The sequence below is a fragment of the Tamandua tetradactyla genome, chromosome 1 (genome assembly GCF_023851605.1).
Source record: "Tamandua tetradactyla isolate mTamTet1 chromosome 1, mTamTet1.pri, whole genome shotgun sequence".
NCBI lineage: Eukaryota > Metazoa > Chordata > Mammalia > Pilosa > Myrmecophagidae > Tamandua > Tamandua tetradactyla.
In genome coordinates this window covers 143,819,667-143,941,562 of record NC_135327.1, presented here as the reverse complement: position 1 = coordinate 143,941,562, position 121,896 = coordinate 143,819,667, and the positions used below count along the sequence as shown (strand labels likewise).

General features: G+C 36.9%; 1 protein-coding gene and 1 pseudogene across 2 annotated transcripts; one reads left to right on the top strand and one right to left on the bottom strand.

The window, feature by feature from the left end:
* Positions 1-513: 513 nt before the first annotated feature.
* PUS7 (pseudouridine synthase 7) lies at positions 514-92,746 on the top strand. Of its 2 annotated transcripts, none has more exons than XM_077161831.1 (16): positions 514-715; positions 30,734-31,166; positions 32,493-32,577; positions 32,711-32,812; positions 35,120-35,264; positions 41,745-41,856; positions 42,984-43,061; positions 56,023-56,151; positions 56,512-56,637; positions 81,486-81,547; positions 82,422-82,582; positions 83,550-83,676; positions 86,587-86,688; positions 89,003-89,132; positions 90,176-90,267; positions 91,671-92,746. In XM_077161831.1, exons 1-16 carry the CDS (start codon positions 583-585, stop codon positions 91,805-91,807), a joined length of 2,154 nt encoding a protein of 717 aa, XP_077017946.1. In that variant the 5' UTR covers positions 514-582; the 3' UTR covers positions 91,808-92,746. The 2 variants fall into 2 exon arrangements, with proteins under 2 accessions (XP_077017946.1, XP_077018030.1); XM_077161915.1 differs by having other exon boundaries at positions 608-715; positions 30,766-31,166.
* Positions 92,747-100,171: 7,425 nt separating this feature from the next.
* Positions 100,172-101,150, bottom strand: LOC143684592 (actin-related protein 2/3 complex subunit 5 pseudogene; annotated as a pseudogene).
* Between the last annotated feature and the right edge of the window lie 20,746 nt (positions 101,151-121,896).

The window sequence follows — 121,896 nt, the reverse complement described above, 5'->3', positions numbered from 1 at the left end:
TTGAAGTAGATCCCTTTGGGAAACTGTCAGACAGGAGGGGTAAAATTGGAGAAGAGAAGAAATGATGCTCTTGGAAACGCTGCTTCCGAAGGAATTATACATATAACAAAAGCCGCTAAAATCATTCAATACTTATTTAGAAGTTAACCGCGTGAAGGCCACAAGTATGTGTAAGAAACCCTCATTAGAGGACCATTAACAGCGGTAAGGCAATCGCTGATTTCGAAGTCTTGAAGAATATCTAATTCTTTCATGCATGATAAAACCACTTTTTCTCCTTGCCAAACGCCGGGTGTGACCGCCGGGAAGCTCCTGGGGTCAAGGGCCACCGGAAGCTCCCCACTCCGCAGCTGCCAAGTCACAGGGTACAGTACCCGGGAGGGCAGCTCCGGGAGCACAGACCTGCCGGAAGCGGCGGGGCCACACCCACTCCGGGCCGGCGGGCGGGGCCGACGGCGGGGAGTGGGCTCCGCCCCGGGGGAGGAGCTATCTGGGCCGCAGCGCGGCGCCGCACGTGTGCGAGTCCGGCGGCGGGCGAATCCACTCGGAGCTCATCGGTCCGAGGCGCGGACGGTACATCTTATGCTCCGCGGCGCTGGCAGCTGGCGCTTCCGAGTGGTCTTCGCCTCAGCAGCCGCCGCATCCTTACGCCGCGACCGGCGCTTCCGCTCCCTCGCTGCTCGGCTCAAACCGCGCCCGTGTTCCCTGTCTCCGGGTAAGTGTGCGGCCTCTCCGCGGCCGCCCGAGCTCCACTTCCAGCTCTCCGTCGGGCCCGGCGCCCGCGCCCCGGGGCCCCGCCCAGAGGGGCAGTACGAACTGGGAATGCGTCCCGGCGTGGTTCTGTACCCTCGGCGCCTCCATTACGGATCATGCCCGCGGGAGCGCGCGGCTAGAGAGTCCGCGGGTACTGTGCGGCCGCAGCGCCGGCCCGGCCCCCAGCTTTCCGCCGCGCCCGCCGTCCTCCCCGCAGCGCTGTCAGCCCAGGCTCTTCCCTTCCCTCGGCTTTCTTTGCCCCAGATCCTCCTTAAACTCCTCCCAGCCCCTCTCCTCTCTCTCTTTGAAAACTAGCCTTATCCCGAAGCCCATTTTTTTTTTTTTTTTTTTTTACCAGTTCCTGTGCCTTAGCCTTTGCTTACACTCAGTATTTCTTTTCGAGCCTACCACCTGCCAGGCACACTTAGGGAACTGCTTATTTGTGTACGTTTTCAAAGTGGTAGCTAGCTTCCCTGAGGTTGGGGACTAGGAATGTTTTCCCCAGCCCTCTGCTCCGTGAATGTTTAGCGAGTGGTTGGAGGTGCTTCTGTACATGCCGAAACTCATCTGCACAGAGTCCTTACAGTCAGCGCTGTGCTGACAGGTTTAAATAATAGGGTGATACATGGGAACACTGTATTTTATGTATGATTTTTGGTAAACCCTTAACTTTTCTAATAATTTTTCAAAAAGGCCCCATTCATCGCCTCAGTATAAGCTTCTAGAAAGTAGATTTTGAAAGCTAACTCTTTCAGAAAATATAGTTACTGAGGGCTTTTGTCTGAAGTCTGTAATCATCTGTGTGAAACAAATAGGCTTCTATGGCCAACGGATGCCTTGACTGTTGAGGGTTCTGCCAGATAGACTGTTCACCTCTATTGAAAAGGGCCATTTGGGTTCAGTCATTAGGGAGGTAGCCAACAGCCCATGTTTATTAATTTAGCTACTTCTTTTGAATATGTCTTTTAATAGCGGTTGGGGCAATACAGGTATTAGTGAAATAAAGTCATTCCCTGATTAACGTAGAGGGAAATAACAAGCCAGCTGGCCTTCCTGTTATACTAAATAAGTTTGCTCAGATCCTTTATACTTGTATTCCCACTGCTTGCAACTCTCCCCCCAAGTCTTTTCATGCCCTCTTCATTCAGGATTTTGCTCAAATCTCACCTCCTTAGAGAGGCTTCACTAAGAATGCCCTTCTTATTCTCAACTCACTTATTTTGCTTTATCTTCTTTGCGGCACTGCTGTGTGCATGTTCTGAGATTGGTATTTGTTTTATTTGGGGATATATGTTCAAATAGAATGTGAGTTTCAGGAAGACAGGAGATTTTCCCTTTTTCCCAGTGCTTAGAACCTGTCACATAGGAAGTACTGAATGAACAAATCTGACAGTCATAACAATTTTATATATCCGAATGTGATGTGTGTGAGCTGCTTCAAAGAAAGTGCTCGTTGTGGGATTTTAACAAATGGAGAGATTACAGTTCGCAGGAGTTGGAGGATGGATGCTCTTAAGTGGGATTTGTGGAGGGTTTTGAAATATAAATAGGATTAAGACTACTGTGGCTCTATTTTAGATAATCGCTTTGAGGGAAATATTTTTAAGGAACTGCTGTGGTCAATGTTGTCTTTAAATATTGAAAATGTTAAGCATTTATTTCGATGTAGTCTCATTGATCAATCTAATACCTCAATGAGAAAGATTTTAATATACTGTTAAAATTGCAATATTTCTTTTCTCATTTGGATTGCTGAGGAAACAACTACTTATTTCAGCATTCCCTTCAAAGAATTGTGGAGGACTTTTATGTTCATGGGAAGGTTTAGTGGAATTTGTTCTCTTCCCAGTAGTAGAATTAGGCCTCTGGTCTATATAGATTTTACCTGACAACTGAGATATCGTCATGGATAGTGTATAAGTGCAGCATAATATTTCTTTAAAATAAAAATTTTTTAAAATAGGATGGTCCACAGCAGTCAGAGTTCTTGCCTACCTTGCCAGAGACTCAGGTTCAATTCCCGGTACCTGCCCATGCAAAAAAATTTAAAGTTTTTAAAAATGAAATACCTATTAAATCTGGCCGACTCCCACTTAAAAAAATTTTTTTAACCAGGTACTTTTTTTTTTTAATTTTTATCAATAAACCAATATACAAGCGCATACGTTCTTAACATACAAACATTCCATACATGGTATACAATCAGTGGCTCACAATGTTATCACAAAGTTGTATATTCACCACCATGATCATTTCTTAGAACATTTGCGTCACTCCAGAAAAAGAAATACAAAGAAAAAACTCATACATACCATACCCCTTGCCCCTCCCTCCCATTGGCCACTAGTATTTCCATCTACCCAATATATGTATATTTTTAATTTTAATATTTTTCCCCCATTATTTATTTATTTTTAATGCATATGTTTTACTCATCTGTCCATACCGTAGAAAAAAGGAGCTTCAGACACAAGATTTTCACAATCACACAGTTACATTTCGAAAGCTCTATCATTTTACAATCATCTTCAGGAAACATAACCAGGTACTTTTTACATTTTCAAGATAGAATGTCTGGAAAATCTTTGAATTTTCCTAAATGCAAAACTTATATCCTTAGATTTCTCACCCTTGGGCAGTTAGGGTTGTTTTATCTTTCGATTGAGTTCTTCTGGGCAACTGCCCAGGATCATTGCTCTCTCTCTCTCTCTCTCTCTCTCTCTCTCTCTCTCTTTTTTTGTTAATTTAAAAATTATGTTGCATTTCAGTCTTACCTTTCATTTAGTTCTTGATCATGAGAACACTGATTTGAGTTCTCTCTTTCCTCATCCCAGATTTGCACAGCTATTCTAGTAAATGTACTCTCATTTTTCTAGGCACAGGCTTGGAAATATATATATCATATATCTATCTATCTATCTATCTATATATATTAAGTGATTTATAATTATTGGCACTATACATACCTTAATGAGAGTGCCTGTGGTAAGCTCATCAGGGAAAGCAAATTAAAAGTATAGCTTTATTTGAAACACAAAAGTAAGATTGGTTAATGAGCTTGTTTTTGCAATTGAATGTATCAAGAAAAGGAGATCAGATAAGTGTCCAGGAATATAAAACAAAAGACTGCCATCTTCAAGTCCTGTTTATTTAGTGCTGTTGGCAGCCTTTTATTTATTTATTTATTTTTATCACAATTGACTTTTTTTCTTTTTTTGTGAAAAATAACAGATACACAAAAAGGCAATAGATTTGAAAGGCCATCACAACAATTAGTTGAGGAACAGATTTCAGAGTTTGGTATGGGTTATGATTCCACCATTTTAGGTTTTTACTTCAATCTGCTCTAAGACACTGGAGACTAAAAGAAATATCAATATAATGATTTGGCAGTCATACTTATTTGTTAAACCTGACCTTCTCTGTAAAACTTCACATCAACTTTGATCTTTCTTCTACTTTTTAGGGGTATTTGGGCTATGCCCATTCTAACTTTTTCATGTTGGAAGGGGCTATCAATAATATGGGATAGGGAGATGGAACTTGCTGATGTTCTAGAAAGGCTGGTCCCTCTAGGTTTCAGGACTTATCTGGCCCAGGGACCCATCTGGAGGTTGTAGGTTTCCGGAAAGTTACCTAGTAACTTGTAACATGTTGGCAGCCTTTTATGGAGAGTCTTTCAGAATTATAAGGCAAAACCTGTTTTAATCATTAGCCCAGAGGAAAGAAACATAAGAAGCTTTTTTTTTTTTCCTTCCCCAGACTCAGCAATACAGTTCTTCTGTGTAAACCATCCATAAAAAATATTAATGACCAACCAGTCCATAAAAACTATTATTACTTTTTGAGTCACCTTTTTTCAGTTTTACAGAAAAAGAAACTGAGGCGTAGAGAAGTCAAGTGACCCGTTTAGGAAATGGCAAAACGTAGGTCTGGCTTCAGGTCATACCCTGCAAACTGCCATTTACCAGGTAAGAAGTGGTTGACACTTCAGATCCATGATCTGCTAATATTCTCATTCCAGGGATGGTAGGTATAACAGATGCTGTCCTAAACCTACCAGGATTTCATTCATGATTTCACTGATGTAGGTGTAAGAGAGAACAGAGTCAGGATAATGCCCATATTCTGATTTGGATGACAGGCATTTAGTTGGTGGTAAACACTCTTTGAGGTGAGAGGTACAGTTTAAAACAAGTAGGTTTGTGGCAAGGAATGATTAGATCAGTTTAGGTCATGTTGAATTTGAGCATCTTAAGTCTACCTCTTTCTAGCTGCGTAACGTTGAGTGCGATTCTTAATCTCTCGGTCTGTTTTTTTAGTGCTCAGGTGGGGATTATAGTAATCCCTAAATCAAAGTAAGGCTTCAATGAACCATGCCTATCTGTACTCTATTATTGTTTAACTGTTGTTACTATTGGCTAGGACCTCCCAGTAAGCCATGGTGATAAAGATGGAGGGTTCTGGGCTGGAAAACTTGGGAGTAGGAAGAGAACAAGACTGAGGAAGGAGCCTAGGAAAGTCTAAATTTAAGGAACAATCAGAGAAGGATGCAAGGAATTGGAGAGTTTCAAGGAAGGAAAGTGGCAAGCTGTGTCTGATTGGGAAAAGATACAGGTAGAACCAGGATTGACAGCAACGAAGGGAAGCGTTGCTGACCTTGGAGGAAATAATTTGACAGGCATGTGGTAGACAGAAGCCAGATGTTCCACTAGAATGTTAGTCTCAGGTGAGGAGGGCACTTTCTGGGTTCAGTGAGGTAAAATGCCTGGCACAGTGCCTTGCACAGGAGTATGTAGTGAGTATCTGTTGAGGGAGTGAAGTGCAGCACTGAGGGATGAGTGTTAAAATGAGCGTGGCCTGACATACAAGTCAATACCACAATGAGATACCGCTTTGCAGCTAATAGGATGGCTACAATAAAAAAAAATTGGAAAATAACTAGTGTTAGCAAGGATGTGAAGAAATTGGAATCCACAAGCATTGCTGGTGGGAAGGTAGCATAAAAAGCTAAGCATAGAGTTACCATATGCCCGGCAGTATCATTTCTAGTTGTATACCAAAAATAATTGAAAAAGTAGGGACTTAGGCAGATTTTGAACCTCAGCATTATTCACAATAACCAAAAGGTGGAAACTACCCAAATGTCCGTAGACAGATGAATGGATACAGATGAATGGATAAACAAAATGTGGTATATACATACAATGGAATATGATTCAGCTGTAAAAAGTGATGAAGTTCTGATACATGCTACAACATGGGTGGGTGATCTTGGAAACATGATGATAAGTAAAAGAAGCCAGACACAGAGGGACGAATATTTTATGATTCCACTTATATGAAATAACTAGAATGGGTATGAATTAAAAATTCATTTTTGACAGAAAGTAGATTAGTGGTTAGCCAGGGCTAAGCATGGGGCAGGGGGTGGGGGAGAAGAATGGGAAATTATTGCTTAATGGGTGCACAGTTTCTGTTGGGATGACAAAAAGTTTACAAACAGATAATGGTGATGCTTTCACAACATTGTTAATGTAGTTACTTGTATACTTAAAAATGGTTAAAATAACAGATTTTATTTTATGTATATATATTTTATTACAATTATTTTTTAATGGAAAGTAAGCGAACAGTGCAAGCCAAGAAAAAGAAATAAGCATAGACTTCTCTTAAGAGGTTTACTTAAAAGAGGAATTGTGTTAATAAGAGGTCATGTGGCTATGTTCAAAGATGGCATGTCTGTATTTTTGTCAGGTGGTCTCTGTTTTCTTTGTGAATGGCAAACAGGGCTTACAGAGTATGAAGGTAACCAGGAACGACTAAGCAGAGTTGAAGACTCTGTAAGAGATTTCTCCATATCTAGTGAAACTTTCCTCACCAGCAGCAGCCAGGACCTCAAATGTAGACAGTAGGATTGATAATTGGTTGAGGTTTCTGCAGAGATCATGGAGCAGAAAAACTAATGAGCACGTGTTGGGTGGTGGCTAAGAATTGTTGAGATTTGGGGCACTTGAAGAAGTGATGGAAGAGGTGGTATATTAGGAAGATGTCTTAGAATGGATGTCTCTGTGTTTGAAATACTTGTAATAGAAAGAGGGAGCAGGAGACTGAAAAGATTGGTGGTTGGGCAAAGGGGAATATCTAGTGTGTCTTTTTATACTTTGCAAGTTTTGTTTTACATATATGTGTATGTGTCTGTATACACAAATTGCAGACATGCAAATGTTTGAGATAAAATGGCGTAATGACTCCCTATGTGCCTGTTCTACTTTGCTAGCTGCTGGAATGCAATATACCAGAAACAGAATGGCTTTTAAAAAGGGAAATTTAGTAAGTTGCTAGTCTACAATTCTAAGGCTGAGAAAATGTCCCAATTTAAGGAAGTCTATAAAAATCTCCAAATTAAGGCACCAATAAGAGGTTACCTTCACTCAAGAAAGACAGATGAAGTTCAGGCTTTCTCACTCAGCTGAAAGGGCCCATGGCGAACATGGGAGTGTCTCCTAGCTTTCCCTCCAGGCCTCTTAGTTCATGAAGCTCCCCTGGAGGCATTTACCTTCATCTCCAAAGATCGCTGGCTCATGGACTTTGTGGTTCTCTCATCCTTCTGTTGTGATTCTGCAGCTCTCTCTTCGTTCTTAAAAGGCACTCTCTGCAAAATGTCTCTTTTATAAGATTTCAGTAAACTAATCAAGTCCCACGTAGTATGGGTGGAGACACATCTCCATCTAATCAAATCTAATACTCACAATTGATTGCCTCACGGCTCTGTGGAGATAACCTAATCAACTTACCGACCTATAGTACTAACTAGAGTTTAGAAGAAACCGTTGCTCCCACAAGATTGATTAGATTAAAATATGACTTTTCTGGGTTGCATAAATCCTTTCAAACCAGCACAGTGCCCCTCACCCAGCTTCAACAATTATCAATTCATGGCCAATTTTATTTCAAATCTACATGCACTTCACTTCCATTCACAACCAGTAAAATTATTTTGAAGCAAATTTCAAACTTCATATCTTTTCGAGTACAAATATTTCCATGTATATCACTAAAAGGTAAGGATTATGTTTTAATGTAACTACCATAGCATTACACCTTAAAAAGTCAACAATAATTCCTTAATATCATCAAATATCCCCAGTGTTAAAATATCCCTGAACATTCCATAAATGCTTTTTTCTTTTGTAATGCAATTTTGAGATATATTCACACATCATACAGTCCATCCAAAGTATAAAATCAATGACTTACACTATCATCACATAGTTGTGCATTCATCCCCACAATAATTTTAGAACATTTTCATTACTTCAGGAAAAAGAGAAAAAAAGCCCTAAACATGCTATACCACTTATCCCCCCCATCATTGATCCCTAAGCATTGGTGTGGTATGATTGTTATTGTTGATGAAAGACTATGAAGATACTACTGTTAATTATAGTCGTAGTTTGAGATAGGTACATTTTTTCCCATATTCCACACTAATATAAACTCATTGTAATAGTTTTGTACATTTGTTTTAATTCCTGGAGGGAATTTTTAATATTTATATTCTTTTTTTTTTTTTTGGCATGGACAGGCTTCAGGAACTGAACCCAGGTCTCCAGCTCGGCAGGCGAGAATTTTGACACTGCAGTATTTGTATTTATCACTGTCATAGTCTACCATAAGATTTACAGAATTATACAGTCAGTAAGTCTCTGGCTTTCCTTCTGGTGATATATATGACTCTAACCTTCCCCTGTCATCCACGTTCATACACAATTCAGCACTGCTAATTACACTGATGATAATGTGCTACCATTATCTCTACCCATTTAAATTCAACCTAATTAAAAATTCTGCACATCTAAAGCAATTGCTTCCCATTTTTTAATCCTCGTTTTATCTCCTGGTAACCTGTATTCTAGAATCTATGGCTGTGATTTTATATAGTATAATTACTATTACTGAGGTCGTACAATATTTCTCCTTTTGTGTCTGACTTATTTCACTGAAAATAATGTCCTCAGGGTTCATCCATGTTGTTGCATGCTTCTGGATTTCATCCCTTCTTACTGCTGAATAATATTACATCATCTGTGTATACCCTGTTTTGTTTATTGATTCATCAGTTGGTAGATACTTGGATTGTTTCCATTTTTTGGAACTGGGGAATAATGCCTTTATGAACATCAGTGTGCAAGTACCTGTTCCCATCCCTACTTTCAGTTCTGGGTATAAACTGAGTAGTAGAATTGCTGGATCATAGGGCAGCTCTATACTTAGCTTTCTGAGGAATCACCAAACCATCTTCCACTGTGGTTGTACATTTTTACATTCCCGCTAGCAGTGAATAACTGTTCCTATTGCTCCGTATCCTCTCCAACACTTGTAGTTTCCTGTTTGTTTAATAGTGGTCATTCTTATAGGTGTGAAATATTTCTTTTGTGGTTTTGATTGCATTTCCCTAATAGTTAGTACAGCTGAGCATCTTTCATGTGCTTTTTTAACCATTTGTAGTTCCTCTTCTGAAAAATGTCTGTTCATGTCTTTTGCCCATTTTAAAATTGGGTTGTTTGTTGTTTTGTTGTTGAGTTGTAGAATTTCTTTGTATATTCTGTATATCAAACCCTTAATATGTGGTTTCCAAATATTTTCTCCCATTGAATCACGTGCCTTTTCACCCTTTTGACAAAGTCCTTTGACGCATAGAAGTACTCAGTTTTTAGGCGGTCCGCTTTATCTGTTTTTTTCTTTTGTTGCTTGTGCTTTCAGTGTAAGGCCTAGGAAACCACCAGCTATCACTAGATCTTTTTGTTTAAAAAAAAACATGTAATTTACATAGATATACCCACACATGAAAATAACAAAATGTTAATGGTAATTAACTTTTACATGGTTAGCATTTCAAGTTAGAGGGGTACTGGCGGTTGGACATAATTTTTATCTATTAAACTTTTTCTGTCCTTTCTAAATCTTCTATAATGAACTTGTATTATCTTTAAAGTAGGAAAAAAAGGTTATTAAAAAAACATACCATGTACTCTCAGAAGAGACTAAGTCCAAAATGTGTATGTTTACTCATTTTCATCTTTATTATCAAAAGAAAAGAGGCTACTATTTTTTTTATTTGCTTTTGTGAGGTTTTTTAACTTCTTTTATTGTGAAAAAATAACATGCAAAAAAGCAATAAATTTCAAAGTACATTTTAACAGGTAGTTATGCAACAGATTTTAAAGTGTGATATGGGTTACATTTCCACAATTTCTGATTTTTTCTTCTAGCTGCTGCAAGACACTGGAGACCAAAAGAAATATCAATTTATTGATTCAGCAGTCATATTTATTTAAGTCCTATCTTCTCTATTATACTCCTCTCTTTTTTTGTGTGAAAAATAATACATATACAAAAAAGTTATACATTTCAAAGTACATTGCAACAATTAGTTGTAGAACAGTTTTCACAATTGGGTATGGGTTACAATTCCACAATTTTAGGTTTTTATTTCTAGCTGCTCTAAGGTACTGGAGACTAAAAGAAATATCAATATATTGATTCTGCTTTTGTGAGTTCTTTTTAACTGAGTCCTTTTTATTTATATCATTTTCATTTGTCATCTTTTTTTGAGTTTACTGTTAAACCTGAATATTTTTCATCTGAGGGACACTTGACTGATTTTCAGTACATGATTTTTCCATCAACTTGAGCTGGTTCTTCATTTACTTTGGTACTCCTTATCTCTGCCTTAATTCTCATGACTTCTTTAGTTGATAAGTCTCCCTTTTTTTGAAACCACCACTTGAGGCTGTTGGTCTTTGTTATTGTGATCACCATTTCATCTGAGAGTTGAGGCTGGACTCTCTTGGTTTCAACAGTGGGCCCTTTCCTCGAAGAGAGCCAGAAATGTCTGCTCAGTGGGCCACACATATACGACATTTGGTTCTCCTTACTCATTGCCACCCTGTTATCACTAGATCTTGAAGATACTTAATAAATTTTAAAAGATTGAAATTATCTAAAGCACTTTCTCTGATCATAAAGGAATGAAGCTAGAAATCAGTAACAGCTGGAGAACTGAAAAATTCACAAATATATAGAGGTTAAACACTCTTAAACAGTCAGTGGGTTAAAGAAGAAATTGCAAGAGAAATCGGTATGTCTTTAGGCGAATGAAAGTGAGAACACTACATATCAAAACTTATGGTATGCATCAAAGGCAGTGCTGAGAGAGGAATTTATAACCCTAAACCCCTACATTGAAGAGGAGGAAAGAGCTAAAATCAAAGACTTGACTGAACACTTAAAGAAACTAGGGAAAGAACAGCAAACTAATCTAAAGCAAGCAGAAAAGAAATAACAGATTAGAGTGGAAATAAATGAAGCAGAGAACAAAAAAAAGTGAGAGAGAGAATCGATAAAATCAAAAGTTGGTTCTTTAAGAAGATCAATAAAATTAACCAGTCCTTAGCTAAACTGACAAAGACAAAAGGAAGATGCAAACAAATAAAATTAGAAATGAGAAGGGGAAAAAAAGATCATGAATGCTGTGGTAGTTAGATTCATTTGTCAATTTGGCCAGGTGAATGTGCTTAGTCCTGTTGCTGTGGACATGAGCCAATGGTAGTTGAACCTCATCTGTTGCTGATTACATCTGAAGTCGGCTAGGAGGCATGCCTGCTGCAATCAATGACGTTTGACTTAATTGGCTGGTGCTTAAATGAGAGACCTCAATGTAGCACAGCCCAAGCAGCTCAGGATACCTCATCTCAGCACTAGCAGCTCAGCCCAGGCCTTTGGAGATGCAGAAAGAAGTCACCCTGGGGAAAGTTGTTGGAAACCAGGGGCCTGGAGAGAAGGCCAGCAGAGACTATCCTGTGCCTTCCCACGTAAGAAAGAACCTCAGTTGAAAGTTGGCTGCCTTTCCTCTGAAAAACTAACAAAATAAATCCCCTTATATTAAAAGCCAGTCCATCTCTGTGTGTTGCATTCCGGCAGCTAGCAAACTAGAACAAATGCCTTTTTAAAATAGTTGGTTTGTTTAAATCAGGATCCAAAGACAGATCCACACATAGCATTGCATTTATTTGATATTCTCTGATATTCTCATTTCTCTTATAATCTGTAGGCATCCTACAATTTTTTTCCTTCCAATTTATTGTTAAAGAAACTGTGTCTTCAGAAGCTTGAGGTGGGTGAACAGTTAGCTAATGAGGTTGAACTTACATGTAAGAGAATAGATAGAAGTGAAGGTAGTTCACTAGTGGGTGCATTAGTAATATTGCCATTTTGAAAGTGAACATGATTGAAAGAGGTTATATAGACTCATATGTCCCACCGATGAACACTGCAAATATAAGTTCTTGCATGAACTACTGCAAAGGTATGAATCTTGTATAAACTGCATAATTTCAGGTATGGGGGAAAACTGCAATTGCATGCTAGTGGCTATGTTTAACAGGAAAACATCAACAGTACTGCAGCTATACCTGGGGTACATAATGGAGGGAGGGACAAGTGTTAGGGGGAGGTTTGGATTTTCTATTTGGTGAGGTTGTGTTTATTGGTTATCTTTCTCTTGGTAACAATAAAATTATCTAAAATTGAGAGTATTGATGGACTTTGGACAGTATTCATGAGGCCCAGTAGATGGAGGTATCTGAAAGATTCACTGAGAAGTAGACTGGCAAATGATAGTGTTAATATATATATATATATGATTGAATATATATATATATATTGAGCATATATATATATGATTGAACATTATGCTACTATAAAAAGGAATGAAGTCGTGAGGCTAACAGCAATGTGAATGAACCTGTGGGACATTTGCTGAAGCAAAATAAGCCAGAAACAAAAGAGCAAATATTGTATGAGCTCATTTAGAAAATACTTATAAGAAAATTGGGGCCTAGATTGTAAGCTCTTATGGCAATCCGGAATGGTAATTGTTATTTCTGGATTTTGAGAGTCTGTTTTATATATGTATAACCTGGTATTTAGAGATAAGAATGAAGTTGACCAGGTTGGGATTAAGGTAATTCGATATACAGGGGGAAGGAAGACATTGTATTTTAAAACATCACCTACTCTTTGCATCCAAAGGAAGAAAGTTTTATTTTGTCCAGAATCTAAATTTTCTGTAGCACATGATCTAACTCAACCTGTCTTGATAGATCACTTAAAAATCCAAGCACAGGGAGCTGAGAATAAGAATGAAAGCCTTTAATCCTGTATAACTTAACGTAATGACTGGATACATCCCAGAGTATATTAAGCAGATAATCAAGAAGTATTGACATGGGACATGACATCCAGGGGTGAAAGTCTCCCTGGCAGTGTGGAAGATGACTCCCAGGAATGAGTCTGGCCTTGGGATCAACAGTTGCAGCGTCAGCAAAAGGGGGAAAAGAAGTATAACTAATAAAGTATCAGTGGCTGAGAGAATTCAGGCAGAGTCAAGAATTTACTCTGGGAGTCACTCTTAATGCAAGCTTCAGTTGGACATTGCTACCTATCTTAACTTGCCAAACCCCAACCAAAACCGTTCCAGCCAATCCTAAAGAACACCTAGGGCAATATATAAGATTCTACAGAAGTTACATGCACTAGGGTAACTTTCTAGAAACCTACAGCCTCCAGATGGGTCTCTGGACCTGAAAAGTCCTGAGGCCTAGAGGGCCCAGCCTCTGTAGAACATCAGCTAGTTCCACCTCCCTACCCCATAATATTGACAGCCCCTTCCAGCATGAAAAAGTTAGGTTAGAATTGCCATAGTCTCAAATACCCCAAAGAATGGGATAGAAAGATCATAGGTGATGGTAGAGTTATATAGAAAAGATAGGGTTTAACAAACAAATATGATTGCTGAATCATTAAATTGATACCTCTTTTGGTCTCCATTATCTTAGAGCAGCTAGTAGTACAAACCTAAAATTGTGAATGTTAACCCATATCAAACTCTGAAATCTCTTCTGCATCTAACTGTGCTGTGCTTTAAAATTTATTGCTTTTTTTTGTATATGTGTTAGTTTTCACAAGAAAGAAAAAAATGGATTGTGATGATAAAAAAATTTATTCCTTCTAGCCTCATATATTGTGGAGCAGCTAGAAGGAAAAGTCTGAGATGATGCTATGGTAGCCCATGACAGACTCTGGGATCTGTCTTGTTAATTACTTGTTGAAGAACGTTTTGAAAGATTACTTTTTTCTTTCTTTGCTTTGTATATATGTTATATTATACAATAACAAAAGTTAAAAATATATATATTGGCAAAGTCACTTATGGGATGAGAGAAGAAATAGGGAACTATTAAACTTTACCTCTGGGGAAACCCCTGATACTATGTCAAATATTAGGGACATGCAAATCAATAGGCTAAGCCCTTGATCTTGAGGTTTGCTTTTGTGAAGCTTATGTATATAGCAGAGAAGCTTGGCCTACCTGTAATTATGCCTGAGAATCACCTCCAGAGGACCTCTTTTATTGCTCAGATATGGCCTCACTTTCTCTAAGCCTAACTCTGCAAGTGAAACCATTGTCCTCCCCCCATGTGGGACATGACATCCAGGGGTGAAAGTCTCCCTGGCAACATGGAGAATGACTCCCACCGATAAGCCTGGCCCTGGCACCATGGGAGATCAAAAGGGGAAAAAGAAGAGTAACAAATAAGTAATCAGTGGCTGAGAGAGTTCAAATAGAGTTGAGTGCTACTCTGCAGGTCACTCTTAAGCAAGCTTCAGTTAGACATTGCTACCTGTCATTACTTGCCAAACTCCAACCAAAACCATTCCTCCCAATCCTAAAGAACACCTAGGGTATTAAATTTCTACAAAGGTTCCATGCACTAGGGTTACTTTCCAGAAACCTATAACTTCCAGGTGAGTCCCTGGACTAGATAAGTCCTGAAATGCAGAGGGGTCAGCCTCTCCAGTACATCAACTAGTTCCGTTCCTCTATCTCATATTCTCAACCGCCCCTTCCAAAATGAAAAGTTAGAATGAGCATAGCCCAAATACCCCTAAAGAGTGGAAGAAAGATCAAGGAGATGGTGGAGTTATACAGAGAAGGTGGGACTTAACAAATGAGTATGAGTGCTGAATCATTGTATTGGTAGTTCTTTTAGTCTCCAATACCTTAGAGCAACTAAAAGTAAAAACCTAAAATTGTGGAATTGTAACCCATTCCAGACTCTGAAATCTGTTCTCAAGTAATTGTTGCAATATACTTTGAAGTATATTGCTCTTTTGTTTATACGGTATCTTTCACAAAAAAAGAAAAAAGAGAAAAGTATAACAGATAGGATTTAAGAAATGAGTATGACTACTGAATCATTATATTGATATTTCTTTTGGGCTCTAGTGTCATGGAGCAGCTAGAAGAAAAAATGAAAAATCATGGAACTGTAACCTATACCAAACCTCAAGTCTGTTCTTTAGTATTTGCAAAGTTCCCTTGAGGGAATGGGGAGAAAAGAGGAAATACTCAACTTCTTTATTTGGAGAATTTCTGATACTCATGCAGCGGTAGAGATAACCAAAGCAATAGACCGAGCCCTCGTTCTTTTTGTTATTCCCCCTATTATTTAGTTATTTTTAATCCATATTTTTTACTCATCTGTCCATACCATAGATAAAAGGAGCATCAAACCCAGGTTTTCACAATCATATAGTTGCATTGTGAGAGCTGTATCATTATGCAATCATCTTCAAGCAACGTGGCTACAGCTCTACAGTTTCAGGCACTTCCCTCTAACCTCTCTAATATACCTTAAACTAAAAAAGGAGGTATCTATATAATGTGGAAGAATGACCTCCAGGATAACCTCTCAACTCTGTTTGGAATCTCTCAGCCACTGACACTTTATTTTGTGTCATTTCTCTCTTTCCTCTTTCAGTAGAAAAGGTTTTCTCAATCCCTTGATGTTGAGTCCCAGCTCGTTCTAGGATTTCTGTCCTACGTTGCCAGGGAGGTTTACACCCCTGGGAGTCAGGTCCCATGAAGATTGGGGGAGGGCAGTGAGTTTCTTGCCGTGTTGGCTGAGGGAGAGATAGGCCACATCTGAGCGAGCCCTCAATCTTGGGATTCCTCCCTATGAAACTTATTCCTGCAAAGAATAGGCTGAGCCTACTTAAAATTAGACCAAAGAGTTACCCCCAGAGAACCTCTTTTGCTGTTCAGATGTGGCCCCACCCTCTAAGCCAACTTGGCTAGTGAACTCACTCCCTTCCCTTCTAAGTGATACGTGACTCCTAGGAGTATAAATCTCCCTGGCAATGTGGAACAGAAATCCCGTCATGAGCTGGGACTTGGCATCAAGAGATTGAGAAAACCTTCTTGACCAAAATGGGGAGGAGAAAATGAAACTAAAGTTTCAGTGGCTGTGAGATTTTAAACAGGGTCAAGAGGTTATTCTAGAGATTATTCTTATGCATTGTATAGATACCCCTTTTTAGTTTATGGTGTATTGGAGAGGCTGGAGGGAAGTACCTGAAACAGTTAAGCTATGTCCCGGTAGCCTTGATTCTTGAAGATGATCGTATAAAGATAAAACATTTACAGTGTGACTGTGTAATTGTGGAAACCTTGTGTCTGATGATCCTTTTATCCTGGGTATGGACAGATAAGTTAAAAAATATGAATAAAAATAAATAAATAATGGGGACAAAGGGTAAAATAAATTGGGTAGATGGATATACTAGTGGTCAGTGAGAGGGAGGGATAAGGTGCATAATATGTGAGTTTTTTCTTTTAATTTCTTGTTCTGGAGTGATGCGAATATTCTGTAAAATAACCATGGTGATGAATACACAACTATGTGATGATAATGTGAGCCATTGATTGTATACCATGTATGGAATGTGTGTGAAGATTTCTAAATAAAAATATATTTTTAAAAAAGCTATGCTATAACTACTTGTTAAAATGTACTTGGAAATTTATTGCTCTTTTTTATGTATGTTATTATATTTCATAAAAAAATAAAAAGAAAGAAAATGTCTTTGTCTTGTAGAATTTCCCATGTTCAGGATTTTGCTGATTGCATCCCCATTGTATTGGCTGACATCTTTTTCCATCCCTTGTTTGCCATATAAACTAGTAATTAGACACAGAGTTTCAATGAGAAGGACTACTTCCCAAGTAATAGTGTGTACTTTTAGGGGCACGTAATATTCAGTTTTCTTTTTTTTGTGATGTTAGTAGCCATAGATAGTGATTGCCTAGATCTATTATTTCATTAGGGCTTTGCTACTTAGTGTGTCTTTGAGGGGGAACAATTTCAGTATGTTTTGTCTGTTAGGGCTGCCATAAAAAGAACTTCAAGCAGGGTGGCTTAAAACAACAGAAATTTCTTGTCTCACAGTTTTTGAGACTAGAAATCTGAAATCTAAGCATTGGTAAGGCTGTTTCCTCTTGAAGTCTGTAGGGAAGAATCTATTCCATGCCTCTGTCCTGGCTTCTGGTGGTGGCTTGCTACAGTCCTTGGCATTGTGTGCCTCAGTCATCACATGGCGTTCTTCCCTCTTCTGTCTGTCTTTGTCCAAATTTCCCCTTCTTATAAGAAATTATGTTATACTGGGTTAGGGTCTTCCCAAGTCCACTTTGGCATTATTTTAACTAATAAGTTCTTCAAAGACCCTAATTCTAAATAAGATCACATTTACAGGATCAGGATTAGGACTTGAACATGTCTTTTTGGGAATACGATTCAATCTGTAACAGCTTTAAGAATTCTACAGAATAGCTATAGGTGCTGTGGTGAATTGAAACTGTACATACTCCAGAAAACCATGTTCTTAAACTTAATACATCTTGTGGTTGTAAATAGGACTTAAAAAAAAAAACAACTTTTATTGGCAAGTCTTCACATGCATACATTCCATACGTGGTGTACAATCAATCAGTGGCTCACAATATCATCATATAGTTGTGTATTCATCACCATGATCATTTTTAGAACATTTGCATCACTTCAGAAAAAGAAATAAAGAGAAAAAACTCATATATCCCATCCCCCTTCATTGACCACTAATGTTTCAATCTACCCAATTTATTTTACCCTTTACCCCCATATTATTTATTTATTTTTTATCCATATTTTTTTTACTCATCTTTCCATATCCTGGATAAAAGGAGTATCAGGCATAAGGTTTTCACAATCACGCAATCACATTGTACAAGTTATATCTTTATACAATCATCTTCAAGAATCAAGCTGCTGGAACACAGCCAAACAGTTTCAGGTACTTCCCTCCAGCCTCTCCAATACACCATAAATTACGAAGGGATATCTATATAATCATTCCAGTTTGCTAGCTGCCGGAAAGCAATATACCAGAAATGGAATGGCTTTTTAAAAAGGGGAATTTAATAATTTGCTAATTTACAGTTCTAAGGCCAAGAAAATGTCCCAATTAAAACAAGTCTGTAGAAATGTCCAATCTAAGGCACGCTGAAAAAGATACTTTGGTTCAAGAAGGCCAGTGAAGTTCAGGGTTTCTCTCTCAAGTGAGAAGGCACATGGCAGACGCAGAGTTTCTCTCTCATCTGGAAAGGCACATGGAGAGGACAGTCAGGGTTTCTCTCTCATCTGGAAAGGCACGTGGCAAATACGGCATCATCTGCTAGCTTCCTCTCCTGGCTTCCGTTTCATGAAGCTCCCCAGGAGGCGTTTTCCTTCTTCATCTTCAGAGGTCACTGGCTTGTGAACTCTGCTTCTTGTGGCTGTGCATTCTGCTCTGTTCTCTCTGAATCTCTCTCATTCTCCAAAATGTTTCCTCTTTTATAGAATTCCAGTAAACTAATCAAGACCCACCCAAATGGGTGGAGTCGCATCTCTGTCTGATCAAGTTTAATGCCCACTCTTGTTCGAGTCACATTTCCGGGGGGTGATTTAATTAAAATTTCAAGCATGCAGTATTGAATAGGGATTAGAAGAAACAGCTGCCTTTACAAAATGAGTTTAGGATTAAAACATGGCTTTTCTAGGGCACATACATCCTTTCAAACCAGCACGATAATGCATGAGGATAACCTCTCAACTCTGAAATCTCTTAGCCACTGAAACTTTATTTTTTTTTGTATTTAATCAATTTTATTAGCATAGTCAAACAGTGTTTAACATTCACATCAGTTATGTCACATCATACAAATATAAATACAAAATTACTACAGTACAATATATGTTCTCTGCATGATCCAAAATATTTGGTGGCCCCAAACAACTCTCTTTAAAATTCAGCTTATCAAAAATTAAACCATATTCTATTTTAAATGAAGATCTGTTAGCACAGAGTTAGACTTTAAAAAATATCAATTTTAGTACAGTTTGAGAAGTTGCAGGAGAATGATACTTTATTTTGTCTCATTTCTCTCTTCCCCTTTTGGTCAAGAAGCACCTTAATCCCATGGTGCTGGGTCCTGGTTTATCCCAGGAGTTCTCTCCCACATTGCCAGGGATATTTACACCCCTGGATGACTAAATAGGACCTTTTGGTGAGGTTATTTCAATTAAGGTATAGCCCGCCTCAAGTTAGAAAGGACCTTAATCCTATTACTAGAGTCCTTTATAAGCAGATTCAGAATAATAAAAAAAAAAAAAAACAGCTACGGGAAGCAAGAAACTTTTATGCAGTGGAACCTAGAAGGGATTGGAGAGGCCAGGAGAGGCTGCCATGTTACTGGAGCCCAGGACCAAGGAGCACCATCAGCCAACCCCAGAAAGCCAGTTCTTGGGAAGAAAGGATCACCTTAATGATACCTTCTTATTTTTGGACTTTCTCTTAACCTCAATACTGTGAGCTAATACTTCCCCATTATTTAAGCCAAATCATTGTATATATTTGAGCATCCAAGGTAACTAAAACAGATGCCTCTGTATATCTCTGGCATGCACAGGAGAAATAATATCCTTAAAGGATTTGAAATCTTGAGGTAGGAAAGGTAAATAGCATTTATTTCATGCTACTATGACTACCCACTCTGTTTATCATCTCAGTTACTTTTTACTTTAGTCTTCATGGCAATCCTGTGAAGCAAATGCCATTCACGTTTTACAGCTGAAAAAAGGCATAGAGAAGTTAAGTAATTTACTTAGAACAGTCACACAACTAGAAGATGGTGGCAGTAAAGCACTTTAGTCAAGTGCTTTGATGGGTAGTGAAAATGAAGGGAGGTAAAATGGGAAGACAGGGAGTAAATAGAGGAAAAAGCACAGGGGTCAGGACTAATGGACTTAAGATGTGCCTTAAAAGACAGGGGAAACCCAGATGTCTGAGATGGATGTGGAGGACTTCCATTAGAGAAGAGAATATGAACTGTCATACTGGGAATGGACACCTGTTGGGCATGGGCTTGTGTTGTTTGGAGGTGTGTGGAAGATAATGGTAGATGGTGCTAGATGGTGGACACTGCTGAAAACAAGCATGTACTTCTGTGAAGGAAATACTAGTGTTTGCAGAAAGGCTTGTGACCATTAGTTTATTGAGAAGGAAGTTCTTTGTATGAGGGGTGGGAGGTGGAAATTCTGCCAACCATAAAGTGCCTGAGCCTAGCTGGGAATGTGTCTCTTATTGGCTGTGCTTTCCTCCCTGCTGAGGATTCAAGCCTTTGGAAGGATATTGAGACGTCCTGGTAGATCATGTCAGGTCAGCTGAGGACCCTGCATCATCACTGAGGATCTGTAGCAAGTTTCAGGGTAAGAATATTTGTGACATGATATGATGTTTGCCTACAAGAGATTTCCGCTTGGCTGTCCCGTAGGTACCTCTAACACCACATGACTGTGGGTTCTACTGCCACCACCTGCTCCTCTTTCTGTAGTCCTCAACTCAGGAAGAGCCCCATTCTCTTCTTAGGTCCCAAGGCTGAAAACCCGCATCATTCTGGTGTATTTACTCTTTCCTTTCATATTCATGGCCTAATTCGGTCCCTATGACCTAAATATCCCTTGAATCCTGCTCTTTTATCTTCCTTGCCTCAGCCTTAAATCAAGTTGTCTAATTTCTTGCCGAGATTATGACAATACCCTATTGGTCTTCCATTGTTATTCCAGTTTATTTTCAAAGGGGTACCAGGAAGTCGTCCTGCCTCATGAATCTGTTCAGGTTATCAGCCCGCTTCAAATCCTTTAGAGATTTTATTTTCAATATGTAATATTCTCGAGTTAGCCTGATGAGGCTTTAGCTCACCTTCCTAGCTTTAACTTCTGACCCTCTCATCATTTGGCTTATACCCCACAATGTGGATGAGCTCTAGTGCCTCTTCTGCACTCTCTGCCTCCGGGCCTTTGCACATGTTGAACCCTCTCCCCAAGCACTCTTCTCCACATTTTCCATGACCTTGCTCCAACTTGTTCTTTAAAGCCTGACTCAGGTGTTAACTTTTCGTCTTCCATTAGATTTTTTCTGACACTCTTACCCACTACCCCTCTGCTGCCTTTCTGTTCCCGTAGTCCTCAGGTAGACCTTGATGTCTTTTCGTCTCCCTCATTTGTATGTAAACTCTTTGAGGGCAGATTCAATGATCCAAAGTGAAAATGAAATGTCATCAACTTTTGACTCTTAACCCACCATTCTTTTTAGTACACCTTCTAGAACAAATGAAGAGTAATTTTTTTTTAATTTGAATTAGAGATAATTTTATATTAACTAGTTGTGGTCTACCACTGTTCCAGCTTCATGGCTTATTCCATTTTCTTTTTCTTTTGCATGGGCAGGCACCGGAAAACGAACCCGGGTCTCCAGCATGGCAGGCGACAACTCTGCCTGCTGAGCCACTGTGACCTGCCCAAGAATATGGACTGTGTTCTTCTGAATATTGCAATGCTTTGTTAGGATCGTTCTTTTTCTTTTTTTTTACACAGGCAGGCTCTGGGAATCGAACCCGGGTCTCTGGCATGGGAGGTGAGAATTCTGCCACTGAGCCACCTTTGCCCACCTATTTTCTTTTTATTTAATATTTTTGTCTTTCAAAGCAAATAGAGTTTACTGACATTTTGGCATACCTTTTCTCCTATTATAGTTGTCATGGTCCCTTTTTTTTTTTTTTATTAATTAACGGAAAAAAAAGAAATTAACCCAACATTTAGAAATCATACCATTCTACATATGCAATCAGTAATTCTTAACATCATCACATAGATGCATGATCATCGTTTCTTAGTACATTTGCATCGGTTTAGAGGAACTAGCAACACAACAGAAAAAGATATAGAATGTTAATATAGAGAAAAGAAATAAAAGTAATAATAATAGTAAAAAAAAAAAAACCTATAGCTCAGATGCAGCTTCATTCAGTGTTTTAACATGATTACTTTACAATTAGGTATTATTGTGCTGTCCATTTTTGAGTTTTTGTATCTAGTCCTGTTGCACAGTCTGTATCCCTTCAGCTCCAATTACCCATTGTCTTACCCTGTTTCTAACTCCTGATGGTCTCTGTTACCAATGACATATTCCAAGTTTATTCTCGAATGTCCGTTCACATCAGTGGGACCATACAGTATTTGTCCTTTAGTTTTTGGCTAGTCTCACTTAGCATAATGTTCTCTAGGTCCATCCATGTTATTACATACTTCATAAGTTTATCTTGTCTTAAAGCTGCATAATATTCCATCATATGTATATACCACAGTTTGTTTAGCCACTCGTCTGTTGATGGACATTTTGGCTGTTTCCATCTCTTTGCAATTGTAAATACCGCTGCTATAAACATTGGTGTGCAAATGTCCGTTAGTGTCTTTACCCTTAAGTCCTTTGAGTAGATACCTAGCAATGGTATTGCTGGGTCGTATGGCAATTCTATATTCAGCTTTTTGAGGAACTGCCAAACTGCCTTCCACAGTGGTTGCACCATTTGACATTCCCACTAACAGTGGATAAGTGTGCCTCTTTCACCGCATCCTCTCCAGCACTTGTCATTTTCTGTTTTATTGATAATGGCCATTCTGGTGGGTGTGAGATGATATCTCATTGTGGTTTTGATTTGCATTTCTCTAATGGCCAGGGACATTGAGCATCTCTTCATGTGCCTTTTGGCCATTTGTATTTCCTCTTCTGAGAGGTGTCTGTTCAAGTCTTTTTCCCATTTTGTAATTGGGTTGGCTATCTTTTTGTTGTTGTTGAGTTGAACAATCTCTTTATAAATTCTGGATACTAGACCTTTATCTGATACGTCATTTCCAAATATTGTCTCCCATTGTGTAGGCTGTCTTTCTACTTTCTTGATGAAGTTCTTTGATGCACAAAAGTGTTTAATTTTGAGGAGCTCCCATTTATTTATTTCCTTCTTCAGTGCTCTTGCTTTAGGTTTAAGGTCCATAAAACCGCCTCCAATTGTAAGATTCATAAGATATCTCCCCACATTTCCTCTAACTGTTTTATGGTCTTAGACCTAGTGTTTAGATCTTTGATCCATTTTGAGTTAACTTTTGTATAAGGTGTGAGATATGGGTCTTCTTTCATTCTTTTGCATATGAATATCCAGTTCTCTAGGCACCATTTATTGAAGAGACTGCTCTGTCCCAGGTGAGTTGGCTTGACTGCCTTATCAAAGATCAAATGTCCATAGATGAGAGGGTCTATATCTGAGCACTCTATTCGATTCCATTGGTCAATATATCTATCTTTATGCCAATACCATGCTGTTTTGACCACTGTGGCTTCATAATATGCCTTCAAGTCCGGCAGCGTGAGACCTCCAGCTTGGTTTTTTTTCCTCAAGATACTTTTATCAATTCGGGGCACCCTGCCCTTCCAGATAAATTTGCTTATTGGTTTTTCTATTTCTGAAAAATAAGTTGTTGGGTTTTGATTGGTATTGCATTGAATCTGTAAATCAATTTAGGTAGAATTGACATCTTAACTATATTTAGTCTTCCAATCCATGAATACGGTATGCCCTTCCATCTATTTAGGTCTTCTGTGATTTCTTTTAACAGTTTTTTGTAGTTTTCTTTGTATAGGTCTTTTGTCTCTTTAGTTAAATTTATTCCTAAGTATTTTATTCTTTTAGTTGCAATTGTAAATGGAATTTGTTTCTTGATTTCCCCCTCAGCTTGTTCATTGCTAGTGTATAGAAACGCTACAGATTTTTGAATGTTGATCTTGTAACCTGCTACTTTGCTGTACTCATTTATTAGCTCTTGTAGTTTTGTTGTGGACTTTTCCGGGTTTTCGACGTATAGTATTATATCGTCTGCAAACAGTGATAGTTTTACTTCTTTCTTTCCAATTTTGATGCCTTGTATTTCTTTTTCTTGTTTAATTGCTCTGGCTAGAACCTCCAACATGATGTTGAATTATAGTGGTGATAATGGACATCCTTGTCTTGTTCCTGATCTTAGGGGAAAGGTTTTCAATTTTTCCCCATTGAGGATGATATTAGCTGTGGGTTTTTCATATATTCCCTCTGTCATTTTAAGGAAGTTCCCTTGTATTCCTATCCTTTGAAGTGTTTTCAACAGGAAAGGATGTTGAATCTTGTCAAATGCCTTCTCTGCATCAATTGAGATGATCATGTGATTTTTCTGCTTTGATTTGTTGATATGGTGTATTACATTAATTGATTTTCTTATGTTGAACCATCCTTGCATACCTGGGATGAATCCTACTTGGTCATGATGTATAATTCTTTTAATGTGTTGCTGGATTCGATTTGCTAGAATTTTGTTGTGGATTTTTGCATCTATATTCATTAGAGAGATTGGTCTGTAGTTTTCTTTTTTTTTTTGTAATATCTTTGCCTGGTTTTGGTTTGAGGGTGATGTTGGCTTCATAGAATGAATTAGGTAGCTTTTCCACTTCAATTTTTTTGAAGAGTTTGAGCAGAGTTGGTACTAATTCTTTCTGAAATGCTTGATAGAATTCACATGTGAAGCTGTCTGGTCCTGGACTTTTCTTTTTGGGAAGCTTTTGAATGACTAATTCAGTTTCTTTACTTGTGATTGGTTTGTTGAGGTCATCTATTTCTTCTTGAGTCAAAGTTGGTTGTTCATGCCTTTCTAGGAACTTGTCCATTTCATCTACATTGTTGTATTTATTAGCGTAAAGTTGTTCATAGTATCCTGTTATTACCTCCTTTATTTCTGTGAGGTCAGTGATTATGTCTCCTCTTCCATTTCTGATCTTATTTATTTGCGTCCTCTCTCTTCTTCTTTTTGTCAATCTTGCTAAGGGCCCATCAATCTTGTTGATTTTCTCATAGAACCAACTTCTGGTCTTATTGATTTTCTCTATTGTTTTCATGTTCTCAATTTCATTTATTTCTGCTCTAATCTTTGTTATTTCTTTCCTTTTGCTTGCTTTGGGGTTAGTTTGCTGTTCTTTCTCCAGTTCTTCCAAGTGGACAGTTAATTCCCGAATTTTTGCCCTTTCTTCATTTCTGATATAGGCATTTAGGGCAATAAAATTCCCTCTTAGCACTGCCTTTGCTGCGTCCCATAGGTTTTGATATGTTGTGTTTTCATTTTCATTTGCCTCGAGATATTTACTAATTTCTCTTGTAATTTCTTCCTTGACCCACTCGTTGTTTAAGAGTGTGTTGTTGAGCCTCCACGTAATTGTGAATTTTCTGGCACTCTGCCTATTATTGATTTCCAACTTCATTCCTTTATGATCCGAGAAAGTGTTGTGTATGATTTCAATCTTTTTAAATTTGTTAAGACTTGCTTTGTGACCGAGCATATGGTCTATCTTTGAGAATGATCCATGAGCACTTGAGAAAAAGGTGTATCCTGCTGTTGTGGGGTGTAATATCCTATAAATGTCTGTTAAGTCTAGCTCATTTATTGTAATATTCAAATTCTCAGTTTCTTTATGGATCCTCTGTCTAGATGTTCTGTCCATTGATGAGAGTAGCGAATTGAAGTCTCCAACTATTATGGTAGATGTGTCTATTTCCCTTTTCAGTGATTGCAGTGTATTCCTCACGTATTTTGGGGCATTCTGATTCGGTGCGTAAATATTTATGATTGTTATGTCTCTTGTTTAATTGTTCCTTTTATTAGTAGATAGTATCCTTCTTTGTCTCTTTTAACTGTTTTACATTTGAAGTCTAATTTGTTGGATGTTAGTATAGCTACTCCTGCTCTTTTCTGGTTTTTATTTGCATGAAATATCTTTTCCCAACCTTTCACTTTCAACCTATGTTTATCTTTGGGTCTAAGATGTGTTTCCTGTAGACAGCATATAGAAGGATCCTGTTTTTTAATCCATTCTGCCAGTCTATGTCTTTTGATTGGGGAATTCAGTCTATTAACATTTAGTGTTATTACTGTTTGGGTAATACTTTCCTCTGTCATTTTGCCTTTTATATTATATATATCTGATTTTCCTTCTTTCTACACTCTTCTCCATACCTCTCTCTTCTGTCTTTTCGTATCTGACTCTAGTGCCCCCTTTAGTATTTCTTGCAGAGCTGGTCTCTTGGTCACAAATTCTCTCAGTGACTTTTTGTCTGAGAATGTTTTGATTTCTCCCTCATTTTTGAAGGACAATTTTGCTGGATATAGGAGTCTTGGTTGGCAGTTTTTCTCTTTTAGTAATTTAAATATATCATCCCACTGTCTTCTTGCTTCCATGGTTTCTGCTGAGAAATCTACACATAGTCTTATTGGGTTTCCCTTGTATGTGATGGATTGTTTTTCTCTTGCTGCTTTCAAGATCCTCTCTTTCTCTTTGACCTCTGACATTCTAACTAGTAAGTGTCTTGGAGAATGCCTATTTGGATCTGTTCTCTTTGGGGTGCGCTGCACTTCTTGGATCTGTAATTTTAGGTCTTTCATAAGAGTTGGGAAATTTTCAGTGATAATTTCTTCCATTAGTTTTTCTCCTCCTTTTCCCTTCTCTTTTCCTTCTGGGACACCCACAACACGTGTATTTGTGTGCTTCATATTGTCATTCAATTCCCTGAGTCCCTGCTCATATTTTTCCATTCTTTTCCCTATAGTTTCTGTTTCTTTTTGGATTTCAGATGTTCCAGCCTCCAGTTCACTAATTCTAACCTCTGTCTCTTGAAATCTACCATTGTAGGTTTCCATTGTTTTTTTCATCTCTTTACTTTGTCTTTCATTCCCATAAGTTCTGTGATTTGTTTTTTCAGACTTTCCATTTCTTTTTGTTCGTCCCATGCCTTCTTCATGTCCTCCCTCAATTTATTGATTTGGTTTTTGAAGAGGTTTTTCATTTCCGTTCGTATATTCAGAATTAGTTGTCTCAGCTCCTGTATCTCATTTGAACTATTGGTTTGTTCCTTTGGCTGGGCCATATCTTCAATTTTCCTGATGTGATTTGTTATTTTTTGCTCGCGTCTGGGCATTTAATCAGATTTCCCTGAGTGTGGGACCCAGCAGGTTGAAAGACTTTCCTGTGAAGTCTCTGGGCTCTGTTTTTCTTATCCTGCCCAGTATGTGGTGCTTGTCTGTCTGCAGGTCCCACCAGCAAAAGGTGTTGTGGCTCCTTTAACTTTGGAAGACTCTCACTGCTGGGTGTGTGGTGGAGACAGAGGAAAGGTAGTAGGTTGGTTTTAATGGCTTCAAATTGTGAAGTCCTGGGATCTGAATTCCTTGAGAGAGGGATTCCACCTGAGTTGCGTTTCACCCCTCCCACGGGGAGGGTTCAGGTGGTAGAGAGCCCTGAAAGCAGCCTGTTTCTGAGTTCAGGGCAGTTGCAACCTGTGTAATCCCAGCGCTGAGCCCAGAGGCAACCAAGCCTCTGTAGAAACAGCCACAGAAGGCTCTGTTTCGCCCCCTTTCCTCTTTTTCAGTTAGCCCTTGATCAGTTTCGCCTGAGCTGAGGTCCTATTTTTAGTAGTCAGAAGTTGTTCATTAATGCCACTATTGGTGTTAGTTTCGACTCAGTCTCTACTACTATTGGAGACTCTTTCCTTTCCCTCCGGGAAGTCGCCTGTGGGGGAGGGGCGCTGGCCGCCGCGGCTTGGGGAACTGCTGATCCGAGTCTCCCAGCCGGCCCGGGAAGCCGCGTGTGTGGGAGGGGCTCCGGTCGCTGGCCGCTGTGGCTTAGGGAACCGCTGATCCTAGGCTCCCAGCCGGCCCGGGAAGCCGCGTGTGTGGGAGGGGGCACAAGTCGCCGGCCGCCGCAGCTTGGGGAATCACTGATCCTAGGCTCCCAGCCGGCCCGGGAAGCCGTGTGTGTGGAAGGGGCTCCGGTTGCCAGCCGCCGCAACTTGGGGAACCGCTGATCCGAGGCTCCCAGCTGGCCAGGGAAGCCGCGAGTGGGGGAGGGGCACCAGCCACCATGGCTTGGGGAACCGCTGATCCGAAGCTCCCAGCCGGCCTGGGAAGGAGGGAGGGAGGGGCTCCAGCTGCCAGCCACTGTGGCCCGGGGAAGTGCATGCCGCTCGGGGACCTCACCGCAGGGGAGTCTCTTAGCCGGTCCAGCTGGTCCAGCCGGTCCAGACTGGGGTACACTGTGTGTCTGGTCTCTGTCATGGCTCCGGGAGCTGTTCTGTACTGTTTCTAGTTATTTAGTAATTGTTCTGGAGGAGGAACTAAGACGCACGCACCTTTCTAAGCGCTATCTTCTCCGGAAGTCTGAATTATTTCTTAATCAAAGGCTTAGAAAACTGGAATATTATTTTTTTGCCAATTCATTTTCTTTATGGTTATGATTGCTTTATGAAGATCATTAGTATAGTAACTTTAGCATCTCCCTATTAATATCAGAAAACCTTTATCCTTATTTCACCAAGAGCATCAGATAAGATAGGCACTCATGGTCTTGGATTCATGTGTTTATTTTGAATGCCATTTGTTTAGGCCCCTCTCTCAAGCTAATCTGACTGCACAGTAGATATGACTACGTAGACTTTTGGCTCAGTACATTGTGTATGGGTCAGTTAAATGATGATCTGTTTTGTTTTTTTAAATATGGAATAGTGTGAATATGCTTTCATGTCATTAGAAGTGTTTATTTTATTGTTTTTATTTAATCAGTTTTTCAAATGGATGATTGCCTTAGTTTACCAGGGCTGCTATGAAAAATACCACCCCTGGTTGGTTTAAAGGACAGGAAGATTTTTGTTTCATGATTTTGGAGGTCTGAAATCCAAAATCATGGTCTCGACAGGCCATACTTTCTCCCTGAGTCTGTAGCATACTGGTACTGGCTTGCTGCAGTCCCTGTGTTTCTTTGGCATACATTCTGCCTCCATCACAGGGCAGTCTGTCTCCTTGGTCTCCTCTGGTAGATTTCTCTCCTTGACTATTTCCAAATTTCCTCTGCTTTATAAGGACTCTATTCATATGGATTAAGGCCCACCTTGATTCAATTTGGCCTCATTTTAAGTAGGATCTTCAAAGATGCTACAAATGGGTCCACACTACAACTAATAACATCTTCAAAGGTCTGATTTACAAATCATCCACAGGAATATGGATTACAATTTGAACATAACTTTCATGAGAGACATAATATATATGCTTGAAAGAAAATTCAAGTGACCAAAAATGACAATTTGTGAAAATAGCAAGTTTCTCACAGTTGTCCCCAGCCGCCTCGTCCCTTTCCTAGAGGTAACCACCTTATCTTGTTTCTTTTTACCTTATTTCTACTTATTCTGTATTTTTAAACTAAAACTCCATTGTTATTCTTAATTATTTGCTATTATAAAAGCACTATGATGAGCATCCTTGTAGCTAAAACTTTAAGCACTTTCTTGATTATTTTCTGAAGATAAACCCCTAAAAGCAGTACTGATGGGTTAAATGGCATATATATATATAGTCTATTTAAAAAATACAACTTTTTATTGTAGTAGCATATATACAACTAAGAATTCCCCACTCAAACCCATTTTCAAGCGTACAATTTAGTGGTATTAACTACACCGACATTCATGAAATTTTGCTACCAGCATCGATTTCCCAGCTTTTTCATCACCTCAAACAGAAACTCTGTACTCATTGAGCAATAATTCCCTTTTTTCTCATCCCCCACCCATGCCTCTGTCCCTGGTAACCTGTAATTTGCTGTCTTTATGTAATTTGCTAATTCTAGGTATTTCATATAACCAAGATCATACAATATTTGTTTTTTTGTGCCTGGCTTATTTCACTCAATATGATATTTTCAAGTTTCATCCATATTTTAGTTTCCTGGCTACTATAACAAATGCCATACAATCAGTTGACATAAACAATGTGAATTTATTAGTTCACAGTTTTGAAGTTAGGGAAGTCCAACAAGTTGATGCTTTTTTCCCTGAAGATTGGCATTCTGGGGCTGGCAGCCAGCAATTCTTGGTCTTTAGCTTTTCTGTCACATGGTAATACACATTACAGATCTTCTTTTCTCTTTTCCAGGTTACCTTGACCCCTGGCTTCTGGCTGCTCCTCGTGACTTCTCTCCCTGTCTGACTTTCACTTACAAATTTTACTTTTGCTTATAAATAACTTTAGAAACGTGAAGTCATTTTGTTGGCCACACCTTAACTAAAATAACATCTTCTAAGGTCCTATTTACAATGGGTTCACACCCACAAAAATGGATTAAGAATAAGAATATGTTTTTCTAGGTACAGAATTTAATCCCCAACAATCCATGTTGTATCAAAACTTCATTCTTTTTTTATAGCTGAATAATATTCTATTGTGTGTATGCCACATTTTCTTTATCCATTCATCTGTTGGTGAAAGCAAATGAGCTGCTTCTGCCTTTTGGCTATTGTGAAAAATGCTGCTGAAGACATTATTTATAATGCTCGAATCCCTGCTTTCAATTCTTTAGGGTACAGACCATGAAGTCTATAAATGCATACATATTTTTAAGAATTTTGATGCACACTGTTAAATTCCATGTAGAATTATGCTCGTTTCTCTTCTACCAAAAATATATGCCATTGTCAGGAAGAATCATTTTAGTAAATGATTTTTAGGGCCCTCTGAACAAGTTAATGATGCCTCTATTGCTGAAATCAACTTCTTTTTAGGTGATTATTACTTCCTATTCTCTTTTTCCTCCTTCCTAAAAGGTTCTCATAAATGTTTTCTTGGCACCTTAAAGATGGAGACCACAAAAATGACTGGTGTGTCGCTGAAACGTCGGTCCATTGCTGTGGAAGATAATGACAGTCTCTCCCCAGCAGAGGAAGTAAAAAGACAGAAGGTTTCAGAATGCTGCTTGAGCAAAGGTCAAGATGGGCTAGAGAATGAATCTCTACCGAGCAAGGAAAATGTGCCTGGGCAGCCTGAAGTTGTAAGTGCAGGGGAAGGTAAAAACAATTCTGATGCTCAGTTGGAAGAAGAGGAAGAGGAGGAGGAAGATGGCCTTTCAGGAGAGGGCGAGGAGGAGGAGGAGGTGGAGAGTTTTGCAGACATGATGAAGCATGGACTCACCGAACTTGATGTGGGTATCACCAAGTTCGTAAGTTCTCATCAAGGGTTTTCAGGAATCTTAAAAGAAAGGTATGTTTAATTTATATATGAAGTACATTAGTTCTTTTCTTTAGAAAAGAAGTTAGCAATATATTCTTCCGTTTAGCTCTCTATTCCTAAAGATTGTTTACATTGATGGTCAAAAAGAAAATAGGACAGTTCTTAATTCCAAAAGTCGCTCTTAGAGGTGCTGTGCAGGTTCGTGTAGTCTGTGAACTTCGCGTGGCCTTGTGGCCAGGGCCAAAAGTGGAGAAGGTGTTGGTGCAGCCCATCAACCTCATTTGCAGCTGTTTGCAAAATAGATTCGGGTGTGGCTCCATGAGCAAGTAAATGTGCAGATAGAGGGCTGTATTATTGGTTTTAATGAACACATGAACCTCGTTTTAGATGATGCAGAAGAGATTCATTCGAAAAGAAAGTCAAGAAAACAACTGGGTCGGATCGTGCTAAAAGGAGATACTATTACCCTGCTATGAAGTGTTTCCAACTAGAAACGATCAATTAAATGAGAAGTTGTTGAAAAGAAGAAAAAAAAAAAGGAATAGGACAAAGGAGATCTGAGTGAATGGTCTTTAGTGTTTGGTTGTCTTCAAATAAATCCAAATAGTGGACAGTTCTTAGCTAGGGAAGATCCTTCCCAGAACTGTTTGCGAGTAAATAAAAATAATTTTCAAATGACATTGATTGTTATTATGTAAATGGTGCTTTTCTTTTCTTTAAGATAAGTTATTTAAAAATTGGTTTCATGTTTTCTCTAGAATTAGCCTTAAAATCTTAAAAGTCTTTCACCCCAGTGTGCCACATCCTATAGTACAAAAAGGTGGCTTTTGGAGCCAGGTGGACCTGAATGTGAATCCCAGTTCAGCCACCTAATGATTACTTAACACCTCTGGGCCTCAATTCGCACATCCGCAACACTACCTTGGGGTTTTTGAGAGGATTTTAAATAATGCATACAAAGTATTTAGCATAAAGGAAGGTTTCAGCATAGTTCTTGTTAGACTTAGGATCTGAATTGATGGGTTCTGATTTAATACACCTTTTACTGTATTTTATGATTCACTTGCATTTCAGCTGTTTATATTATCACAGGGTAATGTTAATAAGCTTTTGTTTATGCATTTTATAGAAATACTCTAGAAGCTCGGGAGGCCTTTTCCTTAAGTTCTGCAAAGCCTGAACCAAGCTGTGCTCAACATTCTATAAGAAATCAGAAAAAATTACTCATTTTACACTGAAGATTTTTTTAATCCCTGTTTTAAACAATACTAAGGCTTACTGTTGATAAGCTTTATCCTAAAATTAGTAGAAAGCAAAATGTTAATTTGCTGAATGTTTGTGTTTTCTTTCTATCAGATACTCTGACTTCGTGGTTCACGAGATAGGAAAAGATGGACAAATCAGCCATTTGGATGACTTGTCTGTTCCGATGGATGAGGAGGTAGCAGTAGCTCTCCAATAAAAGTCCCCTTCTGTATAAAGATAGCATTTCCTGGAGATCATAGAAATACAAAATTTTAACAGCTTCCGAGTCTGTATTGGATTCACTGAGAGTTCTCATGGTTATTTTAAAGGATCCTTCTGAAGATACATTGACGGTTTTGACAGCTGAAGAAAAACAGCGTTTGGAAGAGCTCCAGCTTTTTAAAAATAAGGAAACCAGTGTTGCCATTGAGGTAAGTGGTACAAAAACATGTAAGAAAGTTTTTGAGGGTTTTGATTGCTTCTTTTTGGATGGTTGCTAGTAAGTGCTTGAAAAAATTGTGATAATTAACAAAAGGGTGGCTTTGCCCTATTTTATCTAAAAGGGCATTAGGCTGAAAACTTTTTTTTATCAGGGACAGATTCTAGTGTCCAGATAAACTATGGCCAAAAATAAATAAATCCTAATGTTTTTATGTAAAAAACAAAAATGGCTACAAATCAAAGAAGGAATATATTGTTTAGAACTTCAGAGTGACCATATCCCATGTTATCTGCTGTAGTAGCACCGCTTCTACCTGACAGCCAGATGTGTGGCCCTGGTCTGGTGGTTCTCCTTCTGTCTCCAACACCCTCTTCACCTCAGATGGGGCTTTGAGCAGGGGAGGGATGGGGGAAGAGAGGTAAGGAGGCTCAACTTCTGATAGTCAAGAAAAGAAGAGCTCAGTTAAGAAATAGAATAATAAAATGTTTTTGTTTTTTGTTAGTTTGAAAAAAATCTTTTTTTTTTAGTAGCGCAGTTGTAGCCTGCCCAGCGTTCCCTGTTATTAATATTTCATATTAATGTGGTACCTTTGAGTAAGTGCCTATCTTTTTATTTTTTTATGGTCTTTGCCAGAAACCTTTAATTGCAGTTGGTAATTACTCGAATGTTTACCCACTTCGAAAATCAAATCTAGGAAAGATGACACATTTAGACAAATCCATTTCGTATGTTGCCCTCCACCTGCTCTGGCTTTCCTTCTGATGACATATGACTTGAAACTTCTGCCAAACACATTCACACACAATTCAGCACTGTTAATTATACGCACAATAATGTGCTACCATCACCTCTATCCATCTCCACTCATTTAAATTCAACTTAGTTAAAAATTCTGTACATCTTAAGCAACTGCTCCCCATTCTGTAGCTTCATTTTATCTTCTTGTAACAGTATTCTAGATTCTACGTCTATGTCCTTACATAGTATAATTAGTTCTTATTAGTGAGGAGACACATTATTTGTCTTTTTGTAGACACTTTTTTTTTACTTTAAAAATAAGTTTATTATAACTAGTGAATGTAAAATTTGACAGATATTTTCAAACCTTTTTTTCAAAAAAAAAGTAAAACCTTCCCTTGGTTCCCCTTCCTACAAGATATAGCATAAGAACTTGGAACAGGGAAACAGTACAGACTAGACGTGGGATATCATTCATCTCTTGGTTCTAAAAGATTTGAACATATCATGTTCTAAGTAAAGGTCCATTAAAATTAAGAAATCAACAAACCGTTTGACACTTCTTGCTCTCATGGACATTTTTTTTTTATATGAAGTAATTTATCTATAATTGTAGTGTACTTTTTTTTTACTTTTTAAATTTTGCTAAAATATTGTCAAGTTTAGCCAGTAGTGGTTGTAGTATATCCCAGTATTTTTCAGCTTGTAGGTTGCATATCATTAATGGGTCCTGAAATCAGTTTAATGGGTCTTAACCTACCTTTTATTTCAATACAGTAAAATAAAATAGAAAATGTTAATACACTGTACATCGTAAGGGTAAATAAAATTTTGCAATTTTTTTTTAGTTTTTTAACAACGCATATACACATACACATATATACATTCGTAGTTAATGAGTCAAAATGTATAATGTATTAGTGAGATATATACTGGAAAACTGAAAAACAGTCATGTAACTAATCATTTTACATTTTCTTTATGTTGATTTTTCACAACTGTTAATAAATGTGCTAGAACTTTGTTATAAAATAATTCAGTATGGAGTGGAATTCAGTATGAGGCAGTTATCAACTGGACTATTTAGTGGAGTTAAGTTTCTGACATTCTGAAAGGCTGGCAGCTCAGGAATCAGGTAGCCTGGATTTCCAGTCTGGCTCTCCCACCCTCCAGCTATGTAACCCTAGGCACGTTCCTTAACTTCTATAAGCTTCTCTGTAAGTAAATATAGTGGTGAGAGAATATCTGTAAGTAAATATAGTGGCGAGAGAATATGAGTATTAAGTCTTCATCTATAAGTTAATATAGTGGCAAGAGACTATGAGTATTAAATAAGGTGATGAATGTGAAGTGCTGATACAGTGTCGGATGGACGTGCTTGATAAACAGGCTCTTATGATTTGCAATACTCTCAGACTCTAAAATATTCTTGAAATTGTATCTATACACTTTAATTTTGCAGAGCTAAGAAATGAGAAGTATTTTTTACTAATTTATTAGCATTATTTCCCTCCTTAATGTTTTTTAAATTAGTAGTATCATTCTGTGTTTTGAATAGGTTATTGAAGACTCCAAAGAGAAAAGAACCATCATCCATCAAGCTATTAAATCTCTGTTTCCAGGATTGGAGACAAAAACAGAGGACAGAGAGGGGAAGAAATATATTGTAGCCTACCACGCAGCTGGAAAAAAGGCTTTGGCAAGTAAGTATATGAGGGGCCTGGTATTTGTCTTGTCAGGCAGATCCTGCACCTCATTCTCCTTCGCACTCACTAACTGTTGTTCAGAGAAGGATACTGATCCTGTTCCTCCTTCAGAGAAGGGGAATACTGTCATCGAAGATGCCAGAGCCATCCTGCACACTGTCTGTCTGACATGGAGCATTAGGTCTTCTGTGTGACCGAAGATTTGCTGAGATTATAATGGTCCCTGAGAGAGAATCCTAGGGCTTTCTTATGTTCCCTGAAGTGGAGAGTGGGCTAAGTGGCAATTCAAGAAAAAATTGCAAGAGTTGTTGGTCATTTTGTGTTCTTAATGGAAAAAAGAAAGCTTACAGATGAACAAAAAAAATCCTGCCTCCATTCCCTCTGGCATATTATCTGCCATGTGCCTATATGGATACAGCTTCTGCCTTCCAACCACAAGTATCTTCTTCACTTACACATAAAAAAATATGGAATATGGAAAAACACCCCTTTATCTGAGCCCATCTTTCATTGTGTATCATTCATTTAAAATCAGTATATCTGTTAATCTCTTTGATATTTATATCCTAATGTGTTTTCTACAGCCATGAAAATTTCTATTTGCCTATTACCTGAAGAGAAATTACGTAACCTTAAGAAAAATTAGGTAATTTTTCTTTTACCTGTCAAATGAGCAGATAAATTTTTCATGAAAATTATTGTAGGAAACTTATTCCCTCATTCTTCTCCCCTACTAAGGACAGCCCAGTTATTTCTAGATATATTTGTGAGGGCAAAATTCCAAGGATTTACAAGACTGTTCAAACCATTAGGGCTTCGTTCAGTATCTTAGTTAATTTAAAAAATATTATTATGAATGGCTGAAGCCTTAAGTGCTACAACTATGATTCTAGTGACATGTATGGATAGAAATGAAGCAGAAATAAAGTTTATGCTTATAAAAGTAATCTAATCGAATCAGCATATCTGGTACTAATATAGGAATGAGACTCTTTGAGCAGTTGAGAAGGAGATGGGAGGCCACTTCTGATCTTAGTGGATACCAAAAAAGCAAAGTGAAATCATGTACTCTGGAACTGCTTGAGGGCAGTAGTTGTTCTCTTCTCAATCCACGAACTAGTGACTTGGTTGATAGATATTTCTTTCATTTCTGGGTAACAGTTTGAAACATTACCTGGCCTTTCTCAGCCAAGGTTCCACAAGCTCAAACTAAAGTAGTTTGAGTGACTGTTCTCTTATATCTCCTAAAGATAGTTTATAGCTAGTAACAGTTCTAGATGTATAGGAAAGAAGTTGATTTACTACATACCATGGATGCCTTAGGGTATTTGGTCTTTAAGGAACCCGGATAGGGAAGGGCTCCCAGAGAAAAGTCCCTTGAAGAGAGGCAACCCATGTTGGTAATCAGGATGTGTTTGCTGCCCTCTGCGAAGTCATGGGGAAGAGGCAAGGTCATATTCTGCTCATTGTGGTCATAAGGAAGCACATCAGAAAAAACAAAACACTGTAGTTTTCTGATTGGCTGCTGCTTGGAAACGACCATCATTTTTTGGAGGATACCAGGTTTTATGATCTACAGGGAGGGGAGTTGCAGCATTTGTAGGCCAAGGGGGCAAATAACATTAGCAACCACTTAAGCGATTGGTGCCAGATCTCTCATATTCTCTCTTCATCTGTGTCTTCTTGCTTATGCCATAAGCTATTTTCTCCCTTCCAACCCATCTGTCATTTTTTCAGTAAAAATATTCCTTAAGGTTTTTCAAGTGAAATGTCAAACATTGTGTAATGTGAACACCCTCTCTCCATCTCCCTTTGGGTATCTTCAGTAAAATATTAATTTCTCACTTTACAAAGAAGCATGAAGTCAGGTCCGAATGAATCAACCCTTACGTGCAGGTCTAAACCTCTTGGGCTAGAGATGTCATGGCATTTAGTCAAGAATGGGCTAAATCTCTGCTGTCTGAGCTGTTCTCTCCTACCTCTTCATGGAGAAGGGACATTCCCTGACCCAGACTGGCACATGCATTCGTCTTTTCAAATGCAGCTCCCACCCATCAGCTGACATTAAAGCAACACCATTGGGAAAGTAGGGAGATTTGGTATCCAGAGACTGTTGTTCATGCCTCTGCAAATAAGAGCCCAGGACCAATGACAGCTTGTCTTCCTAGACCACCTTGCCTAACATTTCAAAGAATTAGCTTTTAAAATTTCATTGCAAAGCTAAGTATGTAACATTTTTAGAGTTACTGTAGTACCAAGCCCTGATATAAAGGACACTAGTTGACTAAAACAGCATTAGTATTGGTGGATTATACGTTATCTAGTAGTTTGCAATATTCTTAACCTAAACTATCTTTCAGATAGAGGCATTGTGCATCCTAAAGCATTGGCATGGTAGTTTCGAAATCATGGTACCCAAATGCACAAATTACCAACTATTTTAACTCAGGCATCATTTTGTGTGTTAAACCAGCCTGATAGGGCATATCAGTTTACCTATAAAATATAAATATGGTATTTTTCTGAAAATATCATATAAGTTTTATAGGTTATGTAATCAAGTCAGTTAATTTACATTTTGAGATAGTGTACATTCCATATAGCTCTAAAAACTTCTTTTTAAAAACTTAAGTTAAAAAATGTCTGCCTTAAAAAAATAAAAAAAATAAAAAAAAAAAAAGGGCAGGCCACGGTGGCTCAGCAGGTAAGAATGCTTGCCTGCCAAGCCCGAGGACCCAGGTTCGATTCCCGGTGCCTGCCCATGTTTAAAAAAAAAAAAAAAAAGTCTGCCATGTGATATATACAGATTTGCCATATTTTTTTAAATGAAAGCTTCCCAAGAGGGATACCTGGATGTAGGGGTCCACAAAGTCTCAGAAAGGATATGCAGACGCATACAATGATAACTTTTTGGGAAAGTCGGGTATTGTGGAATCCACAGGAAGAGGAAATACCAATAATCAGAGTGGTCAGCTGTGACAAATGCTACAGATAGGTCCAGTGTGATAAGAGCTTTGAAACATGTCCATGAATTTAGCAGCATGGAAATCACTGATGTCTTACAGAGCAGTTTTAGTGAAATGTTGAGGCTGGAAGCCAGTTAATACAGTAGGTTAACACATCTGGAAAGTAGTAAATACTGACTGCTGTTTCAAATAAGCTTAAAAAGAGGAAGAAAAGGGGGGGACACGAATAAGGGGATAGGAATATAGGTTTGATATTTTAAGATTAGAAAGCTCTGAGCCTATTTATGTGCTGAAGGGAAAGAGCCAGTGGAGAGAGAGGGTGAAAATTCAGGGAGGAGAATGATAAGTGATGGAGAAGAAAGCTTAAAGTGTTGTTGTATGCAGGGGTGCAGTGATGGGAATGACCTTGAATAAGAAGGGAAGAATGTTCTGCGTGCTACCCCTTCCTGTCATCTTTCTGAGCCACAAACATTTTTTCCATTCTTATTCATGGAGATCTCTGCTCAGTACATGAATCCTCTTGAACCTGGTTTCCCCTTTTATCTGGTTTCTATTTGTATTAGAGCAGAGCTGCCATGTCAGACCATCAGAACGTTGCTTCTTACTACTCCAGCTTGAAAATTCTTTACATATGTTTTATAAATCAGAGTGTCTCAAAATGTCTGGAAGTTATTTTAAAGTCATTTGGATTGTAAAGCTATGTATAAACAACTTGTTATGCTTAGAAGTTGGATTATTATAAAATCAATTAAATTACCCAAAATAAGTTGAGACTCACTGATTTTCAGTTATTCAAAATGTTCCCAATTAATTAATGCATATGCTTACTATTCTGTATATTGAGTGCATCTAGAAAAAGGATAAGTGCATCTAGAAAAAGGATAATTGCATCTGTTGTTTTCAGAGGAGGTAATTGTGTGCATGCTCAGTGCTTGGCTATGCTAATAGAAGATGCATGCTTGTGAGCCAAAACTCATACCTCGTTGTCATGGTTTCTCTTAAGATATAACAGCATTTAGATTTTTTTGGCTTGTGACTTAATTTGTTTCTTGCCATCATAGTGAACGGTGAATGTACTAAAGGGGTAGCTGAGGAAAAATGCAACTATACTTCATAAATTTTTACAGTATTTTAGAACTTTCATAATGGACATTTCAAACATATGCACAAATAAGGAAGTAATGTATTAATATGCACATATGCACATCAACTAGCTTCAAGATTGTCTGAATTCTGCTTTTTATTTGATCCATCCCACTCCACTTTTTTTTTCCTTGCAAATTCTGGGACTTCATCATTTCACTCATATACTTCTGTATGTACCTAACAGATGAGGAATAAGGCCCCAAACCATTATCATATCCAACAAAATTATTCAGTTTTCTCAGTTATCTCAAAAATGTCTTTTGCAAACATGTGGCTTGTTCAAATAATGATCTGAACAAGTTCAGACTGTTGCATCCAATGGATGTTTTTAAAATCTTTTTTAAAACTATAAGAGTTTCCCATCTTAGAGAACTGTTTTCCATAGTAATTATTCAAAGATTTTCAAATGAAAAAACTTATAACTCAGTGTAGGAAGTTCATAAAACACAGAATAGCACAAAACAAAATCAGTGTAGAATTACTTGCAGTCTCACTACCAAAGACAAACAAATAGCATTTGGTATATGTCCTCTCATATTTAAAGAAGTAAATCTCTGAGGAAGCATTTTATGTTTGGTGTTAAACCTTTTGCTACATACCATGAGAATAGAGAGTACAGCTTAGAAACAGGGAGGCTGTTTCTAACTCACCTATACCTATAGGTGAGTTCTCCACATGTTCACTGTTTGCCTCCACAGCATTCCATTATTAATGTCTAAGTGGCTGTTAACCCACCACATAACTACTAGGTGCTATGAAGTACTCAGTATAAACTTATCATGCGGTCATTTGCATGTTCACCTCTAAAGCACTTTAATATTACCATAAATTAAACATTGCTCTCTTGTGCTCTTTATGCTATGCATTTGGACAGAGGTCAGAACTGCAACAGGTAAGAGCTGTTGGCGTTTCATGTAGACAAGATGAAATGCCACTGATTTTGTCACAAGTGCTGTACATCTCGACAGTTTTGCTTGTGAGCTGAAGGAATCCTAAAATGATATTCCTACTCAGAATTTTCTGAGGCTGAGTGGTGAGGAATTCATATCAAGAACTGAAGAAAAATACTTGTAGTACTTTTCTGCCCAAGAGTACATGTCTAGGCATCCAGTGCTGATGGCAGTTTTCCTAGAGGGTTTATTGATTCATTTGTTCTTTACATTTTAGCTTAAATCACTGTCCTATCCCACAAGGCCCTTTTGCCTTGACAAGGCCAGGTTGTATGAGTAACTTCTATAGCAGAAATATCTTAAGTCTCTGAAGATAAAGAATTCATAAATTTATGCTAAAGAATTGTTTCAAGGACAAAGATGAAGGAACATTTTTAAAAGATGACTCTTTCTAGGGATTATATGAAATCATTTTTTTCCCGTGGAATTACAGAAGCAAAGTGAATTAAATGTGGTGTTCAAATAACAATTGCTCTGTGTTGCCCAAGACTCTTGAATAAACTGTACAATGTCTGGAAAATGCGGTGTGGCTCACATATTTCCTAAATGTTGATTTTTCAAAACACCCTTGGGACAGCTTAAATCTAGATCTTAATATTGTCTAAATATATATTTCTAGATTATAGTATAATTGAAATGTTCAATTAAAAGAGCAGTTTTAAAAATCTTCAAGACCATGAAATATTTTCAGTCTCCAAAAAGTTGTACAAAGTAATGCTAGTACAAAAGTTAACCTTTAACATGGCTTAGATTTGGAAGTTTCCTTTTCCCCAAGATTGATAATCAGGTCTTGAATGCCAGCTGCTCTATCCGTTAGGCATTTGTCAACCATCTGGTATTAGTTAAACTTTTGTGATGAAAGTAGCCTTTGGAAAATCAGAACATGTCACTAAGGCAAACTCCTTACAAGCTTTATTCCCATATCACCTCCCTCAAGGCATCCAACCCGAGTATGTGTGAACACCTGATTGGACATAAGGCAAGACTATAAGGTAGATTCTGATGAAACTGCTGTTTCCCTTCAAACTACATGTGTTCTAGAAAACTAGTTGCCCCATCAGAAGTGGGTGCTTGTGGACTAACATCACTGGGAAACCTCTGGGCCTTCTCTATGTCTTTCTCTTCTATGGAAATCCACTGGTTAGTTTTAGGCATTTATCACTACACCTGCTCTTCAGCTTCTGATATTTAATATGGAAAGATGAGTACTCTATGGTAAATACCCAGTCACAGAAAGTTAAGTACGTATAGTCCACATACACAGTTAACTGTAACCTGTGTTTCCTGACAGATTAGATCTGATTTCTCACTCTCAGGGTTCTTTAGCAAAAAATGAGCTCATGGGGTTTCACAAGGAAAAATACTCAAGTAACTTTTATTATGGTATATATTACATTTGATTTTTTGTTTTTAAGATCCAAGAAAACATTCTTGGCCAAAATCTAGGGGGAGTTACTGCCACTTTGTACTATACAAGGAAAACAAAGACACCATGGATGCTATTAATGTACTATCCAAATATCTAAGGTTAGTATCATGTTCTTGTGCCTATACAAAATCAACACTATACAAAGTCATGCTGATGAAAAGGAGCAGGAGCTTAGACAAAAGAACCTCCCATTTACCATTTTTTAGATAGTAGGTAAATAAATTTTTTAACCCCCCTATATATTTTGCCTGTAAATCAGTACAAAAAGTAATTAACTTTCTAAAACCTATACTTTGATTTGGTTGCATGGGTTTGCTTTATTCAACTGGCAGCTTTCAATTCCTGGAGGCTGACTAGATTAAAAACCCAAGATCAGTCAGATTTTCTCATAGAAATGCAAATATAGCAGAAATTGACTCTAAAGATGGGCTAGGTGCTGAAGAATTCTTTCTTTTAATAGAAATGACCAGAGGAGCATCACAGCAAATCAGTATGCTAATGAAATTTGCTTTCTGTTATACGTTTAACTCAATTTAAACATGGTAACGCAGTAACCAAATGAGTTACTCCTGTGCCTGAGCCCAGGAAAATAGACAGTTCCTGACAGGGGAATAGACAGGATGGGAGGAGTTTCTCTGAGATCTGGAGCTGGGAGTGGCAGGAGTCCAAAAATCCCTCCTGTTTCTGTTTAGATGAAACAGTCAAGTTAACTAACTTACTTCAACTGTCACATCAAAATGACTCGGATTCTTGTTTTAGCATTTGACTTTTTAATAAAAAGCATTAGCATGTATTAAAGGAAAGTTCCCACTATTATTAACTTTTAAATATTTGAAGATAGAAATTTTTCAAAATTGCACATTATTTATCCTAGAATGGCTTTTAGAGTTTTACATAAGTTAATTATTTGCATAGGATCAGTAGCAAGTGTAGTCATTCCTTTTTTATTACTGGCTAACCAAATCTTTGAATAATATCAGTTATTCACTAATAGCTACAGATGTTCTAGGTCAAGCCCTGCTAAGAAAGGAATTGTTCAGATGTCCTTTACTTTTTTAGCTTGCGTATTATTTATGTTTTCCCAGATAGATTTTTTTAAGTAAAGTTTTTCTTTATTTTTCTCGTATGCTGTTATGTTTTAAGTAAATTTATTTTGAAACTTAAATTATGAGAAATGTGGTTTCTTTTTATGGTATGTGACTTAAGGTTTTTTTGTTTGTCTTAGAGTCAAACCAAACATATTCTCCTACATGGGAACCAAAGATAAAAGGGCTATAACAGTTCAAGAGATTGCTGTTCTCAAGTAAGTAGAAAGTACATATTGAGAGTTGTACTGCAATCACCCCAGAACTACTTTTCAGAGTTCTCAGATTTTTTTGATTAATGGGGGTTACCTCTGCCATCTTTATATTAAATATAGTGAAGGTTTCACAGATAAATACTTGTGTAAAAACTTGTACATTTTAAATATGCAGGTTTTTTTTTTAACTTTTTTTATTAATTAAAAAAATTAACAAACAAAACATTTAGGTATCATTCCATTCTACATATACAATCAGTAATTCTTAGTATCATCACATAGTTGCATATTCATCATTTCTTAGTACATTTGCATCGATTTAGAAAAAGAAATAAAAAGACAACAGAAAAAGAAATAAAATGATAATAGAGAAAAAAAGACTATACATACCATACTCCTTACCCCTCACTTTCATTTACCACTATTTCAAACTGAATTTATTTTAACATTTGTTCCCCCTATTATTTATTTTTATTCCATATGTTCTACTCTTCTGTTGATATAGTAGCTAAACCATCAGACATAAGGTTTTCACATTCACAGAGTCTCATTGTGAAAGCTATATCATTGTTCATTCATCATCAAGAAACATGGCTACTGGAATTCAGCACTATATTTTCAGGCAATTCCCTCCAGCCTCTCCACTACATCTTGAACAACAAGGTGATATCTACTTAATGCATAAGAATAACCTCCAGGATAACCTCTCGACTCTGGAATCTCTCAGCCATTGACACTGTCTCATTTTACTCTTCCCCCTTTTGGTCGAGAAGTTTCTCTCAATCCCTTGATGTTAATTCTTAGCTCATTCTAGGGTTTTTCTCAGTCCCTTGATGCTGAGTCTCAGCTCATTCCAGGATCTCTGTCCCATGTTGCCAAGAAGGTCCACACCCCTGGGAGTCATGTCCCATGCAGAGAGTCCCCCCTCAGTTTTTTTTTTTTTTTTAATTAACCCAACATTTAGAAATCATACCATTCTACATATGCAATCAGTAATTCTTAACATCATCACATAGATGCATGATCATCGTTTCTTAGTTTAGAAGGACTAGCAACACAACAGAAAAAGATATAGAATGTTAATATAGAGAAAAAAAATAAAAGTAATAACAATAGTAAAAAAAAAAAAAGACAAATAACCAGACAGACAAAAACAAACAAAAAAAAACCTATAGCTCAGATGCAGCTTCATTCAGTGTTTTAACATGATTACTTTGCAATTAGGTATTATTGTGCTGTCCATTTTTGAGTTTTTGTATCTAGTCCTGTTGCACAGTCTGTATCCCTTCAGCTCCAATTACCCATTATCTTACCTTGTTTCTAACTCCTGCTGGACTCTGTTACCAATGACATATTCCAAGTTTATTCTCGAATGTCCGTTCACATCAGTGGGACCATACAGTATTTGCCCTTTACTTTTTGGCTAGACTCACTTAGCATAATGTTCTCTAGGTCCATCCATGTTATTACATGCTTCATAAGTTTATCCTGTCTTAAAGCTGCATAATATTCCATCGTATGTATATACCACAGTTTGTTTAGCCACTCGTCTGTTGATGGACATTTTGGCTGTTTCCATCTCTTTGCAATTGTAAATAACGCTGCTATAAACATTGGTGTGCAAATGTCCGTTTGTGTCTTTGCCCTTAAGTCCTTTGAGTAGATTCCCAGCAATGGTAATATGCAGTTTCTTGTATGAGTTAATACTGTACTTTCAAACAGTCTATGCTTGCTATCTCCACTAAAAATTAATACATATATTTATTTGTAATTCTTTCATCTTTTCATAAAGGATTTGAGGTGGCATCTCCCCTTTAATCTATAATCTACAATCTGGCTTTTTCCCACCACTTCTCTGATCCACATTAAATAATATAGTGGTTGAGCTCCTGGTTGTATCCTAATGAATAATTTTAATCTTTTTCTTCCTTAACTTTAGGATAATGTATGGTATAATTTTTGCAAAGTAAAAAAGCATCTTCTCTTCATTACGTTTACTGTCTGTGTACAGATGTTGACATGTTTGAAAAAGAGAGCAGGAGAAGATACATGAAAATGATGGCATTTCTACCTAGTGACCTTTTTTCCTTTTCCTTCCTATGAGACTTAGGATGTATAGTTAAATGATGACAGTACAGGGGATAGGAACAGGAAAGGGAACTTGAAAAGAACGTGAAGAGTTAAAGTAGCCTCTGTGAGTAATGGACCCGTGAACTGACCAGAAACTTAGAAGAATGGGCAGCAAAAGTTAGGAGAGAGAAGTGCTGGTTTCCATATCTCTGGCTATAGGACACAGGTTCTTAATCCTTCGATATGTATGGGGTGAGGTGGGAGTGGGGTGTGTTTAAACATAAAAGTTTATTCTCTCTCAGTTCTGGAAGCCAGCATTCTGGAAACAAGGTGTTGACAGGGCTGCAGTCTCTCCAGAGGCTTTAAGGGAGAATCCTTCCTTGCCTCTCCAGCTTATGGTGGTTCCAACTTTCCCTGTCTTGGCTCCTTTTTGGTATCTACATTATCACTGTAGTACATTCCTCTGCTTTCTGGTTGGCTCTGGGAATTTCTCCACCTAAATTAAAAGCTAAGTGCTTTGTTTTATTTTCAACACAAAAGGGACCAGGTAAAAGTCAAAATTCTGCTATGACTGTACTCCCTCAAAGATGACCTTGTTCACACCTTGACATTTACTTTGTGAGGGATTTCCCCTCTTTAAACAAATACATTTATAAAAATTATACTTTTCCTTTGAACAATAAGTGATACGCTTCTTTCCTTGTCAGTACATAGAATTCTATCTCAGCCTTTTGGGTGCTTGCCAAACATTTTATACATGGATGTTTCCTAATTTATTAACTTTTACTCTGTTTTTTAATGTTTACATTATTTCCCATTTCTTACTATTATAAGAAATTCTATGGGAGAAATATTTATAGCTAAATCTTTTTTAATGCAATTTTATTGAGATATATATTCCACATACCATATAATCATCCAAATTGTGTAATCAGGGGTTCACAATATCATACAGCTGTGCATTTGTCATCACAATCGATATTTGAGCATTTTCATTACTCCAAAAGAAATAAGAATAAAAAGAAAAAACACAAAACATCCACACCCCTCTATTATTTATTTGTTTTTTGTTTTGTTTATTTTTCTTATCTGTTAATACACTGGATAAAGAGACTACTAGTCACAAGGTTTTCACAGTCACATGGTCACACTTAAAAGCTCTAGTTATTCAATCATCTTCAAAAATCAAAGCTATTGGATGACAGATCAACAGTTTCAGGAATTTCGTTCTACTCTAATACCTTAAAAACTGAAAAGGGATATATGTATATTGCATAAGAATAACCTCCAGAATGGCCTCTCATTTTAAATCTCTCAGCCACTGAAACTTTACTTTGTTCATTTCTCTTCAACCTTTTGGTCAAAAAATCTTTCTCAATTCTATAATGCTAGGGCCAGACTCATCCCTGGGGGTCATGTCCCACAATGCCAGGGAAATTTATATTCCTAGGAGTCATGTCCCACATAGTGGGGAGGGCAGTAAGTTCACCCATGTAGTTGGCTTCAAGAGAGAGACCACATCTAGAACAATAAAAGAGGTTCTCTGGAGGTGACTCTTAGGCATAATCACAAGTAGGCTTAGCTTCTTCTTTGTAGGTATAAGTTTCATAAGGGCAAACCCTAAGATCAAGAGCCTGGCCCATCAACTTGGCAGTCTCCAGTGCTTGTGAAAATATCAGTTCTTCACCAGGTAGAGTTTAATATTTCCACCTTTTTCCCCAGTCCCTCAAGGGGCCTTTGGAAATGCTTTTCAATCTTTTGCCCAAATTAATCTTGGATGTATCAGGGTAGCACACCTACCTGTACAAACCAACAGGATCTCACGCCTTATCCAAGATTCCATGTAGTTATGTTTTTCAAATAAACTGACCATGCAAGTTAAATTATGTAGTGTATGTAACTAAATCTGGGCACACGTCTCTGATAACTTCATTAAGATAAACCTAGCAGTGGAATAACGTAGTTAAAGGGAATGTGAAATCCTTCTTCCCTAGAATCCTCCCCAGCACAGTACTATGATTAAAAAAATCTTTTGCGTATTTGAGAGTGAAAAATGACATCTTATTTTTATGTAGAATATTTGAAGACTAAAGATACTTATTTGTCTTCTTGATTAGCCAACAGGTATCATTATTGATCTTGATGCAGCTCTGTCGTCAAAGACTTTTGCTACCTTGATCATGTTCGTAGTGACTTAGTAAGAAACCATATTAGAGTCCTAAATGTTACCCTTTTGAAAGCACTTAGCACCTGTCTCATGAATGCAGAGACAGTTTTGCTTTGGTGATAGTGGAACTGGACAGACTGGCCTTTTCATGAGAACTAGTGAACAGAATAAACCCATTCTGCTAAGCAATGTTTGTTTTTTTTTATTGGTACATACTATATATTCACATACCATGTAATCATCCAAAGTGTACAATCAATGGTTCACAATATCATCATATAGCTGTGCTTTTATCATCACAATCAACTTCTTTTTTCTTTTTTGTGAAAAATACCATATATACGAAAAAGCAATAAATTTCAAAGCACATCGCAACAATTAGTTGTAGGATAGAATTCAGTATTCAGGCAAGGATTTTAATTACTTCTGCATTTATCAGTCCTGGGGATAAATAACATTTCTTTCTCACTTGAAATAACTCTCTAACTTACCTGGTAATTTTTTTTTCTTTTTTTTTAAAGCGATTTCATTGAGATATAATCTCATACCCTATAATCACCTAAAGTGAACAATTATTGGTTCACAGCATCATCATATAGTTGTGCATTCATCACATTTTCATTACTGAAAAAAAAAAAGAATAAAAAGTAAAAGTAAAAAGGACCACCCAAAACATCCCTTACGCTTTATCTCCCCTATTATTAAGTTATTTTTTGTCCTTATTCTTACTCATTTGTCCATTCACTAGATAAGGGGAGTATCAGCCACCAGGTTCACCCTAGTTATTTTAACAAGATCTCAAGCAGGAACAGTCTCATTCAGAATGTTTTGTTTCTTTTCTTGTCTATTCCTGCCACTCTCCTTTCAGACCCTGGCTAGTATTTCCCTGGCTTTGTTTCTAAAGGCTTTTTGTGCAGTGTACTGCTTAGGTAACTGCACAATTGACTCCTGATGTTTAAAAGTGAAATATTCATATTTCCAAGTTTTTCAGAGTTTGATATGAATTTGTAACCGTATCAATTGGAATATAGGATCATCCAAATTAAAACTGTGAACAGCTTCATGAACATATTGTCAACTCCATTCCACCTGTTCTCATTGAACACCCATACCAACAAGAACTGAATATAGTTCATGCTTTCTACCCTGCCCGTGAGATTTAGAAATAGATGTGTGTTCTACACTCAAGAGCAGAGCTGTCAGGGGCATTCTTCTAAATATTCCATAGCATTATCAGGGGCATTCTTCTAAATCTTCTTAATTGTTCTGTTGGTTTCTATAGCAGTGGTAACCAAAGAGGTATACTGCCTCTCCCTTTGCTCACCCTTTTCATACTGATCCTCTGTTTTCCAGATTGTTTGGAATAGAATTCATGGATTAATTTATGTCCAGTGATTCTATCATTGTCCCATATATCTGAAGTGAAGAATTGGATAACCTTTTTCTCCTAGATTTTCTTCCTCTCACAAGCTGGCCCAAGTCTGAATTAGACTTGCTGTACCTCTCTTTGTGCTCATTGTTTGGGTTGGGCAGGGGATGGACGGGAAGTAGAGTACAAGCTTTGTCCACTTCCTTACTTTTCTGGCTAGCTTCTCACTTTTTATATTAATAACTGGGAGAACAACACTTTTTTTTTTTTTCAAGAACCTTGGCCTAATTATTGCTGCTTCTCTTGAACCAAATGAGCCTAGGCAACAGACACGCTAATAGTACATCAAGGAATTTCCATCCAGAAAATATGGAGGAGAGAAAGAGGAGGAGGAGAAGAAGGAGAGTAACATACCTAGGGAAAATGTATAGAAATATATAAGATCTCTGTTAGGAAAGCTTTGAGATGCTTTTGAGAGACGTACAAGACTTAAATAAATGGATGCTGTAACCTGTTCTTAGATAAAATAAAAATGTGTACTGAATAAATATATAAATTAAAACCCTTTTGTTTCTAAAAAGTAATCTGTGAGATGATATTTTTGAGGCCATGTGAATATCTTCTTTCCCAGCAGTCTTTCACACAACTGCCTAGGTAGACAAGGAGGATTCTTGTCTAGATCAGATATTACTATAGTGATTATAAAAGTGTTTTTATACAGTATTGATAATATAAGTGATACTAATGAATAATGATACTAATACTAGTCAAAATACCAAGAGAATGTTTCTTCAACTGATCTAGCTAGCTGATCATGAAGTTAGTGTGGGAAAGTTAAGAGGCAAAAAGAGCCATTAAAAATCCTATGAAGTAATGTGACTATGTGAGTATGAAAACCTTGTGTCTGATGCTCATTTTATCTATGATATTGACAGATAAGTAAAAAAATGTGGATTAAAAATAAATAATAGGGGGAACATGTTAAAATAAATTGAGTAGATTGAAATACTACTTAACAATGAAAAGGAGTGGGAAGGGCTATAGAAAAAAATAGGGGGAAAAGGTTAAAATATATTGAATAGATGGAAATACTAGTGGTCAATGAGAGGAAGGGGTAAGGGGTATGGTATGCATGAGTTTTTTCTTTTTTCTTATCTCTTTTTCTGGAGTGATAGAAGTGTTCTAAAAAATGATCATAGTGATGAATATACTACTATGTGATGATAGTGTGAGCCACTAATTGTACAACCATGCACGGAATGTATGTTTAGAATGTTCATGTTTGTATGTTGTTTTGGTTTAATAATAATAAATTTTAAAAAACATTTAACATTAAAAAAAATCCTGCGAAAGATGACTAGTAAAAGATGGTAATAAAACATAGAGATACTGCAGTTCAGTCAATTTGATATTGACAAGTGAATAGACAGAGTAGTTATAGACCCAAATATGTTCAAGGATGTAGAACGTATTCAAAATAGCATTTGAAATCTACAGAAAAAAAAAATGGTTGTCATTAATGTTTTTTGGGTAATGGAGTAGCCATCTGAAAAGAAATTAAATTGGCTTCCTATCTCAGTTGCTTATGCTAAATAAATTCCAGGTGGATCAAAGATTTAAACATAAAAATTGCAGCCATAAAAGCACTGCACTTGGGCGGGCAGTGGTGGCTCAGTGGGCGAGTCCCCACCTGCCACGCCAGAGCCTGGGTTCAATTCCCGGTGCCTACCCATGCAAAAAAAAAAAAAAAAGTACTGCACTTAAACCTGAGATTATTTTTTTACCAATAATCTTGGAATGGGGATACCCTTTCTAAGTATGACACAAAACCCAGAACTATTTTTTTTAATTAATGAATTTAACAAAACTTAATTAAAATGTCTCTGTAAAGCCCTGCTTTTACAGAAGAATGCCAACAAATATACAAGGAATGGTAGATACAGAAAAACACTATTTTCTATTCACTATAGTAATATTTGATCCAGGTAAGAATCACCACTGCGTACCTAGACGGTTGAAAGACTGTTGGGGAAGAAGATACTCAAACAACTTAAAAAATATCACCTCGTAGATTACTTATTAGAAGCAAAGGGAAAGGGTGCCCGTACAGGAGAAAAATCTAGCAATTGTGGTCCTAACTAAAAGATGATCAAATTTGTCATCATCAATGAAGGACAAACTGAAACATTGACTCTTTTTTGTTTGTTTTTTGAAGCATTGCCTCTTGATATGATACACTGAGGACACAACATCACCTCAATAGTATTCCTACAAAAATGTTTTCCTGAATCTTAATTATGAGGATTCAGATCAATCCAAATTTAAGGAAATTGTGCAAAATACTGACCTGATGAATGAAGCTGATCTGGATAGGACTAAGGTATATCAAAAGACAGGGTAAAGGATGATATCATCCATGTTTTAAAACTTCAACTTCTGTGTGAGACTAAAAGGAGAGATGTTTATGTGGTGCAAAATTTATATTTGGATAGTGCATTTCCTAATTTAACTTGTATGGTCAGTTTTGTTAACACCGTAAGTTCATGAAATCTTGAATAGAGCATGAGATTTTGTTAGTTTGTTCATGTTGGTTTAATACCGCAATAAATCCCAGAGAGATTTGGACAGTGAATAAAAAAGTATTTGCAGGGCAGGCCACGGTGCTCAGCAGTAAGAGTTCTCGCCTGCCATGCTGGAGACCCGGGTTCAAGTCCCCGTGCCTGCCCATGCAAAAAAAAAAAAAAAGATATATATATATATATTTGCAAAGTCCCCTTGGGGAAATGGGAAGAAGGGGCAATATTCAACTTCCCCATTTGGAGAATTTCTGATATTCTCACAAGCAGTGGGGACAACCAAATCAATAGGCTGAGCCCTTGATCTGGGGCTCACCCCTGTGAAACTTATTTCTGCAAAGGATAGGCTAAGCTTACTTAAAATTCGGCCTAAGAGTCACCCCCCAGAGAACCTCTTTTGTTGCTCAGATGTGGCTTCTCTCTCTAAGCCAACACGGCAGATGAACTCACTGCCCTTCCCCTCTCCATGGTACATGACTCCCAGGGGTGTAAACATCACTGGCAACATGGGACAGAAGTCCCGGATGAGACAGGACCTGGCATTAAGTGATTGAGAAAACCTTGACCAAAAGGGGAAAAAGAGAAATGAGACAAAATAAAGTGTCAGTGGCTAAGAGATTTCAAGCAGAGTTGAGAGGTTATTCTGGAGATTATTCTTATGCATTATATAGATATCCCCTTTTTAGTTTATGGTGTATTAGAGTAGCTGGAGGGAAGTACCTGAACTGTAGAGCTGTCTTCCAATAGCCTTGTTTCTTGAAAATGATTGTATAATGGTATAGCTTTTACAGTGTGACTGTGTGATTGTGAAAACCTTGTGTCTAAAAAAAATAACTAAGAAAAGAGAAAACCTTGTGTCTGATGATCCTTTTAACTACCTTATCAACAGAGTAAAGAATATGGATAACTAACAGGGAAGAAAGATTAAAATAAATTGGGTAGATGGAAATACTAGTAGACAGTGAGAGGAAGGGGTGAGGCGTATGGTATGTATAAATAAGTTTCTTCTTTTTTACTTCTTTTGCTGGAGAGATACAAATGTTCAAAAAATGATCATGGCAATGAATACACAACGATGTGGTGATGTTATGAGCCATTGATTGCATACCCTGTGTGGAATGTTTGTATATTAAGAATGTTTGTGTGTTTGTATGTTGTTTTATTAATAAAAATATTTAAAACAAAAAAAAAACCCAACTGACCTGGATTCTTCTAAAAGTCAAATGTCATGAAAAAGAAAAGGTTAGGGACCTAAAATCTACAAAGATGTAGAATCTAGACTAATGGAGACATCACAATTGCACTGAGTGATCCTTGATTGGATCCTGAATGGCTCAGTAAAATATAACCATTTTATACTTGTATTTGTATATATTTGTAACATGTGGGTGTTTGTATATTTAGAGAGAGAAAGATAAAGTAAATCTGGAAAAATGCTAACTATTGGTAAATCTAGGTGAAAAGTATTTCTTTGCTCTTTCTAATTTTGCAATTTTTCAAATAAAATGGGAAATATTTCTAAAGAGTAAAAAAAAAAGTATAAATAAAATAACATCACAAACTGAGAAAACATTTGTATGTATGGTAAAGGGTAGATTTCCTTAATGTATAAAAACTGAGAAAACTTTAGCAGTTACAATGGGAACAGGACAAAATAGGACAAATCACAAGTGTAAATTGCTCTTCAACATATGAAGAAATGTTTAGAGCCATACTCACAATAAGAGACATGCAAATTGAAACCATAGTAAAATATCACTTTTTACTTGTCAGACGGGCAAAACCCAAAAAGGTTCATAATACTGTGGGTATGAGGAGATAGACACAGGGATGAAGTTGTAGGCACAGAGACTTTAATGGCATGAGCATAAATTAATATAGTCTCTTTGGAGGACTTTTGGCAATATGAATATTTGTTACAGTTGTTTACAGTAGTAAAGGATTGTTAGCAATTTAAATGTCCACCAGAGGGGACTGGTCAGATAAAGAGTGGTATATCCAAGCAATGCAGCAGCCGTACCATACAGCTGTAAAAGGAATGGGGCAGCTTTGGAAATAATGAATGGGTAAGGCAAATCTCTAATAGACATTTTTTAAAAAATGTTTTTATTGGCAAATCTTCACACATATACAGTCCATGCAAGGTATACAATCAGTGGCTCACAGTATCATCACATAGTTGTAACATTTATCACCATGATCATTTTTAGAATTTGCATCACTCCAGAAAAAAAGCATGGTGCTGAACAAGTTATAGTATACCAAAATTTATTTTTAAAACGGGAGCATCTGGGTGCTTAAGTTATGTAGGTGTGTTCACTTTGTGAAAATTCATCAAGCTGAGCACTTGCGATTTGTGTATTTTTCTGTATATATAACACATACAAGCAGCTTCCAAAGAGAAGGAAAAAGTTCCAAACAGAAATGGGGCACTAGATACAAATGTGCTTGCATATTGAAAGTGCTTCTGGAGGGATTTACAAAGAACTAGTAACAGTGACTGTCAGTGGGAGGGGCATTATAGGATAGAGGTAGAACAAAGGCTTTTTACATATATTACCTTCTCAGGAAGTTAAGGAAATCATTGTTTATAAAAAATTTTTAATAACATAGGAAATATATCACTAAAATGACAGCAACAGAGTATGAATGGTAGAATTCCAACTACGGATATATGTTTATTTTTAACATGTTAAAAAAATGAGAAGAAATATAAACTTAGCTGTTAACAGATAATTTCTTCAGGTGATAGAATTATTAATCTTTTTCTTTTCTCTCCTTTTCTATGTGAAGTGGTTCCTATAAGGAGTGTATGATATTTTTCTGATACACAAAAATATGACCAACTATTTTTTTATAGTTTTTTAAATTTTTTAAAAATATCACAAACATTCTTAACATATGATCATTCCAGTCTGCATATATAATCAGTAATTCACAATATCATCACATAGTTGCATATTCATCATCATGATCATTTCTTAGAACATTTGCATCAATTCAGAAAAAGAAATAAAAAGACAACAGAAAAAAATTCATACATACCATACCCCTTAACCCTCCTTTTCATTGATCACTAGCATTTCATTCTACTAAATTATTTTAACATTTGTTCCCCTATTATTTATTTTTATTCCGTATGTTTTACTCATATGTTATAAGATAAAAGGAGCATCAGACACAAGGTTTTCACAATCACACAGTCACATTGTGAAAGCTATATTATTATACAATCATCTTCAGGAAACATGGATACTGGAATACAGCTCTACATTTTCAGGCAGTTCCCTCCAGCCTCTCCATTCCAACTTTTTATTTTTTTCCAGAACTTAATAGCCAATGTACTTTTTTTCCCAGCTTTTTCTTTTTTTAATTAATTTTTAAATTTTTAAAAAAACATAACAAATGCGAACATTCTGAACTTATGATCATTCCGTTCTACATATATAATCAGTAATTCAGATATCATCACATAGTTGCATATTCATCATCATGATCATTTCTTAGAACATTTGCATTAATTCAGAAAAAGAAAAAGACAATAGAAATAAATTCATGCATATCATACTCCTTACCCCTTCCTTTCATTGATCACTAGCATTTCAATCTAAATTTATTTTAACATTTGTTCCCCCTGTTATTTATTATTATTCCATATGTTTTACTCGTCTGTTGATAAGGTAAGGTAGATAAGGAGCATCAGACACAAGGTTTTCACAATCATGCAGTCACATTGTGAAAGCTATATCATTATACAGTCATCTTCAAGAAACATGGCTACTGGAACACAGCTCTCCATTTTCAGATAGTTCCCTACAGCCTCTCCACTACATCTTGACTAACAAGGTGATATCTGTTTAATGCGTAGGAATAACCTCCAGGATAACCTCTCGACTCTGTTTGGAATCTCTCAGCCATTGACACTTTTGTCTCATTTCGCTCTTCCCCCTTTTGGTGGAGAAGGTTTTCTCAATCCCTCAATACTGAGTCCCAGCTCATTCTAGGATTTCTGTCCCATGTTGCCAGGAAGGTCCACACCCTTGGGAGTCATGTCCCATAAAGACAGGGGAAGGGCACTGAGTTTACTTGTGTTGGCTGGAGAGAGAGGCCACATCTGAGCAACAAAAGAGGTTCTCTTGGGGAGTTACTCTTAAGACTAATTTTAAGAAGGCTTGACCTATCCTTTGTGGGGTTAAGTTTCATATGAACAAACCCCGCGACTGGGGACTCAGCCTATTGCTTTGGTTGTCCCCACTGCTTGTGAGAATATCAAGAATTCTCTACTTGGGAAAGTTGAATTTTCCCCGTTTCTCACCATTCCCCCAAAGGGGAGTTTGCAAATACTTTTTTATTCACTGGACCAACTTTTTTTTAATAATTGGTAACATTCTTTTCAGTTAATAGACTTACTCTCCCCCCCCCCAAAATGGAAGTACTTTGTAGAAAATTTCATAGACATTGTGTATTTATTACTCATCAGTACACAAATAACATGAGACTTTAAGTATGTGAAATATGGCCCAGGTTTTATCATTCCATAGTAGGAAGGAGCAGGCAATATTATGCTAGAGAAAAATCCAGAGGAAAGTGAAAGTGTACTCATTTCACCTGCTGTGGATGTGATGCCTTTCTTTTTCAGTGGCATAGCTTTGGATTAGTATTGTTTCAAGCTCCTATTCTCTATAGTAAGATACCCCTGACTGAAATGTTTCAGTTAAGCAATATTTCATGATCCTCTTGCTGCTCTTTTACCTGTTCTGTTGTTCTTGTTATTTTTTCTAGAATAACGGCACAAAGACTTGCCCACTTGAACAAGTGTTTGATGAACTTTAAGCTAGGCAACTTCAGCTATCAAAAAAACCCTCTGAAATTGGGAGAGCTTCAAGGGAATCACTTCACTGTGGTCCTCAGGTAAAGAACTGTGGGTTGAAATGCAGACTGGTGAGAGTCTTGGCCAGGTCACCTTGAGTCTATTAGCGATGGTTATGAACAGGTTACCTGGTACTAGCTGATTTGTCAGCCAGGGAAGGCAGGGCAGGGCCTCATAGGGCTGGGAGAGCAAATACTTCCTAGCATTTGTGCTGAGGCCCTCCCCCCTCCAAACACTTAGCACAACCCACCTTTGAAATCACATTGCCCTTGGGTGGTCAGAAGAAACTGCAAAAAGGAAAAGGACTGGAACATAGAAGCCAAGTTAGAATCATTTATGATATATATCCCTGAATATGTTTGACTAATTTTTTTTCCTTTGGATAATTTGGGCCCCTACAGAAATATAACAGGAACTGATGACCAAGTGCAACAAGCCATGAACTCTCTCAAAGAGATTGGATTTATTAATTACTATGGAATGCAAAGATTTGGAACTACAGCCGTCCCTACATATCAAGTTGGAAGGTCTGTATTTAATTTAACTTTTATCTAAAAATTCTTATTTAAAAGAAACTTAGGAGGTCTGCCTGAGTTCACATAGCTGATCAGCTGTATGCTAGGAATAGAGTTTTCTTGACTCCCAGTCGATTGTTTGAGAAGCTGAATACATGGAGTTGCATTTGTTCATGTGTTATTGAAAGCACAAAATGATAAAATTTACAATGTAGTATTTTCTCCATGTCTTTGAGGAAGTGTTGCAAAGGTTAAAAGCTTAGTGAAATCAGACCTGATATCTGAGCCTAAAATTACTAATCTGTAAAATGGGGATAATAACTATCTCACAGGGTGGTGAAGACGAAGTGAGATATTTATGCAGCACCTATTATTGTACATAGATTAAGTACTCAGTAAATGGAAAGTAACATTTAGAAATCAAAGCATACGAACCAGAGAAAATCGTTGTCAAGTAGTTACTAAAAATAGTGAAAAAAATGTGTTTTCAACCTTAACTACTCTTCAGAGGACATTAATAAAAACACTAAAGATGCTAATGTTATCATAGGACTGAATATTTAAAGGAAGCCTATCTCAAACTTGGAATTCATAATTAAGTAACAGAAGGACAGCCATGGAACCTTGTAAATTTTGTTCTTTAAAAATTATATAACTAATGAAAATGAGATCAAATTTATCCAGGATTAAAATTGTAGAGCATTCCCTAAGGTCAGTACAAAGTGAGTTGAACATTCAAATCATCCATTTCTATAACATAATAAGAAAATTTCTCGGCTTCAAAGCAACCCTTTGTTACTGTCCTAGGACCTCCTGGGGTAAAAATGAATCTGTAGTATATATCAATTAAAGGGGGAAGCAGAACTTGTGTGTAGAATACATAAAGAACTCTTACAGCTCAGCGATATAAAGACAAATAACCCAACTTAAGAATGGACACACTATCCAAATAGTCCTTTCTCCAGAGAAGATATACAGATGCCAGAGACACATGAAAAGATGTTCAGCATCATTAGCCATTAGGGAAATGCAGATCACGTCTATAGTTAGCTGCCACTTCATACCTACAAGTAAGGCTATTATTTTAAAAATTGAAAGAAACAGCAAGTATTGGTGAAGATGCAGAGAAATAGGAGCCATCACAGATTGTTCTTGAAAATGTAAAACAGTACAGCCACTTTGTAAAACAATCTGGCAGTTTCTCAAAATATTAAACATAAAATTAACATATGATGCAGCAATTGTCATGTATACCCAAGAGTTGAAAATATATATTCATACAAAAAATGTGCACAAATGCATTGCAGTATTACTTATAATAGCCAAAAGGTAGGAACACCCCACATATCCATCAACTAATGAATGGATAAAAGTGATGTGGTATATACATACAATGAAATGTTATCAGCAATTAAAAGGAATGAAATACTGGTATACCTTACAACATAGATAAACCTTCTAAATATTATGCTAAATAAAAGCTATACATAAAAGGCCACTCACTGTATGATTCCACTTATATGAGGTATCTAGCATAGACAAATCTGTAAGAAAAAGAAGATAGATTCATGGTTGCCTACAGCAAGGAAGTGGATAAATGAGAATAGTATTCCTTTGGGAATTTGATAAAATGTTCTAAAATTGTGTAATGGTTACACAACTCAATTAATAAATAAAGCCACTAAATTGTACACTTAAATAGGTGAATTATATGATAATGAATTATATTTTACTAATGCTGTTTTTTTTTAAAGGGTGATCGTGGCACAGCAGTGTCAATATAATACCACTGAATTATACACTTAAAAATGCTTAAAAAAGAGAAATGTTAAGTTAAATATGTGTAACCACAATAAAATTTTGAAATTTTTGAATTGAAACAATAATTTTAAAGGTGAAAGAAGAAAAGAAAAGCTAAGAATAGTAGAAAGCATCTTAATGTGGACTGGGCCAGTATAGGATAGCCTATTATAAACCAAATAGCATAAATATTTTTGTATTATTAGAAATAACAAACCTTCCAAATATATTTTACTATCTTAAAGGTCTTGAGAAGTTCTGCAGTTAAGAAGCTTTTAAATATATTACTTCAGGTCTCAACAAATTTTTTTCTGTCAAGAGCCAGATATTAAAATATTTTAGACTTCTCTGCTATTGATAGGAGCCATAGACAACATATAAACTGATGGCCATAGCTGTTTGTCAGTAAAACTTTACTAAGAAAAACAGGTGGCTGACCAGATTTGGTCTGTAAGTATATTTGGCCTCCATAGTTCGTTGAGCTCTGTTTCACACAGTTAAATGTAACACGGTTGGTTTTTGGACATGGAAGTCTTTCTCCATGATATCTAAAAGACCATTCACTAGTACTGAGTTACTACTACATTTGTTTGAGAATTGTTGCTACTTGGCCTATCATGGTACATCATTTATCACTCTAGCAGTACATTTAAAGGCTAATATAGCGTGGTTTCTTCCAGTTCTGCAAGGATGGCCTACAATAAGAAATCTATTAATGTAATCATTAATATTAATGTATCATTACATTAATAAGTTGAAAATTTGTATGATCTCATCCACAGATGCCAAACAGTATCCTATAGAATTTAATAGCTGTTCCTACAAATAAAACTAACATAGAAGGAAACATTGTTACTACATTTTAAAGGTATCATCTACCAATAGCAACCATACCTTATATAAAACTAAGGGCTTCTGCTTAAAGCAGGAAAAAGGTAGGATTATCAGCTTTCACTAATATTAACTAGGCGTTTTCCTGGATGTCTAAGTGTAATTTAAATATTGAAAAGGAAGAGATAAATACTGTATTTAGTAAATATGATTGTCTGCCATAAAAAAAAAGCATTTGCTAAAAGGGGGGTTGATTACAATATAGATATAGAATAATTGGTCTCTTTTTATACTGTCAGAGAAAATGGGTGGGAAAGAATGTAGAGAAAAAGAAAATGTGATGTGGAAAAAAGCCAATTCAAAACAAAATTTATAAAATGCCTTAGAATAAACTTGCTAAAAAATGTTTCAGTCTTATATGAGTAGAACTAGCAAACATTACTGAAAGAAATAGAAGAACATTTCAGTGGTCAGGGTGAGAGGAGACGTACCATGTTCCTGGATAGGAAAACTCAATATTATGTCATTTTTATCAAAATTTAATTTTTTTGCTATTTCAGTGACCATTCTGACAGGATTTTGGGGCAGCAACTTGATAATTCCAAATCTAATGTGTAAGAATAATTGCATAAAAATAGCCAAGAAATTTTTAACAAAGAATAAAATCCTACAACATATCAAAATAGAGTATAAAGCTACAGTAATTAAAATAGCATGCTGCTACCACAGAACTAGACATCTAGATTGGTAAAACAGAATAGAGTCTAAAAACTTTTATACCCATGTATATGGAAGAATTTCAGGTGGGGGGCATTTCTTATTTAGCTTGTATTTTTAAAATTTGAATTCGATTTTACATGTAGATTAATTCATGTTCATAATTAATATGAAGCTATTGATTTGTAACAGGGTCCCAAAGTGATTACCATTGTTTGAGCAATACACATGCTCCCTTTGAGTGGTTTAGTCCTTTATCATGTGAAAATGTATGAAAGCATCTAAAAAGACCCCTTACTAATGAGAAGAAATGATGGGAAATGAAGGGCTCATACTTTCTTGATCAAAAGTTAGATGCTTTGCTTAGTGCTCCTGAATAAAGGCTGGATTGTCTCAGTGATGTTTATACTTATTTTATTGTTATGTTTTTTAATCTTTTGTTATTGAAATTAAAAAATTATTGTGAATTTGAAGCTCTAAATCATGGCTCTTTTTTCTTAATTGAAGTAATTTTTTAAGCAGTTTGTTTTTTACTTTTTATAATAAACTATTTCTTTGGAATTCAATTATTGTGTCACAGTAGCCCAAACTGTATATTATAAAATTGACATTTAAGAATCAGTGAGATGATTACATAACTCTGTAGCTTTTACTGTATGACTGTGTGTTTGTAAAAACCTTGTGACTGGCACTCCCTTTGTTCAATGTATGACAGATGGATGAGAAAATGGAGACAGAAAATGGGTGGATAGTGGGCGAGATGGGGGGTGCTGGGTGCTTTGTTGTTTTGTTTTGCTTTTTTATATATTTTTTACATTCTTTTTTATTAATTAAAAAAATGACAACAAACAAAACATTAAGATATCATTCCATTCTACATATACAATCAGTAATTCTTAATATCACATAGTTGCATATTCATCATTTCTTAGAACATTTGCATCGATTTAGAAAAAGAAATAAAAAGACAACAGAAAAAGAAATAAAACGATAACAGAGAAAGAAAAGATTATACATACCATACCCCTTACCCCTCGATTCATTTACCACTAGCATTTCAAACTAAATTTATTTTAACATTTGTTCCCCCTATTATTTATTTTTATTCCATATGTTTTACTCATCTGTTGATGCTTTTTTATATTTTTATTAAGATATATTCATGCACCATACAGTCCATCCAAAGTATACAGTTAATGGCTTATAATATCACATAGTTGTATGTTCATCACCATGATCATTTTTAGAACATTTGCATTACTCCAGAAAAACAAATAAAAAGAAAAAAGTAAAACCCTATACATCCCATACCCCTTACCCCTCACTCTCATTGACCACTAGTATTTTAATCTACCCAATTTTTTTTTTTACCCCTTATCCCCCTCCGTTATTTATTTATTTTTTGTCCTTTTTTCACTCATCTGTCTGTATCCTGGGGTAGAGGGATCATCAGCCAGCCACAAGGTTTTCACAATCACATGATCACACTGTAAAAGCTTTATAGTTATACAAACATCTTCAAGAATTGAGACTATTACTGATTGTATACTATGGTTGAACTGTATGTGTGTGAAGATTCCTCAATAAAAATACTATAAACAAAAGAGCCAAGGCTGATTTCCGGAGAAGATGGCGGCTTAGTACGACAGGCGGGTCTTAGTTCCTCCTCCAGAGAATCAACTAAAGAAACAGAAACAATACAAAACAGCTCCCGGAGCCACGACAGAGACCAAAAAGACAGCGTACCCCATTCTGGAACGGCTGAACAGGCAGGGAGAATCCGCTGCGGTGAGATACCCGAGGGGCGCGCGTTTTCCCGGCCGGGGCGGCTGGCGACTGGGGTCCCCTCCACGCACGTGGCTCCCTGGTCTGACTGGGAACGTTGGATAGTGGGGCCCTCCCGCCACGCTTGGCGTCTCGGGCCAGCTGGGCAATTTGGACCGGCATTCCCCCAAGCCAAGGCGGCCGGCGACCCCCCACTCCACGCACGGTTTCCAGGACCGACTGCAAGATTCGGATTGGCAATTTAAAGGAGACACAGCATCTTTTACTGGTGAGCCCCGCAGACAGACGAGCGCCACGAGCGCCACCTACTGGGCAGGAAAAGAAAAACAGAGCCCAGAGATTTCACAGGAAAACCTTTCAACCAGCTGGGTCCCACACCCAGGGAAATCTGATCAAATGCCCAGACACCAGCAGAAAATAATGGATGACGCTCGGAAAATTGAAGATATGGCCCAGTCAAAGGAACAAACCAATAGTTCAAATGAGATACAGGAGCTGAGACAACTAATGCTGAATGTACAAACAGAAATGGAAAAACTCTTCAAAAACCAAATCAATAAATTGAGGGAGGACATGAAGAAGACATGGGCTGAACAAAAAGAAGAAATAGAAAATCTGAAAAAACAAATCACAGAACTTATGGGAGTGAAGGACAAAGAAGAAAAAACGGAAAAAACAATGGATACCTACAATGGTAGATCTAAAGAGACAGAAGCTACAATTAGTGAACTGGAGGATGGAACATCTGAATTCCAAAAAGAAACAGAAACTATAGGGAAAAGAATGGAAAAACTTGAGCAGGGGATCAGGGAACTGAATGACAATATGAAGCGCACAAACATACGTGTTGTGGGTGTCCCAGAAGGAGAAGAGAAGGGAAAAGGAGGAGAAAAACTAATGGAAGAAATTATTACTGAAAATTTCCCAACTCTTATGAAAGACCTAAATTTGCAGATCCAAGAAGTGCAGCGCACCCCAAAGAGAATAGACCCAAATAGGCGTTCTCCAAGACACTTACTAGTTAGAATGTCAGAGATCAAAGAGAAAGAGAGGATCTTGAAAGCAGCAAGAGAAAAACAATCTGTCACATACAAGGGAAACCCAATAAGACTATGTGTAGATTTCTCAGCAGAAACCATGGAAGCTAGAAGACAGTGGGATGATATATTTAAATTACTAAAAGAGAAAAACTGCCAACCAAGACTCCTATATCCAGCAAAATTGTCCTTCAAAAATGAAGGAGAAATTAAAACATTCTCAGACAAAAAGTCACTGAGAGAATTTGTGACCAAGAGACCAGCTCTGCAAGAAATACTAAAGGGAGCACTGGAGTCAGATACGAAAAGACAGAAGAGAGAGGTATGGAGTAAAGTGTAGAAAGAAGGAAAATCAGATATGATATATATAATACAAAAGCCAAAATGGTAGAGGAAAATATTATCTAAACAGTAATAACACTAAAAGTTAATGGACTGAATTTCCCAATCAAAAGACATAGAATGGATTACGACCCAGCAATACCACTGCTAGGTATCTACTCAAAGGACTTAAGGGCAAAGACACAGACGGACATTTGCACACCAGTGTTTATAGCAGCATTATCTACAATTGCAAAGAGATGGAAACAGCCAAAATGTCCGTCAACAGACGAGTGGCTAAACAAACTGTGGCGTATACCTACGATGGAATATTACGCAGCTTTAAGACAGACGAAACTTATGAAGCATGTAATAACATGGATGGACCTAGAGAACATTATGCTGAGTGAGTCTAGCCAAAAACTAAAGGACAAATACTGTATGGTCCCACTGATGTGAACCGACATTCGAAAATCAGCTTGGAATATATCATTGGTAACAGAGACCAGCAGGAGTTAGAAACAGGGTAAGATAATGGGTAATTGGAGCTGAAGGGATACAGACTGTGCAACAGGACTAGATACAAAAACTCAAAAATGGACAGCACAATAATACCTAAGTGTAATGTAACTATGTTGGAACACTGAATGAAGTTGCACCTGAAATATAGTTTTTTGTTTGTTTGTTTGTTTGTATCTTTTGTTTTTGTTTTTTCTTTTTCCTTTTTTTATATATATATATTTTTTATTAGTATTATTATTTTAATTCTCTTCTCTATATTAACATTCTATATCTTTTTCTGCTGTTTTGCTAGTTCTTTTCCTAAATCGATGCAAATGTACTAAGAAATGATGATCATACATCTATGTGATGATACTAAGAGTTACTGAGTGCATGTGTAGAATGGAATGATTTCTAAATGTTGTGTTAATTTCTTTTCTTTTTTTTTGATTAATAAAAAAAAATTAAAAAAAAAAAAAAGAGCCAAGGCTACTAGAATATATAGTTCAAGAGTTTATTTCCTTCCAGCCACTTCAATACACCATAAACTACAAATGGGATATCTATATAATATATATGAATGACCTCCAGAATAACCTCTTAACTCTATTTGAAATCTCCCAGCCACTGAAACTTTATTTTGTCTAATTTCTCTCTTCCCCCTTTTGGTCAAGAAGTCTTTCTCAGTTCTAAGTTGCCAGGTCCTGCCTCATCCCCAAAAGTCATGACCTACATTGCCAGGGAGATTTACAGCTCTGATAGTTATGTGCAATGTAGGAGGGAAAGCAGCGAGTTCACCTGTGGAGTTGGCTTTGAGAGAGGGGGCCACATCTGAGCAACAAAAGAGATTATCTGGGGATGATACTTAGGCAAAATTATACATAGGTTTAGCTTCTCCTTTGCATGAATAAGTTTCATAGGGGTGAGCCCCAAGATTGAGGTCTTGGTCTGTTAAATTGGTAGTCCTCGATGCTTGCAAGAATATCAGGAATTCCTCAGAGGGGGAATTTTAATATTTCCACTTTTTCCCCTAGTCCCTCAAGGGGGCTTTGTAAATATTCTTTTATCTTCTGCCCGGATTACTATGGGATGTATCAGGGCATCACACTAGCCTGAACAAACCAACAAGAGCTCAATCCCTATTCAATATTCCATGTAATTATGGTATTCGAATAAACTGACCATACAAGTTAAATTAGTGTGCTACCAAAAAAATAAATTTTGCACCAAATAAACATCTTTTCCTTTGGTCTCACACAGAAATTGAAGCTTTAAAATATAGGCCATATCATCTTTTACCCTGTATTCTGATTTTCCTTAGTCTTACCCAGATCAGCTTCATTCATATCTCTACTTAAAGTTTGATCTCTTTTCAGCTTTTTTAACAGTTGCTGTATGGGGTAATGCTGACTTGCAGAGCTGCAGGGCTCTAACTCTGAGTCTCACATGTCACACAAATACCCAAGGTTCCAGGGAACAACGAGGTTATACATAAATAGTTAAGCATCTCAGAATTTTTGTTTTTATTTTTTTCCTTATTTTTATCCCTTTTTTGGGGGAGTGGGGGAGTAATGGAAATGTTCACGGATTGATTGTGGTGATGAATGCACCACATTCATCATTAACGCACAACTCTATGGCGATACTATGGACCATTGATTGTGCACTTTGGATAATTGTATGGTGTGTGTGGGTGTCTCTATAAAATTGCATTTTAAAAAAAGAATCAATGAGAAAGAAAATTATTTATTAATTTGTATGAGATAATTGGTTTGCTGATTTTTTAGGAAGAAGAAAGAAAGAGATCCCTATCTCACAAGTAATTTAAAATATTCTGACTAGATTAGCTTTTTTTTTTTGCATTTGAATAGATTAGCTTTTTTAGATGGGAAAAATAAAAACCATAATTAGCTAGAAAAAAAGAAAAACTAACACATTCTTATGGCAGAGAAGGCCTTTAAGCATGACACTAAGTCCAAAAATCTTAAAGAAAATATTTTCATGCATAGTATACAAAATATAAAACTTCTGTTTGGCAAAAACTATTAAAATAAAAATTAGAGGGAAAATTAAGTACATCTATAGAAGTATCAAAAAGTTTCAAAAATATATTTAGAGGTTGTGTAACAGGTAATCTTTCTTTACTTATATATTTAATTTTTATCAAGGATGTATCACTTGTATAATGGGGAAAAATAAAGATATTTCCATTTTGGCAAGAATATTAGAGAAAACTTGTATTTGCTCTGTTTGCTTAAGTAGGAAAATATTCAACATAGGGGAAAAAATTCAAACAAGTTTTTTTTTTTTTTTTATTAATTAAAAAAAGAATTAACAAAACAATTAGAAATCATTCCAATCTACATGTACAATCAGTAATTCTTAATAACATCACATAGTTGCATATTCATCATTTCTTAGTACATTTGCATCGATTTAGAAAAAGAAATAAAAAGACAACAGAATAAGAATTAAAACAATAATAGAAAGAAAAAAAAACAAAAAAAACAAAAACAAAAAACCTATACCTCACATGCAGCTTCATTCAGTGTTTTAACATAATTGCATTACAATTGGGTAGTATTGTGCTGTCCATTTCTGAGTTTTTATATCCAGTCCCGTTGTACAGTCTGTATCCCTTCATCTCCAGTTATCCCTTCTCTTTTTATTTATTTATTTTTTTTAATTAACGGAAAAAAAGAAATTAACCCAACATTTAGAGATCATACCATTCTACACATGCATTCATTAATTCTTAACATCATCACATAGATGCATGATCATCATTTCTTAGTACATTTGCATTGGTTTAGAAGAACTAGCAACATAACCGAAAAAGATATAGAATGTTAATATAGAGAAAAAAATAAAAGTAATAATAGTAAAATCAAAACAAAACAAAACAAAACAAAACAAAAACCTATAGCTCAGATGCAGCTTCATTCAGTGTTTTAACATGATTACTTTACAATTAGGTATTATTGTGCTGTCCATTTTTGAGTTTTTGTATCTAGTCCTGTTGCACAGTCTGTATCCCTTCAGCTTCAATTACCCATTGTCTTACCCTGTTTCTAACTCCTGCTGAACTCTGTTACCAATGACATATTTCAAGTTTATTCTCGAATGTCCGTTCACATCAGTGGGACCATACAGTATTTGTCCTTTAGTTTTTGGCTGGATTCACTCAGCATAATATTCTCTAGGTCCATCCATGTTATTACATTGTTCATAAGTTTATCTTGTCTTAAAGCTGCATAATATTCCATCGTATGTATATACCACAGTTTGTTTAGCCACTCTTCTGTTGATGGAGATTTTGGCTGTTTCCATCTCTTTGCAATTGTAAATAATGCTGCTATAAACATTGGTGTGCAAATGTCCGTTTGTGTCTTTGCCCTTAAGTCCTTTGAGTAGATACCTAGCAATGGTATTGCTGGGTCGTATGGCAATTCTATATTCAGCTTTTTGAGGAACCGCCAAACTGCCTTCCACAGTGGTTGCACCATTTGACATTCCCACCAACAGTGGATAAGTGTGCCTCTTTCTCCGCATCCTCTCCAACACTTGTCATTTTCTGTTTTGTTGATAATGGCCATTCTGGTGGGTGTGAGATGATATCTCATTGTGGTTTTGATTTGCATTTCTCTAATGGCCAGGGACATTGAGCATCTCTTCATGTGCCTCTTGGCCATCCGTATTTCCTCTTCTGAGAGGTGTCTGTTCAAGTCTTTTTCCCATTTTGTAATTGGGTTGGCTGTCTTTTTGTTGTTGAGATGAACAATCTCTTTATAAATTCTGGATACTAGACCTTTATCTGATATATCATTTCCAAATATTGTCTCCCATTGTGAAGGCTGTCTTTCTACTTTCTTGATGAAGTTCTTTGATGCACAAAAGTGTTTAATTTTGAGGAGTTCCCATTTATTTATTTCCTTCTTCAGTGCTCTTGCTTTAGGTTTAAGGTCCATAAAACCGCCTCCAGTTGTAAGATCCATAAGATATCTCCCAACATTTTCCTCTAACTGTTTTATGGTCTTAGACCTAATGTTTAGATCTTTGATCCATTTTGAGTTAACTTTTGTATAGGGTGTGAGAGATGGGTCTTCTTTCATTCTTTTGCATATGGATATCCAGTTCTCTAGGCACCATTTATTGAAGAGACTGCTCTGTCCCAGGTGAGTTGGCTTGACTGCCTTATCAAAGATCAAATGTCCATAGATGAGAGGGTCTATATCTGAGCACTCTATTCGATTCCATTGGTCGATATATCTATCTTTATGCCAATACCATGCTGTTTTGACCACTGTGGCTTCATAATATGCCTTAAAGTCAGGCAGCGCGAGACCTCCAGCTTCGTTTTTTTTCCTCAAGATGTTTTTAGCAATTCGGGGCACCCTGCCCTTCCAGATAAATTTGCTTATTGGTTTTTCAATTTCTGAAAAATAAGTTGTTGGGATTTTGATTGGTATTGCATTGAATCTGTAAATCAATTTAGGTAGGATTGACATCTTAACTATATTTAGTCTTCCAATCCATGAACACGGTATGCCCTTCCGTCTATTTAGGTCTTCTGTGATTTCTTTTAGCAGTTTTTTGTAGTTTTCTTTATATAGGTTTTTTGTCTCTTTAGTTAAATTTATTCCTAGGTATTTTATTCTTTTAGTTGCAATTGTAAATGGGATTCGTTTCTTGATTTCCCCCTCAGCTTGTTCATTACTAGTGAATAGAAATGCTACAGATTTTTGAATGTTGATCTTGTAACCTGCTACTTTGCTGTACTCATTTATTAGCTCTAGTAGTTTTGTCGTGGATTTTTCCGGGTTTTCGACGTATAGTATCATATCGTCTGCAAACAGTGATAGTTTTACTTCTTCCTTTCCAATTTTGATGCCTTGTATTTCTTTTTCTTGTCTAATTGCTCTGGCTAGAACCTCCAACACAATGTTGAATAATAGTGGTGATAGTGGACATCCTTGTCTTGTTCCTGATCTTAGGGGGAAAGTTTTCAATTTTTCCCCCATTGAGGATGATATTAGCTGTGGGTTTTTCATATATTCCCTCTATCATTTTAAGGAAGTTCCCTTGTATTCCTATCTTTTGAAGTGTTTTCAACAGGAAAGGATGTTGAATCTTGTCAAATGCCTTCTCTGCATCAATTGAGATGATCATGTGATTTTTCTGCTTTGATTTGTTGATATGGTGTATTACATTAATTGATTTTCTTATGTTGAACCATCCTTGCATACCTGGATGAATCCTACTTGGTCATGATGTATAATTCTTTTAATGTGTTGTTGGATACGATTTGCTAGAATTTTATTGAGGATTTTTGCATCTGTATTCATTAGAGAGATTGGTCTGTAGTTTTCTTTTTTTGTAATATCTTTGCCTGGTTTTGGTATGAGGGTGATGTTGGCTTCATAGAATGAATTAGGTAGTTTTCCCTCCACTTCGATTTTTTTGAAGAGTTTGAAGAGAATTGGTACTAATTCTTTCTGGAACGTTTGGTAGAATTCACATGTGAAGCCATCTGGTCCTGGACTTTTCTTTTTAGGAAGCTTTTGAATGACTAATTCAATTTCTTTACTTGTGATTGGTTTGTTGAGGTCATCTATGTCTTCTTGAGTCAAAGTTGGTTATTCATGTCTTTCCAGGAACCCGTCCATTTCCTCTAAATTGTTGTATTTATTAGCGTAAAGTTGTTCATAGTATCCTGTTATTACCTCCTTTATTTCTTGGAGGTCAGTAGTTATGTCTCCTCTTCCATTTCTGATCTTATTTATTTGCATCCTCTCTCTTCTTCTTTTTGTCAATCTTGCTAAGGGCCCATCAATCTTATTGATTTTCTCATAGAACCAACTTCTGGCCTTATTGATTTTCTCTATTGTTTTCATGTTTTCAATTTCATTTATTTGTGCTCTAATCTTTGTTATTTCTTTCCTTTTGCTTGCTTTGGGGTTAGCTTGCTGTTCTTTCTCCAGTTCTTCCAAATGGATAGTTAATTCCTGAATTTTTGCCTTTTCTTCTTTTCTGATATAGGCATTTAGAGCAATAAATTTCCCTCTTAGCACTGCCTTTGCTGCGTCCCATAAGTTTTGATATGTTGTGTTTTCATTTTCATTCGCCTCGAGGTATTTGCTAATTTCTCTTGCAATTTCTTCTTTGACCCAGTCGTTGTTTAGGAGTGTGTTGTTGAGCCTCCACGTATTTGTGAATTTTCTGGCACTCTGCCTATTATTGATTTCCAACATCATTCCTTTATGGTCCGAGAAAGTGTTGTGTAAGATTTCAATCTTTTTAAATTTGTTAAGACTTGCTTTGTGACCCAGCATATGGTCTATCTTTGAGAATGATCCATGAGCACTTGAGAAAAAGGTGTATCCTGCTGTTGTGGGATGTAATGTCCTATAAATGTCTATTAAGTCTAGTTCATTTATAGTAATATTCAGATTCTCTATTTCTTTGTTGATCCTCTGTCTAGATGTTCTGTCCCTTGATGAGAGTGGTGAGTTGAAGTCTCCAACTATTATGGTATATGTGTCTATTTCCCTTTTCAGTGTTTGCAGTATATTCCTCATGTATTTTGGGGCATTCTGATTCGGTGCGTAAATATTTATGATTGTTATGTCTTGTTTAATTGTTCCTTTTATTAGTATATAGTGTCCTTCTTTGTCTCTTTTAACTGTTTTACATTTGAAGTCTAATTTGTTGGATATTAGTATAGCCACTCCTGCTCTTTTCTGGTTGTTATTTGCATGAAATATCTTTTCCCAACCTTTCACTTTCAACCTATGTTTATCTTTGGGTCTAAGATGTGTTTCCTGTAGACAGCATATAGAAGGATCCTGTTTTTTAATCCATTCTGCCAATCTATGTCTTTTGATTGGGGAATTCAGTCCATTGACATTTAGTGTTATTACTGTTTGGATAATATTTTCCTCTACCATTTTGCCTTTTGTATTATATATATCATATCTGATTTTCCTTCTTTCTACACTCTTTTCCATATCTCTCTCTTCTGTCTTTTTGTATCTGACTCTAGTGCTCCCTTTAGTATTTCTTGCAGAGCTGGTCTCTTGGTCACAAATTCTTTCAGTGACTTTTTGTCTGAGAATGTTTTAATTTCTCCCTCATTTTTGAAGGATAATTTTGCTGGATATAGGAGTCTTGGTTGGCAGTTTTTCTCTTTTAGTATTTTAAATATATCATCCCACTGTCTTCTAGCTTCCATGGTTTCTGCTGAGAAATCTACACAAAGTCTTATTGGGTTTCCCTCGTATGTAATGGATTGTTTTTCTCTTGCTGCTTTCAAGATCTTCTCTTTTTCTTTGACCTCTGACATTCTAACTAGTAAGTGTCTTGGAGAACGCCTATTTGGGTCTAATCTCTTTGGGGTGTGCTGCACTTCTTGGATCTGTAATTTTAGGTCTTTCATAAGAGTTGGGAAATTTTCAGTGATAATTTCTTCCATTAGTTTTTCTCCTCCTTTTCCCTTCTCTTCTCCTTCTGGGACACCCACAACACGTATATTTGTGCGGTTCATATTGTCCTTGAGTTCCCTGATACCCTGTTCAAATTTTTCCATTCTTTTCCCTATAGTTTCTGTTTCTTTTTGGACTTCAGATGTTCCATCCTCCAAATCACTAATTCTATCTTCTGTCTCTTTAAATCTATCATTGTAGCTATCCATTATTTTTTCTATGTTTGCTACTTTATCCTTCACTTCCATAAGTTCTGCGATTTGTTTTTTCAGTTTTTCTATTTCTTCTTTATGTTCAGCCCATGTCCTCTTCATGTCCTCCCTCAATTTATCGATTTTATTTTTGAAGAGTTTTTCCATTTCTGTTCGTATATTCAGCATTAGTTGTCTCAGCTGTTGTGTCTCATTTGAGCTATTGGTTTGTTCCTTTGACTGAGCCATATTCTCAATCTTTTGAGCGTGGACAGTTATCTTCTGCTGCTGGCGTCTGGGCATTTATTCAGATTTCTCTTGGTGTTGGACCCAGCAAGGTTGTAATATTTTTCTGTGAAATCTCTGGGTTCTGTTTTTCTTATCCTGCCCAGTAGGTGGCGCTCGTGGCACACGTTTGTCTGCGGGTCCCACCAGTAAAAGGTGCTGTGGGACCTTAAACTTTGGAAAACTCTCGCCGTCCTGGGGGTTCGCTAGCCGAAGCGGCTTGAGCCGGCCCGGGGTCTGAACGCAGGGAGGGTTGCTGGTCGCCGCAGCCAGGGAAAGAGCCCGTCCGAATTTCCTAGTCGGCCCTGGGCAACAAGCGTGGCGGGAGGGCGCCAGCGGCAGCGGCCCGCCCGAGAGAGTGCACGTTCCCCGGGAGTCACGGGGTCACCGTTCTCCACGGCCTGGGGGTTTCCGATCCAATTCTCTCAGTTGGTCCGGGGGCTGCGCGTGGTGTGGGCGCCAGTCGCCTTGGTTTCAGGGGACCACCTCTCCAATTCTCCCAGCCGGCCCGGGAAGGGGGAAGGGAGTAACTCCGGCCGCTTGCCACCCCGCCCGGTAAGGCCCGCGCGCCTCGGCGATCTCACCCGAGCTGCTTCTCTCAGCCAGCCAGCCGTTCCAGGATGGGGTACGCTGTCTTTTTTATCTCTGTTGTGGCTTTGGGCGCTTTCTGTATCGTTTCTACTCCCCTAGTAGGTGTCCTGGAGAAGAAACTAAGATCCGCGCGTCTTACTAAGCCGCCATCTTCCAGGAAGTCCTTCAAACAAGTTTTGACACATAAAAATAAGCTTTGCAACTTCTGCAAGCAGTGCTATGGATAGCAACTTAGAGCATGACCAAGTGGTATTTATACTACTAAAGCATTTTAAAACTGAAATGATAATATTATAGGTGAATATCATTACATGTATTTAATTTTCTTCTCTCTTTTAAATTCTTTTTGCATTTACATTTAAAAGCTATTTGAACATATTAACTTTTATGCTTACTATTAAGTTTAATAAGAAATATAAGCTTAGAATTGATTTGTTGGCTGCACAAAAGATTTCGGCTTATAAAATGTATCTTGCATACCTCAGTGAAGATGGCAGAGTGAGACGCTTAAGGGCTTTGTACCCCAACAGAAGCTTTGAACAACTAGCAAGAACTTGCAGAAATAACTTTTTCAAAGCTCCAGAAAACAGATAAAGGATTATGGTAACAGGACGAGTGCCAAATTAAGAAAAAGGCCACTTAACAGCGGTGGGATTGCTCCTGTATACTGGAGCAACTAGAAGGAAAAATATAAGAGGATCATATGGTAGCCCATGACAAACTCTGGGATCTGCCCTGTAACCACTTGTTAAAGAGTGCTTTGAGAACTATTGCTTTTTTATTTATTTGCTTTGTATATATGTGTACTATACAGTGAAAAAAGTTTTAAGTAAAAAGCAGTAGAATTGCCTGGTGCCCTGGTTTGCCCCTCCCCCACCCCCTTACTGGCTTAGCATAGGCTACCTCACTTCCAGAGCAGATCCCTGGTCCCAGTTCTAGAGGGAGCAGAGTAACCCTTGTACACGTCCAGATATGTATGTCTAGCCCAGTCAATCTGGTATTGGCCTGAGGGGCTTGCTGTATCAGAACTTGCCCTCTGTATAGAAGGCAGCTTCCTGAGTTCTCCTTCAGATTGCTGTGGGAGAGCAGGTAGGTGATTACCTGGGGCAAGGGATTGCAGGCCATAGGATATGTATTAGAAGTGTATAGTGCATGGAACCATGAGGAAATTAAGTCCTAGGGGAGAAGGGACATTTGTATCCAGGTAAACAGGAATTCCTAGGTCTGTATGTGCATAGGGCAGGACAAGACATGAGCAGAAAGGATCAGGGAGACCCCTAAGATTTAGGCTATAACTATTTTCTAAACTTATATGGAAAAATTCTGAAGGGGAGCACTTGCATACGTCAGTCTATAAAGACTGGAAAAGGTGTTTTTGTTTTTTTTTTTTACTTTTTTTTCTCTGCTCCTGGCATTCAAAGAACGTTCTGAATTCCAGTGAAAACACATTAAAATGTCAAAATGTAGATTTCAACAAAAGATTCAAAGTAGAAACAGGAAGCAATGGCCAGGGAAAGGAGAGAATTGAAGTACTGAAAGCCACCAATAAGGAGGACTAGACCTGAGGTATAACAGGCAAAGACTTTTTAGAAATGATCCAAAATGTACTCAGAGAACTAAAGTAAAATATGAACAAAGGACTGAAGGATATCAGGAAAATGACAGATGAATACAAGGAGTCTATCAATAGAGAGATGGAAGTTATGAAAAGAAACCAAACAGAGCTAGAGACCAGGTTACCAGAGGTAGTGGCAATGGGGAGTATGCCAGTTTGAAACTCTTGTGTACCCCAGAAATGCCATGATCTTTAAACCTGGTTCAGTATTGTAGGGTGGGATCTTTTTGATTAAGTTGTTTCCATGGAGATCTGATCCACCCAGTTATGGGTAGGACCTTTTGATTAGGTGGCTTCCGTGGAGATGTGTCTCTGCCCATTCAAGGTGGGTTTACTTACAGACTGCTTTAAGAAGGAACCATTCTGAAAACTCAGAACCTACACAGACAGAGATGTTTGGAGATATACAGAAAGAAAACATCCCTTGGGAAACTGTGAGAAAGCAGAAACCAGAGGACCAGCAGATACCAGTCACGTGCCTTCTCTGATCACCCCTTTCTTGAATCAAGTTTTTATCCTTCCCTCGAGGCCTTTGTTTGGACATTTTTTTTTTCATCACACGGGCAGGCACTTGAAAATGAACCCTGGTCTCCGGCATGGAGGCAAGAACTCTGCCACTGAGCCACCGTGGCCTGCCCTGTTTGGACATTTTTATGGCCTTAGAACTGTAAATTTGCAGCTTAATAAATTCCCTTTCTAAAAGCCAACCCATTTCTGGTATAGTGCATTTCCAGCAGCATTAAACTAACATGGAGAGTTAATGCAAAATGAGTATAGGGTTTCTGTTTGCTGTGAAGGGAAAGTTATAGTAATATATAGTGGTGAAGCTACTGCAACATTTTGAATGTAATTAATCTCACTGAATGATAAGCATGGAAGAGATTGGGGTGGGAAGATTTATGTTGTATATACATGTTTCTACAACTATAAAAAAGAAACTAAAGAGATCATGATAATTAAATGTATCACATGATACTGAATGGAATCTAAGAATAAAGGAGAAAAGGCTCAAAAGGACATTATTAGGACATTAAAAATTGGAATATAGAATGTATGCTTTGTATCAGTGTTAAATTTCTTGAGCTTGATAATGGCATTTGAGGTGATTACATAAGGTAACATCTTGTTTGTAGGACACATTCATAGAAATATTACATGTTCAAGGGGTATGATGCATGTGACCTGCGGTGCAGTGGTGGCTCAGTGGCAGAATTCTCGCCTGCCATGCGAGAAACCAAATCTGGTTTGATTTCCCAGAGCCTGCCTGTGAGAAACAGACCTTTTGACCTTTGGGCTAAACCTTGAGATGGTGACCCGGAACACTTGGTCACGGAACTCTTGCGGAACACCGCAGGTGGCCTACAAGGAAGCTTTGAAGGGTAAAGGGGGGGAGGGGGGAGGCCTGGAATGTGCTATTCTTTGAAGAGATTTCACAGATAAACAACTTAGCTTAAAAGGTTTTGCATTTTCTTGTATTTTACATATTGGCATAATTATAATTAACATTAAAGATTAACTTGATGTTATTTCCTCCTGCATTTGGGAGTAACCACTAATAAATAGCTGGAGCAAAATTAGCAAAGGGCTCTTGGCTCTAAAAGTTCAAGAGTCCCTTGCTCACATTTTCAGAAATCTGTCTCTCTTAATTCTCACGTTGCCCTGTCAGCAACACTGCCTGTGCCCAAAATAAATAAATAACATGTATTAAAAAAAAAAAAAAATAGGGTCCTGGGGCTTAGAGGGGCCGTCCTCTCCAGAGCATCGGCTAGTTCCATCTCCCTGCCCTATCTTATTGACAGCCCCTTCCAGTATGAAGAGGTTGGGATGGGCATGACCCAGGTACCCCTGAAGAATAGGATAGAAATATCAGGTGTGATGGTGAAGTTGCACAGGGAGGGTAGGGTTGGCGGAGGATGATTGCTGATTCATCGTATTGATACTTCTTTTGGTTTCCAGTGTCTCGGAGCAACTGGAGGTAAAGGCCTGGAATTGTGGAATTGTGGCTCATGCCAGGCTCTGGGATCTATTCTATGGCTAATTCTTGCATTGCGCTTTGAAATTTATTGCTTTTTTGTATGTATGTTATTTTTCACACATACACAAAAGTGCATTTTAATGATAAAAAAAACATGTTTATTCTTTCTAGCCTCCTGTATTCTGGAGCAGCTAGAAGGAAAAATATGAGATGATGGTGTGGTAGCCCAAGGCAAACTCTGGGATCAGTCCTGTAACTTGTTGAAGAGTATTTTGAAAACCATTGTTTTTTTCTTTCTTTGCTTTGTATATGGGTTATATTATACAATAAAAAAAGTTAAAAAAAAAAGAAAAGAAAAGAAAAGTAGGTAGCTAGATAGATACCAACCAACCAAAGGTGGCAGCATGTTAAAATTGGTGGATCTGAGTATCCAGAGGTTTAGGGTAGGGGAGTATGTTGGAGTTTTCTAAATAGGGTTTATATTTTCTTTTTAAACATAGAAAGAAATGCAGAAATTTCTTTAGCATCACCGGTGTTCTAGTTTGCTAGCTGCCAGAATGCAATATACCAGAAACAGAATGGCTTTTAAAAGGGGGAATTTAATAAGTTGCTTGTTTACAGTCCTATGGCCGAGAAAATATCCCAATTAAAGCAAGTCTATAGAAATGTCCAATCTAAGGCATCCAGGGTAAGATGCCTTGGTTCAAGAAGGCTGATGAAGTTCAGAGTTTCTCTTTCAAATGAGAAGGCACATGGCAAACACCCTCAGGGCTTTTCTCTCAGCTGGAAGGGCAGTTGGTGAACACGCCATCTGCTAGTTTTCTCTCCTGGCTTCCTGTTTCATGAAGCTTCCTGGGAGGCGTTTTCCTTCTTCCTCTCCTAAGGCTTGTGGACTCTCTGCTTCCTGATGCTGCAGCATTCTCTGCTCTCTCTGAATCTCCATTCTCTAAAATGTTTCCTCTTTTATATGACTCCAGAAACTTATCAAGACCCACCGAAATGAGTGGGGACATGTTGTCACCTAATCCAGCTTAACGACCACTCTTGATTAAATCACATCTCTGGGGAGATGATCTAATTACAGTTTCGAACATACAGAATTGAATAGGGATTAGAAGAAACGGCTGCTTTTACAAAATGGGACTAGGATTAAAACATGGCTTTTATAGGGGACATACATCGTTTCAAACCAACACAACCGGTAATCGAAGACAGTATCAGCAATGAAATATCACTTTATAAATTGATATTTTTTCACACTCAAAGATAGGAGGCTGTGATAGAATATTTCTAGTCACCTATAAGGCAGAATAAGACAGGATTGTTAAGCTGCAAGGTATTCAGGTGATCAATTAGGTCTGTCCTTATCACTCTTAATCTCTAAACCCGCTAGAAAGAATTCTTTTTTTTTAATTTTAAAATTTTTTTTAAAATATAGCAACAAACACAAACATCTTGATTTATGATCATTCCATTCTACATATATAATCAGTAATTCACAGTACCATCACATAGTTGCATATTCATCATGATCATTTCTTAGAACATTTGCATCAATTCAGAAAAAGAAATAAGACGACAGAAAAACATTCATACATACCATACCCCTTAACCCTCCCTTTCTTGATCACTAGCGTTTCAATCTAAATTTATTTTAACATTTATTCCCCTATTTATTTTTATTCCATATGTTTTACTTTCTGTTGATAAGGTAGATAAAAAGAGCATCAGACACAAGGTTTTCACAATCACACAAGTCACATTGTGAAAGCTATATCATTATACATTCATCTTCAGGAAATGTGGCTACTGGAACACAGCTCTACATTTTCAGGCATTTCCCTCCAGCCTCTCATTACAACTTGACTAACAAGGTGATACCTTTTCTTTTTAATTTAACATTTGTTCTGCCTATTATTTATTTTTATTCCATATGTTTTACTCGTCTGTTGATAAGGTAGATAAAAGGAGCATCAGACACAAGGCTTTCACAATCACACAGTCACACTGTGAAAGCTGTATCATTATACAGTCATCTTCAAGAAACATGGCTACTGGAAAACAGCTCTACATTTTCAGGCAGTTCCCTCCAACCTCTCCATTACATCTTGACTAACAAGATGATACCTATTTAATGCATAAGAATAACCTTCAGGATAACCTCTTGACTCTGTAATCTCTCAGCCATTGACACTTTATTTTGTCTCATTTCGCTCTTCCCCCTTTTGGTCAAGAAGGTTTTCTCAATCCCTTGATGCTAAGTCTCAGCTCATTCTAGAATATCTGTCCCACATTTCCAGGAAGGTCCACACCCCTGGGAGTCATGTCCCACGTAGAGAGGGGGAGGGCAGTGAGTTTACTTGTTGTGTTGGCTGGAGAGAGAGGCCATATCTGAGCAGCAAAAGAGGTTCTCTCAAGGGTGACTCTTAGGCCCAATTTTAAGTAGGCTTGACCTATCGTTTATGGGATTAAGTTTCATATGAACAAACCCCACGACTGGGGACTCAGCCTATTGCTTTGGTTGTCCACACTGCTTGTGAGAATATCAGGAATTCTCCACTTGGGGAACCTGGATTTTCCCCCTTTCTCACCATTCCTTCAAGAGGACTTTGTAAATACTTTTTTATTCACTGTTCAAATCACTCGGATTTATCAGGGCATCACTCTGGACAAACCAACAAAATCTCATGCCTTACTCAAGGTTCCATGTACTTATGGTGTTCAATTAAACTGTTCACATAAGTTATGTTAGGAAATGCAGTAGTCAAAATATACGTTTTGTACCAAATACACATTTTTCTTTAGTCTCACACATAAGTTAAAATTTCTAAATGTTAATTACCATCTGTTTTCAACACCCTGCAGTAATGACATTCTTTTGTTCTTCCTCATGCAAAAATATTTTTTAAATTTGTACATTTAGTCAGTATCATTATACACTCTAGGCATTCCTAGATTATACCATCTTAGTCTTTATCATCTATCTTTCTTTCTGATTTCATTTGTGCCTCCAGTCCTCCTCCCTCTATCATTCTCACATTCAGCTCCATTCAGAGTATTAACATAATTGTATTACAGTTAGGTAGTAGTGTGCTATCCATTTCTGAGTTTTTACAGTCAGTCCTGTTGCACAATCTGTATCCCTTCAGCTCCAATTACCCAATATCTTATCCTATTTCTATCTCTTGATGGTCTCTGTTACCCATGAAGCTCTCCAAGTTTATTCACTGATGTCAGTTCATATCAATGAGACCATACAGTATTGGTCCTTTTGTTTCTGGCTAATCTCACTCAGCATAATGTCCTTAAGGTCTATCCATGTTGTTACCTACTTCATAACTTTATTTTGTCTTACAGCTGCATAGTATTCCATCATATGTATATACCCCATTTTGTTTAGCCACTCATCTGTTGATGGACATTTTGGCTGTTTCCATAGCTTCGCAATTGTAAATAGTGCTGCTATGAACATTGGTGTGCCAATGTCCATTTGTGTCGTTGCCCTCGTGTCCTCTGAGTAGATACCTAACAATGGTATTGCCAGGTCATATGGCAATTATATATTAGGCTTCTTGAGGAACCGCCACACTGCCTTCCACAGCGGTTGTACCATTTGACATTCCCACCAACAGTGGATAAGTGTGCCTCTTTCTCCACATCCTCTCCAGCACTTGCCATTTTCTGCTTTATTGATAATGGCCATTCTGCTGGGTGTGAGATTGAAAGAAAGTTGAACAATCTCTTTATATATTCTGGATGCTAGACCTTTATCTGATATATCATTTTCGAATGTTGTCTCCCATTGTGTAGGCTGTCTTTTACTTTCTTGATGAAGTTCTTTGATGCACAAAAGTGCTTAATTTTGAGGAGTTCCCATTTGTTTATTTCTTTCTTCAGTGCTCGTGCTTTGGGTCTAAGGTCTAGGAAACTGCCTCCTATTATAAGATTTATAAGATATTTCTCTACATTTTCTTCTAACAGTTTTATGGCCTTAGATCTAATGTTTAGGTCCTTGATCCATTTTGAGGTAATTTTTGTATAGGTTGTGAGATGGATACTCTTTTATTCTTTTACATATGGATATCCAGTTCTCTAGGCACCATTTATTGAAAAGACTGTTCTGTCCCAGGTGAGTTGGCTTGACTGCCTTATCAAAGATAAATTGTCCATAGACGAGAGGGTCTATATCTGAACACTCTGTTCTATTCCATTGCTCAGTATATCTATCTTTATTCCAGTACCATACTGTTTTGACCACTGTAGCTTGGTAATATGCCTTAAAATCAAGTAGCGTGAGACTTTCGACTTTATTTTTCTTTCTCAGGATACTTTTAGCTATTCGAGGCACCCTGCCCTTCAAAGATAAATTTGGTTATTGGTTTTTCTATTTCTGAAAAGTTTTTGGAATTTTAATTGGTATTACATTGAATCTGTAAATCAGTTTATGTAGAATTGACATCTTAACTATATTTAGTCTTCCAGTCCATGAACATGGTATGCCCTTCCATCTATCTAGGTCTTCTGTGATTTCTTTTAACAATTTCTTGTAGTTTTCTTTGTCTAGGTCTTTTGTCTCTATTTATTTAATAAGTAAATAAAAAATTTATTCCTAAATATTTTATTCTTTTGGTTGCAATTATAAATGGAATTCTTTTCTTGATTTCCCCCTCAGATTGTTCATTACTAGTGTATAGAAACACTAGGGATTTTTGAGTGTTGATCTTGTATCCTGCCACTTTGCTGTACTCATTTATTAGTGCTAGTAGTTTTGCTGTGGATTTTTCAGGGTTTTCGGCATATAGTATCATCATCTGCAAACAGTGAGAGTTTTACTTCTTCATTTCCAATTTTGATGCCTTGTATTTCTTTCTCTTGTCTAATTGCTCTGGCTAGAACTTTGAACATAATGTTGAATAACAGTGATGATAGTGGACATCCTTGTCTTGTTCCTGATCTTAAGGGGAAAGTTTTCAGTTTTTCCCCATTGAGGATGATGCTAACTGTGAGTTTTTCATATATTCCCTTTATCATGTTGAGGAAGTTCTCTTCTATTCCTATCCTTTGAAGTGTTTTCAACAGAAAAGAATATTGAATTTTGTCAAATGCCTTTTCTGCATCAATTGAGATGATCATGTGGTTTTTCTGCTTTGATTTGTTAATATGGAGTATTACATTAATTGATTTTCTTATGTTGAACCATCCTTGCATACTTGGGATTAATCCTACTTGGTCATGGTGTATAATTCTTTTAATGCACTGCTGGATTCGAATTGCTAGAATTTTGTTGAGCATTTTTGCATCTATATTCATTAAAGAGATTGGTCTGAAGTTTTCTTTTTTTGTAATACGTTTGTCTGACTTTGGTATGAGAGTCATGTTGGCTTTGTAGAATGAGTTAGGTAGCTTTCCCTCCTCTTCAATTTTTTTGAAGAGTTTGAACAGGATTGGTACTGATTCTTTCTTGAATGTTTGGTAGAATTCACATGTGAAGCCATGTGGTCCTGGACTTTTCTTTTTGGGGAGCTTCTTAATAACTGATTCAGTTTCTTTACTTGTGATTCATTTGTTGAGGCTGTCCATTTCTTCTCGAGTCAATGTTGGTTGTTTATGTAGAAAGAATTTTTAAGCCAAATTTTTGCAACTCTCCTGTAAGTTTGAAATTATTTCAGAATAAAAAGTTTTTAAAAACATAACACAAGAATAAGAAATAAATTCTGTGCTTAATTTTAGAGCTATATTACAAAATTCTTGGATTGAAGTCATGGATTTAATATTGAAACCCCGTTCTGGAGGTGAGTATAAAATTCATGTTAATTAGAAAAAAAATAGAATGTAAGACTAGGTATTCATGGGATTGCTGTGAATAAAAATAATATGCAAATTAGGATAGAATAATTTCAGAATTTTTAAAAATTATTTTTATAATGTACTGAGTAGTTTTTTTCTTTATATTGCTTTCACATTTTTTGTATATTTTGGAGATTAATTTATATCTTGTTTTTGTCTGTTGGCTTACCTAACTTAACTCATTAAATGAGAAATATAGTGCTCTGTAATTCATTTCCTTTTCTCTATGTACTGCTTAATCTCATTAAGTGTAAGAATCCAAACTAATTTCATTTGTAGTTTTTTCACTAAATATAGTGTAATGGATTATAAAATTGCTTAATTCAACGAGGTCATTAAAACCTTTTTCTAGAAAGTATCTGTAAAGGCATACTGTGAGGAAAGGATTTATCTACTACTTTACAAATTTTCAAAATAATTATAACTACTTTAGATTATTGTTCATTTGCAAACTAAAAAGAGATCAAATTTTCTAATTTTAAAGAAAGTAATCCATTAAATTTGGCAATACAGGAGAAAAAGAAAGAGAAAAAGGAAGGACTACCAAGCATTTGTCTCGTGTTGAATCAGCTGCAATAATGATCAGTATTTGACTTTGAATCCTGAGATGGTAGATTGTTGACAAAGCCATAGAACTTTGTAAACTTCCTAGATTTCCTGTCTTTTCATTTTGTGACCATTGCTCTTAGGTTTGCTCTTCATAGAGCCTAATGTTACAGATAGCACTTTCCGGTTTCGGATTCTCTTTGAAGCATTTTAAATTGTAGTATTCCGTCTGTTGGATAAATTGTTTACTCACAGCTGCTTTTTCTTCCCCAGCTGAAAAGGGGTACCTGGTTAAATGCAGGGAAGAATGGTCAAGGACCAAAGACCCAGCCGCTGCCCTCAGAAAACTACCTGTCAAAAGGTGTGTGGAAGGGCAGCTGCTTCGAGGACTTTCAAAATATGGAATGAAGAATATAGTCTCTGCATTTGGCATAGTGAGTGCAATTTGTGAAGTCAGGCAATGGCTCAAGGTGGCTTAAAACTTTTAAAATTTTATCTTTCATGCTTTTACTAAATTAGAAAGAGCAGAAGGTAACTAAGGATCCTTTGGTGATCTGTGAGAGGTGTTTCAGCCATGTACCCTTGTTCATATGCTGAATGGTGATGGAGTAGGGTGGCAGTGCTGACAGTAATTATTAACATTAAGGGCATGAAAAACCCATTAATAAGGGAAAATTTTATCTACAATGGAAACTTTATTTATGTTAAGTGTCTTGGAATTTGAGAAATTCCAAATCTATTGTAAAGTCATTTCTTGATCGTTCTCTATTATCTGAACCATTCTGCCTTATTAAGAGAATTAGACTGTGAGCTTTTACTTGGATTTCTACGTGGTGGTTCAAGAGTTGCTGCCATCTCAGCAAACATAGCCTATGCTAGTATTTGGATGTCTGTAATCTGAAATAGGTTAACATTTAATCCTCAAATTTAAGGTGTTGGTTACCAAAAAAAAAAAAGAAAAGACAAGACAGGATTCTTACACGTGAAATTAGTTGTCAGTTCAATCATGTAGGTTTTCTTGTTTTTTAGAACTATGGGGAAGAAAGCACTGATGGCTCTATAATTGTAAACTCCTTGAGTTTGAAGTCTTTTTCTTTGCTTCAGGATATAAATTCCATAGCATTTGCTTTGTTTAAGTGATTTTGTGCACTGTGGATACCAAACAAGCATTCTTACAGCTAGCTGCTGTTAATCGTTAACATCCTTTAGTCTGAGGAATTAATTTCTAAAATTGGGTTTTGTGTATTAATCACCTATTTTTTGTAGGTTATTAGAAAAATTAGAGATTTAAGGTAGGGGTTTCTTACATTAGAGTCACCATTAAACAAGATGTCTTGGAAGGTACAGTACTTTTTATATTCAGAATATATATAGTCTTGCCTGTTTTTTCCTTCCCTCCAGATACCAAGAAATAATCGATTGATGTATATTCATAGCTATCAAAGTTATGTGTGGAATAATATGGTAAGCAAGAGAATAGAAGAGTATGGATTGAAACCTGTTCCAGGGGACCTTATTCTCAAAGGAGGTAAAAAGGCAAAGTATCGTCTCTATTCAATCAAACCAGGGTCCACTTAATCATCACTAGTGGCTTTAAAATTCAGCCTGGCTACTAGTTAAGAAAAAGATGTGTAGTATGTTTTAGATGGAAAGACAGTGTAAGCTCGTACTGACTAGTTTTTATCTGTATCTTTAGTGGAAAAAAAAATAGTTTGAGTAAGCTCTCTTTGGACCTCGGTTTTCTTAACTAAAATAGAATTTGGATTAAATGATAGTTAATATCCACTTCGAAACTTTAATCTAGGTGTAGCAAATAATTTTGTACACTTCTGGATGTGCATCAGCCTCTCAACTTGTTCAGTTTTTTTATTATTATTTATTTTTAAGTATTTTTATTGAAAAATTATCATACACATACACATCCTATACATGGTGTACAATCAGTGGCTCACAATATCATCACATAATTTTATAGTCATCACCATGATCATTTTTTAGAACATTTGTGTCATTCCAGAAAAAGAAATGAAAAAACTCATACATACCATACCCCTACCCTTTCTTCTCATTACCCATTAGTATTTCCATCTACCCAATTTATTTTACCCTTTGTCCCCCCTATTATTTATTTATTCTCTTTATCCTTATTTTTTTACTCATCTGTCCATACCCTGGATAAAAGAAGCATCAAACACAAAGTTGATACAGTCATCTTCAAGAAACAAGGCTACTGGAGCACAACTCAACGGTTTCAACTACCTCCCTCCAGCTATTCCAGTACACCATGGCTAAAAAGGGATATCTATATAATGCATAAAAATAACCTCCAGGATAACTTCTCAACTTTGTTTGAAATCTCTCAGCCACTGATGCTTTGTCTTTGCCCCATTTTGTCTCTTCTATTTCTCTCTTCCCCCTTTTGGTCAAGAAACCTTTCTCAGTCCCTTGATGTGAGGTCCCAGCTCATCCCAGGATTTCTGTCCCACGTTGCTAGGGAGATTTACATCCATGGGAGTCATGTCCCACATAAGAGAGAGAGAGAGCAGTGAGTTCACCTGTTGAGTTGGCTTAGAGAAAGAAGCCACATCTGAGCAACAAAAGAGGTTCTCTGGGAGTGACTCTTAGGCCTAATTTTAAGTAGGCTTAGCCCATCGTTTGCAGGAATAAGTTTCATAAGGGCGAACCCCAAGATTGAGGGCTCAGCTTATTGATTTGATTGTCCCCACTGCTTGCTAGAGTATCAGAAATTCCCCAGATGGGGAAGTTAAAATATTTCCTCCTTTCTCCCCAGTCCCCCAAGGGGACTTTGCAAATACTTCTTTATTCACTGCCCAAGTTTCTGTGGGATTTTTCAGGGTATCACACTAACCTGAACAAACCATCAAAATCTCATTCCCCATTCAAGATTCCATGTACTAATGGTGTTCAACTAAGCTGAACATATAATCAACTTGTTCATTTTTAAAGAGTTTGTTCAAGTTAATATCAGACTGGACCTCAGTTTACACGTGGGCCATAGCACAGAAAACATTTATTTAGTGCCAGAAGCATTCAGAACGTAGCATGAATCATTCCTTCTATTGTTGAGCCCTAACAGTGTGCTGGCATTGTGCTAAGCTCGTTACCTCTATCTTCTAGTGTAAAGTTCACATCATTACTGTGAAGTAAGTATTAGCTCCATTTTTCAGATGAGGTACAGAAATTTGCACAAGATTCCATAGCTGGTTAAAAATAAAAAGAAGAAAAGGCTGGATTAACAGTTAAGTTTGTCTGCTTACCAAGTTATGTTCTTCTGACATGTCCACCTGGCCTGTTAGCTAAATATATGCCCTGCTCATTTGCAGGCAGGCCCCATAAATCCACTAGCTTTTTTTTTCCCCCTAGCTATTTTATTGAGATATATTTACATATTATAAAATCCTTCCAAAGGAAACAATCAAAGATTTACAGTATTATCTCATAGTTGTACATTCCTCACCACAAATTCTAAGGTTTTTATTTGTTCATAAATTAAAAGTTTTTTTCCCTCATCCAACATTCATCACATACATTGTCTTTTACTGTCTAGTGAGTCATCATAGTTCTTCCTCTAAATTCAGATTGGTTTTTAAAAGTGTTTATTCTTACTTGGAATATGTCATTGGTAACAGAGACCATCAGGAGTTAGAAACAGGGTAAGATAATGGGTAATTGGAGCTGAAGGGATACAGACTGTGCAACAGGACTAGATACAAAAACTCAAAAATGGACAGCACAATACTACCTAATTGTAATGTAATTATGTTAAAACACTGAATGAAGCTGCATCTGAGCTATAGTTTTTGTTTGTTTGTTTGTTTGTTTTTTTATATATATTTTTTGTATTTTTTATTTTTATTTTTTCTCTATATTATTTTATTTCTTTTTCTGTTGTCTTGCTATTTCTTTTTCTAAATCGATGCAAATGTACTAAGAAATGATGATCATACATCTATGTGATGATATTAAGAATTACTGATTGCATATGTAGAATGGAATTATTTCTAAATGTTGTGTTAATTTTTTTTAATTAATAAAAAAAAAGTGTTTATTCTTTTAGCAAAATGCATTCATTTGTGATGGCTTCCCAAATAGTGTTTTATAGCATTGTTTAGGAAGAAAAAGGAAGCTGATTTTAAAATGTAAGGGCTCAAAAAAAATGAGGATGCAGTTGAGAAACAAATGTTTTTCATTTAATTAGAACCTCTACTTTTTTCTAAATTCTTGGTGTTTATTTCTTGAATGGTGTGGAACAGACAGAAGGGCCTTTATTCCTACTTGATTTCTTTAAGCTTCCAAGGCCATTGAACCTGTGCCACCTTGTGTTTCCAGCTTGTTTATATGTATTTAATTTTAGAAAATTGAGGTCTTAAAAATATTACCTGTTTCTTCAATTTATTGTTCCCTTGTGGATTTGCAGCCACTGCCACCCATATTAAGGAAGAAGATATTCATAATTACTCTATCCATGATGTGGTAATGCCCTTGCCTGGTTTTGATATCATCTACCCAAAGCATAAAAGTAAGTTCCTTGTGTGGGGAAAATAGTTAAAGTCTAGCATAATTAAACTACTGACAGCCAAAACTGGAGAGAGAAAAAAAATCCCAGTACTTTAAATGAAAATTCAGAATTTGATTTTTGTCAGACTTGAAAAAATGTTTGGATTTCAAACACATACAAACCATGGTTATTTATGAAAGTTTCCCAAAAAGGGATGGATTCTGAAAGAGAATTTAAACAAAGAAACTAGATGGTAGAGATGGTGGTGATGTTATTATTATTGGTGTTATTTCAGTTTCTGAAATTCAATAATAAATATTAAGGATGAAAAAGGTTTTGAGATAGTCATTGAAAAAATGGATGGGCAATTCTACTTTAACATTACTTTTTTTTAACCTTTAAAAAAAATGTGTTCCCGGAGCCTGCCCATGCAAAAAAAAGAGTGTTCATGATGTGTAAAAAGTCAAGGAGTATAGAAGTTTATAAAGTTATAAAAATTCTTTAACCTTATTTCCCATTCTTTGGGACTGTTAAGAATTACTCCTATTGCCTTCATAAATGACATTGTGAGGGAAAAAATCGGAGCTTTAATCGTTCATGGATTCAGGAATTGGAAAAAGAAAGCAGCTCTGACGAGTGGGACTGACCTAGTAGTACTGACCCAGGAAGTTTCCTCCTAGCCAGGACTGGTCAACCAGTGGTCTGCCCTGTTGAGATATATTTTCTCTCAAGAGACCTGAATTATTTTATTTATCACTATATATTCCTTAAATTTTACTAATTAAGGAAGTCTAGGATTAATATCCTACTTTAATTATGCAAATACCTCTAAAAGTGTTAAATAGAAAATTGCCATTTCCCTGTTAATTAATTTAATCAAACTGCTGTACTCTTAATACTTGTATAAGGTTGATTCACTGAGGGGAAAAAGAAGTTGAGAGGAGGAGGAGAGAATAAATAGGAAAGATAGATGATAGAGCTTTAAAACTCCCAGGGTAAGCAGGTATGGTCTGCTTGCTCTGGTTAGGATGGCACAGCATGGAGCCAAGGATAGCAGTGCCAGGAACTGAGAAAGAAGTCACTAAGATGATAAAAGCTACAGTTCACCTCTTTCTTAGAAATAGAAAGAAAACTTCTGAGAATTAGGCGTTCTGGCTAGCATCTACTGAACATAAATTCAACAATACCTTTGACAAAGCCTTTCATGAAAACTTTGTAGCCAAGACAGGAACTTGTACGCCAGGTGGATGCTAGTTCAGGCTTGTGAATATAAAAATATATGTGTACCTGGTATCCTACAGTGGTTAATTTAAGGATTCTTGTCCTTGTGTTGGTAAGGGAGTCTTTCCTTGACCCTATTCTGACCATCATTTTTTATGAACAACTTGAATAAATAAATCTGCTTATCATATTTGTAAGTTATGCAAATAAAATAATATTAATTAATATGAAAAATAAGTATTTAGAAAGAATTGTAGAAGATACATAAAATAGGGTTAAATGTAAATTCTTATATTTATGCTCAGAGAGCAAATGTATAGATGGAAAAGATCCAGTTTGATAATGGTCTCTATAAAAAAATATCTGGAGTTATCGTTGAACATAAGCCTGTTACCTTGTGGCAGATAAGGGCTCTGGTGAGGAATCTAGAAATGTTGAAAGAGAGATAGTTGAGAGAATCAGTTTGGTCTAGAGAAGATATGACTAAAATATATACTTATTAATACATGTGGAAGAGGGCAGAATTAATCTGCTACATTCCAGAGCAATCAGCAGAAGTTATAAGAAGACAAATTTCAGCTTGGTATAGGAAGAACTTTCTAATAATTACAAGCCTCACAAAGACATATGTTCCCTATAAATGACCATGTTCAAGCAAGGGCTCAATGACTGTCTCTCTTGGGTGTTATAAAAAGATTTCTGCATCAGATGCAGGGTGAACAAGTTGGTTTTCCGAAGTTTCTTATTTTTATGTTTATATGTGACTACTGTCTTCCAGAAAGAGTTTGCAGCATTGTTTATGGTCTCTTCCAACTCTGAACTTATGTAAATTACAATTTAGCAACTTCAGATAAAATGAACTTTTTGTAGAGAGCTTGGGGAACTTATACCAGAGGTACTGTGACTGATTGCAAATAGGCAGTTTACAAGTAGAAGACATCCTGTAGTTCTAGTTACAAAGTCACTAAATTTTGTTTTCAGAGAAGCACACTTTGGATTATAAATGTAAATTATGTTAGAGTGATCTAGTTGAATTTACAATTTACTATGTTTGTAGTCTAATTCCAGGTAAATTCTGTCATGCTGCAATCCACCTAACTTTATTTTATATTAGTTAGTGAATCCTACAGGGAAATGCTCACAGCAGACAATCTTGACATTGACAACATGAGACACAAAATTCGAGATTATTCCTTATCAGGAGCCTACAGAAAAATCATTATCCGTCCTCAGAATGTCAGCTGGTGAGTAGTAGTCTGCAATAAATTAAAATTGAGTTACTATGTAAGGTTTTAAACTTCTGCTTTATATATGTGTTTTCCAGTGCTTGGAAACTGGCACATTGTGCTAGTTATTGTTGCTATCATTACTATTATTTCACTACTACTATCACTTGGTGTTTTACAAATCAAGAAATAAATGAAGTTGTTTTGAATGCAAACAAATAACGAAAGTGACTTAGTTTTCATTTTATTAACATTTATTATGATTGTATTATTAATATTATTAACATACTTTATTGAAGAAATGTATAAAAAAATTAACCTTTTTCCTATTTGTGAAAACTGAAGTTTGTTTACAGAACTATATGTGAACAGGTTGCCTTAATCAGAATTAGTTGTGAGTCCCAAACACTAATCTGGTTGTTTTATTATCTTGTCCGTAAAGAGAAAAGTTCATATTAATCCATTTTAAAATTCCTTAATACTTAGTATTGTTTAAAGCTTTGTTTAATAATTTTAAAAATTAAATCCTGAACTGGTTGCCAGTTGCCAGAAATTGTCTCTTCTCTTCTCTTCATCCCTCACTTCCTTGTTCTCTCTTATCCACCCACTGCTCCTCCTTTTCTCTGGATTATGGCCCACGAGGTTGGTAAAGTTGAACTTTGCCTTCCCACTCCAGGTAGCAGTAAGTACACCATTAACAGGACATTGTGTGCAGGGATCACTGCTCTAAAGCAAGTGTAAATGCCATGATTAATTTGATCCCATCTGACCAAAATGAAGTTTACTATTTATCAAGTTCACATTAAAATAATTTTTGTCCTAGAGAAACATTTTATGTTTTGTACACAGGATGCCATCATCTGTCTGTCAACTTGCTATGTAATAATATAAGGACAATAACTATAAATAAAATCTGGCTCTGTTCTGCTAGTGAATAGTCCTACCTATAATTATTTTCTGTAGACCTCTGTGTTTTTCTTGCTAAATAGATGGTGCCAAGTGCAGTTCATTTTATGAAAGTTCACTTTCAAACTAAAATTATTTATTTATCTGTTTTAAAGGGAAGTTGTTGCATATGATGATCCTAAAATTCCACTTTTCAACACAGATGTAGACAACCTAGAAGGGAAACCACCACCAGTTTTCTCTTCTGGTAAGTTTACTCAGTCCTCAGCTTTGTGTCAACTTTGAGATGTTTTCTCATACAAAAACATAACTAAAATAAAAAATTGTTCCTACAAACCCTACCACCACCCACCCACTCTTGTGATTTCTATTTTGCCTTTTGACCCCTTAGTTTCATCTTAATGGCTGCAGATCAGTGACTAAACTAGTAAAATCCCACTGAGAACACATGAATGTTAAATAGATGGTTTTGATATGGGGTGACTGAATCTTTTCTCCCCATCACCATAGAGAGTTGATGAAAGTGAAAATCCAGGGAAAATGTCTAACAAATTGAATTTGCATTTTCATTGTCAAATTCTTGTTTCCATTCCTTTTCCTGTTTTCTTCTGTGTCCCAATTTATTTTACAAACATTTTTTTTTTTAATTAAGACCCAAGTGGAACATCTCCCTTTATTCAAAAGTTAATACCCATTATTGGATGAGTCACATCTCCACTAGACAATCTAATCAAAAGATTCCAGCCTATATTATTGAATAGGGATTAAAGAAATGGTTGCTCCCACAAGACTGGATTAAAACATGGTTTTTCTAGGGTGCATAAATCCTTTCAAACCAGCATACTTGGCTCCCCACATGTCAGAATCCTAGGACAAGTGCAGATTTCTCAAATGGGCCTATATTCCTTCTACCCAGCAAAATCTTAATGTCTTCCAAGAACTCCTCCTTCACTTAATAGTTCTTTCTTGGAAAAGTAGAAAACTAGAGTCTTTTTTTTTTTTTTTTTTTTTTATTAATTAAAAAAAATTAGCTAACACAACATTTAGAAATCATTCCATTCTACATATGCAATCAGTAATTCTTAATATCATCACATAGATGTATGATCATCATTTCTTAGTACATATGCATCGATTTAGAAAAAGAAATAGCAAGACAACAGAAAAAGAAATAAAATGATAATATAGAGAAAAAATACAAAAATATATAAGAAAAAAAAACTATAGCTCAGATGCCGCTTCATTCAGTGTTTTAACATAATTACATTACAATTAGGTAGTATTGTGCTGTCCATTTTTTTTTTTTTTTTAGAAATCATACCATTCTACATATGCAATCAGTAATTCTTAACATCATCACATAGATGCATGATCATCGTTTCTTATTTACAAACATTTTTCTTGTGCTCTTCTGTTGTCTGCTCTGTTTGTGAAGACTTCCAGGTAGAATTACCAGAGATGCTTACCTGGACCGCACATTCACAGATCTCTTACATCCACAGTTGGGGGAAGTAGCACAGTCCCTTTGGGAGGTGGAAGCCTGAGGATAGGAGCTCAGTTCTTTGTATTTGTATAGAGATTATATGTCTCTCCCCAGTCTATCTTGGTTGTCTTAGTTTTCTGTCTGTTCTCTTCTCTATTGCCTTGCAGAAGGCAAATACAGAGCTCTGAAGATGGATTTTTCCCTTCCTCCTTCTACGTACGCTACCATGGCCATTCGAGAAGTGCTAAAAATGGACACAAGCATCAAGAACCAGACCCAGCTGAATACAACCTGGCTCCGCTGAGTACCTCCTACACAGATACTTGTGCACAAAATGCAAACAAGTGTTTGCTTACTGGCTTCCTCTGTGGATTTTGAATCTTTGTAGTAAAAGATTATTTGTATTTTTTCAAGTTTTTATTAGCATAAATCAGTAATTTGCAATGTTTGTACACATAAACAAATTCTGAGGATCCTGACTCTAGCTCAGAGAAGATAAAATTGATCAAAATTTATTTTAGGTGCTTAACATTGTATAATATCAGCTTTACTGGCTTTATCATCATTGAAAAGGATTTTGGTTTAAAGTAGTGGTTTTACGTGTTTGCTACGTTCTTGAAGGACAAAAGGAATTTTTAACACATCCACGAATAGAGTACACAACAATGCATTCGAGATGCAAAAATGAATTTTAAAAAAAATACAAGAAAACAAATCTTGGCTAGATACCTAATTTGAGAGCCCCTGCCTAGAAAAATAAATACAGCATTCATGCTTATTCAAGTGATAATAAAATACCTACAAGTTTATAAACCCAAAAAAGATTGTGATTATCTAGATCATGTACGGTGTCTGGTAAGCATTTAAAAATGTAATAGCTTTTACATTTATATCAGTATTGCCTTGCAGAAGCATTGCATGAATAGGGCTTTTTTTCTTGATGTAAACATGTGCCGTTATTTTAATTAATTAAGGTCTAATTTTTACTCTAGGTGCCTTTTATTATGTTTAGGACCCTTTCCACTGAACTCATATTTGCCCAAAAGAAGACAACCTTAAAAATTTATAAGAACTCCTATCGCCTTTGTCACCAACAGCTTTGTTATTTCCATTTCTAGCATTGCATAAAATTTCTCTGCTGTGAAAGGATAAATATACCTTTCTAAAGTTATGTGACGTAATTATATCAATTTTTATTTTCTATCATTTCTAGAACCAAATATAATAAATTTTTTAAAAATGCTTTCTGTTGGTTATGTTAATCAAATTTGTTTATGCATTTGTTAATAAATCAAATGTATTTATAAATATAAAACTGAGTTCACATGAGAACGTTGGCCCTAACTGAAGGCAAAGGACTAAAGTGAATGAGCAACCCTCACCAATGGTGTTGAGACACAAAGAAGTGAGATATCATGAGAGTAATATATTAGGGCATCATATTTTATGAATAATACACTGTGTAAGACTGAATTCAGGGTTGCCCTTACAATAGCATCACTTGCTTGCCTTCCAGTGGGCTTTCTCACATCATGGGAGAGTGAATGATATTTGTCCTGTATCGGGCAATGGAAACAAGACTAAGATCTTTTCTTCAGTCCTTTTAATTTAATGATATCCACCATACTGCTAAGGTTGAAAAGGATTTGAAATATCACAGTAAGTTATCCTTTTAGCTAGCTGGTTTCCAAAGGCCAAATGTGTTAAATGTATATTGGTCTGTGTACTTTCTACACGGTTATTCTCCTTCTTAGACTAATTAGTGAAGAAGTACTTGTCATGGTCAGATTTATGTGTCAGCTTGGCCAAGTGGTGGTACCTGTTTGTCTGGTTGAGCAAGTGCTGGCCCGTCTGTTGCAATGAGGACATTTCATAGAATTAAATTGTGACCGTATCAGCTGCGTCCACAGCTGATTCCATTTGTAATCAGCCAAGGGGAGTGTCTTCTGCAGTGAGTGATGCTTAATCTAATCACTGGAAGGCTTTTAAGAAGGATTCAGAAGAGACAGGCTCTCTTCCTGCTTCAGCTGGTGAGCCTCTCCTGTGGAGTTTGTCCAGACCCTCCATTAGAATCATTGGCTTCACATCCTGCCCTGTGGATTTTGGATTCTGCGTTCCCACGGTTACGTGAGACACTTTTATAAATTTTATATTTGCAAGTGTTTCCTGTTGATTCTGTTGCTCTAGAGAACCCTAACTAATACAGTACTTATTAAGGGGACCTAAGTCTACCTATTATAAGTGCATTCAGTAGTTCGCATTTAAAAGTTTACGTTCAAAACAAAAAGTGAGGCAAGTGTTTTCTTTACCTGGGAAATTGAATGACTTTATATGAAGAGTTAATTTTTCTGGCTGCATTGGCCAACTGCCAGTTCATGCTGGTCTATTCTCAAACAGCAGGGGAAAGTAATGATTGAAGGCTGTTTTGAGACTTGGAACATACCATTTAACCCTAGGGACTTAGCCAACCTGGAATAAATCATTTCCTTTAGCGCAGAAGTCAGTACATTTTTATTGTTAACAAAGGAGGGAAATTCCTCTCAGGCAAATTTACAGTCTGAAAACAACCTCATTCTCAAAATAAAAGTGTTTTTTTCTAAAATTTTGCCTATAAGAAATAATAAATGATCATTATTTGTAAAGCCAATAACACTATTATTTACTAATGGAAAGATAAAAGCTGAAGAATCAAGCCTCTACTAACAATATTTTTATTCATGTTGTCATGTTGTAAATAACTAGACTGTCATTATACTAATAAAAAAAACTGCCGGTTAATTCCTGAATCAACAAAAAAATTGTAGAACATCAGCACTTGCACTTCAACCACTTGCTCCAGTCTGTACAAACTAGCACAAATTTGCATGCATTGGAATGCATTTGGTGATCAGTTTTGCACTAAAAAATAAGAATGTGGGTATGTACATTGTACCATATACAAATAACTATCAGTCTACATGTATATGAGCCATTTTGGAACAAAAATCAACAGGATAGCAGAGTGCAACATGTAGTTAATTTTAGTGTCTGACATGAAAAAGTGAAAGCACAATGGAAGAATTACAAAGCTTAGTAATGTCCAGGTTTATAAATTGGAAAGTGTCCTCACATAGCAAAGTGGTACCTGGATCATATTGGCAAAAACTGTGAAGTGTGAGCCTTTGCCTAACAAGGAATAACTTTAAGGCTTTCCTTGTTACAATGAAAGCCGTTTTTCTACTTTGTGAGGCTACATTCCTGTAGAATAGAATTTTTCTTTTTGAAACATGAACTCCTTGGAAAAGCTGAGGAAAAGTATGGACTTTGTTCCTTGGGAAAGGAAAGGGAGATAATACACACACACACACATTTATACATGAAATATACATACAAACTTTTTATACAATTGTAGTGTATCCAAATAAGACCCCTAATCTAGAAAAGTGCTTCCCAAACTTTAATATACATAGGAATCACTCGGCAATCTTGTTAAACTGCAGAATGTGTTTCAAAAAATCCAGGTGGAATCTGCAATACTGTATTCTCAACAGGCTCTCAGAGGGTGCCTGTGCTGGTGGGCTGCACACCGCACTTGGGGTACAAGGTTCTAGACCTCTGTTGGCCAATACAGTAATCACTACCAATTTGTGGTTAATTAGATGTGAAGTAAAATTTAAAATTCAGTTGTCCTGTCCCCACTAGCAACCTTTCTACTACCTCATTAGCCACATGTAGCTAGTGACTGCTGGATTGAACAGTACAGACCAAAAACGTTTTCATCATAATGGTTATATTGAATAGTACTGATCCAGATAACAAGAAATCAGTCAACCAAGGTAGAAGAGAGTCTACACTGATCATGTGTATCATCAGTGATGCTAATGAAAGGCAAATGCTTGGTTGATTCGAAGGCAAATGTGGTTATATCTTAATTAGATCAGGGCTCACATTGTTGATGTAAGGTTTCACCCTCGAAATATATCGTGCTGAACACTCTCTAGGAGTCTTCATGCTTCTCATATTCTGGCTTTCTTGGGGTCCCCTAATACCCTATAACCCTCTTTTCCCTCTTTTCCATCTTGCTTTCATCTAGATGCCCTTGTCCTGTTTAGTCAAACCATGTTTTGAGGGTTTGTGGCCTCCTTGCCTCACACAGTAAATCACCATCCCTCCCTCCCCTGAAAAAAATCTCAGCTACTGTTGTTAAAAACGTTCCTTTTTTGGCCAGCATACAGTGTAGATGCTTTGAAATCAGCTACAAAAACAAAATACAAAAATATGTACAGAGCCCGTGTTTTATTCTAAAAGAAGCACAATGTTGACTTTGTGTTACAGCCTGTACTAAAGGTACCTGGAGTCTGGACACCATTTTGTAAAAGAAATGGCATCAGGGAACTGTAATGGGGGAAGTTATTCAAAGCTGTTGTCTTCTGATGCATATTTACTATCTTGTCAGAAGCTCTAAATGTTTCTAGAGCAGCCCTGTCTAATAAAAATATAATAGCAGCACATTTTTTATTTAGATTTATCAAGTAGCCACATTAAAAAGTAAATAGGGTGGGCAACAGTGACTAGGTGGCAGAATTCTCAGCTGCCATGTCAGAGACCCAGGTTTGATTCCCGGAGCCTGCCCATGCGAAAAAAAAAAAAGTAAACAAGTGAAATTAATCTTAATGTACTTTATTTAACTCATTATATGTAAAATATCATTATAACATATAATGATATTTTTTAAATTAGATACTTTACATTCCTCCTTTTGTACTAAGTCTTCAAAATCCAGTGTATATTTCACATTTACAGCTTATCTCAACATGGATAAGCCAAATTTTGAGTGCTCAGTAGTCACATGTGGCCAAGAACTAGCATATTGGCCAGTGCAGATCTAGAAAAATAATGATTGTTCTTTGTTGTGTGTCACTGGTATAATGTTAAATCTGTTTTGAGCATTAGGGTTTTATATGACATATTAAGAATTGGAAAAAAAAAGAATTGGTAAGTTTGTGAAATTGTGGCACTGTAACCTATCCCCAACTCTGAAATCTGTTCTATAACTATTTGTTAAAATATGCTTTGAAATTTATGGCTGTTTTTGTAAATATGTTAAATTTCACTTTGAAAAATGTTTTTTTTAAAAAATAGGTAGGTTGGGATTGATGCTAGTTAAAAGGGATTTTTAGATACCCAATAATTTTTTTAACATTTTTTTTTGCATATATAACATATATACAAAAATCAATACATTTCAAATTTAATTGTAACAAGTAATTATGGAACAGATTTCAGAGTTCGAGATGGGTTACACAGTTCCACAATTTTAGGTTTTCCTTCTAACTGTTTCAAGCTAGACTTGAAACTGGAGACTGAAAGAAATGTCAATATAATGATTTAACAGTCATACTCATTTGTTAAATACTATCTTCTCTGTTATAGCTCCTCCTCCTTTAATCCTCCTCCCAATCTTTAGGGGTATTTGGGTTATGCCCATTCTTTTTCATATTGGAAAGGGATGTCTGTAATAGGGAATGGGGGATGAAACTAGCAGATGTTCTTGGAGAAGCTGGCCCCTCTGGATTTCAGGACTTACTTAGCCTAGGAATCTATCTGGAAGTTGTAGATTTCTAGAAAGTAATCTTATGGTGTGAATCTCTTTTAGAATTTCTAAAGCCCTAGGTGTTCTTTAGCGTTAACAGGAATGGTTTTGGCAAACCCTGATAATTAGTGATACCTAGTTGAAACTAGTATAAGAGTAGCCTCCAGGATAGCCTCTCAATTCTACTTGAACTCTCTTAGCCACTGAAACCTTATTTTGTTGCGTTTTTCCCCCTTTTAGTCAGGAAGGCATTGTCGATCTCATGATGGCAGCACCAGGCTCATCCCTAGGAGTCATGTCCCATGTTGCCTGAGAGATTTACACCCCTGGATATCATCACCAATCTAGAGGAGAGGATAATGATTTTACTTGGAGAATTGGGTTGAGAGAGAGAGAGAGATGCCATGTCTGAGCAACAATAGAGGTTTTCTGGAAATAACTGTTAGGCTTAACTCCTTTGCTATAGAAATAGGCTTCAAGAGCAAAGTCTCACTGGTTTAGGGGAGGAGGCAGAAGGAAGTACAAAGGCCTCTTAGCCAGTGTGTTTATAATGAGGCAAGATTAACCATTGTTCCTGTTTTGTGCATCTGGTTTTACTTTGCTGTGTATTTACTGGATGTCAATTTACAGCTAGTCTTTTAGGTATTAAAGGCATTGCCAGTATATGACAAAAATAAAGTTAGTAAACCAATACATCTTGTACATTTTATGTTAAAATTCCTAGGAAAGACTTTTGGGTGTGAATTAGTTCAACCACCGCTAAGCATTACAGTTGCCTGTATTTGTCCACTGAACTGTGGTGGAGAAAAGGAACTGTGGAGGGAATGGTTCGAGGCCAAGTTTGATGGTCATGTTCAGGAGATACCTCAGATTATAAGGATTGTTATGTGTGTGCAGTGCTGTTTTTTTTTTTTAACAATACTATGTAGTATACAAATTCTAATTTGAAATAGCTAGTCTTTCTAAATGTTTAGAAGTCCTTGATGTGTTTAAAGATAAAGATAGTAGGATAACACTATTAAATAGCTTTTAAATCTTGATGGGAAATATTGTATTTGAGAATGGAATTGTTAAACCACTTCTGAACATTGTACTCCAGTACTTGTTCATTGGTTTGAGGGAGGTGGGAGGGAAGAGATGGCAAAAGGTGTTTTGCTAGTGTGTACTAGAAAATTTCTGATTACCCATTGCCCTGCATGTTATGTGAATTTATTTAAGTTCACTGTGCTGTATATATTGTGTATATACTGAACAAATGAATCCCATTTTTGCGGGGGGGGGGGGTGCATGGCCCAGGAATTGAACACAGGTCTCCCACATGAAAGGCAGGCATTCTAACCACTAAACTGCCTGTGAATCCCAATTTTAGAATTCCTAGTCTCTAGATACTAAATAGGTTGCTATTGTATGCCAAAAGCAGAGTAGTAAACTAACACATTTTGTACACTTTGTGCTAAAATTGATAGAAAGGCTGTCTTCTGAAAATGACTTTTGAAAAGGAAATTGTAAAAGCACATCTGACACATGTGCCTGTAATTCATCCACTGGGTTTGTTGTGGAGAGAAGGAATTGGGAGAATTGAAGGACTCTAGACCAGACTGTTTCCATTTAGAAGGCATTTTCAGATATAATCATTGCTACATGTGTGTAGTTCATTCAACAGCATTATGTATATAGTGGACAAATTTAAGTCTTTATTTGAAACGTCTAGTCTTTCTAGATGTTTAGAACTACACAGAGTGTGTTACAAATAGAGGTAGTCCAATAACTCATTTTGTAAGTATTATTTTGTTAAAATTCATGTGATCCTGAACTGCTCCTGAGATGCAACTTCCAACTCCACACACACACAGGACCCTGCGGTCATCGTTAGAATCCTAACAACCTAGACACAGCAGTAGCCTACAGAATCCCTCCCCTACCCCACCCCCCAGAAAACCTCAAAAACCTCAGCACTGTCCATCCTCATTCTCATGCTTCTCTTAAATTAATTTGAAACCTGTTACTGAGGCCCCACCTGAAGCAGTTAACCAGTATGCGTTGCTGGTTTTTAAGGTGTTTAGGAGGGGTTTTGACTCCTGACCACTGCTTAGGGGGAACAGGGGAGTGGTGTTTCTGGGTGGAGAATCTGCATTTTTGTCCCTCCCTGCAGGTCACTGTGGTCTTAAAGAGACTGTTAAGGGTTGAATTTTTTTTTTTTTATTCAACACTGACATTTTATTTTCTGAACTTTATCATTTTTACAAAACAAAACAAAAGCAGGTATCAAAAACAGCAAAGAGTTATAGAATTTCTGCACCAGTTTTTCCATAAGTCAATGTTTATGAAACTGGTGTCCAATGTAAATACTAAACACGGGTTGATTTCCTTCCTGGTCACATGCATTTGGGTGGACTTGTTTTGGAGCTACTGAAGAATAGCTTTTTATAAGCACCGGTCATTATCCCAAGAACTGATTTTGTTCATCCAACAAAGTAAACATTTTTGCTGTGTGGCATTTTCTTTTTTTAAAAAACACTGAGATAAAATATGGAATGTATATTTGTTTGGATCTGAATCAAAGCTTTTGAGATCCCAATTATCCTGAAGAACACTGAAGATATTTATAGGGCATATTAAATACTAACTGTATACCTCATAATGTCTAAGGCAGCTTATATATTTCTAAAGAAAATATCATTCCATTCAGAAGCTGCTCAGAGATTGAACTACATCACAGTTTCTATATCCTTTCTGATTAATAACAGTTCCCCAAATAGGGCCATATTATTGGGAAAAAAGTTTTATGCTCATGCCAACAGTCTCTGATATTTTATAGATACATTTGTATAGAGCAAGACTCCTTGCTCTGGACCCTGGGTAACCACAAAGAAATTGAGAAGCCATGATTATTGGATACTGAGAAGAACGCATACTTAAAAAAACTCATAGCACAGATAATCTGGAGGTGAGTAGAAACAAAGCTGCAACTTGGTAGTGGTGTTCGCCCACCACATGTTCCAGAAACACAATTGCTTAAATAGGGCAAGTATAGTCCAGTTTTGCAATGTTAATAGCTGCCAGTCTTTCAAATTTTTTTTTTATAAAGATCTATTTGAATAGCAACGAGTTAGGAAACTGGCCGAAAATTTTGACCACATCTCTCAGTATTAATCCAGAATAAAACAAAACAAAAACCAGCCAATAGGGTTAAAAATTGCACAATTAAACTTGAATGTAAATTATACTATATACAGACTGGTATTAACATCACCGAAATAGCTTTTGAGAGCATGAAACACTCCTGTTGAAACAAAATTCCCTCTCTATTATCCAATTTTCATTAAAAGAAAAACTGATATATAATTTTCTTCTTTACAGATATGAAAAAGGAAGCAAGAAGGCAAAGCTGAGAGAAACAGGTGCTACCCAAAGGGTATCAGTAGCATTTGGTTGTTTTGGTCTTTGTACCAGCAACTCCCACTCCGATCGTAGATATCCAGTTCCTGCTGGACTACACGGTTTTTCTAGCAGTCAAGACTCGAACGATGGACCCTACTCCTCCAGCTGCAAGGGCCTTTTCATGCCATTGCAGTAACACAGCACTGCTATTGTCGGAGGGGCTTTCAAAGCCTTTATAAATATACTTCATTGGGAGATCCACACCATTCTTGTCCAGAGATTGAACTGCCTTCTCATATCATTAGCTTTAAAAGAGATAAGCACCTTCAAGACAATGCTGCCTGCTCGATCCTTCACCGCCTGACTCTTGGTGTTGATGGGGGGATTTTTCAGAGCTGCTTGTAGAGCAGCTGTCATATTTCCTTGCCGCAGACAGGAGTCCACCTCGCCTTCGTCCGGCCCGGCCTGGCCGTCGCCTCCGTCTTCCTCGTCCACGAACTTGTTCTCGTCGTACTCATCCACGTCCACCTTCCGGAACCAGGCTGACGACACCGTATTCTTCGACATCCCTGATGCGGACTGAGGGCAAAGGCCTCCTCTTGGTGGGGATCGCTCCTCAACAACCCCAACCCAGCAGAATCCGCAGCCTGCGCCTTCACTTCCCTCTTCCGCTCTCAAGGGTTGAATTTTGTCCACCCCCAAAAATATGTTGATGTCTCTAACACCCTCTTACCCTGTACCAGTGAGTCTGAATGTGACCTTACTTGGAAATAGGGCCTCTGCCGATGTAATCAAATTAAGACGAGGTCATACTGAATTAGGGTGGGTCCTAATCCATTGTGAATGGTTTCTTTATAAGAAGAGAAGCGACAGTCACAGAAGGAAGACGGCCATGTGAAGACAAGGCAGAGATTGGAGGTGTGCTACAAGTTGAGGATTGTCGGGGGGCACTGGAAGCTGGGAGAGGTAAAGAAGGACCCTCCCCTAGAGCCTCTGGAGAGACCATGGAGCTGCCAACACCTTGATTTACGATTTGTCACTTCCAGAATTGCGAGAGAATAAATTTCTGTTGTTTTAAGTCTCAAAAAAAAAAAAAATTCATATGAAACATCTTTTGGAAATGGAATGGTCAAACTTCTTCCAGAACAGTACACATTCTGTTTGTGCTGTTTCAAGGTGGAGGGAGAAGGAAGTGTCAAGGGCTCTATGCCAGTAAGTCTATAGTTGAGAAAGGTAAACCATCATCCTGTATGTTCTGTGCATTTTGTTTTACTTTACTATGTATAGGTGGACAAAAGAGTCCTAATTTTTTATCATGTAGTCTTTCTAGATGTTAAAGAAGTCTTCAGAATGTGACAGAAGTAGGGTTAGTATGGTAATGTGTTTTGTACATATTTTACTAAAATGTAAAGGGAAGACTTTGTTCTGAAAATGATGGAATTTTACTTGTGGAAACAATATTGCTAAAATACCCTCTAAGCATTGCAGATGCAACTACTGTGTTGATAGAGGTGAGAACAGAAAGGGTTCTCGGCCAGAATGTTCCTGTTCAGAAGACACTTTCAGATTTTACCCCTTGTTAAATGTGTATGGTTTATTTAATGCTACTGCGTATATCATAGACAAATTTAAGTTCTTATTTGAAACATCTAGTCTTTCTAGATGCTTAGTATACAACATGTTAAAAGTAGAGAGTATAAAATGATACTTTAAATTCATGGAAATGGCATTATTAAACTAGATGTTTTGGAGCAGTATTTTGCGGAGGGGCGGAGCAGAGAAGGAAGTGCAAAGGGAAGGGTTCTTTGCACATGAGTTGTTAGACAAATTTAGATTGTCTAACTGTTGTTGTATATAGGCATTTAAGTTATTGCTGTGTATTAAAGGACAAGTCCTAATGTCTGAAATATATTAAAAATAGAGGTAGGAAGATAATCCCTATAGAAATGTCATTGTGCTAGTTTATTGGAAGGACTTTCTTTTGGGAATGACCTTTGCTAATCCCCCTCTTGGAGCTAGATATATTTCTGTACTTAGTCATTGAAATGGTAGAAGAGTAAAAAGAGGAAGAGCTCTTTGCTAGTATCTCTGTATCTAGAAGACAGTTTTAGATTATAACCATAGTTTTATGTGCATTTTTTGTAAAATACCTGTATTTATTGTGGATAAGATTCACTCTTTATTTCCAACATCTAAGCTTTTTAGATACCTTGAGATGACAATGTATAATAAAAAGTAGAGCTAGTAAATTAACAAATTTATAACTATCTTTTTGTTAATAGAAAGGAAACATTTTGACATGTAATTGTTAAACCATCTCGAGCAATGTACATCAGGACTTGCTCATTAGGTGGCTGCAAAGGGGCAGAAGAAAGTCAGGGGGACGGATGTATGCAGATTTGTTCATATTTCCATTTTTATGTAACCCTTGTTTGTGCACATCTCTTAGCTGTGCTATAGGAAAATATTAAATAACTCAGTGGAAACATATCTTGCTATTATTTTGATATGTATCTGACAATGAATACACTTAGATGCATTATACTTTTTGTTCTCTTGCTTTATGTCTCCTTTTAAATTGAGCATTTAGGGAATGCAGTATTTGTAACTCTGCCAGTATCCAAAGAGGCCTGTTGTCATTTTGTCTTTTATGAAATTTTTGTTCCCAAGAAAGGCAAGAATACATTTTTTCCTGGAAAAAAAAAAAGAGCAAGCCTCAAGATCAAGGGCTTGGCCTATTAACTTGGGAGTCCCTAATTTTTGAGACAGTATCACGGTTTACCTGGTGATAAAGCTTAATAGTTCCATATTTTTTTTCCAGTCCCTCAGGGGACTTTGCCAATACTCATTTTCTATTCAACATACTCTGGGATGCATCTGGGTATTATGTTAAGCTATGCAGAATTAAAAGCCCTTGTTCCCATTCTGGACTTCATGTGTTTGAGTTGTTTAAATTATCTATCCAGACAGGTCGTGTTAGATTATGTGCTTCAGAAAATTTGGGTTTTGGACAAAATAAACCTCTCTTCCTTTGATCTCATACAGTAAGTGAAGTTCTAAACTAGCAACAGTGTCTCCTTACCCCTGTATTCTGATTTACCTTAGTCCTGGCTCAGTCAACTTCATTCATATCTCTATTTGAAGCCTGATCTCTTTTTTTAGTTGCTTTAACAGTTGTTGTATGTAGCAATGCTGACTCTCAGAGCTGCAGAACTCCCAACTCTGAGTCTTAGATGTCACACATCTAATAAATTGTTAAATTGAGTTTTATGATGATTGGGAGCAAATATTTTTGCTCTGGGAGCACATAACAAACAATGTTAATAGCTTCTGAAATATTTGAGGTGCTTGAAAATTTCCTTAAGCAGTTCAAATGACAAACTATAATTTTTTTCTCTTCCCTAAATAATGCAAAACTAATCCTTAATGCATCCTCTTTAGCTTTTAAGTTCCAAATCTGTGGAATATAAATTAAGGTTTGGAGATGAGAATGAGGATAGAAACAAAAGTGTGAATTATTACCATATAAAACTGAGAACTCAGTTTGCACAGGAACGGTAAGATGATTGAGACAGGGCTGAGGTTTTCCCTTTTTTAAAACTGTTAGTTTAGCTTTTTTTTTTTTGAGATGTAATTCACATACTATACAATTCAATAGTTACAGAGTTGTGCAGCCATTACCACAGTCAATTTTACAACATTTTCAATGTCCCAAAAGAAACACACACACCTTGCACCCCTTAGCAATCACTCGCCATCCCCACCCCCACACACGCACATTTCTCCTACTCTGTTGGTCATTGTCTTTTCACTTTTTTCAGGGCTGGGGTTAAAAGGCTGCAGTAGTTATTCTTGTTGGGACTGTTTGTAAATGAGATTCCTATAAGTGTCCACAATATGATCCCAAAGTAGACTTCCATGACTGGGAGCATTCATCCAAGAATTCCTCAACAGAAACTCCAGGATGAAATCACTAAGTGTTCTAGTTTGCTAGCTGCTGGAATGCAACACACCAGAGATGGATTGGCTTTTAATAAAAGGGATTTATTTTGTTGGTTCTTCAGAGGAAAGGCAGCTAACTTTCCACTGAGGTTCTTTCTTACGTGGAAGGCACAAGATGGTTTCTGCTGGTCTTCTCTCCAGGCCCGTGGGTTCCAACAACTTTCCCCAGGGTGACTTCTTTCTGCATCTCCAAAGGCCTGGGCTGAGCTGCGAGTGCTGAGATGAGGACTGCTAAGCTGCTTGGCTGTGCTACATTGCGTTCTCTCATTTAAGCACCAGCCAATTAAGTCAAACGTCACTCATTGCAGCAGACACACCTCCCAGCCGACTGCAGATGTAATTAGCAACAGATGAGATTCACGTACCATTGGCTTGTGTTCACAGCAACAGAACTAGGCATGCTCACCTGGACAAGTTGACAACTGAATCTAACTAACACACTAAGGAAAGTCTGGTGTCCTAGAGAGAACTTCTTTTGCTACTCTGATCAACTGCACCCTCTGTGAAATGCAAATGGTTACAAGGGGAACACCACCTTGCTTCTCTCCTCAGACCAGTGCTCAGGTCTGCTTTCTATTGCCAGCATTCACCCATTTTCTTCATTTCTTCCTGTTTACAAGAATAATTTTCAACATAAGAGCCCTTACTACCTGTTTTGACTAGACAAAAATGTTTTACTACCAAAAGTCATGATCTAGAGTACACAGTTAACAACATTTCACACCTTCTGGTAACCTGTGGGACGACAATAGAGTCTTAGTTGTTCCTTTTCCTCATGGTATCTAATAAAGTGGAGTTACAGTGGATCTGTTTCTTTCCCGTGTCAATCTGGATTCTTGGGACCCCAGGGCATTCATTAGGAGGAAGCCATGATGTGGCAACAATAAAGAGTGATAAGCCAACAATAGATTTAGTTAAATCTATTGTTTAATGCAGCACAGCTTTTCGTTATCTCCAATTAACTTTTCCATAGAAAAACATGCACCATTTAGTCTACAAACATTTGCTACATCCCTAATGTACAAAGTGAATTGATATCTTTAAGTAGACATGACCCCTTAGAGTTCCTGAAATAAGTTTGTTCAGTACTTCCTGCCTATGCATATACCAGCTTACAGCAGGGGGCAGAACAGACCAAGAACCCTCTGGTAGACTAAGAAAGGCAAGTCTAGCAGCATGACAAAGCTGTAGAAAGTAAATACAGAGAATGAAGTATTCATAAAATAGATAGTCAAGAAGGTAGCGATAGTACTTCTTCAAAAACTTTGCATGAAAAAGAAATACAAGGCATCAAAATTGGAAAGGAAGAAGTAAAACTCTCACTGTTTGCAGATGATATGATACTATATGTCAAAAACCCTGAAAAATCACAGCAAAACTACTAGAGCTAATAAATGAGTAAGTACAGCAAAGTGGCAGATTACAAGATCAACACTCAAAAATCTGTAGTGTTTCGATACACTAGTAATGAACAGTCTGAAGGGGAAATCATGAAAATAATTCCATTTACAATTGTAACCAAGAGAATAAAATATTTATGAATAAATTTAACTAAGAAGGCAAAAGACCTATACTGAGAAAACTATAAGAAATTGTTAAAAGAAATCACAGAAGACCTAAATAAATGGAAGGGCATACCTTGTTAATGGATTGGAAGACTAAATACAGTTAAGATGTCAATTCTACCCAAATTGATTTATAGATTCAATGCAATACCAATTAAAATCCCAAAAACTTACTTTTCAGAAATAGAAAAACCAATAACCAAATTTATCTGGAAGGGCAGGGTGCCCCGAATAGCTAAAAGTATCCTGAGAAAGAAAAATGAAGTCAAAGGTCTCATACTACCTGACTTTAAGGCACATTATGAAGCTACAATGATCAAAACAGCATGGTACTGGCATAAAAATAGATATACTGACCAATGGAATCGAATAGAGTGTTCAGATATAGACCCTCTCATCTGTGGACAATTGATCTTTGATAAGGCAGTCAAGTCAACTCACCTGGGACAGAACAGTCTCTCCAATAAATGGTGCCTAGAGAACTGGATATCCACATGCAAAAGAATGAAAGAGGATCCATATCTCACACCCTACACAAAAACTCAAAATGGATCACAGACCTAAATATTAGATCTAAGGCCATGAAACTCTTAGAAGAAAATGTAGAGAAATATCTTATAAATCTTATAATAGGAGGTGGTTTCCTAGACTTTACACCCAAAGCATGAGCATTGAAGAAAGAAAGAAATGGGAACTCCTCAAAATTAAACACTCTTGTGCATCAAAGAATTTCGTCAAGATAGTAAAAAGACAGCCTACACAATGGGAGACAATATTTGGAAATGACATATCAGATAAAGGTCTAGTATCCAGAATCTATAAAGAGATTGTTCAATTGAACAACAAAAAGACAGACAACCCAATTACAAAATGGGCAAAAGACTTGGACAGATACTTCTCAGAAGAGGAAATACAAATGGCCAAAAGGCACATGAAAAGATGCTCAACTGCCCTGGTTATTAGGGAAATGCAAATCAAAACCACAATGAGATTTCATCTCACACCCAGCAGAATGGCCATTATCAATAAAACAGAAAACAACAAGTGGTAGAGAGGATGTGGAGAAAGAGGCACACTTACCCACTGTTGGTGGGAATGTCAAATGGTACAAACACTGTGGAAGGCAGTTTGGTGGTTCCTCAGGAAGTTAAGTACAGAATTGCCATATGACCCTGCAATACCATTGCTAGGTATCGACTCAGAGGACATGAGGGCAAGGATGCAAACGGACATTTGCACACCAATGTTTATAGCAGCATTATTTACAATTGTGAAGAGATGGTAACAACCCAAATGTCCATCAACAGACGAGTGACTAAACAAACTGTGGTATATACATACGATGGAATATTATGCAGCTGTAAGACAATAAGGTTATGAAGTAGGTTAACGACATGGATGGACCTTAAGGACATTATGTTGAGTGAGATTACCCAGAAACAAAAGGACAAATACTGTATGATCTCACTGATAGGAGCTAACATTAATGAATGAACTTGGATAATTTCAGTTAAGAACAGAGGTCATCAGGAGATAGAAATAGGGTAGATATTGGGTAGTTGGAACTGAAGGGATACAGATTGTGCAACAGGACTGATTATAAAAATTCAGAAATGGATAGCACAATACTACCTATTTGTAATGCAATAATGTTAGAACACTGAATGAAGCTAAATGTGAAAATGATAGAGGGAGGAGGGCCAGGGGCATAAATGAAATCAGAAGGAAAGATAGACGATAAAGACTGAGATGATATAATCTAGGAATACCTTGAATGTATAACGATAGTTATTAAATGTACAAATTTTTAAATGTTTTGCATGAGGAAGAACAAAGGAATGTCAGTAATACAGGGTGTTGAAAATAGATGATAATATTTTAAAACTTTAACTTGTGTGAGACTGAAGCAAAAATGTTTATTTGGTACAAAATTTATATTTTGACAAATGCATTTCCTGATAAAACTTATGTGAACAGTTTAATTGAACGCCATAAGTACATGGGACCTTGAATAGGGCATGAGATTCTGTTGGTTTGTCCAGAGTGATACCTTGATAAATCCCAGAAGGATTTCAACAGTGAATAAAAAAGTATTTGCAAAGTCCCCTTGGGGGAATGGTGAGAAAGGGGGAAAATTCAACTTCCCCATGCTGAATTCTTGATATTCTCACAAACAGTGGGGAGAACCAAAGCAACAGGCTGAGCCCCCAATCTTAGGGTTTGTTCATATGAAACTTAACCCCGCAAAGGATAGGGTAACCCTACTTAAAATTAGGCCAAAGAGTCACCCCCAATAGAACCTCTTTTTTTGCCCAGATGTGGCCTCTCTCTCTCTCAGCCAACATGACAATCAAACTCACTGCCCTTCCTTTCTCTATGTGGGACATGACTCCCAGGGGTGTGGACCTTCCTGGCAACGTGGGATAGAAATCTTAGAATAAGCTGGGACTCAGCATCAAGGGATTGAGAAAACCTTCTCGACTGAAAGGGGGAAGAGAGAAATGAGACAAAATAAAGTGTCAATGACTGAGAGATTCCAGAGTTGAGAGGTTTTCCTGGAGGTTATTCTTATACATTAAATAGATATCACCTTTTTAGTTAAGGCATAACAAAGAGGCTGGAGAGAACTGCCTGAAAATGTAGAGCTGTGTTCCAGTGTTTCTTGAAGATGATTGTATAATGATACAGCTTTTGCAATGTGACTGTGTGATTGTGAAAACCTTGTGTCTGATGCTTCTTTTATCTACCTTATGGACAGATGAATAGAACATATGGATTAAAAATAAATAAATAATGGGGGAACAAATGTTAAAATAAATTTAGTTTGAAATGCTAGTGATCAATGAAAGTGAGGGGTAAGGGCTATGGTAGGTATAATCTTTTTTTTTTTCTTTTCTGTGTTTGTTTTATTTCTTTTTCTATTGTCTTTTTATTTCTTTTTCTGAATTAATGCTAATGTTCTAAGAAATGATGAATATGCAACTAAGTGATGGTATTGTGAATTACTGATTATATATGTTTTATTTGGTTTGTTAATTTTTTAATTAATAAATAAATTTAAAAAAGAAAGAGAGAAACATGACTACAGGAATGCAGCTCTACATTTTCAGGCAGTTCCCTCCAGCCTCTCCATTACCTCTTGAATAACAAGGTGATATCTACTTAATGCATAAGAATAACCTCCAGGATAACCTCTCAACTCTGGAATCTCTCAGCCATTGACACTTTGTCTCATTTCACTCTTCCCCCTTTTGGTCGAGAAGGTTTTCTCAATCCCTTGATGCTGAGTCTCAGCTCATTCTAGGATTTCTGTCCCACGTTGCCATGAAGATCCACACCCCTGGGATTCATGTCCCATGTAGACAGGGAGAGGGTGGTGAGTTTACCTGTTGTGTTGGGTGGAGAGAGAGGCCACATCTGAGCAACAAAAGAGGTTCTCTTGGGGGTGACTCTTAGGCCTAATTTTAAGTAGGTTTGCCCTATCCTTGACCACTGTAGCTTTATAATAAGTTTTAATGTCAGGACGTGTTAATCCTCCAACCTTTTTGTTCTTTTTAAGGATGCTTTTAGCTATTCAGGTTCTCTTTCCCTTCAAGATGAGTTTGCTAACTAGCTTTTCCAAGTCTTCAAAATAGGTTGTTGGAATTTTGATTGGTACTGCATTGAATCTGTAGATCAATTTGGGTAGAATTGACATCTTAACTATATTTAACCTTCCTATCCATGAGCAGGAAATGTCTTTCCATCTGTTTAGATCTTCTTTGATTTCTTTTAGCAATGTTATGTAGTTTTCTGTGTACAAGTCCTTTGTGTCCCTAGTTAAGTTTATTCCTAAGTATTTGATTCTTTTAGTTGCTATTTTGAATGGAATTTTTTCCTTAAATGATTCCTCAGTTAGGTCTTTGTTTGTGTTTAGAAATGGTACTGGTTTTTGCACATTAATTTTATATCCCATCACCTTGCTGAATTTGTTTGTTAGATCAAGTAACTTTGTGGGAGATTTCTCAGAATTTTCCAATGTAGTATCATGTTATCTGCAAATAATGAAAGTTTTGCTTCTTCCTTTCCAATTTGGATGCCTTTTATTTCTTTGTCCTGCATAATTGCTCTAGCTAGAGCTTCTATTATGATGTTGAATAATAGTGGTGACAGAGGGCATCCTTGTCTTGTTCCTGATCTTAGGAGAAAGCTTTCAGTCTTTCTCCATTGAGTTGATGCTGGCTTTCGGTTTTTCGTATATGCCCTTTATCATGTTGAGGAAGTTATCTTTGATTCCTATCTTTTGAAGTGTTTTTATTCAAAAGGATGTTGAATTTTGTTGAATGCCTTTCCAGCATCAATTGAGACAATAATGTGGTTTTTTTCCCTTTTGATTTGTGAATGTGGTGTATTACATTGATATTCTTGTGTTGAACCATCCTTGCATTCCTGGTATAAACCCCTCTTGGTCAGGGGGTATAATTCTTTCTTTTTTTTTTTTTTTTTTGGAGCAATCTCAATTTATTTGTAACTTGTGACTTTCAGTTAACTTGCTCTTTCTTGACATTAAAAATTTCCTTTCTCTACTGAAAGCACACTGATATATTATATTATCATATGTGCAAACATTTCTGGTAATTCCTACACATTTTTCATATTTTGTTTAAACAAATGTGAATAAATTTTCTGTAAAAATAGCATCAAATTTATGAACAACAGGACCAGAATACACTTTGACTAAGTTAGGAAAGTGACATATCCTAAATAAAAATCTGCAGATGCAAGGGCTACATTCCCGTGGAAGGCGACCCCGCATGCACCTGGACACCTCACTTGAACATGATGAACCAGCTGTTGGGTGGCTGGTCTGGGTACGTCACGGTGTAGTCGGCGAAAGCGATGGTATAATTCTTTTAATACATTGTTGGATTCAATTTGTTATTAGTATTTTGTTGAGAATTTTTTCATCTATGTTCTTTAGGGAAATTTGCCTATAGTTTTCCTTTCTTATAGCATCTTTACCTGGTTTGGGTATAAAAATAATGTTACCTTCATAAAATGAGTTAGGTAGTGTTCCTTTTTCCGCAATTTTTTTGATAAGTTTGAGCAGGATTGGTGTTAGTTCTTTTTGGAATGTTTGATAAAATTCCCCTGTGAAGCCATCTGGCTCTGGGCTTTTCTTAGTGGGAAGATTTTTGATGACTGATTGAATCTCTTTACTTGTAATTGGTTTGTGGTTATCTTCTAATTCTTCCTGGGTCAGTGTAGCTTGTGTGTTTCCAGGAATTTATCCATTTCATCTAAGTTGTCTAGTTTGTTAGCATATGATGGTTCATAGTATCCTCTTATGATTTCTTTTAGTTATTTAGTGTCTGTGGTAATGCACCCTTTCTCATTTCTGATTTTGTTTATTTGCATCCTCTATTTTTTTCTTTTTCAGTCTTGCTAGTGGCTGTGCCAGTTTAAAAGGATGTATGTACCCTAGAAAAGCCATGTTTTAATCCTAATTCCATTTTGTAAAAGCAGCTCCTTCTTCTAATCTCTATTCAGTACTGTATGTTTGAAACTGTAATTAGATCATCTCCCTGGAGATGTGACTCAATCAAGAGTGGTTGTTAAGCTGGGTTGGATTAAGATGTGTCTCCACCCATTCGAGTGGGTCTTGATTAGTTTACTGGAATCCCATAAAAGAGGAAATATTTTGGAGAATGTGGGAGATTCTGAGAGAGGAGAATGACATAGCCACAAGAAGCAGAGAGTACACCAGCCAGTGACCTTTGAAGATGAAGAAGGAAAATGCCTCCTGGAGAGGAAAAAGCCAAGAGAGAAAGCTAGCAGATGACTCCGTGTTCACCATGTGCCTTTCCACTTGAGAGAGAAACCCTGAACTTCTTGGCCTTCTTGAATCAAGGTATCTTTCCCTGGATGCCTTGGATTGGACATTGCTTTAATTGGGACATTTCCATGGCCTAAAAACTATTAAATTGCAACTTATTAAATTCCTCTTTCTAAAAACTGTTCTGTTTCTGGTATATTGCATTCCAGCAGTTAGAAAACTAGAACAGTGGCCTATCAATTTTATTGATTTTCTCAAAGAACCAACAATTGGTTTTATTGAATCTTTCTATTGTTCCTGTGTTCTTCCATTCATTTAACTCTACTTCAATCTTTGTTATTTCTTTTCTTCTATTTGCTTTGAGGTTAGTTTGCTGTTCTTTCTCAAGTTCCTCCATTGAGCAGTTATGTCCTCAATTTTTGCTTTTTCTTGTTTTTTAATATAGGCATTTAGGGCAATAAATTTCCCTCTCAGCACAGCCTTTGCTGTATCCTATAAGTCCTGATATGTTGTATTCTTATTTTCATTCATCTCCAGATAGCTACTGATTTCTCTAGCAATTTCTTCTTTGACTCCCTGGTTGTTTAAGAGTGTGCTATTTAATCTCCATATATTTGTGAATGTTCTCATTCTTTGGTGGTTTTTGATATCCAGCTTCATTCCATTGTGATCACAGAAGGTACTTTGAATGATTTCAGTGTTTTTAAATTTATAAAGACCTGTTTTGTGCCCCAGCATATGATCTATCCTGGAAAATGTTCCATGAGCACAAGCAAAGAATTTATATCCTGGTGTTTTGAGGTGTAATGACTTATATATGTCTGTTAGGTCTAATCCATGTATCAAGTTGTTTAACTTCTCTATTTTCTTGTTGATCCTCTGTCTGGTTGTTCTATCTATAGAGAAAAGTGGTGTATTGAAGTCTCCTACCATTATTGTTGAAACATCTATCACTCCCTTAAATTTTGCCAATGTTTGTCTCATGTACTTTGGAGCTCCTTGATTGGGAGCATAAACATTTATGATTATTTCTTCTTGGTGAATTGTCCCTTTTATTACTGTATAGCATCCTTCTTTGTATTTTATGATGTCTTTACATTTAAAGTCTATTTTGTCTGATAATGGTATAACTACTCCTGCTTTCTTTTGGTTACAACTTGCGTGGAAAATCTTTTTCCATCCTTTCACTTTCAATCTATTTGTATCCTTGTGTCTTAAGATGAGTCCCTTGTAAGCAGCATATACTTGGATTATACTTCTTAATCTATTCTGCCAATCTGTATCTTTTAATTGGTAAGTTTAGTCCATTAAATTCAAAGTTATTACTGAAAAGGTGTTTCTTGAATTCACCATCTTATCTTTTGGATTTTACTTGTTAGATCTATATATTCTTTTCCCTCTTTCTCTTTTTATCCTTTAAGTTACCCTTACTGGTACTCATCAATTCTGTGACCTCCTTCAGACCTCCTCTCCTGTCTTTTTTTTTTTTTTTTCAAGTGACAGAACTACTTTTAGTATTTCTTGTAGACTGGTCTGTTGTTGCCAGACTTTTTTAGGATTTGTTTGTGAAAATTTTAATCTCTCCTTCAGTTTTTTTTTTTTTGTATTATGTAGGTTTATTGTTCTTGGATGTAATATATTGTACAAAAATGGAATCATATTGTGATTCATCCTGCTTTTCTCTTTTGAACAGTGTATCATGGAAGTACTTCTGAGATAACTATGTTTATTTGATTCTCCCAATTGAAAAAATGATTCCAAAAGATTAGTTTTAACTAGGATACTGTCATTCCTATTTCTGTCTTTCCTATGACATTATTTTGAATACGGTATTTCTGAGGCTTTGTTAATACAAAGGTGGAGGATTTTATAACTCCAGTTCTTCAGAGTTCCATGGTTCGGAGCTCCTCTTATTTTGGTTCTGGTATCCATTGTTTTTAGTTGGTTTTAACTCATACTGTCTTGTTTCCTTGTGTGCCTGGTTTATCTTTGGCTGTGTATTGGCCATTATACTTGAAGAATTATTTATAGGGTAATTTGGGACCTAGGATGAAATTATTTTCCTCCAGAGAGGATTCACTTTTGCTTCTGCCTCTTGTCTGGTGCCTTATCAGTCCAGGAACTTGTACCAGATTCAAGGCTTGAGCTCCCTGCAAGACCCTGCCCCAGTATCCTTGGTCTGCAGTTCGTGGGGAAGGCTAGTCCCTCTGGTTTCCTTCACTCTGGATGGGGAGCCCTTTAGGATCTTAGCCTTTGTAGGGTAGGTCTTTGCTTACCTTGCCTGGGCCTGGGCTAGCATTTCTGTCACCCATCTAAATACCTAGCAGAGGTCCTCAGACACAATAAGAAGGTTCTGGTGCTCCTTTGGGTTCCAATTTTCTGTTCAGTTTTACCCTCTCCTTCAGTTTTGAAAGACAATTGGCTGGGTACAGAATTCTTGGCTGGAAGTCTTTCTCTTGCAGGATCTTAAATATATCATACCACTGCCTTCTTATCTCCATGGTGCTAGTTGAGTAGTCTGAACTCAGTCTTCTGTGGTTTCCCTTGAATGTAGTAGATTGTTTTTCTCTTGCCGCTTACAGGATTTCCTGCTTCTCTTCAACATTTGACAAATTGATTAGTATGTGTCTTGGGGAAGGCCTATTTGGATTTATTCTATCTGGAGTTCTTTGAGGTTCTTTGACTTGCATATTTGTGTCCTTTATAAGGGTTGGGAAGTTTTCCCCCATTATATCCTCAAGTAATCTTCCTAACCGTTTACTCTTCTCTTCTCCTTCTGGGACACCAGTGATTCTTATATTTCTGCACTTTGTTTTGTCCATCATTTCCCTAATATCCAATTCAAATTTTTCCATCTTTTTTGCCATTTGCTGTTTCAAGTGTTCGAAATCAGTTGTCCTGTCCTCTAGTTCACTTATTCTTTCTTCTGCCTCTTCAAATCTGCTGTTGTGTGTCTCTAGTATGTTTTTTATTTGGTCTACAGCATCTTTAATAGCTGTGATATCTGCTATTTTTCTATTTATGCTTTCTAATTCTTCTTTATGCCCTTCTAGTGTCTTCTTGATCTCCTTTATGTCATTAGCCATCCCATTTATTTTATCTAGTAGAGTTATATGAACATCTCTAATTACTTGTTCCAGTGTCTGTGTTTCTTCTTGTGTTTTAATTTGGTGGTTAGGCTGGGCTTGTCTGTCTGCATCGTAATATGCTTAGTGATCTTCTGTGGTCTTTGCAGCATGTAAATATCCTGATCGGTTTACTTTGGAAGTTGATTTCCTTCAGTTGTCTAAAGGCTTGTATTTGCCAGATGGATGTGGAGCAGAATGCAGGGTACAGGGTGAGGCATAACAGTGTGGTGAAGTGTTGCAGCACAGGTATATATAGGTGAGGGTTACAGATGCTTCCCTGATGCCTGTGAGCATGGGCACCCAGCAGCGGGGAGGATGTGGCTGTGCAGGTGCACATGTCTGGGGCTGGGGCCCTGGTGTGTGTTGGTCTAGGGTGCAAGGCCCTTTGCGTTCATGTGCAGAGCTCAGGGCAGTGGGTCGGTGCTTTCCTGGGCTGGGGGTGGATGTGGCCCGGCTGCAGGTCAGCGCTTGCCCAGAGCTAAGGGGAGTGACTGGGAGCCCAGGTCATGCGCAGTTCTGGGAGGGCTGTAAAATGGTGTACATGTCCATAGAGCTGGGGAGGGGGGTGCTGGGCGGGGTTCCACAACTGTACGGGCTCAGGGCAGGTGTAGCCTGGGTATAGAGGTAAGCACTGCAGGGGCAGGGACAAGGAGGCAATGCCGGGAGGGACAGGGCAAGACTGCTCTTCTGCAGGAGAGGTGGGTTGGGCTGGGGCAGGCCTGAGCAGTTTTGGGTGGGGTCGTGGGGCGGGTACACGTGCGAGGGCTTGGCGGGGCAAGGGCTTGGTGGGGTGGAGGCGCTTGGAGCACGGGGAGGTGGGGCGGGTGACGGGTTCAGGTACCTGCTATGTGGGGTACGTTGTGGGTTGCAGGGCTGCATTGCTGAGGGTAGCGCGTCCAAGGAGTGTGGCTTGACTTACTTTCTATTCCCCATCTCCCCATCCGTGCACTCCTGAGGGCTCCAGGCTTCTGGGTTAGGCTGTTTGCACCAGCTGGATGGTCTCTGGTTCTCAGCTCCTCAACTTTTGCAACCAGGGCCACCCTATGTGGTGCAAGAAGACTTTCCCAGGCAATTTATACCCTGGAATCACTGTCTCAGTCAGCTTCATTTGGAATCCCATCCCTTCTCTAGCTGTTCCTTAGAGCAGCGGTGAATTCATCTAGCCTATTCTGCCATCTTCCCAGAACCTGAAGTCCTTCTTAATGTAAGCACTTAGAGCTATACATTTCTCTCTCAGCATTCCTTTTGCTGCATCCAATAAGTTCTTGGTAAGTTGTACTTTCATTTTAATTTCATTCTCCTCGAGATATTTCCTAATTATGCTTCTGACTTCCTCTTTAACCCATTGGTTCTTTAAGGCTATATTGTTTAATTTTCACGTATTTGTGAGTTGTCCATTTCTCCCTCTTATTGATTTCTAGCTTCATTCCATTATGGTTGGACAATAGGCATTTGTATGCTTTCAACATTTTTTAATATATTGAGACTTGAGAATGACCCACGTACACTTGAGAAGAATATATCCTATTTTTGTTGGGTGAAATGTTCTGTATATATCTGTCAGGTCTAGTTGGTTTAGAGTGTCATTGAGATCCTGCACTTCCTTATTGATCTTCTGACTAGATGTTCTATCGGTTGTTGAGAGTGGAGTGTTAAAGTCTGCTACTATTGATGTATAACTGTCAAATTCTCCCTTCAAATATGTCAGTATTGCTAGTTCCACTTTTAGTATTTCTTTTTTCTCTCTGCTCCTCAGCCTGACTCCCTTTCATCTCTTATCTTAACAGCTCAGTGATTATTTTGTTGCCAGCTCCAATCTGCTCTTAAAACCCCCCTAGAAATTCTTCATTTCAGTTATCATGATCTTCAACTCCAGTTATTCTGTTTGGTTCCTTTTTAAAAGTTCTGTCTCTTCCCTAATACTCTCATATTGCTATTGCTCATTTATTTTTTTCCTGAAATCCTTTAGTTCTTTCTCTGTATTTTCCTTCATCTCTTTGATAATTTTAAAGATATTTTCCCTAATTGTTATTATTATTTATTTACTTATTTATTTTTATTATGATCATTCTGGTCTACATATATAATCAGTAATTCATAATATCATTACATAGTTGCATATTCATCCACATGCTTATTTCTTAGAACATTTTCATCAATTCAGAAAGAAATAAAAAGACAACAGAAAAAAATTCATGCATACCATACCCCTTACCCACTCCCCCATTGATCACCAGCACTTCAATCTAAATTTATTTTAACATTTGTTCCCCCTATTATTTATATTTATTCCGTTTGTTTTACTCATGTGTTAATAAGGTAGATAAAAGGAGCATCAGACATAAGGCTTTCACAATCACACAGTCATACTGTGAAAGTTATATCATTATATAATGGTTTTCAAGAAACATGGCTACTGGAACACAGCTCTACATTTTCAAGCAGTTCCCTCCAGCCTCTCCATTACATCTTGACTAACAAGATGATATCTATTTAATGCATAGGAACGACCTCCAGGATAACCTCTCGACTGTTTGGAATCTCTCAGCCATTAACACTTTATTTTGTCTCATCTCACTTTTCCCCCTTTTGGTCGAGAAAGTTTTCTCAATCACTTGATGCTGAGTCTCAGCTCATTCCAGGACTTCTGTCCCACGTTGCTGGGAAGGTCCACACCCCTGGGAGTCATGTCCCATGTAGAGCGGGGAAGGGCAGTGAATTTGCTTGTTGTGTTGGCTGGAGAGAGAGAGGTCACATCTGAGCAGCAAAAGAGGTTCTCTTGGGGGTGACTCTTAGGCCTAATTTTAAGTAGGCTTGACCTATCCTTTGTAGGGTTAAGTTTCATATGAACAAACCCTAAGATTGGGGACTCAGCCTATTGCTTTGGTTCTCCTCACTGCTTTTGAGAATATCAAGAATGCACCTTGGGGAAGTTGAATTTTCCCCCTTTCTCACCTATTCCCAAAGGGGACTTTGCAAATACTTTTTTATTCACTTTTCAAATCAGTCTGATATCTATCAGGGCATCACTCTGGACAAACCAACAAAATCTCATGCCCTACCCAAGGTCGGCACTTGAACACCATAAGTGTGTTCGATTAAGCTGCCTACATAAATTATATTAGGAAATACACTAGTCAAAATATAAATTTTGCACCAAATAAACATTTTTGCTTTAGTCTCACACATAAGTTAAAATTCCAAAATATTAATTGCTATCTATTTTCAACACCCTGCAGTAATGACATTCCTATGTTCTTCCTCATGCAAAAACATTTTTTTAATTTGTACATTTAGTCACTATCATTATACACTCTAAGCATTCCTAGATGATACCATCTCAGTCTTTATAGTCTATCTTTCTTTCTGATTTCATTTGTGCCCCTAGTCCTCCTTCCTCTATCATTCTCACATTCAGCTTCATTGGGTGTTTTAACATAACTGTATTACAGTTAGTTAGTATTGTGCTATCCATTTCTGAGTTTTTACAATCAGTCCTATTGCACAATCTGTATCCCTTGAGCTCCAATTACCCAATATCTTACCCTATTTCTATCTCCAGATGGTCTCTGTTACCAATGAAATTCTCCAAGTTTATTTACTAGTGTCAGTTCATATCAGTGAGACCATACAGTATTTGTCCTTTAGTTTTTGGCTAGTCTCACTCAGCATAATGTTCTCTAGGTCCATCCATGTTATTACATGCTTCATAAGTTTATCCTATCTTAAAGCTGCATAATATTCCGTCGTATGTATATACCACAGTTTGTTTAGCCATTCTTCTGTTGATGGACATTTTGGGTGTTTCCATCTCTTTGCAATTGTAAATAACGCTGCTATAAACATTGGTGTGCAAATGTCCATTTGTGTCTTTGCCCTTAAGTCCTTTGAGTAGATACCCAGCAATGGTATTGCTGGGTCGTATGGCAATTCTATATTCAGCTTTTTGAGGAACTGCCAAACTGTCTTCCACAGTGGTTGCACCATTTGACATTCCCACCAACAGTGGATAAGTGTGCCTCTTTCTCTGCATCCTCTCCAGCACTTGTCATTTTCTGTTTTGTTGATAATGGCCATTCTGGTGGGTGTGAGATGATATCTCCTTTTGATTTGCATTTCTCTAATGGCCAGGGACATTGAGCATCTCTTCATGTGCCTTTTGGCCATTTGTATTTCCTCTTCTGGTAGGTGTCTGTTCAAGTCTTTTTCCCATTTTGTAATTGGGTTGGCTGTCTTTTTGTTGTTGAGTTGAACAATCTCTTTATAAATTCTGGATACTAGACCTTTATCTGATATGTCATTTCCAAATATTATCTCCCATTGTGTAGGCTGTCTTTCTACTTTCTTGATGAAGTTCTTTGATGCACAAAAGTGTTTAATTTTGAGGAGCTCCCATTTATTTACTTCCTTCTTCAGTGCTCTTGCTTTAGGTTTAAGGTCCATAAAACCACCTCCAATTGTAAGTTTCGTAAGATATCTCCCTACATTTTCCTCTAACTGTTTTATGGTCTTAGACCTAATGTTTAGATCTTTGATTCATTTTGAGTTAACTTTTGTATAGGGTGTGAGATACGGGTCCTCTTTCATTCTTTTGCATATGGATATCCAGTTCTCTAGGCACCATTTATTGAAGAGACTGTTCTGCCCCAGGTGAGTTGGCTTGACTGCCTTATCAAAGATCAAATGTCTGTAGATGAGAGGGTCTATATCTGAGCACTCTATTTGATTCCATTGGTCGATATATCTATCTTTATGCCAATACCATGCTGTTTTGACCACTGTGGCTTCATAATATGCCTTAAAGTCAGGCAGCGCAAGACCTCCAGCTTCATTTTTTTTCCTCAAGATGTTTTTAGCAATTCGGGGCACCCTGCCCTTCCAGATAAATTTGCTTCTTGGTTTTTCTATTTCTGAAAAATAAGTTGTTGGGATTTTGATTGGTATTGCATTGAATCTGTACATCAATTTAGGTAGGATTGACATCTTAACTATATTTAGTCTTCCAATCCATGAACACGGTATGCCCTTCCATCTATTTAGGTCTTCTGTGATTTCTTTTAGCAGTTTTTTGTAGTTTTCTTTATATAGATTTTTTGTCTCTTTAGTTAAATTTATTCCTAGGTATTTTATTCTTTTAGTTGCAATTGTAAATGGAATTCGTTTCTTGATTTCCCCCTCATCTTGTTCATTACTAGTGTATAGAAATGATACAGATTTTTGAATGTTGATCTTGTAACCTGCTACATTGCTGTACTCATTTATTAGCTCTAGTAGTTTTGTTGTGGATTTTCCGGGTTTTCGACGTGTAATATCACATCATCTGCAAACAGTGATAGTTTTACTTCTTCCTTTCCAATTTGATGCCTTGTATTTCTTTTTCTTGTCTAATTGCTCTGGCTAGAACCTCCAACACAATGTTGAATAATAGTGGTGATAATGGACATCCTTGTCTTGTTCCTGATCTTAGGGGGAAAGTTTTCAATTTTTCCCCATTGAGGATGATATTAGCTGTGGGTTTTTCATATATTCCCTCTATCATTTTAAGGAAGTTCCCTTGTATTCCTATCTTTTGAAGTGTTTTCAACAGGAAAGGATGTTGAATCTTGTCAAATGCCTTCTCTGCATCAATTGAGATGATCATGTGATTTTTTCTGCTTTGATTTGTTGATATGGTGTATTATATTAATTGATTTTCTTTTGTTGAACCATCCTTGCATACCTGGGATGAATCCTACTTGGTCATGATGTATAATTCTTTTAATGTGTTGTTGGATACGATTTGCTAGAATTTTATTGAGGATTTATGCATCTATGTTCATTAGAGAGATTGGTCTGTAGTTTTCTTTTTTTGTAATATCTTTGCCTGGTTTTGGTATGAGGGTGATGTTGGCTTCATAGAATGGATTAGGTAGTTTTCCTTCCACTTCAATTTTTTTGAAGAGTTTGAGGAGAGTTGGTACTAATTCTTTCTGGAATGTTTGATAGAATTCACATGTGAAGCCGTCTGTCCTGGACTTTTCTTTTTAGGAAGCTTTTGAATGACTGATTCAATTTCTTTACTTGTGATTGGTTTGTTGAGGTCATCTATTTTTTCTTGAGTCAAAGTTGGTTGTTCATGTCTTTCCAGGAACCCGTCCATTTCATCTAAATTGTTGTATTTATTAGCATAAAGTTGTTCATAGTATCTTGTTATTACCTCCTTTATTTCTGTGAGGTCAGTGGTTATGTCTCCTCTTCCATTTCTGATCTTATTTATTTGCATCCTCTCTCTTCTTCTTTTTGTCAATCTTGCTAAGGGCCCATCAATCTTATTGATTTTCTCATAGAACCAACTTCTGGTCTTATTGATTTTCTCTATTGTTCTCATGTTTTCAATTTCATTTATTTCTGCTCTAATCTTTGTTATTTCTTTCCTTTTGCTTGCTTTGGGGTTAGTTTGCTGTTCTTTCTCCATTTCTTCCAAGTGGACAGTTAATTCCTGCATTTTTGCCTTTTCTTCTTTTCTGATATAGGCATTTAGGGCAATAAATTTCTCTCTTAGCACTGCCTTTGCTGCATCCCATAAGTTTTGATATGTTGTGTTTTCGTTTTCATTCTCCTCGAGGTATTTACTAATTTCTCTTGCAATTTCTTCTTTGACCCACTCATTGTTTAAGAGTGTGTTGTTGAGCTTCCACGTATTTGTGAATTTTCTGGCTCTCCACCTATTATTGATTTCCAACTTCATTCCTTTATGATCCGAGAAAGTGTTGTGTATGATTTCAATCTTTTTAAATTTGTTAAGACTTGCTTTGTGACCCAGCATATGGTCTATCTTTAGAATGATCCATGAGCACTTGAGAAAAAGGTGTATCCTGCTGTTGTGGGATGTAATGTCCTATAAATGTCTGTTAAGTCTAGCTCATTTATAGTAATATTCAGATTCTCTAT

Coding starts and splice junctions, on each gene's coding strand:
- PUS7 (XM_077161831.1), top strand. CDS start 583: ATGCTCCGCGGCGCTGGCAGCTGGCGCTTCCGAGTGGTCTTCGCCTCA. Junction 31,167..32,492: donor TCAGGAATCTTAAAAGAAAG/GTATGTTTAATT, acceptor TCTTTCTATCAG/ATACTCTGACTTCGTGGTTC. Junction 89,133..90,175: donor CGTCCTCAGAATGTCAGCTG/GTGAGTAGTAGT, acceptor TCTGTTTTAAAG/GGAAGTTGTTGCATATGATG.